Genomic DNA, 144,179 nt, shown 5'->3' on the forward strand with positions numbered 1-144,179 from the left:
TATCCTGCGTCTTTAGGATGTTCTGTGTATGGTATCATGTCATCTGCAAACAGGGACAGTGTTACTTCTTACTTTCCAATTTGGATTCCTCTTATTTCTTTTACTCCTCTGATTGCTGTGGCTGCACTCCCAAAACTGTTGAATTAAGTGGTGAGAGTGGGCATCCTTGTCTTGTTCCTGATCTTAGAGGGAATGCTTTCAGATTTTCACTGAGAAGTCTGATGTTACATGTGGGTTTGTCACATCTGGCCTTTATTATGTTGAGATATGTTCCATCTACACCCACTTTCAGGACAGCTTTCTTTTCTTTAATTGAAATATACTTGATTCACAATGTTGTGTTACTATCTGCTGTACAGCACAGTGAAACAGTTATACTTATACATATATACACTCTTTTTAAGATTCGTTTCACATATAGGTTATTACAGAGTATTGAGTAGAGTTCCCTATGGTATAGAGTAGGTCCTTAAAAATCATCTATTTTATATATATATATATATATATATATATATATATATATATATATATATATATATATATATAATGTGTATATGTCAATTCCAGTCTCCCAATTTATCCCTCTCCCCCTTTCCCCCTGGTAAGTGTAAATGTGTTTTATACATCTGTAACTCTATTTCTGTTTTGTAAACAATCTCATTTGTACCATTATTTTAGATTCCATATAGCGGTATGATATTTGTCCTTATCTGTCTGACTTACTTCACTCATTATGACAATCTCTAAGTCCATCCATGTTGCTGCAAATGGCATTATTTCATTCGTTTTTATGGCTGAGTAGCATTCATTTGTATATATGCACAACATCTTCTTTATCCATTCCTTTGTTGCTGGACATTTAAGTTGCTTGCACATTGTGGCTATTGTAAATATTGCTGCAATGAACATCTGGGTGCATGCATCCTTTTGAATTATGGTTTTCTCAGGATATATGCCCAGGAGTGGAATTGCTGATTCCATAGTAGCTCTCTTTTTAGTTTTTTAAGAAACCTCCATACAGTTTTCCATAGTGGCTGTACCAATTTATATTCCCACCAACAATGTAGACGTGTTCCCTTTCCTCCACACCCTCTCCAGCATTTATTGTTTGCAGCTTTTTTATGAGCGCCAATCTGACTGGTGTGAGGTGATACCTCATTGTAGTTTTGATATGCAATTCTCTAATAATTAGTGTTGTTGAGCAACTTTTCATGTGCTTTTTGGCCATCTGTATGTCTTCTTTCAAGAAAGGTCCTTTTAGAACTTCCACCCATTTTTTGATTGGGTTTTTAGTTGTTGTTGTTGTTGTTTTCGAGCTGTATGAGTTGTTCGCATATTTTGGAGATTAGTCCCTTGCTTCATTGGCAAATATTTCTTCCATTTTTTGGGTTGTCATTTCATTTTGTTTATGGTTTCTTTGCTCTGCAAAGCTTTTACGTTTCATCAGGATCCATTTGCTTATTTTTATTTTCATTACTCTAGGAGGAGGGTCAAAATAGATGTTACTACAATTTATGTAGGAAATGTTTCTGCCTATGTTTTCCTCTAAGAGTTTTATAGTACCTGGTCTTACATTTAGGTCCTTAATCCATTTTGAGTTTATTTTTGTGTATGGTGTTAAGGAGTGTTCTAATTTCATTCTCTTACATGTAGTTGTCCAGTTTTCCAAGCACAACTTATTGAGGAGACTATCTTTTCTCCACCGTATATTCTTGCCTCTTTGTCATAGATTAGGTGACCATAGGTAGTGGGTTTATCTCTGGATTTTCTATGTTTTTCCATTGTTGTGTATTTTTGTTTTTGTGCCAGTACCATACTGTTTTGATTACTGAATCTGTCTAATAGATTCTGATGTCAGGGAGCCTGATTCCTCCTTTCTTTCTCAAGATTGCTTTGGCTATTCAGGGCCTTTGGTTTTTCCATACAAACTGTGAAATAATTTGTTGTAGTTCTGTGAAAAATGCCATTGGTAATTTCATAGGGATTGCAGTGAATATATAGACTGCTTTGGATAGTATAGTCATTTTCACAATATTGATTCTTCCAATCCAAGAACATGGTATATCTCTCCATCTGTTTGTGTCATCTTTGATTTCTTTCATCAGTATCCTATAGTTTTCTGAGTACAGGTCTATTGCCTCTTTAGGTAGAATTATTCCTAAGTATTTGATTCTTACTGTTGCAGTGGTTAATGGGATTGTTTTCTTAAATTCTCTGTCTGATCTTTCATTGTTAGTGTGTACGAAAGCAAGAGATTTCTGTGCATTAATTTTGTATCCAGCTACTTTACCAAATTCATTGATTAGCTCTAGTAGTTTATGGCAGCAACTTTAGGATTTTCTATGTATAGTATCCTGTCATCTACAAACAGTGACAGTCTTAGTTCTTCTCTTCCAATTTCAATTCCTTTTATTTCTTTTTCTTCTCTGATTGCTGTGGCTAAAACTTCCAAAACTATGGTGAATAATAGTGGTGAGAGTGGGAACCCCTGTCTTCTTCCTGATCTTAGAGGAAATGCTTTCAATTTTTCATCATTGAGAATGATGTGTGCTGTGGGTTTGTTGTATATGGCCTTAATTAGGTTGAGGTAGGTTCCCTCTATTCCCACTTTCTGGAGTGTTTTTATCATAAATGGGTGTTGAATTTTGTCAAAAGCTTTCCCCACCTCTATTGAGATGTTCATATGGTTTTTATTCTTCAATTTGTTATTATAGTGTATCACATTGATTGATTTGCATATATTGAAGAATCCTTGCATCACTGGGATAAATACTGATTGATAATGGTGTATGATCCTTTAAATGTGTTGTTGGATTCTGTTTGCCAGTATTTTGTTGAGGAGTTTTGAATCTATATTGTTCAATGATATTGGTCTGTAATTTTCTTTTTTTGTAGTATCTTTGTCTGGTTTTGGTATAAGGTTGATGGTGGCCACATAGAATGTGTTTGGGAGTGTTCCTTCCTCTGCAAGTTTTTAGAAGAGTTTGAGAAGGATGGGTGTTAGCTCTTCTCTTAATGTTTGATAGAGTTCACCTGTGAAGCCATCTGGTCCTGGACTTTTGTTTCTTGGAATATTTTAAATCATACTTTCAATTTCATTTCTTGTGATTGGTCTTTTCATATTTTCTATTTCTTCCTTGAGCAGTCTTGGAAGGTTATACCTTTCTAAGGTTTGTTCATTTCTTCCAGGATGTCCATTTTATAGGCATAGAGTTACTTGGAGTAGTCTCTTAGGATGTTTTGTATTTCTGCTGTGTCTGTTGTAACTTCTTTTAGTTTCTAATTTTATTGATTTGAGTCCTCACCCTCTTTTTCTTGATGAGCCTGGCTAATGGTTTATCAATTATGTTTATCTTCTCAAAGAACCAACTTTTAGTTGTATTGATCTTTGTTATTGTTTTCTTTGTTGTTATTTCATTTATTTCTGCTCTGATCTTTATGATTTCTTTCCTTCTGCTACCTCTGAGTTTTCTTTCTTCTTTCTCTAGTTTCCTTAGGTGTAAGGTTAGACTTTTTATTTGAGATTTTTCTTGTTCCTTGAGGTAGGCTTGTATTGCTATAAACTTCCCTCTTAGAAATGCTTTTGCTGCATCCCATAGGTTTTGGATCGTCGTGATTTCATTGTAATTTGTCTCTAGGTTTTCTTTTTTTTATTTCCTCCATGATTTCTTCAGCGATCTCTTGGTTATTTGGTAATGTATTGTTTAGCCTCCATGTGTTTAACTTTTTCACGTTTTATCCCTGTAATTGATTTCAAATCTCATAGCATTGTGGTCGGAAAAGATGCTTGATATGATTTCAATTTTCTTAAATTTATTGAGGTTTGATTTGTGACCCAAGATGTGATCTACCCTGGAGAATGTTCTGTGTGCACTTGAGAAGAATTTGTAATCTGCTGGTTTTGGTTGGAATGTCCTGTAAATAAAAATTAAATCTAGCTGGTCTATTGTGTCATATAAAGCTTATGTTTCCTTATTAATTTTCTGTTTTGATGATCTGTCCGTTGTTGTTAAGTGAGCTGTTAAAGTCCTCCACTATTTTTTTAATTACATCTTTATTGGAGTATAATTGTTTTACACTGGTGTGTTAGTTTCTGATTTATAAAAAGTGAATCACTTATACATATACATATGTTCCCATATCTCTTCCCTCTTGCGTCTCCCTCCTTCCAACCCTCCCTATTCCATCTCTCCAGGTGGTCACAAAGCACCTATCTGATCTCCCTGTGCTATGCGGCTGCTTCCCACTAGCTATCCAACTTACATTTGGTAGTGTATATATGTCCATGCCTCTCTCTCGCTTTGTTACAGCTTACCCTTCTCCCTCCCCATATCCTCAAGTCCATTCTCTGGTAGGCCTGTGTCTTTATTCCTGTCTTACCCCTAGGTTCTTCATGCTATATTTTTCTTTTCTTAAATTCCATATATATATGTGTTAGCATACAGTATTTGTCTTTCTCTTTCTGACTTACTTCAATCTGTATGAAAGACTCTAAGTCTATCCACCTCATTACAAATAGCTCAATTTCGTTTCTTTTCATGGCTCAGTAATATTCCATTGTATATATGTGCCACATCATCTTTATCCATTCATCCGATGATGGACACTTAGGTTGATACCATCTCTGGACTATTGTAAATAGAGCTGCAATGAATATTTTGGTACATGACCCTTTTTAATTTATGATTTTCTCGGGGTATATGCCCAGTAGTGGGATTGCTGGGTCATATGGTAGTTCTATTTGTAGTTTTTTAAGGAACCTCCATACTGTTCTCCATAGTGGCTGTATCAATTTACATTCCCACCAACAATGCAAGAGTGCTCCCTTTTCTCCACACCCTGTCCAGCATTTATTGTTTCTAGATTTTTTTGATGATGGTCATTCTGACTGGTGTGAGATGATATCTCATTGTAGTTTTGATTTGCATTTCTCTAATGATTAATGATGTTGAGCACTCTAGCATTCTTATACATTAATGATGAAAAATCTGAAAGTGAAATCAAGAAAACACTCCCATTTACCACTGCAACAAATAGAATAAAATATCTAGGAATAAACCTACCTAAGGAGACAAAAGACCTTTATGCAGAAAATTATAAGACACTGATGAAAGAAATTAAATATGATACAAATAGATGGAGAGATATACCATGTTCTTGGATTGGAAGAATCAACATTGTGAAAATGACTCTACTACCCAAAGCAATCTATAGATTCAATGCAATCCCTAACAAACTACCACTGGCATTTTTCACAGAACTAGAACAAAAAATTTTGCAATTTGTATGGAAACACAAAAGACCCCGAATAGCAAAAGCAATCTTGAGAATGAAAAACGGAGCTGGAGGAATCAAGCTCTGTGACTTCAGACTATACTACAAAGCTACTGAAATCAAGACAGTATGGTACTGACACAAAAACAGAAAGATAGATCAATGGAACAGGATAGAAAGCCCAGAGATAAACCCATGCACATATGGTCACCTTACCTTTGATAAAGGAGGCAGGAATGCACAGTGGAGAAAGGACAGCCTCTTCAATAAGTGGTGTTGAGAAAACTGGACAGGTACATGTAAAAGTATGAGATTGGATCACTCCCTAACACCATACAGAAAAATAAGCTCAAAATAGATTACAGACCTAAATGTAAGGGCAGAAACTATCAAACTCTTAGAGGAAAACATAAGCAGCACACTCTATTACATAAATCACAGCAAGATCCTTTTTGATCCACCTCCTAGAGAAATGGAAATAAAAACAAAAATAAACAAATGGGACCTTATGAAACTTCAAAGTTTTTGCATAACAAAGGAAACCATAAACAAAACCAAAAGCCAACCCTCAGAATGGGAGAAAATATTTGCAAATGAAGCAACTGACAAAGGATTAATCTCCAAAATTTATAAGCAGCTCCTGCAGCTCAATAACAAAAAAACAAACCCAATCCAAAAATGGGTAGAAGACCTAAATACACATTTCTCCAAAGAAGATATACAGTCCTCCACTATTATTATGTTAATGTTGATTTCCTTTTTTAGAGCTGTTAGAGGTTCTTATGTATTGAGGTGCTCCTCTGTTGGGTGAATATATATTTATAATTGTTATATCTTCTACTTGGATTGATCCTTTGATCATTGTCTCTTGTACCATTATCTCTTGTACCATTCTTTATTTTAAAGTCTATTTTATTGGATATGAGTATTCCTACTCCAGCTTTCCTTAGATTTCCATTTGCATGGAATAACTTTTTCCATCACCTCACTTTCAGTCTGTATGTGTCCCTAGGTCTGAAGTGGGTCTCTTGTAGACAGCATGTATATTGGTCTTGTTTTTGTATCCATTCCGTGAGACTTTGTCTTTTAGTTGGAGCATTTAATCCATTCACTTTCAAGGTAATTATAGATATGTATGTTCCTATTACCATTTTCTTAACTGTTATGGGTTTGTTTTTGTAGGCCCTCTTCTTCTCTTGTGTTTCCACTTAGAGCAGTTCCTTTATCATTTGTTGTAGAGCTGGTTTGGTGGTGCTGAATTCTCTTAGTTTTTGCTTGTCTGTAAAGCTTTTGATTTATCTATCAAATCTGAATGAGATTCTTGCTGGGTAGAGTAATCTTAGTTGTAGGTTCTTCCCTTTCATCTCTTTAAATATATCATGCCACTCCCTTCTGGCTTGTAGAATTTCTGCTGAGAAATCAGCTGTTAATGTTATGGGAGTTCCCTTGTATGATATTTGTCATTTTTCCCTTGTTGCTTTCAATATTTTTCTTTGTCATTAATTTTTGTCAATTTGATTACTATGTGTCTTGGCATGTTCCTCCTTGGGTTTATCCTGCCTGGGACTCTCTGCGCTTCCTGGACTTGGGTCACTATTCCCTTTCCTGTGTTAGGGAAGTTTCGACTATAATCTCTTCAAATATTTTCTTGGGTCCTATCTATGTCTCTTCTCCTTCTGGGACCACTGTAATGCGAATGTTGTTGCATTTAATATTGTCCCATAGGTCTCTTAGGCTGTCTTTATTTCTTTTCATTCTTTTTTCTTTATTCTATTCCGCAGCAGTGAATTCCACCATTCTGTCTTCCAGTTCACTTAACCATTCTTCTGTCTCAGTTATTCTGCTATTGATTTTTTTTTTAAACATCTTTATTGGGGTATAATTGCTTTACAATGGTGTGTTAGTTTCTGCTTTATAACAAAGTGAATCAGTTATACATATACATATGTTCCCATATCTCTTCCCTCTTGCGTCTCCCTCCCTCCCACCCTCCCTACCCACCCCTCCAGGCTGTCACAAAGCAACAAGCCAATATCCCTGTGCCATGCAGCTGCTTCCCACTAGCTATCTACCTTACTACGTTTGTTAGTGTGTATATGTCCATGACTCTCTCTCACCCTGTCACAGCTCACCCTTCCCCCTCCACATAACCTCAAGTCCTTTCTCTAGGAGGTCTGCATCTTTATTCCTGCCTTACCCCTAGGTTCTTCATGACATTTTTTTTTCTTAAATTCCATATATATGTGTTAGCATACGGTATTTGTCTTTTTCTTTCTGACTTACTTCACTCTGTATGACAGACTCTAGGTCTATCCACCTCATTAAAAATAGCTCAATTTCGTTTCTTTTTATGGCTGAGTAATATTCCATTCTATATATGTGCCACATCTTCTTTATCCATTCATCCGATGATGGGCACTTAGGTTGTTTCCATCTCTGGGCTATTGTAAATAGAGCTGCAATGAACATTTTGGTACATGACTCTTTTTGAATTTTGGTTTTCTCAGGGTATATGCCCAGTAGTGGTATCGCTGGGTCATATGGTAGTTCTATTTGTAGTTTTTTAAGGAACGTCCATACTGTTCTCCATAGTGGCTGAACCAATTCACATTCCCACCAGCAGTGCAAGAGTGTTCCCTTTTCTCCACACCCTCTCCAGCATTTATTGTTTCTAGATTTTTTGATGATGGCCATTCTGACTGGTGTGAGATGATATCTCATTGTAGTTTTGATTTGCATTTCTCTAATGATTAATGATGTTGAGCATTCTTACATGTGTTTGTTGGCAGTCTGTATATCTTCTTTGGAGAAATGTCTATTTAGGTCTTCTGCCCATTTTTGGATTGGGTTGTTTGTTTTTTTGTTATTGAGCTGCATGTGCTGCTTGTAAATTTTGGAGATTAATCCTTTGTCAGTTACTTCATTTGCAAATATTTTCTCCCATTCTGAGGGTTGTCTTTTGGTCTTGTTTATGGTTTCCTTTGCTGTGCAAAAGCTTTGAAGTTTCATTAGGTCCCATTTGTTTATTTTTGTTTTTATTTCCATTACTCTAGGAAGTGGGTCAGAAAGGATCTTGCTGTGATTTATGTCATAGAGTGTTCTGCCTATGTTTACCTCTAAGAGTTTGATAGTTTCTGGCCTTATATTTAGGTCTTTAATCCATTTTGAGCTTATTTTTGTGTATGGTGTTAGGGAGTGATCTAATCTCATACTTTTACATGTACCTGTCCAGTTTTCCCAGCACCACTTATTGAAGAGGCTGTCCTTTCTCCACTGTACCTTCCTGCCACCTTTATCAAAGATAAGGTGTCCATATGTGCATGGGTTTATCTCTGGGCTTTCTATCCTGTTCCATTGATCTATCTTTCTGTTTTTGTGCCAGTACCATACCGTCTTGATAACTGTAGCTTTGTAGTATAGTCTGAAGTCACAGAGCCTGATTCCTCCAGTTCCTTCTTTCGTTCTCAAGATTGCTTTGGCTATTCGGGGTCTTTTGTGTTTCCATACAAATTGCAAAATTTTTTGTTCTAGTTCTGTGAAAAATGCCAGTGGTAGTTTGTTAGGGATTGCATTGAATCTATAGATTGCTTTGGGTAGTAGAGTCATTTTCACAATGTTGATTCTTCCAATCCAAGAACATGGTATATCTCTCCATCTATTTGTATCATCTTTAATTTCTTTCATCAGTGTCTTATAATTTTCTGCATACAGGTCTTTTGTCTCCTTAGGTAGGTTTATTCCTAGATATTTTATTCTTTTTGTTGCAATGGTACATGGGAGTGTTTTCTTGATTTCACCTTCAGATTTTTCATCATTAGTATATAGGAATGCCAGAGATTTCTGTGCATTAATTTTGTATCCTGCCACTTTACCAAATTCATTGATTAGCTCTAGTAGTTTTCTGGTAACATCTTTAGGATTCTCTATGTATAGGATCATGTCATCTGCAAACAGTGACAGCTTTACTTCTTCTTTTCCGATTTGGATTCCTTTTATTTCCTTTTCTTCTCTGATTGCTGTGGCTAAAACTTCCAAAACTATGTTGAATAAGAGTGGTGAGAGTGGGCAACCTTGTCTTGTTCCTGATCTTAGTGGAAATGCTTTCAGTTTTTCACCATTGAGGATGATGTTGGCTGTGGGCTTGTCATATATGGCCTTTATTATGTTGAGGAAAGTTCCCTCTATGCCTACTTTCTGCAGGGTTTTTATCATAAATCGGTGTTGAATTTTGTCAAAAGCTTTCTCTGCATCTATTGAGATGATCATATGGTTTTTCTTCAACTTGTTAATATGGTTTATCACATTGATAGATTTGTGTATATTGAAGAATCCTTGCATTCCTGGAATAAACCCCACTTGATCATGGTGTATGATCCTTTTAATGTGCTGTTGGATTCTGTTTGCTAGTATTTTGTTGAGGATTTTTGCATCTATGTTCATCAGTGATATTGGCCTGTAGTTTTCTTTCTTTGTGACATCCTTGTCTGGTTTTGGTATCAAGGTGATGGTGGCCTCGTAGAAGGAGTTTGGGAGTGTTCCTCCCTCTGCTATATTTTGGAAGAGTTTGAGAAGGATAGGTGTTAGCTCTTCTCTAAATGTTTGATAGAATTCGCCTGTGAAGCCATCTGGTCCTGGGCTTTTCTTTGTTGGAAAATTTTTAATCACAGTTTCAATTTCAGTGCTTGTGATTGGTCTGTTCATATTTTCTATTTCTTCCTGATTCAGTCTTGGCAGGTTGTGCATTTCTAAGAATTTGTCCATTTCTTCCAGATTGTCCATTTTATTCGCATAGAGTTGCTTGTAGTAATCTCTCATGATCTCTTTTATTTCTGCAGTGTCAGTTGTTACTTCTCCTTTTTCATTTCTAACTCTATTGATTTGAGTCTTCTCCCTTTTTTTCTTGATGAGTCTGGCTAGTGGTTTATCTATTTTGTTTATCTTCTCAAAGAACCAGCTTTTAGTTTTATTGATCTTTGCTATTGTTTCCTTCATTTCTTTTTCATTTATTTCTGATCTGATTTTTATGATTTCTTTCCTTCTGCTAGCTTTGGGGTTTTTTTGTTCTTCTTTCTCTAATTGCTTGAGGTGCAAGGTTAGGTTGTTTATTCGAGATGTTTCCTGCTTCTTAAGGTGGGCTTGTATTGCTATAAACTTCCCCCTTAGAACTGCTTTTGCTGCATCCCACAAGTTTTGGGTCGTTGTGTCTCCATTGTCATTTGTTTCTAGGTATTTTTTGATTTCCTCTTTGATTTCTTCAGTGATCACTTCATTATTAAGTAGTGTATTGTTTAGCCTCCATGTGTTTGTATTTTTTACAGATCTTTTCCTGTAATTGATATCTAGTCTCATGGCATTGTAGTCAGAAAAGATACTTGATACAATTTCAATTTTCTTAAATTTACCAAGGCTTGATTTGTGACTCAAGATATGATCTGTCCTGGAGAATGTTCCATGAGCACTTGAGAAAAATGTGTATTCTGTTGTTTTTGGATGGAGTGTCCTATAAATATCAATTAAGTCCATCCTGTTTAATGTATCATTTAAAGCTTGTGTTTTCTTATTTATTTTCATTTTGGATGATCTGTCCATGGGTGAAAGTGGAGTGTTTAAGTCCCCTACTATGAATGTGTTACTGTCGATTTCCCCTTTTATGGCTGTTAGTATTTGCCTTATGTATTGAGGTGCTCCTATCTTGGGTGCATAAATATTTACAATTGTTATATCTTCTTCTTGGATCGATCCCTTGATCATTATGTAGTGTCCTTCTTTGTCTCTTTTAATAGTCCTTATTTTAAAGTCTATTTTGTCTGGTATGAGAATTGCTACTCCAGCTTTCTTTTGGTTTCCATTTGCATGGAATATCTTTTTCCATCCCCTTACTTTCAGTCTGTATGTGTCTCTAGGTCTGAAGTGGGTCTCTTGTAGACAGCATATATATGGGTCTTGTTTTTGTATCCATCCAGCTAACCTGTGTCTTTTGGTGGGAGCATTTAGTCCATTTACATTTAAGGTAATTATCGATATGTATGTTCCTATTTCCATTTTCTAAATTGTTTTGGGTTCGTTATTATAGGTCTTTTCCTTCTCTTGTGTTTCTTGCCTAGAGAAGATCCTTTAGCATTTGTTGTAAAGCTGGTTTGGTGGTGCTGAACTGTCTCAGCTTTTGCTTGTCTGTAAAGGTTTTAATTTCTCCATCAAATCTGAATGAGATCCTTGCTGGGTAGAGTAGTCTTGGCTGCAGGTTTTTCTCCTTCATCACTTTCAGTATGTCCTGCCACTCCCTTCTGGTTTGTAGGGTTTCTGCTGAGAGATCAGCTGTTAACCTTATGGGGATTCCCTTATGTGTTATTTGTTGTTTTTCCCTTGCTGCTTTTAATATGCTTTCTTTGTATTTAATTTTTGACAGTTTGATTAATATGTGCCTTGGCATATTTCTCCTTGGATTTATCCTTTATGGGATTCTCTGTGCTTCCTGGACTTGATTAACTATTTCCTTTCCCATATTAGAGAAGTTTTCAACTATAATCTCTTCAAATATCTTTTCAGTCCCTTTCTTTTTCTCTTCTTCTTCTGGAACCCCTATAATTCGAATGTTGGTGCGTTTAATGTTGTCCCAGAGGTCTCTGAGACTGTCCTCAGTTCTTTTCATTCTTTTTTCTTTATTCTGCTCTGCAGTAGTTATTTCCACTATTTTATCTTCCAGGTCACTTATCCGTTCTTCTGCCTCAGTTATTCTGCTATTGATCCCATCTGGAGTACTTTTAATTTCATTTATTGTGTTGTTCATCGTTGCTTGTTTCATCTTTAGTTCTTCTAGGTCCTTGTTAACTGATTCTTGCATTTTGTCCATTCTATTGTCCATTCTATCTCCAAGATTTCGTATCATCCTTACTATCATTATTCTGAATTCTTTTTCAGGTAAGCTGCCTATTTCCTCTTCATTTGTTAGGTCTGGCGCATTTTTATCTTGCTCCTTTATCTGCTGTGTGTTTTCCTGTCTTCTCATTTTTCTTATCTTACTGTGTTTGGGGTCTCCTTTTTGCAGGATGCAGGTTCGTAGTTCCTGCTGTTTTTGATGTCTGTCCCCAGTGGCTAAGGTTGGTTCAGTGGGTTGTGTAGGTTTCCTGGTGGAGGGGACTAGTGCCTGTGTTGTGGTGGAAGAGGCTGGATCTTGTCTCTCTAGTGGGCAGGTTCACGTCTGGTGGTGTGTTTGGGGTGTCTGTGGCCTTATTATGATTTTAGGCAGCCTCTCTGCTAATGGGTGGGGTTGTGTTCCTGTCTTGCTAGTTGTTTGGCATAGGTTGTCCAGCACTGTGGCTTGCTGATCGTCGAGTGCAGCTGGGTGCTGGTGTTAAGATGGAGGTCTCTGGGAGATTTTCGCCATTTGATATTATGTGGAGCTGGGAGGTCTTGTTGACCAGTGTCCTGAAGTTGGCTCTCCTACCCCAGAGGCAGAGCCCTGACTCCTGGCTGGAGCACCAAGAGCTTTTCATCCACATGGCTTAGAATAAAAGGGAGAAAAAGTAGAGGGAATTAGTAGAAGTATGAGGAAAGAAAGAAGGAAAGGAGGGAAGGAAGGAAGGAAGAAAGAAAGAAAGAAGCAAAGAAGGAAAGAAGGAAGGAAAGGAGGGAGGGAGGGAGGGAGGAAGGAAGGAAGGAGGGAAAGAAGGAAAAAAGACAGAAAGAAAGAAGATACAGTAAAAATAAAATAAAGTATAATAAAATTATTGAATTAAAAAATTCTTATTTAGAAAAAAAAAAAAAGGGACGGATAGAACCTTAGGACAAATGTTGGAAGCAAAGCTATACAGACAAAATCTTACACAGAAGCATACACATACACCCTCAATAAAAGAGGTAAAGGGGGAAAAATCATAAATCTTGCTGTCAGAGACCACCTCCTCAATTTGGGATGATTTGTTGTCTAAAGGAGGGAAGGAAGGAAGGAAAGAAAGAAAGAAAGAAAGAAAGAAAGAAAGAAAGAAAGAAAGAAAGAAAGAACGAAGGTAAAGTATAATAACGTTATTAAAATTAAAATTGATTATTAAAAAAAAATTTAAAAAAAAACCATGGACGGATAGAACCCTAGGACAAATGGTGGAAGCAAGACTATACAGACAAGATCTCACACAGAAGCATACACATATACATTCACAAAAAGAGGAAAAGGGAAAAAAATCATAGATCTTGCTCCTAAAGTCCACTCCCTTAATTTGGGATGATTGGTTGTCTATTCAGGTATTCCACAGATGCAGGGTATATCAAGTTGATTGTGGAGCTTTAATCCGCTGCTTCTGAGGCTGCTGGGGGAGATTTCCCTTTCTCTTCTTTGTTCTCACAGCTCCCAGGGGCTCAGCTTTGGATTTGGCCCTGCCACTGCGTGTAGGTCGCTGGAGGGCGTCTGTTTTTTGCTCAGACAGGGCGGGGTTAAAAGAGCCGCTGATTCGAGGGCTCTGGCGCACTCAGGCCGGCGGGGAGGGAGGGGCACAGAGTGCGGGGCGGGCCTTCGGCGGCAAAGGCCGGCGTGACTTTGCACCAGCCTGAGGCCCGCTGTGCATTCTCCCGGGGAAGTTGTCCCTGGATCCCGGGAACCTGGCAGTGGCGGGCTGCACAGGCTCCGCGGAAGAGGGGTGTGGAGAGTGACCTGTGCTCGCACACAGGCCCCTCGGTGGCGGCAGCAGCAGCCTTATCGTCTCCCGCCCATCTCTGGGGTCCGCTCTTTCAGCCGCGGCTCGCGCCCGTCTCTGGGGTCCGTGCTTTCAGCCACAGCTCGCGCCCGTCTCTGGGGTTCCCGCTTTTAGCCGCGGCTCGCGCCCGTCTCTGGAGCTCCTTTAAGCAGCGTTCTTAAACCCCTCTCCTCACGCACCAGGAAACAAAGAGGGAAGAAAAAGTCTCTTGCCTCTTCGGCAGGTGCAGTCTTTTCCCCGGACTCCCTCCCAGCTAGCCGTGGTGCACTAACCCCTTCAGGCTATGTTCAAGCCGCCAACCCCAGTCCTCTCCCTGCGCTCCGGCCTCAGCTCGCAGCCCCGCCCGCCCCGGCGGGTGAGCAGACAAGCCTCTCGGGCTGGTGAGTGCCGGTCGGCACCGATCCTCTGTGCGGGAATCTCCCCGCTTTGCCCTCCGCACCCCTGTGGCTGTGCACTCCTCCGCGGCTTCGAAGCTCCCCCCTCCGCCCCCCGCAGTCTCCGCCCGCGAAGGGGCTTCCTAGTGTGTGGAAACTTTTCCTCCTTCACAGCTCCCTCCCACTGGTGCAGGTGCGGTCCCTATTCTTTTGTCTCTGTTTTTTCTTTTTTTTTTCTTTTGCCCTACCCAGGTACGTGGGGAGTTTCTTGCCTTTTGGGAGGTCTGAGGTCTTCTGCCAGCGTTCAGTAGGTGTTCTGTAGGAGTTGTTCCACGTGTAGATGTATTTCTGGTGTATCTGTGGGGAGGAAGGTGATCTCCGCGTCTTACTCTTCCGCCATCTTCAAGGTCCCCCCCCCCCGCTATTGATTCTTTGTAGTGTATTTTTCATTTCAGTTATTGTATTTTTCATCTCTGTTTTTTTTTCTTTAATTTTTCCAGGTGTTTGTTCTTTAATTCTTCTAGGTCTTTGTTAAGCATTTCTTGCATCTTCTCGATCTTTGCCTCCATTCTATTTCCGAGGTCCTAGATCATCTTCAGTATCATTACTCTGAATTCTTTTTCTGGAAGGTTGTCTATCTCCCCTTCATTTAGTTGTTTTTCTTGGGCTTTATCTTGTTCCTTTATCTGGTACATAGCCCTCAGCCTTTTCATCTATCTTTCTGTGAATGTGGTTTTTATTCCACAAGCTGCAGGACTGTAGTTCTTCTTGTTTCTGCTGTCTGCCCTCTCATGGATGAGGCTATCTAAGAGGCTTGTGCAAGATTCCTGATGGGAGGGACTGATGGTGGGTAGAGCTGGGTGTTGATCTAGTGGGCAGAGCTCAGTAAAACTTTAATCCACTTGTCTGCTGATTGCTGGGGCTTGGTTCAGCCCCTGTTTGTTGTTTGACCTGAGGTGACCCAACACTGGAGCCTACCGGGCTCTTTTGTGGGGCTAATGGCAGACTCTGGGAGGGCTCATGCAAGGAGTACTTCCCAGAACTTCTGCTGCCAGTGTCCTTGTCCTCACAGTGAGCCACAGCCACTCCCCACTTCTGCAGGAGACCCTCCAACACTAGCAGATAGGTCTGGTTCAGTCTCCTATGGGGTCACTGCTCCTTTCCTTGGGTCTCCATGCAGACACTACTTTGTGTGTGCCATCCAAGAGTGGAGTCTCTGTTTACCTCAGTCCTGTTGAAGTCCTGCAATCAAATCCCGCTAGGCTTCAATGTCTGATTCTCTAGGAATTCCTCCTCCCATTGCCAGCCCACAGTTTGGGAAATCTGATGTGGGGCTCAGAACATTACTCCAGTGGGTGGACTTCTGTCATATAAGTGTTCTCCAGTTTCTCAGTCACCCACTCAGCAGTTATTGGATTTGATTTTATTGTGATTGCACCCCTCCTATCATCTCATTGTGGCTTCTCCTTTGTCTTTGGATGTGGTGTATTGTTTTTGGTGAGTTCCATTGTTTTCCTTTTGATGATTGTTCAGCAGTTAGTTGTTATTTCAGTGCTCTCGCAAGAGGGAGATAGCACACATCCTTCTACTCTACCATTTGAACCAATCTCCCTCATTGTAGTTTGGATTTGCATTTCTCTAATGATTAGTGATATTAAGCATCTTTTCGTGTGCTTTTTGGCCATCTGTATGTCTTCTTTTGAGAAAGGTCCTTTTGCACCTTCCACCCAATTCTTGATTAGGTTTTTGTTGTTGCTGTTGTTGTTGAGCTGTATGAGCTGTTTGTATATTTTGGAGATTAATCCCTTGTTGGTTGCTTCATTGGAAAATATTTTTCCCATTCTGTGTGTTTTCTTTTCATTTTGTTTATCATTTCCTTTGCTTTGCAAAAGCTTTTTAGTTTCATCAGGTCCCATTTGCTTATTTTTATTTTCATTACTCTGGGAGGTGGGTCAAATAAGACCTTACTGCGTTTTATGTCAGAGCGGTTTCTGCCTATGTTTTCTTCTAAGAGTTTATAGTATTTTTTCTTCATTTAGGTCTTTAATCCATGTTGAGTTTATTTTTGTGTATGGTGTTAAGGAGTCCTCTAATTTCATTCTCTTACATGTAGTTGTCCAGTTTTTCCAGCACAAATTATTGAAGAGACTGTCTTTTCTCCATTGTATATTCTTTCCTCTTTGTCATAGATTAGTTGACCATAGGTGAGTGTGTTTATCTCTGGACTTTATCTCTGATTTTTAATTTGAGATTTAAATTGTTTCCTGAGATCATTCAATGAAGCCACCATTACCCTGATACCAAATCCAGACAAGATATCACAAAAAAGAAAATTACAAGCCAATAACACTGATGAACATTGATGCAAAAATCCTCAGAAAAATATTTGCAAACAGAATCCAACAACACATTAAAAGGATAATATGCCCTGATCAAGAAGGATTTATCCCAGGGAGGCAACGGTTTTTCAGTATTCTCAAATCAATCAATGTGATACACCACTCAACAGATGGAAGAACAATAAACCATATGAACATCTCAATGCAGACAAAGTTTTTGACAAAATTCAACACATATTTATGATAAAAACTCTCCAGAAAGTGGGCATAGAGGGAAACTACCTCAACCTAATTAAGGCCATATACAACAAACCAACAGCATACATCATTCTCAATGGTGAAAAATTGAAAACATTTCCTCTAAGATCAGGAAGAAGACAGGGGTTCCCACTCTCACCACTATTATTCACCATAGTTTTGGAAGTTTTAGCCACAGCAATCAGAGAAGAAAAAGAAATAAGGGAATCCAAATTGGCAAAGAAGAAGTAAAACTGTCACTGTTTGCAGATGACAGGATACTATATATAGAAAATCCTAAAAACACCAGCAGAAAACTACTAGAGCTAATCAATGAATTTTGTAAAGTAGCAGGATACAAAATTAATGCACAGAAATTTCTTGCTTTCATATGCCCTAACAATGAAAGCAGAAAGAGCAATTAAGATACAATCCCATTAACCATTGCAACAATAAGAACAAAATACCTAGGAATAATTCTACATAAGGATGCAAAAGACCTGTACTCAGAAAACTATAGGATACTGATGAAAGAAATCAAAGACGACACAAACAGATGGAAAGACTTACCATGTTCTTGGATTGGAAGAATCAATATTGTGAACATGACTCTACAATCCAAAGCAGCCTACATATTCACTTCAATCCCTATGAAATTACCAATGGCATTTTTCACAGAATTAAAACAATCTATTTTACAGTTTGTATGGGGAAAAAAAAAGGCCCTGAATAGCCAAAGCAATCTTGACAAAGAAAGGAGGAATCAGTCTCCCTGACATCAAAATCTATTAGAAAGATACAGTAATCAAGACAGTATGATATTGGCACAAAAACAAAAATACAGACCGATGGAACAAGATACAAAGTCCGAGATAAACCCGCTACCTATTGTCACCTAATCTATGACAAAGAAGCAAGAATATACAGTGAAAAAAAGATAATCTCTTCAATAATTGGTGCTGGGAAAACTGGATAACTACATGTAAGAGAATGAAATTAGAACACTCCTTAACACCATACACAAAAGTAAACACAAAATGGATTAAAGACCTAAATATAAGACCAGATACTATAAAACTCTTAGAGGAAAACATAGGCAGAAACTTCTCTGACTTAAATCGTGTTAAGATATATTTTGACACTCCTCCTAGAGTAATGAAAATAAAAATAAAAGTTAGCAAATGGAACCTGATGAAAATTAAAAGCTTGTGCAGAGGAAAGGAAACCATAAACAAAACGAAAAGATAAGCCAAAAAATGGAAGAAAATATTTGCCAATTAAGCAACCAACAAAGGACTAATCTCCAAAATATGCAAACAACTCACACAGCTCCAAAACAACAACCAGAACAACAACAAAACCCAATCAAAAACTGGGTGGAAGTTCTAAAAGGACCTTTCTCAAAAGAAGGCATACAGATGGCCAAAAAGCACATGAAAAGATGCTCAACAGCACTAATTATTGAAGAAATGCAAATGAAAACTACAGTGAGATATCACCTCACACCAGTCAGAATGGCACTCATCAAAAAATTGACATATGACAATGCTGGGAAATACACGTGGAACAATTCCTACAGAACACCTACTGAACGCTGGCAGAAGACCTCAGACTTTCAAAAAGGCAAGAAACTCCCCACGTACCTGGGTAAGGCAAAAGGTAAAAGAATAAACAGAGACAAAAAGATAGGGATGGGACATACACCAGTGGGAGGGAGCTGTTAAGGAGGAAATGTTTCCACACACTAGGAAGCCCCTTCGTGGGCAGAGACTGTGGGTGGTGGAGGGAGAAAGCTTCGGAGCTGCGGAGGAGAGCACAGCAACAGGGGTGCGGAGGACATAGTGGAAAGATTCCCGCACAGAGGATTGGTGCTGATTGGCACTCACCATCCCGAGAGGCTTGTCTGCTCACCCGCCAGGGCAGGTGGGGCTGGGAGCCGAGGCTTGGGCTTCGGTCTGAGCGCAGGGGAGGACTGGTGTTGGCGGTGTAAACACAGCCTGAAGGGGTTAGTGCACCACGGCTGGACGGGAGGGTGCCCGGGAAAAAGTCTGGACCTGCTGAAGAGGCAAGAGACTTTTTCTTCCCTCTTTGTTTCCTGGTGCACTAGGAGAGGGGATTAAGAGCACTGCTTAAAGGCGCTCCAGAGATGGGCGCGAGCTGCAGCTAAAAGTGCGGACAACAGAGACGGGCATGAGACCCTAAGGCTCCTGCTGCTGCCAACGAGAAGGCTGCTTGGGAGCACAGGTCACTATCCACAGCCCCCTTCTGGAGAGCCTGTGCAGCCCGCCACTGCCAGGGTCCCGGGATCCAGGGACAGCTTCCCTGGGAGAACACATGGCACACCTCAGGCTGGTGCAATGGCATGCCGGGCTCTGCCACCGCAGGCCCACGCTGCACTCCGTGCCCCCGCTTCCCCCGGCCTGAGTGAGTCAGAGTTCCCGAAGCAGCTGCTCCTTTAACCCTGTCCTTTCTGAGTGAAGGACAGATGCTCTCCGGAGAACTACATGCAGAGGCAGGGCCAAATCCAAAGGTGAGGGCCTGGAAGCTGTGAGAACAAAGAAGAGAAAGGGAAATCTCTCCCAGCAACCTCAGAAGAAGTGGATTAAAGCTCCACAATCAACTTGATATACCCTGCATCTGTGGAATACATGAATAGACAACGAATCATCCCAAATTGAGGAGGTGGACTTTGAGAGCAGGATTTATTATTTTTTCCCCTTTTCCTCTTTTTGTGAGTGTGTATGTGTATGCTTCTGTATGAGATTTTGTCTGTATAGCTTGGCTTCCACCATTTATCCTAGGGATCTATCTATCCGTTTTTTTTTTCTTAACAATTATTCTTTTTTTAATAACTTATTATCTTTTATCTTACTTTATTTTATTTTACTTTATCTTCTTTCTTTCCTTCTTTCCTTCCCTCCTCCCTTCCTTCTTCCCTCCCTCCCTCATTTCTTTTTTCTTTCTTTCTTTCTTCTTTTCTTTCTCTCTACTTCTACTAATTTTTTCTTTCTACTTTTTCTCCCTTTTATTCTGAGCCGTGTGTATGAGAGGCTCTTGGTGCTGCAGCCAGGAGTCAGTACTGTGCCTCTGAGGTCGGAGAGCCAATTTCAGGACACTGGTGCACAAGAGACCCCACAGCTCCACATAATATCAAATGGCGAACATCTCCCAGAGATCTCCATCTCAACAACAGCACCCAGCTTCACTCAACGACCAGAAAGCTACAGTGCTGGACACCCTATGCCAAACAACTAGCAAGGCAGGCACACAACCCCATCCATTAACAGAGAGGCGGCCTAAAATCCTAAGTCCACAGACACCCTAAAACACACCAGCAGACGTGGAAATGCCCACCAGAAAGACAAGATCCAGCCTCATCCACCAGAACACAGGCACTAGTCCCCTCCACCAGGAAACCTAAACAACCCATTGAACCAACCTTAGCCACTGGGGACAGACACGAAAAACAACAGGAACTACAAACTACAACGGGAACTATGAACCTGCAGCCTGCAAAAAGGAGACCCCTAACATAGTAAGATAAACAAAATGAGAAGATAGAAAATCACACAGCAAATGAAGGAGCAAGATAAAAACCCACCAGACCTAACAAATGAAGAGGAAACAGGCAGTCTACTTGAAAAATAATTCAGAATAAAGATAGTAAAGATTATCCAAATCTTGGAAATAGAATAGACAAAATGCAAGAAACATTTAACAACGAACTAGAAGAACAAAAGATGAAACAAACAATGGTGAACAGCACAATGAATGAAATTATAAATACTCTAGATGGGATCAATAGCAGAATAACTGAGGAAGAAGAACGGATAAGTGACCTGGAAGATAAAATAGTGGAAATAACTACTGCAGAGGAGAATAAAGACAAAAGAATGAAAAGAACTGAGGACAGCCTCAGAGACCACAAGGACAAATTTAAATGCACCAACATTTGAATTATAGGGGTTCCAGAAGAAGAACAGAAAAAGGAAGGGACTGAGAAAATATTTGAAGAGATTATAGTTGAAAAGTTCCCTAATATGGGAAAGGAAATAATTAATCAAGTCCAGGAAGCACAGAGAGTCCCATACAGGATAAATCCAAGGATAAATGAGCCAAGACACATATTAATCAAACTGTCAAATATTAAATAGAAAGAAAACATATAAAAAGCTGCAAGGGAGAAACAACAAATCACACTCAAGAAATCCCCATATGGTTAACAGCTGTTCTTTCAGCAGAAATTCTGCAAGCCAGAAGGGACTCGAAGGACATATTTAAAGTGATGAAGGAGAAAAACCTGCAACCAAAATTACTCTACCCATCAAGGACCTCACTCAGATTTGATGGAGAAATTAAAATGTTTACAGACAAGCAAAAGCTGTGAGACTTCAGCACCACCACACCAGCTTTACAACAAATGCTAAAGGAACTTCTCTAGGCAAGAAAGACAACAGAAGGAAAAGACCTACAATAACGAACCCAAAACAATTTAGAAAATGGGAAAGGAAAATACATAATGAAAATTACCCTAAACGTAAGTGGATCAAATGCACCCACCAAAAGACACAGATTGGCTGAATGGATACAAAAACAAGGCCCATATATATGGTGTCTACAAGAGACCCACTTCAGACCTAGAGACACATACAGACTGAAAGTAAGGGGATGGAAAAAGATATTCCATGCAATTGGAAACCAAAAGAAAGCTGGAGTAGCAATTCTCATATCAGGCAAAATAGACTTTAAAATAAAGAGTATTACAAGAGACAAAGAAGGACACTACATAATGATCAAGGGATCGATCCAAGAAGAAGATATAACAATTGTAAATATTTATGCACCCAACATAGGAGCACCTCAATACATAAGGCAAATACTAAGAGCCATAAAAGGGGAAATTGACAGTAACACATTCATAGTAGGAAACTTTAACACCCCACTTTCACCAATGGACAGATTATCCAAAATGAAAATAAATAAAGAAACACAAGCTTTAAATGTTACATTAAACAAGATGGACTTCATTGATATTTATAGGACATTCCATCAAAAAACAACAGATTACACATTTTTCTCAATGGCTCATGGAACATTCTCCAGGATAGATCATATCTTGGGTCACAAATCAAGCCTTGGTAAATGTAAGAAAATTGAAATTGTATCAAGTATCTTTTCCGACCACAACTCCATGAGACTAGATATCAATTACAGGAAAAGACCTGTAAAAAATACGAAAACATGGAGGCTAAACAATACACTACTTAATAACGCAGGGATCACTTAAAAAATCAAAGAGGAAATTAAGAAATACCTAGAAACAAATGACAATGGAGACACGATGACCCAAAACCAATGCAATTCAGCAAAAGCAGTTCTAAGAGGGAAGTTTATAGCAATACAATCCTGCCTTAAGAAAGAGGAAACATCTCGAATGAATAACCTAACCTTGTACCTAAATCAACTAGAGAATGAAGAACAAAAAAACCCCAAAGTTAGCAGAAGGAAAGAAATCATAAAAATCAGATCAGAAATAAATGAAAAAGAAATGAAGGAAACAATAGCAAAGATCAATAAAACTAAAAGCTCGTTCTTTGAGAAGATAAACAAATTTGATAAACCATTAGCCAGACTCATCAAGAAAATAAGGGAGAAGACTCAAATCAATAGATTTAGAAATGAAAAAGGGGAAGTAACAACTGACAATGCAGAAATACAAAAGATCATGAGAGATTACTACAAGCAACTCTATGCCAATAAAATGGACAACCTGGAAGCAATGGACAAATTCTTAGAAATGCACAACCTGACAAAACTGAATGAGGAAGAAAAAGAAAATATAAACAAACAAATCACAAGCCCTGAAATTGAAACTGCAATTTAAAATGTTCCAACAAACAAAAGCCCAGTACCACATCACTTCACAGGCGAATTCTATCAAACAGTTAGAGAAGAGCTAACACCTATCCTTCTCAAACTCTTCCAAAATATAGCAGAGGAAGGAACACTCCCAAACTCATTCTATGAGGCCACCATCACCTTGATACCAAAACCAGACAAGGATGTCACAAAGAAAGAAGACTACAGACCAGTATCACTGATGAACATAGATGCAAAAATCCTCAACAAAATACAAGCAAATAGAATCCAACAGCACATTAAAGTTATCAAACACCATGATCTAGTGGGGTTAATTCCAGGAATGCAAGGATTCTTCAATATACGCATATCAAACAATGTTATAAACCATATTAAAAAATTGAAGGAGAAAATCCTTATGATCACCTCAATAGATGCAGAAAAAACTTTCAAGAAAATTCAACACCCATTTAGTATAAAAACCTGCAGAAAGTAGGCATAGAGGGAACTTTCCTGAACATAATAAAGGCCATATATGACAAACCCACAGCCAACATCGTCCTCAATGGTGAAAAACTGAAAGCATTTACACTAAGATCAGGAACTAGACAAGGTTGCCCACTCTCACCACTGTTACTCAACATAATTTTGGAAGTTTTAGCCACAGCAATCAGAGAAGAAACGGAAAGAAAAATAGTCCAAATCAGAAAAGAACTAGTAAAGCTGTCACTCTTTGCAGATGACATGATACAATACATAGAGAATCCTAAAGATGCTACCAGAAAACTACTAGAGGTAATCAATGTATTTGGCAAAGTAGCAGGATACAAAATTATGAACAGAAGTCTCTGGCATTCCTATACACTTATGATGAAAAATATGAAAGTGATATCAAAAGAACACACCCATTTACCATTGCAACATAAAGTATAAAATATCTAGGAATAAACCTACCTAAGGAGACAAATGACCTGTATGCAGAAAATTATGACACTGATGAAAGAAAATAAAGATGATACAAATAGATGGAGAGATATACCATGTTCTTGGATTGGAAGACTCAACATTGTGAAAATGACTCTCTAACCAAAGCAATCTACTGATTCAATGCAATCCCTATCAAACTACCACTGGCATTTTTCAAAGAACTAGAACAAAAAATTTCACAATTTGTATGGAAACACAAAAGACCCCGAATAGCCAAAGCAATCTTGAGAACGAAAAACGGAGCTGGAGGAATCAGGCTCCCTGACTTCAGACTATACTAGAAAGCTACTGTATTCAAGACAGTATGGTACTGGCACAAAAACAGAAATATAGATCAATGGAACAGGATAGAAAGCCCAGAGATAAACCCACGCACATATGGTCACCTTATCTTTGATAAAGGAGGCAGGAATGTACAGTGGAGAAAGGGCAGTCTCTTCAATAAGTGGTGCTGGGAAAACTGGACAGGTACATGTATAAGCATGAGATTAGATCACTCCCTAACACCATACAGAAAAGTAAGCTCAAAATAGATTACAGACCTAATGTAAGGGCAGAAACTATCAAACTCTTAGAGGAAAACATAGGCAGTACACTCTATGACATAAATCAGAGCGAGATCCTTTTTGACCCACCTCCTAGAGAAATGGAAGTAAAAACAAAAATAAACAAATGGGACCTAATGAAACTTCAAAGCTTTTGCACAGCAAAGAAAACTATAAACAAGACCAAAAGGTCACCCTCAGAATGGGAGAAAATATTTGCAAATGAAGCAACTGACAAAAGATTAGTCTCCAAAATTTACAAGTAGCTCATGCAGCTCAATAACAAAAAAAAAAAACAACCCAATCCAAAAATGGGCAGAAAACCTAAATAGACATTTTTCCAAAGAAGATATACAGACTACCAACAAACACATGAAAGAATGCTCAACATCATTAATCATTAGAGAATTGCAAATCAAAACTACAATGAGATATCATCTCACACCAGTCAGAATGGCCATCATCAAAAAATCTAGAAACAATAAATGCTGGAGAGGGTGTGGAGAAAAGGGAACACTCTTGCACTGCTGGTGGGAATGTGAATTGGTTCAGCCACTATGAAGAACAGTATGGATGTTCCTTAAAAAACTACAAATAGAACTACCATATGACCCAGCAATACCACTACTGGGCATATACCCTGAGAAAATCATAATTCAAAAAGTGTCATGTACCACAATATTCATTGCAGCTCTATTTACAATAGCCCGGAGATGGAAACAACCTAAGTGTCCATCTTTGGATGAATGGATATAGAAGATGTGGCACATATATACAATGGAATATTACTCAGCCATAAAAAGAAACGAAATTGAGCTGTTTGTAATGAGGTGGATAGACCTAGAGTCTGTCATACAGAGTGAAGTAAGTCAGAAAGAGAAAGACAAATACCGTATGCTAACACATATATATATATATATGGAATTTAGGAAAAGAAAAATATATCATGAAGAAGCTAGGGGTAAGACAGGAATAAAGACACAGACCTACGCGAGAATGGACCTGAGGATATGGGGAGGAGGACGGGTAAGCTCTGACAAAGTGAGAAGGAGGCATGGACATACATACACTACGAAACGTATGGTAGATAGCTAGTGGATAGGAGCCACATAGCACAGGGAGATCAGCTCTGTGCTTTGTGACCGCCTGAAGGGGTGGGATAGGGAGGGTGGGAGGGAGGGAGACGCAAGAGGGAAGAGATATGGGAACATATGTATATGTATAAGTGATCTACTTTGTTATAAAGCAGAAATGAACTCACCATTGTAAAGCAATTATAATTCAATAAAGATGTAAAAAAAAAGATAATGCTGGAGAGTGTGTGGAGAAAAGGGAACCCTTCTACGTTGTTGGTGGGAGTATAAATCGGTACAGCCACTGTGGAGAACAGTATTGCGGTTCCTTAAAAAACTAGAAATACAGCTAACATGTGAATCAGCAATTCCACTCCTGGGCATATATCCGGAGAAAACCATCATTTGAAAATATGCATGCACCCAGATGTTCATTGCAGCACTATTTACAATAGCAACGACATGGAAGCCACCTAAATGTCTATCGACAGAGGAACGGGTCAAGAAGAATGTGGTGCATATATAGCATGGAATGTTACTCAGCCATAAAAAAGAATGAAATAATGCCTTTTGCAGCAACATGGATGGACTTAAAGATTGTCATACTGAGTGAAGTAAGTCAGAATGAGAAAGACAAATATTGTGATATCACTGTGTGGAATCTCACATAATGGTACAAGAAAACTTGTTTACGAAAGGGAAATCTAGTTATAGATGTACAAAACACACTTACACTTACCAGGGGGAAAGGGGTAGAGGGATAAATTGGGAGATTGGGTTTGATATATACACACTATTTTATATATATATATATATATATATATATATATAAAACATGATTTTTAAGGACCTACTGTATACCTCAGGGAACTATACTCAATACTCTGTAATAACCTATTTGTGAAACGAATGTAAAAATGAGTAGGTATATGTATAAGTATAACAGATTCACTGTGCTTTACAGAAGATAGTAACACAACATTGTGAATCAAGTATATTTCAATTAAAAAAAAGAAAACTGTCCTGAAAGTGGGTGTAGAGGAAATATACCTCAGCATATTAAATGCCAGATGTGAAAAACCCACAGGTAACATCCGACTCCTCAGTGAAAATTTGAAAGCATTCCCTCTAAGATCAGGAACAAGACAAGGATGCCCACTCTCACCACTTAATTCAACACAGTTTTGGGAGTGCAGCCACAGCATTCAGAGGAGTAAAAGAAATAAGAGGAATCTAAATTGGAAAGTAAGAAGTAACACTATCCCTGTTTGCAGATGACATGATAGCATACGCAGAACATCCTAAAGACAGAGGATACACAATTAACATAACGAAGTCTGATGCATTTCTATACACTAACAAGGAATTATCAGAAAGGTAAATTAAAGAAACAATATCGCTTACCATTGCATCAGAAAGAATAAAATGCCTAGGAATAAACCGACCTGAGGAGGCAAAAGACCTGTACTCCGAAAATTAAAAGACGCTGAGGAAAGAAATTGAAGATGACACAAACAGATGGAAAGAGATACCATGCCCTTGGATTGGAAGAATCAATATTGTTATTCATATTTAAAGTGACCATTATACCCACGGCAAACTATAGATTCAATGCAATCCTTATCAAATTACCAACGGCATTTTTCAGAGAAGTAGAACAAAAAGTTTCTTAAAATTGTATGGAAACACAAAAGACCCCTAATAGTCAAAACAAGCTTGTGAAAGAAGAACATGGCTGGAAGAATCAGGCTCCCTGATTTCAGACAACAAAGCAATAGAAATCATAAAGTATGGTACTGGCACAAATACAGACAGACATCTGAATGGAAAAGCATAGAAAGCCCAGAGATGATAAACCCAGGCACCTATGATCAATTAATCTACAATGAAGGAGGCAAGAATATACAATGAAAAAAGACAGTCGCTTTCAATGAGTTGTGCTGGGAGAACTGGACAGATACATATAAAAGAATCAAATCAGAACATTCTTTAACACCGTATCCAAAAATAAACTCAAAATGGATTAAAAACCTAAATGTAAGTCTGGATACTATAAGAGTCCTAGAGGAAAACATAGGCAGAAGACTCTCTGACCTAAATTGCAGCAATAACTTTTTGGATCCCTCTCCTAAAACAAAGGAAACTAAAGCAAAAATAAACAAATGGGGCCTAATTAAACGTAAGAGCTTTTGCACAGCAAAGGAAACCATCAACAAAGCCAAAAGACAACCTACTGAATCTAGGAAGATATTTGCAAATGATATATGACCAATATAGTGTCAATATCCAACTTATATGAACAGCTCAAAAAACTTAACTTTAAAAAATAAAAAAACAACCCTGCTTTAAAAATGGGAAGAACTGAATAGACAATATTCCCAAGAGGGAATGCAGATGGTGAACAGACACATGAAAAGAAGCTCAGCATCACTAATCATCAGGGAAGTGCAAATCAAAACTACAATGAGATATCACCTGACACCTGTCAGAATGGCTATCATGAAAAAGAACACAATATGAAATGTTGGCAAGGAAGTGGAGGAAAGGGCCCCCTGGTACACTGCTGGTGGGAATGTAAATTGGTACAGCCACTGTGGAAAACAGATGGAGGATTGTCAAGAAACTAAAAATAGAACTACTGTGTGACCCAGCAATTCTACTCCAGGATATATATATCTTAGCAAAACAAAAACAGTAATTCAAAAAGATACAGGCACCCCAATGCTCATAGCAGCATTATTTACAATTGCCAAGGTATGCAAGCCACCTAAGTGTCCATCAACAGATGGATTAATAAAGGAGATGATGCATACACACACACACACACACACACACACACACACACACACAATGCAATACTACGCAGCCATAAAAATGAATGAAAGTTTGCCATTTGCAGCAACACGGATGGACTTGGAGGGCACTATGCTAAGTGGAATAAGTCAGACAAAGACAAATATTGCATGATATCAGTTCTATGTGGAATCTAAAAACTACAGCAAACTAGTGAATAAAACAAAAATGAAGCAGACTTACAGATACAGAGAACCAACTTGTGGTTACCAGTGGGGAGAGGGCAGATGGGAGGGGCAATGTAGGGGTAAAGGGGAAAAAAGTGTTATTGTGGGATTACATGAAATCAGTGTATGAAACTTTTGAAAATTGACCTTTAAATAAACAAACAAAAAATTAAAAAGGGGGGAAAATGAGGTATGCATCTTATCTAGGTATCTAAATCTACTTAACAGAATATTACTCAGACATAAAAAAGTATGAAATACTGCAATTTGCAGCAATATAGATGGACCTAGAGTATATTATGCTTAGTGAAATATCAGACAGAGAAAGACAGATACTGTAAATCACTTACATGGGCAATCTGAAAAACAGTACAAACGGATGTATGTGCAAAACTGAAACAGACTCACAGATATAGAAAGAAAACCTGTGGTGACCAAAGGTGAGAGGAAGGGGAAAGGGACAAATTAGGGGTATGGGATTACCAGGGACAAACTGCTATGTCTAAAATAGATATGCAACCGGATATGCTGTATAGCAAAGGAAATTATAGCCATTATCTTTTAATAACCTATAATGGAGTATAATCTGCAAAAATATTGAATCATTATGATGTGGAACTGAAACGAACATAATACTGTAAATAATATATTTCAATTAAAAACAATAGCAGAACCTAGCCAACCAGTCAGGAAGAGCATGGGAGCAGATAGCTCCAAACACAGAAGAGAAAAAGGAAACCCAAACTGGCACCTGTGACTGTGTGCCCTTCCCACATCAAGGGGATCCATGAAGTGATTCAGAAGTGCCATTGTCTTGATACTGCAAGTCACAAGAAGGAAGAGTATTCTTGCTGGGGTTTCTGCTTCAGCTTCGTGACCCACCTTACTCTTAGGAAGGTGAGGAATCGCATCCCCTTGGCTTCACATTCAATTGAAATAGGACACTGGGGATTCTGGGACGATGCTCTCATGCATTCCTACCCAAATTCTCTGGAACTTGGTCTCCCAAAGATATCTAAGGACGTGTGCTATTATTGAAGGCTTTAGGATGGGACATGTCACCTTTCAGCGGTCCAAACAAAGATAACTGCTAAGTTCACATTTTTCAGTCAAGAAAACCAAGTAATATCTGGTACATGAAGTGGGAGTGAAAGAGAGGAAAGAGGATTAGCACAAAGGATATATTTCTTTTTGCTATTGTTTTTGTTTTTTAGCCCAGGCATCTCTCTGTTGTGCTTAGGTGATACACTTTGGCTCCTGTTGGGCTGTTGGAGTTGCCTTAAGTATGCCTAAATACTGGAGCAGCTGGGAAACAGCAGAAAGTTCCTGCTGTCAGTTAAATATACTCACCCCCAGATATGTACTTCTGTGACCAGCCTCTGTATCCTTCAGTTCTCCCCCGTTCCACCCCCAGCCAGCAACCAGGTCAACTCCACTTAATGGATCCTGTCAGGCACCCTTGCGAGCAGGGATAATTCAAGATCCCTTAGTTGGGTCCTTTATGGCCTCCATTCTCCCACAGTGAATGCTCCATGGCCAGGCCGACCAATCCAATGTCTCCTGATGCATATACCTCACACAGCAGGGAGAAGCCTGTGAACCCAACCTTGTATATACTGAAGACATTTTCCCTCACCATATCCATGCCTGTTATTTTGGCATAAAATGACACCCTGGAGAGATCTGCGTTATTTCCTAATAATAGCAGGTTTAGTCTCATTTAAAATCTTCCCCCATTCTCTCTTGGTGCTGTGCGTCAGTATAAATTCTTATGCTTAGCGATTTTTGGTGCACTCTGCTAGTCTCTGAAGAAGTCAGCTGGTATAGTGGGAAGTGCACTGGGCTAGGAGTCTGGAGGAACAACTTCTAGCTGTATGGTGACATGACTTTATCAAATCTGAGCTCTGTGGTGATTGCTAGATATAATTTTAAATTCAAGTGTCCAAGTAGTGGCTCCTTTAGCCTGGAACTAACCCTGCCACCATCTAGGTCACCTGTGTTTCCTCTCACATCCTGTGCTAACTCCACCAGAGCACTCACTCCATTGTGTAGCCATTGCCAGTTTTGTCTCACTCTCCACTAGGCCGTGGGCTCCTTGAGAGAAAGGACCATCTTCTTCATCATGGTGCAACTCCTAGTGCCTGACAGTGTCGGGCACAAGTGGGCACTCAAATATTCTCTGAATGAGGAATCTCTGCTGTTTCTACTTGAATTGATTGAGGATATTTAGCCATAACGAATGACTGAATACTGACTCTCCAAATACCTTATGCTAGCCTATAATGTGGTGTAAAATGCCTCAACATTTAAATGGGAAAAGTATTTTGATCCTGCTACTTATATTCCGATTTCCTTAATCTGTAAAGTGAGGCTTTAAACACCCCTGTTGGTTTCCAATTTATTGATTGCTCGTTTTCCCCACCCCACCCCCAAACCCAACTCCTGCCTCCCATCCATCAGCCCCCACATATGTTCAAATAAAGACCAGTATGGGGATGACATTCCCAGTCAGAGCCTCTCTGTTTGATGGGAAAGGCCTGAAATGGGCTGAACCTCACCTGCTAAGCCTTCCAGAAATCCTCCACAGGCCCCCTGGATGAACTCAACCAGGAAGCACAGATGAAATCTATAGACTAGGTGTTTCTATTCATCTCCACATGTATGCACTACAAAAATTATACCTGCTTCCATGCTCACTTTCTTTTTTTAATTAACTAATTTATTTATTCTTTTTTTCCTTCATTTTCCCCCAGATTTATTGAGATATAACTGACATATAACGTAGTGTAAGTTTAAGATGTATAATGTGATAATTTTATACAGGTATATATGGTAAAATGTTACCCACAATAAGGTTAATTAACACATCTTTCACCTCACATAATTAGAATTTTGTTGTTGTTGTCATGGTGAGAACATTAATGCTCTACTCTTATAGCAACTTTCAAGTATACAATACAGTATTGTTAACGATAGTCTTCATGCTGTACATTAGTTCCCCAGAACTTTCTCAACTTACAACTGAAAGTTCATACCCCTTGACCAGCATCTCTCATTTCCACCCCCCCCAAGTCCCTCATGCCCATTTTCTTTTGTATACTTAAAGGGTGTTAGATTGAATCCATTAAAAGAAAAAAACAGCCACACAAAGAGGCAAATTCTGTTTCCAGAGAGCCACATTTCTTACGTGTCACGGTGATGTGCTCAGTTTTTTGCGTTTTGCCTCATAGAGTAGTACCTATGCAGTAAGTGTGGGTAGTTGGGTCCACCCTCCTGATTTATTGCTCAAATTCCAGGGTAGGGGAAGAGGATGAAAATAAAAGAGATGGGGATACTTCTTTCTTCAGGTATTCTTATCGTTTAGAATACCCCAAGACCTTCAACTTGTGAGTCCAGAATTAGTCTTAAATTCATGGCTTGTAAAGAGAACAATATGTAAGATCTTTGCTAAAACTCATTCTAAAAAAAGATTGAAAGGACAGTCTCAATACACTTATGGGCTAGTAGGCTTTAAAATATTTCAGACAACAGTGATATCATATAAAAGCAACATGAAATGTTTTATTGAGAAAATGACCACTCAGGTGAGTAATATCACAACAGCAATGTCAGAACATCTTCAATATCAGATAATCTTCATTTTTGTGTTAAAAAATTTTTAAAGTTGTTTTTAAAATTACTTCAACTCATTCACCTGGGGATGCAGAATAATAGCTGTGGTCCTGGTCAAATCTTTAAAAGGAATAGATTCAGAGGTGTGTGTGTGTGTGTGTGTGTGTGTGTGTGTGTGTGTGTACAGAAACTACCAAGGCAGATGGTATGAGGGAATTTAGAAATACATAGGTCTTGTAATTTATCCTTCCTCAAACCCTGGGGAAGGGGCATGTATTTTTCTCAGGGCACAAATCTAACAGTCACTGTGGATGTCTGGACTGCGTTGCAACAAAAGGGCATTATCTCTTCAAGGGGACATCACCTGCAGCCCAGGCCAGGGAGTTCTGGGGGAGGGAGCCAAGCTATTACTTGGCCCGGATGGCAGAGGGGGCATCCACGACCAGGGGGTTCTCCTCCTCAGGGGCACTGCTTTCTAGTCCACAGCAACAAAGGCAGGTGTTTCAGTAGGGTTCTTCTTGATCTTGCCCGCTCTTCCCTCCAGATCCTGGCCCTGGAGGCCAGGCGCCTGCTGTGGGCGGCGGCGCGGGTTATTGGGGCGGCGGGATCCATAGCTTGGAGGAGGCCTCTGTTGCAGATCGCCGTCGGCGTCATGCCCGCTCTCCCTGTGCTCCTCCTCCAGCTCCGCAGAGATGCCTGGTGAGGTTATTGGACCAAGAGTGGTGCCTCAGCCCCTAGGGCGTCTCAACAGGTGGCTGGGGCCCCGATGCCGTCATGGCTCACCCTCGGGACTTGTGTTCTGTGCAGACGCTGGCAGGAGGTTGGGCCATGGGCCGCTGGTGGTAGCCAGGATCGATGGGCAGTGGGTCACGGTTGGGGCCCTGCGGCAGGGTGGGAAGCGCCAAGGCCTTTGGCCTTTGCAGTGGCCAGGCCAACAGCGCCTCAGGCCCTGGGACGCGGTGAAGCCTTCGCCGCTGCCCTCGCCTTCGACAACGTCGTGCTCAGTGCCCTTCGGACTGTGTGGTGGCGGCACTTGGCCGTGGATAGAGAATCCCCGGCGAGACTGGGGGCTGTGGTCAGCATAGCGGCTTCCCTCCACTGGGGCGCCCGCTCACATTAGCGGCCTCGGTGCCCTGCTCACCCTGCACCACGTGGAACTCGATAGTCTCACCTTCGCCCACACCGCGTTCGAACTTGCGAGGGTTGTTCCGGGGGATGGCCGTCTGGTGAACGAACACACCTTCCTGGGTATCATGCCTGCTGATGAAACCGTACCCATTCTTCACGTTCAACCACTTGACAGAGCCTCACACCCTCTTAGCGATGACTTTCTTGGGCACCTTTCCTTTGGCGCCCACCACGGTGGCCTTGGGGATCGCATCCCCACTGAGGTTGCCAGCACCTAGGGCTCGGGGCAGATATCCACCTCCCAAGGATGCCAGGTGTTCCTGCGATGCTTGAGGGGAGACTGAAGAGGCCACCTCCGTGAGGGAGGCCTCTCCAGCCTCACTCACGAGGCCCTCCTTGCTCTTCTTTCTCAGAGAATCTGAGGGAATTTGGCCCTCTGTGGCTGGAAGGTGGGGGAGGGGCTGGAGGCAGGAACCTCTCCAAGAGGGTTGTGGGTCAGGGCCAAGGGTTCTCTGGCTTCACTCTGAGACTCTTGGAGAGGCCTGTGGGTTCTCCTGGGGCTAGGGGACGCAGACCAAACAATGGCTACCATGGTGATGTTTCACTGTGTGGGGGCAGGGCCTTCCTAGAGTGGGCTCTGAGCTGGGGGGCCGGGCAAATGCACTCCTCCCCATGCTCCTGCAAGCACGTCACAGTACCTCGTGGTTTCTGGTTGAGAGGAGGCACACTTGAAGCTATAGGGAGTGGTCTTGAACACCCTCTTACTTGCTTGAGTGGATGTGAGGAGAGGACCTAACTTCCATCCCTCTTCCTTGGTTGGGGAGATTCACAGCCTCCTAAGGGCACTCTCTCAATATTTTCTCCAAAAACCGTGGTCCTCTTTCAACCCCTGGTGTGCCCTCTATATGGGTGAGGCATTTTGTGTAACTTGAGGCAAAATGACAACCGCATGATGTTAAGACCCAGTCAAAGTAGCCTGCTGTGGTGTTTGTTTGTTTGTTTTGCTTTTGTTTTCTGGCAGGGGAGCAAAGGAAGGCTGCCAGGGCTAGAATGCTCGTACTGAGAGGACACTAAAGTCACGCAGATTTATCCAGACTAGTGTTAAGATTGCGTTGACCTAAAACAAATAGACTGTCAGGTATTGCCCCAACAAAAATGGGTTTATTCCGGATCAACAAAGAATTGCAATTCAGGGTCTGCAACCATGGTGAGCCAAGTGGACATCCCCCCAACAGGGAGAGGATAACTCTTTCAAAGAGAGGAAGAGGAAGTTAGGAAGGCTATAGTAAACAAATTGTCCATTGGAGGCTGAGAGTTGGAAGTGTGGTGGCTTTTCTTTGGCTGAGTCGTGACAGTCTCTCATTGGCCGAGCTCTTGCCAGGCAAGAAGAGGAAGTCTTTATGTTTCCTGTTGGGCTCTGTTGTCGTCATAGGGTGTGAGAGCTCACCGTTCTAGCCTCCCAACTTTATTTTAATTGAAGTTTCTCTTTATTAATTTTTATACTCCTCCCCTTTGATCAAGAGCTTTCTCTGAAAGCATCACTGATCAATGGTCCGATTTTCCTGTTTCAGCAGGTTTTTGTCCCTAAGTGTCAGGAAGGACTTTTCCTTGGTGTACTATCCCATGTTAGAGTGAAAGTGCACAGTTTGGAAGCCTATTGAAGTCACATTAGAGTAACAAGGAGTGGCAGGAGGGAGAACTGTTAGGCACGTTTTATCTAAAGTTCGTGTTATCAAGATCATACACATAGGAGATCATCTGAAGCATTATGCCACCATCAGGGGTTTGGCAGACAAACTTCCAACAGGCCTAATCTGGATATATTGGGAAAGCTGTCTTATCAGATATTGTCTGCTTCAAATTCAGAAAACCTCTACTTTCATATCACCAGATGATGTGCAGGTCCATTCAGGATTGGTGCTTTCTTTAGGTGTGTCACGTGAGTTCAAGGGGCTATCCCCTGGAGCTTGGTGGCACAAGGGTTTGTTAGCAGTACCTGATAGGGGCTTTTCCTAGCAAGGTTGAAGAGATTCCTTCTGGAAATGTCTTTTCCAATAGATGAAATGTCCAGGTTGCAAGGTGTGATGCTTAGTATCTTCCTCTCCTGAAAGCACACTGTGAAAAGATTGCTCTATCAAAACATGGTTATTTATAACAGAAGCAATTAGGCCTTTGAAATATCAGAGTATCTCTCCTTTTATCCGTTGTGGCTCAAAAGAAGCAGGAGTCCAGTGACTATCCTGTGACTCTCAGAGGGTGAGAGTTTGTGAGTTCCAAAAGGGGTGGTTCTGAGATTCAGAAGGACCAATGGCAATACTTTTGGCAAAGGTAATTTGAGGGCCTCTAAAAATTTTGCCAACTGAGTCTTAATAATGCCGTTAGTGCATTTGACTAAACCAGAGGATTGGTAAGTGCAGTGAAAGTGCTATAAAACTGGCCAAACAGTGCAGACTGGTTGAAGTACCTGACCAGTAAAATGGGTGCCTCAATCATTATGAAGTTTGAGAGGAGTTCCCCAGATAGGGATAATCTTTTCCAAAAGGACTTTAGCCACAGAAGAGGCAGTAGCCTGTTTGCAAGGGGAGGCTTCAGTCCAGTGTGAAAATATACAGACCATGACTTAAACATGTTTATATCCACAAGGTGGAGGAAGTTTTTTGAAATCCTTTTTCCAGAGCCTGAATGGTCCATTAGGCAGTTTAAAATGGCCGGGAACCGTACAGATGTTCTTCTCTGGGTTGTATTTTAGACAAGTGGGACAAGTGTACATTCAAAGAAGATATACAGATAAAAAATAAGTTAACACAAACATGATACACTTCGTATGCCATTAGGGAATTACAAATGAAAACAATAAGACAGGACTACACACCTATTAGAACTGCTAACCTCCTCCCAAAATGAAAACATCAAATACTGGAGGATGGGAAACAATAGCAACTTTAACTCATTGCTAAAGGAACACATTTACGGCCTCTTAAGAAATAGTTTGACAGTATTTTCCAAGGCTAAACAAGTCTCACACCTTGGGATCCATTGAGGTAGGCACTTTTTGCCCCCTTGTTAATGTTTCCCCACCAATATTGATTCATAAATGTTATCATTTTGCCGGTAGGCCAACTCTTGTTATCAAACCAACAATTGTTAAATTTCCAATCTTGTTTCCCTTTTCTGAGGCCAAATGTTGGGCTTCTCTAGCCAGTTTTTCTAAGTTATAATTTGGGGAACTATCCCTATGAACCATCACAGAGGTTTGGCTCTTGTCGATTACTTTAAGAGCAGCATTCCTTGCGGAAATGTCAGCAAGGTGATTTCCCTTAGCTTCCAGAGCATCGAGTTCAGAATGCCTCAGGATCTTGATAATAGCTAAAATGGCAGGTAAATGTATTTCATCCAATAATCCCTGAACAGAGAGGCCACTTTAAATTTCATTTCCGCAGGAAATAAGGAAGCCATGTTGCTTCTACAACATTCCAAACTCATGAGCTACCCTGAATCTACTACCAGTATCAATATTGGTAGTTCTGCCCTTGGCTAAAGTACAAGCCTTTGTAAGGGTGTATAATACAGCCTGGTGGGCAGAAGTAGCCATACGTAAAGGTGCTGCCTCAACAATATCAAAAGGAGTGGCGATAGCATACCCAACACAATATTTTTGCCACTGTCACCTTTTAAATAAGAACCACGAGAAGTCAGTGTAACACAAAGGAATTTCCTGCAGATCATCATAATAAGTCAGCATTAAGTAGTTGTGAGGGACTTTTGTCAGTGACGGAGGGGAGAAGAGTAGCAGGGTTAAGCTCATTAGAGTGTAAAGGAGTTATGTGAGGAGCAGTTAACGAAGGCCTTCATAGCAGGTGAGGCAGCTGACTAAGGAATGTTGAGTGTGATGAGAATTCAGGAGGGCTTCTACTTCATGAGGTACAAAAATGGTTAAAGCGGCCCCCCCATGATTTTTCTCAGTGGGCTTAATCAAATGGGCAGTGGTGGGAATGCCTCTAAGGCAAGGGAGGTATCACCATGCCACAGGGTCCATTTGCTGGCTATAACACCCTATGGGTTGATGATGGCTCCTGTGTCTTGTGGTGAGTACCCCCAAGGATGTTTCTTTCCTTTACATACACAGAAAGGTAAAAGGGAATCTGATCATTGGGAAGCCCAAGAGCAGGTGTGTTTGTCAAACTCTCTTTTAAGGCTATGTCGTCTGATTCTTCCCATAAAAGTAGATCGGTGTTGTTGTTCTTTAGGAAAACTTGCAGAAGTTAGGCCATAAGAGAGATTCTTTAATCTAATTTCAGCAGTAACGAACTAGGCTGAGCAAAACTTTTCAGTTGGTGCTTAGTTTTGGGTTTTGGGAAACTTAGGACACCATGAGGCCTCTCTGGATTTAGGTGTAGCACTTGTTCTGATATCAGATGTCCTAATTATTGAACCTGGGTTTGGGAAAACTGAATTTTTTTCCTTGACAATTTTGCATCCTTTTGAGGCTACAACCTTTAACAAAGGGATGCTGTCTTCTTGTGAGGAGGCTTGGAAAGGAGGGCAAAGAAGCAAATCATCCGCATATTGCAACAACGTAGAACCCCTAGAAAACTTTATATCAGCCAGATCAGCCTTCAGGATTTGTGAGAAATAAGAAGAACTCTCATTAAAGCCGTGATGTATTACTGTCCAGGTGAATTGCTTTTCTTCCCAGGTGAAGGCAAATAGGTGTTGGCTAGCTTCGTCAACTGGAATACTAAAGAATGCACTGCATAAATCAGTTATGGTAAGGAACTTGCTTCTGGTGGAAATGGATGTTAGTAGCGTATGAGGGTTAGGAACAACAGGTGTTGAGGGATAACAATGTTGTTTATTGCTCAGAGGATCTCACACTGGCAAAATAGGAGTATTACCAGGACTAGTACAAGGGACAATGAGACCTTGAGCCTTGTAGTCTTCTATTAGGGGCTTTATGCCTTGAAGGGCTTCTTTTTTTATAGGGTATTAATTAATTCTTGGGAGAGGTTTTGAGGGATCTATATGAATCTTAATGGAATTTTGCCAATATCAGTTTGAGATTTTGCCTGTACAAAGGGTGGCAGCGGATTCAATAAGGACAAATGATCAATGTTTCCAGAATCAGCTCTAGTGCCATCAGAGCCACAGCAAATTAAAGAGGTCAAAGGGTCACTTAATTCACCTTGTTGGGTGCTATGATAACTACTTTCAAATTCTAAGGCATAATGTTTTCCTAAAAAGCCTCAGCCTAATAAATGGATAGGAGCTGGGGAAATAAGGAGAAAAGGGTGTGTATTTCTCAAAGGGCCTAAACAAAAGTAAGTATGTTCAGAGACAGAAATCTTTTGAGGTTCATTCACGATCCCACTATTTGGTCTGTTTTAGTGCTCCAAGGCAGGGGCTGCTTTATAGTAGTTGGGGTTGAGCATCGAGAGTGTGGTTCCAGTGTCAGTTAGGACTGGAAGACAGTCATCCCATATCTGGAGCCATGTTTCCCCAAGCTGATTAAGAGGGAGAATTGGGAAGCACCCCTGTAGTTCCTCGGAGCCCTTTCATTGAAAATTGGGGGGATGTTGGACAGGCTGGTTGGAGAACTGAAGGTGCCTGAAGCACTTGAATTTGTCACAATCTCTTCACCAATGCCCTGGCTCTTTACAATACTAGCAGAAAATAGGAGGGTTTCTGTTTTGTTTAGGGGCTTTTATTTGCTGGAGATGAATATTAAGAATTTTAGTTGTCTTCCAATCAACATTGTGGAAATGACTCCAAAGAAGATATACAGACTGCCAAGAAACACATGAAAGAATGCTCAACATCACTAATCATTAGAGAAATGCAAATCAATACTACAATGAGACATCATCTCACACCAGTCAGATTGGCCATCATCAAAAATTCTAGAAACAATAAATGCTGGAGAGGGTGTGGAGAAAAGGGAACACTCTTGCACTGTTGGTGGGAATGTAAATTGATACAGCCACTGTGGAGAACAGTATGGAAGTTCCCTAAAAATCTACAAATAAAACTACCATATTACCCAGCAATCCCACTACTGGGTATATACCCTGAGAAAACCATAATTCAAAAAGAGTCATGTACCAAAATGTTCATTGCAGCTCTATTTTCAATAGCTCAGAGATGTAAACAACCTAAGTGTCCATCATCGGATGATTGGATAAAGATGTGGCACATATATACAATGGAATATTACTCAGCCATAAAAAGAAAGGAAATTGAGCTATTTGTAATGAGGTGGATAGACCTAGAGTCTGTCATACAGAGCAAAGTAAGTCAGAAAGAGAGAGACAAATACCATATGCTAACACATATGTATGGAATTTAAGGAAAAAAATGTCATGAAGAACCTAAGGGTAAGACAGGAATGAAGACACAGACCTACTAGAGAATGGACTTGAGGATATGGAGAGGGGGAAGGGTGAGCTGTGAGAAAGCGAGAGAGAGGCATGGACATATATATGCTACCAAACGTAAGGTAGATAGCTAGTGGGAAGCAGTCGCATAGCACAGGGAAATCAGCTTGGTGCTTTGTGACCACCTGGAGGGGTGGGATAAGGAGGGTGGGTGGGAGGGAGATGCAAGAGGGTAGAGATATGGGAACATATGTATATATATAACTGATTCATTTTGTTGTAAAGCTGAAACTAATACACCATTGTAAAGCAATTATACTCCAATAAAGATGTTAAAAAAAAAAGAATTTTAGTTGTCTTCCTTTTAGGTGACCCCTCTAGAATGTGAGAAATCTTGTTTGCCAGTTAACTAAATTCTTAGAAAAGTACCAACTTCCTAGACTGAACCAAGAAGAAATCGAAAATATGAACAAACCAATCACAAGTATGAGACTGAAACTGTGAATAAAAATCTTCCAACAAACAAAAGTCTGGGTCATGAGGCTTCAGCTCAAGACCTAGGTACACATCCAGACTGAAAGTGAGGGGATAGAAAAAGTATTCCATGCAAATGGAAATCAAAAGAAAGCTGGAGTAGCAATACTCATATCAGACAAGATACACTTTAAATAAAGACTATTACGAGTGACAAGAAAGGACATTATATAATGACCAAAAGATCAATCCAAGAAGAAGATATAACAATTGTAAGTAACTATACACCTAACATAGGAGCACCTCAATTCTATCAAAATTGAGGTTATCCTATCTCAAAATTTGATAGGTAAACTCTATCAAACATTTAGAGAAAAGCTAACATATGACTTTCTCAAACGCTTCCAAAAAATTGCTGAGGGTGGAAAATACCCAAACTCATTCTGTGAGACTACCATCACCCTGATACCCAAACCAGACAAAGATAACAGAAAGAAAGAAAATTACAGGCCAGTTTCACTGATGAACATATACACAAATATCCTCAACAAAATACTACCAAACAGAATCTAACAACACATAAAAAGGATCATATACTATGAGCACGTGAGATTTATTCCAGGGATGAAAGGATTCTTAAATATATGCAAATCAATCAATGCAATGCACCATAGTAATAAATTAAAGATTAAAAAACTTATAATCATCTCAATACATACACAAAATGCTTTCAAGAAAATTCAACACCAATTTATGATAAAATCTCTCCAGAAAGTGGGCATAGAGGGAACCTACCTCAATATAACAAAGGCCATATATGACCAAACCCACAGCAAACATTATTCTCAATGGTGAAAAAGTGAAAAAAAGTTCCTTTAAGATCAAGAACAAAGCAAGTATGTCCACTCTTGCCACTATTATTCAACACAGTTTTGGTAGCCCTAGCCATAACCGTTAGAAAAAAATAAAGAAATAAAGGAATCCATTTTGGAAAATAAGAAGTGAAACTATCACAGTTTGAGGTTGAAGTGATACTATACATAGAATATCCTAAAGATGCCACCAGAACACTACTAGAGCTAATCAATTAATTTGCTTAGGTTGCAGGATACAAAATTAATTCTCAGAAATTTCTTGCATTCCTATACACTAACAACAAAAGGGCAGAAACAAAAATTAAAGAAACAATCCCATTTACCATTGCAACAAAAATAATAAAATATCTAGAAATAAACCTCCCTAAGGAGGCAAAGAACATGTACTCAGAAAACTATAAAACACTGATGAAATAAATCAAAGATGACCTAAAGAGCTGGAGAGATATACCATTTCTTGGATTGGAAGAATCAATATTGTGAAAATAACTTTACTCCCCTAAGCAATCTACAGATTCATTGCAATCCCTAACAAGTTACCAATGGCATTTTTCACAGACCTAGAACAAAAAATTTTACCATTTGTATGGAAACACAAAAGACCCCAAAGAGCCAAAGCAATATTAAGAAAGAAAAAGGGAGCTGGAGGAATCAGGCTCCCTGACTTCAGACTATACTACAAAGCTACAGTTATCAAGACAGTATGCTACTGGCACAAAAACAGAAATATACATCAGTGGAACAAGATAGAAACCCCAGAGATAAACCCACCCACCTATGGTCACCTAATCTTTATTATGTTGAGGTAGGTTCCCTCTTTGCACACTTTCTGGAGAGTTTTTATCATAAATGTGTGCTGAATTCTATCGAAAGCTTTTTCTGCATCTATTGAGATGATCATATGGTTTTTATTCTTCAGTTTGTTAATGTGGTGTGTCACATTGATTGATTTGCGTATACTGAAGAATCCTTGCATCCCTGGGATAAATCTTCCTTGATCATGTTGTATGATCTTTTAATGTGCTGTTGGATTCTGTTTGGTAGTATTTTGTTGATGATTTTTGCATCTATGCTCATCAGTGACATTGGCCTGTAATTTTCTTTTTTTTGAAATCTTTGTCTGGTTTTGGTATCAGGGTGATCGTGGTCTCATAGAATGGGCTTGGGAATGTTCCTCCCTCTGCAGCTTTTTGGAAGAGTTTGATAAGGATGGATGTTATCTCTTCTCTAAATGTTTTATAGAATTCACCTGTGTATGCAGCAAAAGCAGTCCTAAGATGGAAGTTTATAGCAGTCCAATCCTACCTCAAGAAACAAGCAAAATCTGGAATTAACAACCTCTCCTTATACCTAAAGCGACTAGAGAAAGAAGAACAAACAAAACCCAAGGTTTGTGAAAGGAGAGAAATCAGAAATATCAGAACAGAAATAAATGAAATAGAAACCAAGGAAACAATAACAACAATCAATGAAACTAAAAGCTGGCTCTTTGAGAAGATAAACAAAATTGACAAACCTTTAGGCAGACTCATCAAGAAAAAAAGGGAGAGGATTCAAATCCATAAAATTAGAAATGAAAGAGGAGAAATTACAACTGACACTGCAGAAATACAAAGGACCATAAGAGACTACTGCAAGCAACTATATGCCAATAAAATGGACAACCTGGAATAAATGGACAAATGCTTAGAAAAGTATAACCTTCCAAGACTATACCAGGAAGAAATAGAAAATATGAACAGACCAATCACAAACAATGAAATTGAAACTGCAATTAAAAATTTTCCAACAAACAGAAGACCAGGACCAGATGGCTTCAAAAGATGTGACTCTTGAACTCAGTTCTATTAAGAAGTCCAATGCTATTCTAATTCTTGTTCTTTCATACACGACCTGATTTTTCTTTCACAGAGTCTTTTGTTTTATTTTCTGTTTTTTTAGTATATTATGACTGAACAATGATGGGCCTTTGTGTGCCTGGGGACTGTTTTCTTAATTGAATTTTCAGAAAGTTCCTATAGAAACCAACAGATTTTTGCATGTTTATTCTGTATCCTGATACTTTACTGAATTTGTGTATTAGTTCCAACAGTGTTTGTGAATTCTCTAGGGTTTCCTATATATAAGATCATACCATCTGCAAACAGATATTTTTACTTTGGTCTTTATGAATTAGATTCCTTTCCTTTCTGTTTTCCGGCATAAATTCTCTTACTTTCTAGTACTATGTTGAACAGAAATGGTGAGAGTGGACACCCTGGTCTTGTTCCTCAACTTAGGCAAAAAAAAATTCTTTTAACCATTAAGTAGAATATGGGCTGTGGGCTTGTCATGTATGGCCTTTATTATGTTTGAGGTACAATGCTTCTATATCTAATTTTTACCATGTTAGGGTTTTAAATTTTGAAAAATGCTTTTCCTGTATCTACTGACATAATCACGTGATTTTCATCCTTCATCCTGCTAATGTGATGTATCCTTGCATTTCAGGAATAAATCTCACTTGTCATTCTTTATGATCCTCTTAACGTGCTGTTGAATTTGATTTGCTGATATTTGGTTGAGGATTATCACATCTATGTTCATCAGGGATAATGACCTGTAGTTTTCTTTTCTTGTAGTGTATTTTTCTGTCTTTTGTATCAGAGTAATGTTGGACTCAAAAAATGTGTTTTGAAGTGGTCCCCTTATCTCTACTTTCTGGAAGAGGTTAAGAAAAATAGTTTTTTTTTGGTTTAGATGTTTGGTGGCATTCATTAGTAATGCTACCTTGTTCTATGCTTGCTTTTTGGGGAGGGTTTTTTTCCCCATCATTTTTGGGGGTTTAATTAACAAGTAAAAATTGTATATATTTAAGTTGTAAAACGTGATGGGTTGCTATATGTACACATTGTGAAGGGATTACTATCGTCAAGCTAATAAACACGTCCATCACCTCACATAATTACCTTTTTTTCAGTATAGTGACAACAAATAGTCTACTCTCAGTAAATTTCAAGCAAATTATGATAGAATGTTATTAACTCTGGTTCACTATGCTGTACATTATATTCCTAGAACTTATTCATCACATAACTGAAATTTTGTACCTTTTGACCAACTTCTGCCTTTTTTCCCCCACCAACTCCCTGCCCCGGGTAACTGTTTTCCTACTCTCTGGTTTCTACTTTCAATCAGTACTGCTTTTGTGTGACTGCACATATAAATGAGATCATGTAATATTTGTCTTTCTCTGGTTAATTTCATGTAGCATAATGTCCTCCAGGTTACAGCTGTTGTAGCAAATTGATGGACTGACAACTTTATCAGTATATAGTGACCTTCTATGTCCCTTGTGACCGATTTTGAGTGAAAGAAAATCTATTTTATCTTTTGCAAGTACAGCCACTCCTGCTCTATTTTGGTTACCATTTGCATGGAACATCTTTTGCCGCTGCTCACTTTCAGACTATTTGTGTCCTTAAAGCTAAAGTGAGGCTCCTTTACACAGCATATTCTTGAAACTTTTTTTAATGCATTCATCCACACTAGGACTTTTAATCGGAGAATTTAATTGATTTGCTTTTATAGAAATTATTAATAAAGAGTTGCTATTGCCATTGTGTTCATTTTTATCTGTTTTGACATTCCTCTGTTCCTTTCTACCTCTCTTGCTGTCTTGCTTTTTGGTTTTTGTAATGGTACACTTTAATTCCTTTCTCTTTACCTTTGTATATCTAATAGATGTTTTTCCTTTGTGGTTAGCATGAGGCCTACATTAAACATATTATAGATATAACAATCTGTTTTTGTATTAATGTTCATTGGAGTAGCGTTGCTTTACAATGCTGTGTTAGTTTCTTTCTGTTCAGTCATATGTATACATATATCCACTCTTTTTTAGATTCCCTTCCCATTTAGGTCACCACAGAGCATCGAGTAGACTTCCCTGTGCTACACAGTAGGTTCTCATTAGTTATCCATTTTATACATAGTAGTGTATATATGTCAGTCCCAATCTCCCAATTCATCCCATCTCCCCTTCCCTGCCTTGGTAACATGTTTGTTCTTTACACCTGTGACTCTATCTCTGTTTGCAAATAAGTTCATCTCTAGTATTTTTCTAGATTCCATATATAAGTGATATATGATATTTCCTTTTATCTTTCTGACTTACTTCACTCGTATGACAATCTCTAGGTCCATCCACGTCTCTGCAAATGGCACTATTTCGTTCATTGTTACGACCATTATTCCAGTGTATATATATACCACATGTTCTTTATCCATTCCTTTGTCGATGGACATTTAGGTTGCTTCTATGTCCTGGATATTGTAAATAGTGCTGCAATGAACACCTGGGTGAATGTACCTTTCAAATTTTGGTTTTCTCCAGATATATGCATAGGAGGGGAATTCTTGGTTATATGGTAACTCTAGTTTTAGATTTTTAAGGAACCTCCATACTGTTCTCCATAGTGGCTGTCCCAATTTATATTCCCACCAACAGTGTAGAAAGGTTCCCTTTTCTCAACACCTCCAGTATTTATTGTTTGTAGATTTTTTGGTGATGGCCATTCTGATTGGTGTGAGGTGATACCTCATTGTAGTTTTGATTTGCATTTATCCCTATTCTCTCTCTCTCTCTCTCTCTCTCTCTCGCGCGCGCGCGCGCGCGCTCTCGCTCTCGCTTTCGCTCTCACTCTCGCTCTCGCTGTGGCCATTTCCATGGCATATCTTTTTGTATCCTTACGTTTTCAGCCTATGTGTGTCCTTAAATCTACACTGAGTCTTTTGTAGACAGTATATCATTGGGTCTTGTGGAAGTTTTCTCTGTTTGCTTTATTTGTTTTATTCATTCCATGACTCTATGTGTTTTGTTTGGGGAGTTTAATAATTTAGGTTTAAAGTAATTATTGATAGGTAAGTACTTACTATTGCAAGTTTGTTGCTTTTCTTCTGTCAATCTTGTTATCTTGTCTTTTCCTGTCTTGCTGTAATCCTTTGTGATCTGTTGATCCTTTGCAGTGACTTACTTTGATTTATCTCTCTTTACCTTTCAGGTACATTCTATACTTATTTTCTTTGAGATTACCATGAGGCTTAAATAATATATCTTATAGTTATAACAGTCTATTTTAAGTTGATAACAACTTAATTTCAACTCCAATAAAACACTGTACACTTTTACCCCCCTAAACATTATGTAACAGATGTCACAATTTACATATTTTTATTGTTTATCTTTTAATAAATTTTTGTAGTTGTTATTAATACTTCCATATTTTACCTTTATTTAAATGACATGTAACTAACAAACCATTATTAAATTATTACATTTTTCTGAATATGTCTATATATTTACCTTTTCTGTATATGTCTATATATTTACCTTTACCAATGAGTTTTACACTTTCAAATATTTTCATGCTGCTGTTTAACATCCTTTCAATTTAAACTCCACTGACATTTCTTGTAAGGCAGATGTAGTGGCAGCTAACTCTTTCTACTTTTGTCTGGGAAAGTCTTTATCTCTCCTTCACTTCAGAAGGAGAGTTCTGCCAAGTCCTTGGTTGACAGCTTATGTTTTATATTTTTTTCCCAGGTCTTTGAATATGTCATACTACTCCTCCTGGCCTGCAAGGTTTCTGCCAAGAAATCCCCCAAATGTCTTATGGGGGCTTCTTTGTACATGATATGTCACTTTTTCTCTTGATATTTTCAAAATCCGCTTTGTCTTTGACTTTGGACAATTGAATTAAAATTGTGTAGCCTCCTTTAAGCTCATTATATTTGAGGCCTATTGGGCTTCATGATTCTGAGTGTACATTTTCCTCCACTGATCTGGGAACTTTCTAGTTATTATTACTTTATAGAAGCTTTCTCCCTCTCTCCTCTCCTTCTGAGACCTCTGTAAAGTGTATATTGATTCTTTGGATGGTATTCCATAAGTCCCATAGACTTTGTTTACTCCTTTAGACTCTTGCTTCTTACAGCTCCTCTGACTGGATAATTTCAAATGTTCTATCTTCAGTTTGCCGATTTTTTCTTCTGATTCAATGCCAGCTGTTGAAGCATTCTCATAAATTTTTCAGTTCTTTTTTTTTTAATTATTATTCAGGTCCAAATTTTGTTTTGTTCTCTTGGTTGATATTCTTGTTTTTTTCATGTATTGTTAATCTGATTTCATTTAATTGTCTCTCAGTGATCTCTTATAACTTACTGAGCTTCTTTAACACAAATATGTTAAAAATTTTTGCCAGATAGACCTAAATTTATTTAAGGTCAGTTACTGGGGGTTTATTTTGTTCTTTTGATTGCATCATGTTTCACTGTTCTTTGTATTCATTGAAGCTTAACACTGAGGTCTGAACATTTGAAGAAATGTCACAGTCTTTATGGACTTGCTTTGACATGGAGAGACCTTCATTCATTAGTTCAGCTTGATATTTTGAGAGCCTCTTCAATATATTCTATGGATGTCTCTGTTCACATTTGTGTGTGTGGATTCCTCATTATTGGGATGTACTGGTTTCTTTATTTTTCTTCAGAAACCCATACTCTCTATACACTACCAAATGTAACACAGATAGCTAATGGGAGGCAGCCGCATAGCACAGGGAGATCAGCTCGGTGCTTTGTGTCCACCTAGAGGAGTGGGATAGGGAGAGTGAGAGGGAAACTCAAGAGAGAGGAGATATAGGGATGTATGTATATGTATAGCTGATTCACTTTGTTATACAGCAGAAACTACCACACCACTGTAAAGCAATTATACTCCAATAAAGATGTTAAAGAAAAAAACCAAAAGAAAAGAAACCCGTACTCTCTTGCTGTCTTCGGTGTCTGCCTGCTGTAGTGGGGCCCAGAATATTGGAGGCACACTCTACTCCTCTCCCTCTTTCCCGGTGGAGAAGGCTTGAGTTCTGAGCCTTCTCCCCATCTCATAGAGCTGTGTTAGGCATAGCACATAACCCCAGACGTTTGCTTAGCTGCCTCTGCCAATCTATGCCTGTTTTGTCGACTCTCCAATTGAGGTATGATAGAAGCTGAACCCTCAGACTGCACTGTGAAATTTCAGGATGCTTGAGCCATGCTCCATTCCCCACCAACTTTCTTTGGGGACTAGCCACCGGTTCTGAGCCTTCTCAATCTCACAAAAACCATGCCAACTACAGCAAACTATCTGCTTCTTTTCCTTAACTCTTCCTGGCCCACAGGTATATGAACTGATCAAGTTCCATCAGCACTCCATTTGTGGTGAGATAGGAAACAACCCCTCAGGCAGCACACTTAAGGTACACTTCAGTCTTTCTCTCCTCACGAGAGGGAAGTCACAGGTCCAGACAATCACTTGGTGCTAAGCAGTGCTTGCTTCAGTGTGGGACTGATGAAATTAAAGTGAAATTTCTCTTCTTACCCATTCCAGTGATATGTTTCTGTTCTGCACTCATCTGGAATACTTCAAATTCCTTTCTTCCTCATTTAAAAACAGCCATCCAGTTTTCTTGGGATACAATTTACATAGATAACTGTATAATGTTAAGGTGTACCTCAAAAGGGTTTGAACATATATATTTTGTGCAATGATTACCACAGTTCATTTAGTTAGCATGCATCATCTCATATAGAGACAATAAAAATGAAAAGAAAAATGTTTATATTTGATGAGAAATTTTAGAATTTACTCTCTTAACAAATTTCATATATAGTAACATCCAGCAGTGTTATGTGTAGTCATCATGTGGTATATTAAATCTTTGGCAGTTATTTATTTATTAATTTTTAACATCCTTATTGGAGTATAATTGCTTTACATTGTTGTGTTAGCTGCTGCTGTATAACAAAGTGAATCAGCTATATGTAGACATATATCCCCATATCCCCTCCCTCTTGCGACTCCCTCCCACCCTCGCTATCTGATGCCTCCAGGTGGTCACAAAGTACTAGCTGATCTCCCTGAGACATGTGGCTCTTCCCACTAGATATCTATTTTACTTTTGATACTATATATATGTCAATGCCACTCTCTCACTTCGTTGCAACTTACCCTTCCACCTCCCCATGTCCTCAAGTCCATTCTCTACGTCTGCATCTTTATTCATGTCCTGGCCCTAGTTTCTTCAGAACCTTTTTTTGTTTGTTTGCTCTTAGAATCTATATATATGTGTTAACATATGGTATTTGTTTTCCTCTTTCTCACTAACTTCACTGTGTATGACAGACTCTAGGTCCAACCACCTCACTAAAAATAATTCAATTTCGTTTCTTTTTATGGCTGAGTAATATTCTATTGTATATATGTGCCACGATTTCTTTATCCATTCATCTGTTAATGACACTTAGCTTGCTTCAATGTCCTGGCTATTGTAAATAGAGGTGCCATGAACATTGTGGTACATGACTCTCTTTGAATTATGGTTTTCTTATGGTATATGCCCAGCAGTCGGATTGCTGGGTCGTATGGTAGTTCTATTTTTAGTTTTTTAAGGAAGCTCCATACTGTTCTCCATAGTGGTTGTATCAATTTACATTCCCAACAACAGTGCAAGAGGGTTCCCTTTTCTTCACACCCTGTCCAGCATTTATTGTTCGTAGATTTTTTAATGATGGCCATTCTGACTGGTGTCAGGTGATACCACATTGCAGTTTTCATTTGCATTTCTCTAATGATTAGTGACATTGAGCAACCTTTCATGTGTTTGTTTGCAATCTCTATATCCTCTTTGGAGAAATGTTTATTTATGTCTTCTGCCCATTTTGGGGTTGGGTTGTTTGTTTTTTTTTATATTGAGCTGAATGTGCTGCTTGTAAATTTTGGAGATTAAAACTTTATCAGTTGCTTCATTTGCAAATATTTTCTCCCATTCTGAGGGTTGTCTTTTCATCTTGTTTATGGTTTCCTTTGCTGTGCAAAAGCTTTTAAGTTTCATTAGGTCCCATCATTTAATTTTGTTTTTATTTCCATTTCTCTAGGAGGTCGGTTAAAAAGGATCTTGCTGTGATTTATTTCATAGAGTGTTCTGCCTAAGTTGTCCACTAAGAGTTTTATAGTGTCTGGCCTTACATGTAGATCTTTAATATATTTTGAGCTTATTTTTGTGTATGGCACTAGGGAGTGTTCTAATTTCATTGTGTTACATGTAGCTGTCCAGTTCTCCCAGCACCACTTATTGAAGAGGCTGTCTTTTCTACATTGTATATTCTTGCCTCCTTTATCAAAGATAAGATGACCATATGTGCATGAGTTTATCTCTGGGCTTTCTATCCTTTTCCATTGATCTTTATTTCTGCTTTTCTTTCTTGATTACTGTAGCTTTGTAGTATACTCTTAAGTCGGGAGCCTGATTCTACCAGCTCCGTTTTTTTTCTCAAGATTGCTTTTGCTATTCGGTGTCATTGTGTTTCCATACAAATTGTGCAATATTTTCCTAGTTCTGTGAAAAATGTCATTGGTAGTTTGATAGGGATTGCATTGACTGTGTAGATTGCTTTAGGTAGTATAGTCATATTCACAATGTTGATACTTCCAATCCTCGAACATGGTATATCTCTCCATCTGTTTGTATCATCTTTAATTTCTTTCATCAGTGTCATATAGTTTTCTGCATACAGGTCTTTTGTCTCCTTAGGTAGGTTTATTCCTAGGTATTTTCTTCTTTCTGTTGCAATGGTAAATGGGAGTGTTTCCTTAATTTCTCTTTCATATTTTTCATCATTAGTGTGTAGGAATGCAAGAAATTGCTATGCATTAATTTTGTATCCAGCTACTTTACCAGATTCATTGGTTAGCTGTAATAGTTTTCTGTTGGCATCTTTCGGATTCTCTATGTATAGTATCATGTCATCTGCAAACAGTGACAGTCTAACTTTTTTCTGATTTGGATTATTTTATTTATTTTTGTGTTGGATTGCTATGGCAAAAACTTCCAAAACTATGTTGAATAATTTTGGTGAGAGTAGGCAACCATGTGTTGTTCATGCTCTTAGTGGAAATGGTTTGTTTTTCACCTTTGAGAATGATGTTGGCTGGGTGTTTGTCATATATGGCCTTTATTATATTGAGGTAAGTTCCCTCTATGCCTACATTCTGGAGAAATTTTATCATAAATATGTGTTGAAATTTGTCAAAAGATTTTTCTTCATCTCTTGAGATGATCATATGTTTTTTCCTTCGATTTGTTAATATGGTGTATCACATTCATTGATCTGCCTATATTGAAGAATCCTTGCATTCCTGTGATAAACGCCACTTGATCATGTTGTATGATCCTTTTAATGTGATGCTGGATCCTGTTTGTTAATATTCTGTTGAGGATTTTCCCATCTATGTTCATCTGCGATATTGGCCTGTAGTTTTCTTTTATTGTAACATCTTTGTCTGGCTTTAGTATCAGGGTAATGGTGGCCTCGTAGAATGAGTTTGGGAATGTTCCTCACTCTGCTATGTTTTGGAAGAGTTTGAGAAGGATAGGTTTTAGCTCTTCTCTAAATGTTTGATAGAATTTGCCTGTGAAGCTATCTGGTCCTGGTCTTGATTTTTTTGGAAGATTTTAAATCACAATTTCAATTTCAGTGCTTGTGACTGGTCTGTTCATATTTTCTATTTCTTCCTGGTACAGTCTCGGAAGGTTGTGCATTTCTAAGAAATTGTCCGTTTCTTCCAGGTTGTCCATTTTATTGACACATAGTTGCTTGTAGTAATCTCTCATGATCCTTTGTATTTCTGCAGTGTCAGTTGTTACTTCTTTTTCATTTCTAATTCTGTTGATTTGAGTCTTCTCTCTGTTTCTTGATGACTCTGTCCAATGGTTTTTCAATTTTGTTTATCTTCTCTACATACTTGCTTTTAGGATTATTGATCTTTGCTATCGTTTCCTTTGTTTCTTTTTCATTTATTACTCATCTGATCTTTATGATTTCTTTCCTTCTGCTAACTTTGGGGTTTTATTGTTCTTCTTTCTCTAATTGCTTTTGGTTTAAGCTTACTTTTTTTTATTTGAGATTTTTCTTGTTTCTTGAGGTAGAATGTACTGCTATAAACTTCCCTCTTTGAACTGCTTTTGCTGAATCCCATAGGTATTGGGACATTGCGTTTTCATTGTCATTTGTTTCTTGGTATTTTTTTATTTCCTCTTTGATTTCTTCAATAATTTCTTGGTTATTTTCTAGCATATTGATGAGCCTCCACGTGTTTGTATTTCTTCCACATTTTTTCCTGTAATTGTTATCTAGTCTCATAATGTTGTAGTCATGAAAGATACTTCATACGGTTTTAATTTTCTTAAATTTACCAATTTAAGATTTGTGACCCAAGGTATGATCTCTCCTGGAGGATGTTCCATGAGCACTTGAGAAGAAAGTGTTTTCTGCTGTTTGGAATGGAATGTACTATAAATATCAGTTAAGTCTTTCTTGTTTAATGTATCATTTAAAGCTTGCATTTCCTTATTTAAGTTCATTTTGGAGGATCTGTCCATTGCCGAAAGTGGGGTCTTACAGTCCCATACTATTGTGTTACTGTTGATTTCCCCTTTTGTGGCTGTTAGCATTTGCCTTATGTATTGAGGTGCTCCTATGTTGGGTGCATAAATACTTACAATTCTTATATCTTCTTCTTGGATGGATCCCTTGATCATTATGTAGTGTTCCTCTTTGTGTCTTGTAATAGTCTTTATTTTAAAGTATATTTTGTCTGATATGAGAATTGCTAATCCAGCTTTCTTTGGATTTCCATTTGCATGGAGTATCTTTTTCCATCCCCTCACTTTCAGTGTGTATGTGTCTCTAGGTCTGAAGTGGGTCTCTTGTAGACAGCATATATACGGGTCTTGTTTTTGTATCCATTCTCCCAGTGTTTGTCTTTTGGTTGGAGCATTTGATCCTTTTACATTATAGTAATAATCGGTATGTACGTTCCTATTACCCTTTTCTTAATTATTTGGGTTTTTTTTATTGTAGGTATTTTCCTTCTCTTGTGTTTCTGCCTGGAGAAGTTCCTTTAACATCTGTTGTAAAGCTTGTTTGGTGGTGCTGAATTCTCTTAACTTTTGCTTGTTTGTTATGCTTTTAATTTCTCATTGAATCTGAATGATATCCTTGCTGCGTAGTGTAATCTTGGTTGTAGTTTTTTTCCTTTCATCACGTTAAATATGTCCTGCCACTCCTTTCCGGCTTGCAGAGGTTCTGCTGAAAGATCAGCTGTTAAACATGTGGGGATTCCCCTGTATGTTATTTGCTGCTTTTAATATTTTTGTTTTGTATTTTATTTTTTTAATTAATCTATTTATTTATTTTTGGCTGCATTGGGTGTTTGTTGCTGCATGCAGGCTTTGTCTAGTTGTGGCAAGCGGGGGCTAGTCTTCATTGTGGAGCGTGGTCTTCTCATTGTAGTGGTTTATCTTGTTGTGGAGCATGGGCTTTAGGTGCACAGGCTTCAATAGTTGTGTCTCATGGACTCTAGAGCCAGACTCAGTAGTTGTAGTGCAGTTTCTTAGCTGCTCTGTGGCATGTGGGATCCTCCTGGACCAGGGCTCAAACCCATGCCCCCTGCATTGGTAGGTGGATTCTTAACTATTTTGCCTCCAGGGAAGCCCTGTATTTAATTTTTGAATGTTTGATTAATATGTGTCTTGACATGTTTCCCCTTGCATTTATCCTGTATGGGACTCTTTGCTTCCTGGATTGATGAGTATTTCCTTTCCCATATTAGGGAAGTTTTCTACTATTATCTCCTCAAATATTTTCTCAGTTCCTTTCTTTTTCTCTTCTTCTTCTGGAACCCCTATAATTCGATTATTGGTTCATTTAATACTGTCCCAGAAGTCTGAGACTGTCCTCAATTCTTTTCATTCTTTTTCTTCATTCTGCTCTGCAGTAGTTATTTCCACTATTTTATCTTCCGGGTCACTTACCCATTCTTCTGCCTCTGTTATTCTGTTATTGATTCCGTCTAGAGAATTTTTAATTTCATTTATTGTGTTGTTCATCATTGTTTTTTCTTTAGTTCTTCTAGGTCTTTGTTTAAACATTTCTTTTATTTTCTCCATTCTATTTCCAAGATTTTGGATCATCTTTACTATCATTACTCTGAATTCTTTTTCAAGTAGACTGCGTATTTCCTCTTCATTTCTTTGGTCAGGTGGGTTTTTACCTTGCTCCTTCTTCTGCTGTATATTTTTCTGTCTTCTGATTTTGCTTAACTTACTGCATTTGGGGTTTCCTATTTGCAGGCTTCAGGTTTGTGGTTCCCATTGTTTTTGGTGTCTGCCCCCAGTGGTTAACGTTGGTTCAGTGGGTTGTGTAGGCTTCTTCATAGAGGGGATTGGTTCCTGTGTTCTGATGGATGAGGCTGGATCTTTTCTCTCTGGTGGGCAGGACTACATCTGGTTGTGTGATTTCGGGTGTCTGTGAACTTAGTCTGATTTTAGGCAGTCTCTCTGCTAATGGGTGGGGTTGCGTTACTGTCTTGCTAGTTGTTTGGCTTGTGCTGTGCAGCACTGGAACTTGCTGGTCGTTGAGTGGCGCTGGGTCTTAGTGTTGAGATGGAGATCTCTGGGAGAACTCACGCCGATTTATAGTCCTTGGTCCAGGAGGTCTCTGGTGGTCCAATGTCCTGACCTTGGCTTTCCCACCTCAGAGGCTCAGGCCTGATACTGGCTGGAGCACGAAGACCCTGTCAGCCACATGGCAAGTGCCCAGGGATCTAGCTTAGATATCAGGGCACTCTTGGGTTGCTCACAAGGATGCAGTCACACACCTACTTACCACTCAGGGATCCTTTCCTTTGCTGTCTTCCTTTGGCAAGTAAAAAGACCTGTAATGGCAATTTCAAAGGTGGATGGTGACACTTTGCAGCTGGGACAGTCGTGGTTCCAACTGGTGGGTAAACGGTCCTCAGCCAAGTGTTGTTGCTGGTGCTGAAGACCATGGAGCCAGTACTTATTTATTTTATGGCTGAAAACTAGTAGATTTTGACCACCTTCCTCTAAATTCCCCACACTCCACCACTTGCCTCCGGAATCGCAAATATGATCTCTGTTTCTATGAGTATATAAATGTGGTTATAGAGCATTTGTCTTTTTCTGTGTGATTTATTTCATTTGGTATAGTGCCTTTAGTATCCATCCATGTTACGTGTGTGTCTGTGTGTGTACATGTATATATGTGTGTATATATTTATATATATGTATATATATATATATATATCATAACTTCTTTTTTTAACATCTTTTTTTGCGTGTGTGGTACATGGGCCTCTCACTGTTGTGGCCTCTCCCTTTGCGGAGCACAGGCTCCGGATGCGCAGGCTCAGTGGCCATGGCTTATGGGCCTAGCCACTCCACAGCATGTGGGATCTTCCTGGACCGGGGCACGAACCCATGTCCCCTGCAACGGCAGGCGGGCTCTCAACCACTGCACCACCAGGGAAGCCCTTAACATCTTTATTGGAACATAATTGATTTACATTGTTCTGTTAGTTTCTGCTGTATAACAAAGTGAATCAGCTATGCGTATACATATATCCCCATATCCCCTCCTTCTTGTGTCTCCCTGCCACCCTCCCTATCCCACCCCTCTAGGTGATAACAAAGCACTGAGCTGATCTCCCTGTGCTATGTGGCTGTTTCTCACTAGCTATCTATTTTACGTTTGGTTGTGTATATATGTCAATGCCACTCTCTCATTTCTTCCCAGCTTACACTTCACACTCCCTGTGTCCTCAAGTCCATTCTCTTTATCTGCATCTTTATTCCTGTCCTGTCCCTAGGCTCTTCAGAATCTTTTTTTTGTTTCTAGATTTTATATATATATATATATATATATATATACCAAAACTTCTTTATCCACTTAATGACTGATGGTAACTTAGGTTGTTACCATGTCTTTGCTTTTGTCAATAATGCTGCTCTGAAAGTTATGGTGCGGATATCTTTTCCAGTTATTTTTTCCATTACCTTCAGATACATTTCCAGAAGTGAAACTGCTGAATCACATGGTAGTTCTATTTTTAATATTTTGGGGACCCTCTATACTGTTATTCACAGGGGCTGTACCAGTTAAGAATCCTACCAACAGTGCAGAAGTGTTCCCTCCAAATCTTAGCCAGAACTTGTTATCACTTGTCTTTTGATGATGGCCATACTAACTGGGATGAAGTGATACCTCATTGTGATTATGATTTCCACTTTCCTAATGAGTAGTAATGTTGAGCATCTTTTCATGTACCTATTAGCTATTCATATATCTTCTTGGGAAAAATATCTATTCAGGGTTTCTGCCAATTTTTACATTAGTTTATGTTTCCTTTTGCTATTGACTTGTGTGTGTTCTTTATATATTTTGGATACTAACCACTAGTCAGGTATATGGTTTACAAAATGTTTCTCCCATTCTCTAGGTTGTTTTTTTCTCATTTTTGTGTTGTTACTTTTGCTGTGCAGAAGCATTTTAGTTTGAGCTAGTTCTGCTTGTTTACTTTTAATTTTGTTGCTTGTGCTTAGGTGTCATACCCAAAAATGTCATTGCCAAAGTATGTCAAGGATTTTTTTTCTTACTGTTTTCTTCCAGGAGTTTTAATGTTTCAGATCTTATACTTAAGTGTTTAATCCATTTCAAGTTAATTTTTGTGTATTCTCTAAGATAGGGATCTAGTTTCATTCTTTTACATGTGAATATCCAGTTTTCCCAACATGTATTGAAGAGACTGTCTTTTCTCCATTGAGAATTCATGTCTCCCTTGTAAGAGTATTAGTACTAGTATTAGTATCGACCACATATGCTTGGCTTCATTCCTGGGCTCTGGATTCTGTTCCATTGATTTATTTGTCTTTTTTTTTTTAATGCCAGGACCATACTGTTTTGATCACTATAGCTTTATAGTATAGCTTGAAATCAGGAAGTGTTGTGCCTCCTGCTTTGTCCTTCATTTTCAGGGCTGCTTTTGCCACTTGGGGTCTTTTCTGGCTCCATATAAATTTTAGGAGTGTTCTTTCTTCTTCTGTAAAGAATGCCATTAGAATTGTGAGAGCAGTTGCATTGGCTTTTGGTAGTATTGACATGTAAGCAATGTTAATTCTTCCAATCCATGAACACAGGATATCTTTCCATTTTTTAGTGTCTTCTTTCATATTTTTCATCAATGTCTTATAATTTTCAGTGTAGAGGTCTTTCATCTCCTTGGTGAAGTTTATTCCTAAGTATTTTTTTGTTTTGATATTATTGTAAATAGATCGTTTTCTTAATTTCTTCTTCAGATGACTTGTTGTTAGTATATAGAAATGTTGATTTTTTTTGTATGTTAATTTTGTGTTCTGCAACTTTACAGAAATTGTTGATAAGATCTAACATACTTTTTGTGTTGTCCTTGGGATGTCCTGTATATAAAACCATGTCATCAGCAAACAGAGGCAGTTTTACTTCTTCCTTTCCTTTCTGATGACTTTTATTTCTTTTTCTTGCCTTCTTGCCCTTGCAAGGACTTCTAGTACTGTTGACTAGGAGTGGTGAGAGTGAGCACCCTTGTCTTGATTCCTGATCTTACAGGAAAAGCTTTCAGTCTTTCACCATTGAGTTTAATGTTAGCTGTGGGTTATCATATATGGCATCTATTATGTAAGGTACATTCCTTTTATACCTACTTTGTTGAGTTTTTAGTCATGAACAAGTGATAAATTTCGTCAAATAATTTTTCAGTGTCTATTGAGATATCATATGATATTTTACTCTCATTCTCTTAGGGCAATGTATCACATTGATTTGCAAAAGTTGAATCATCCTTGCATCTCATGTATAAATTCCATCTGATCATGGTGAGTGATCCTTTGAATGTGCTGCTGAATTTAGATTGCTACTATTTCATTGAAAATGTTTGCATCTATACTGATCAGAAATTTTGCTCTGCAGTTTTCTCATGGTATCTTTTTCTGGCTTTGGTCACAGAGTTATGCTATCCTTGTAACATGAGTTTGGGCGAGTTCCCTCCTCTTCAATTTTTTGGGAAAAATTTGAGAGGGGTTTCTTTAATTCTTCTTTTTAAGTGTTTAGTAAAATTCACCAGTGATGCCATATGATCCTGGGCTTTTCATCACTGGTAATTTTTTTTTTTTTTTACTGATTCAATCTCCTTACCAGTAATTGGTCTATTCAGACATGCTGTTTCTTCCTGACTCAGTCTTGTTGGAGTGTATATTTCCAATAATTTTTTTTCCATTTCCTCTAGGTTGCCCAGTTTTTTTGGTATGTAGATGTTCATGGTAGCCTCTTATCATCCGTTGAATTTCTGTGGTGTCAGTTTTACTATCTACTTTTTCATGTAATTTTTTTGATTCGGGTCCACTCTCTTTTTTCTTGGTGAATCTGGCAAAAGGTTTGTCAATTTTCTGTATCTTTTCAAAGAACCAATTCTTGGTTTGGTTAATATTTTCTATTAGTTTCCTTTTTTCTATTTTACTTAATTTCTACTCTGATCTTAATTATTTTATTTCTTCTGTTAACATTAGGCCCACTTTGTTCATTTTGTTTGTTTTTGTTACTTAATTTGTAGAGTTAAATTGTTTATTTGGGATTTCTCTTGCTTCTTAATGTAGGCATTTATTGCTATAAACTTCTCCTCAGAACTGCTATTGCTGTATCCCATAACTTTTCTTATGTTCTGTTTCCATTTTTGTTTGTCTCAAGACAATTTTTTATTTCCATTTTAATTTCTTTTTCCATTGGTTGTTTGGGAGAGTGTAGTTTAAATTTCCATGTGTGTGAAGTTTCCAGTTTTCCTCTTTCTATTGATCTCAAGTTTATTGGCATCATGGGCAGAGAATATACTTGGTATGATAGTAAAATCTTGAATTTGGTAAGATTTGTTTTAAGACCTATGTTATGGTCTATTCTAGACAATGTTCCATGTGTCCTTGAGAAGTATGTGCAGAGTGCTGGGTCAGAGAGAATGTTCTGTATATGTTTGTTAGGTCTATTTAGTCTATTTAGTTTTTCAAATCTGCTGTTTCCTAAATTGTTTTGTCTGGATGTTTTGTCCGTTGTTGAGAGCGGGGTATTAAAGTCTCTAACTAATATTGTATTATTGTTTATTTCTCCTTTTACCTCTGTTATTTTTTGCTTGATGTATTTAGGTGCTCCAAAATAAGGGCATTAACACTTAAAATTCTTATATCTTCTAGATGTATGAATGCCTTTTTAATTATGTAATGATGTTCTTTGTCTGTATTTCCTTTTATTCATTTAAAATACTTTTTTTCTGATATAAGTATAGTTCCCCCACTTTTTTTTTTTTTTTTTTTTTTTTTTGCGGTATGCAGGCCTCTCACTGCTGTGGCCTCTCCTGTTGCAGAGCACAGGCTCCGGATGTGCAGGCCCAGCGGCCATGGCTCACGGGCCTAGCTGCTCTGCAGCATGTGGGATCTTCCAGGACTGGGGCGTGAACCCATGTCCCCTGCATTGGCAGGTGGACTCTCAACCACTGTGCCATTAGGGAAGCCCGAGTTCTCCCACTTTTACATTGTTGAACATTTGCTTGAATTATCTTTCTCCATCCCTTCACTCTCAGTCTATGTGTGTCACTAAGACTAAAGTGAGTCTATTGTAGGTAGCATGTCATTGACTCTTTATTTCTTTAAACTATGAACCCATTCTATGTCTTTTGGTTGTAGAATGCAATCTGATTTCATCAAAAATAATTATTGATATGTACAGACTTACTATTGGGATTTCAGTGTTTCTTTCTCTCTCCCTTTCTTTCTTTCTTTCTTTCCTTCTTTCTTCTTTCATTGTTTTGTGGGTCCATTTTCTCTTGATCCTTATCCCACTATCTTTTTGTGTGCATTGATATCTTGTGGCATCAGTATGCTATTTTAACTGAAATTGGGTGTCCGGCCCAAAGGCCATTAAAGAGGCACAGTTGGTGGAAAGGAAAGTTTGCTTTATTTCAGATCCTGGCAACTGGGGCAGGGACAGGGTGGACTCTTGTCCAAAGGCAGATTCCACCCCTCCTCAACTGGTGAGCAAGAGCTTTTATAGGCTGAGGGAGTGGGGTACATGTAAAAACAGCACATTCAGCTCTGACAGTCATCTTGAAATTGGTCATGTGGTGGTCTAATCCGCATCATCTTGATTGTTTAAAGTACAGTTAATCTTCAGTTCCAGGGTTGGTTTGCTCCCATTTCCTTGCGTCCAATTCTCACAATGGTGGCAGCTTATGTCATGGCTATAGTCTGGTCATCATGTATTTAACTTTTTCTACCTGAAAGGGGTTTCTGAAAGATAGCTAACAGGATATGGCTCAGAATATTATCTATAGCCCTTGAAGAGGAACTAATGGTCCTTGACTATGCCTAGTGACTAAACTATTATTATTTAGTCTTGTTGGACTCTTTTCCTTTGTTTCTGCATTTTCTCACTTCTCTGATTAAACTTATTCTTTGGCTAAATTTTCTCCACAGACAAAAGTCAGGTGGAGGACATGGGAGGCATGGTGGGGAAGGACAATTGGCTCCTGCTCCATTTCACTATGATCTTGTCTATCATGTTCTTTTGTGTAAATATTGCAGGTTTTCTTTCCCTGTGGTTACCATGAAGCTTACATCAAATGTCTTATAAGTATAGGACACTATTTTAAACTAGTAACTATTTAACGTTAATAGAAATCCTACCTATTATTTCTCCTCCTCATCACATTTGACATTATTAATGTAACAATTTACCTAATATTTATTGTTTGTAGCTAATAACAGATTGCTGTAGTTATGGTTATTATTTTTTTAATTTTTAAATTAGAGTTTTAAGTGAAATATGCACCTCCAATACAATATCACAGAATCGAACTTTGACTATGTATTTACAATGGTCAGTAAGTTTTTCACTGCCATCTGATGTTTTTATGATGTTATTTGGTGTACTTTTATTTCCACTCAGAGAACTCCCTTTAGCACTTCTTGTAAGGCAAACCTATCCATGATGAAATTTCACAGATTTTGCTTGTTTGCGGATGTCTTTTTCAGTCCTTTATTTCTGAAGGACAACTTCACTGGGTATAGTATTCTTGGCTGATGGTGTTTTTCTTTCAGTATTTTGAATGTCATCCCAATTCTCTTCTGGCATGAAAAGTTTCTGTTGAGGAATTTGCTTAAAGTTCTATGGGGTTTCTGTTTTATGTAACTCCTCTCTTTACTCTTCCTGTTTTTAAAGTTCATGCTTTGCCTTTGATATTTGACAATTTAATTATAATGTGTCTTTGTGTAGTTCAGTTTGGGTTCACACTTTTTGACATCCTTTGGGACTCTTGGATCTGGATGTCTATTTCTAACCCTAGGTTTGGGAAATTTTCAGCTATTATTGCTTTAAATATATTTACTTTCTCTTTCTTTTTTTTCCTCTCCTGGAATTCCCATAATGCAAAATTTTTTTCATTGTGCTTCATAAATTTCATAGACTTTGTTTACTCTTTTACATTCTTTTTACTTTTTGCTCCTCTGACTGAATGACTTTAAATGTCTTATCCTCCATATCATTGATTTTATCTCTGCATGGTCGAGCCTGCCCTTGAAGCCCTCTATTGATTTGTTCAGTTCAGATATAGAAATTTTCTGCTCTAGAATTTTTCTCTTTTAAGATGGGTTTTGTTTCTTTGTTGAACTCCCTGTTTCGTTCATGAATTTTTTCCTTATTTTGTTTAGTTATCTGGATGTTCTTGTCATTTACTAAACTTCTTTAAGAGAATTATTCTGATTCTTTGTCTGACGGTTCATAGATCTCCATTTCTTTAAGAACCATATTTAGACCTTTATTTGTTTCCTTAAGTGGTATCATGTTTACCTGCTTGTTTGTTTTCCTTTTTCTATCTTACATTGATATCTGCACATTTGAGTGAATAGTTTCCTCTTCCAGACATTGCAGGTTTGCTTTGACTGAGATAGTTCTTCATGTCAGCTCAGTTCGGATTTCTGGATGTGTCTTCTGTTAATGTCCTTGGTCAGGTGGATCCTGCTATTAGGTTCTCTTTTGGGGTGAGCCAAGTGTTTGAGTTCTGAGGATGGGGGTGAGGATATGGGCCACTGGCTGAAAACAGCTGGATAGGACTGCTGGCCTGAAACCCTGCTCAAGTGAGGCTCTAGAATGGGTGGTGCCTTTGCCTGACCTCTCTGGTCAGGACTGGGTACTATACTCAGGAGTAGGTGGGAATATGAATTAGCTTCCCTGCACTGGTGGGGCACAGGACAGGACCCATGGTCTGCATGACTCATTGTTTGGATCCTTTCTCAGGCAAAAGTATGCACTGAATATCCTGGTCAGGCGAGGTCACCAGTTTTTCTCTGCTGACAGGGAAAGCCATGGGCTTTCTTTGTTCAACTGCTACTGTAAGCAGGGCCGTTGGATGGGCTATGCAGCTTCCCATGTGTTCTGACATGTTTCCCTGACTGGGATAGCTGAAGGCTGAAGCTACGAATTAGATTCCCTGCCCAAGCATAGCAGAAGAACCTCCAAGGCAACTAAGGGCTTTTGTTTTTTGTCTTGCCACAAACCAACTTATGACCCAAATTCCATGGCTGAACAGGGCCAATGGCTTTGCTCTGGGGGCAATAAGCTTTGCCTGCCTACCTCTCAGCTTGAGCATTGCTGGGTTATGCGACTTCCAGGTGTTCTCTCTAGTCCTTCCTGTCAGATGGGGTTGAGGTCCACACTCTGCAGCAGTTGGAGCTATGACCCGTCTCTCTTGCCTGTGTCAAGAGTCCACTTCAGACAACTCCCAAATTTTCCCCAAATAGGTTTTCTGGTCAGGAAGAGTCAGGACCCACACTCTGCAGCAGGTAGGCCTATGAATCAGCTCTTTCTTCTGGGCATGGGCAGATCAGGGCTCCAGGGCTGTTTAAACTCCTCGTTTTAGGACCCAAATCAGGCAGGACTGCACCCCACTGAGTTCCCTGATCAGACTGCACCACTGACTTGGTTCTGCAGAAGAGCAAAGCCACCGGTTGGGACTACTAATTGGCTTCTGCAGGTAGGAACTTGGTCTGCCAAGATCTGAGTGCTGGTTTGTTTGAAGCTCTCCCCCTTTCTGTGTCACAATCAGATTCCCAGTGTTTGAAGACTGTAGAGTCCCTTGCTATCTCTGTGGGGCAAAACCAATGTAGGGACTTCCACAAAGTGACCCACATTGCTGTATGTGACTAGATGTCACTCCTGGGCTCTCTTTTCCCACTGGAGGAACTGTAGACTCAGGGGAGACCTCTCAGCTTGGTGCTGCTCCAGCCTGGAGTGTGGGCAATATGGTAAGCATGTAGCCATTTCTCTTACCTTTCTAATGGAGTCAGTCTTGATCTCTGTGTTCCAGGAGGCATGCTTCAGACTCATTCCCATTTTATAGGATTTTCTCAGTGGTTTCTTGTTCATAAATAGGTATTTGTTGTTCTTTGTGTGAAGGGGAAAATATCCATAACAACCTATGCCACCATGTTGATGATGTCACTCATGTAAATTATTAATTGCATGGTAGACTTCTCTTGGGGAAATAAGGGCTCAGACTTACTATTCCTCCATCTTTCAGGTGTCACATTTTGTTGTCCATCAATGGATATCTCAGTGGTTTCCACCTTTTGGCTCTTGTGAATAATGCTGCTGTGCACATGGATGTATAAATATCTGTTTGGGTGCCTGCTTTCCATTTTTGGGTATATACCTAGAAGTGTAGTTGCCAGATCACGTGGTAATTCTGTTTAATTTTTTGAGTAATCAACATATTGTTTCTCAAAGCTGCTGTATTTGTTTACAGTCCCACCAGCAATGCACAAGGGTACCATTTTCTCCACATTCATATCAACAGGATTTTTTTCAGCTTTAAAAAAAATTGGCTTCCTAATTGTTGTGAAATCTTATCTTACTATGCTTTTTTTTTGCAGTTCCTAAACTTATAATACAGATGATCATCTTTTCATTGGATTATTTGACGTTTTAATTTTGAAAAATGACTGCTCATGTCCTTTGATCATTTTAGAATTCAGATGTTTGTTTTTTTGTAGTTGTTGAGTTTTAAAATTTCTTTAAAATAGCAGTAATGTCAAAAAACACTAAGTAGGAAAAATATGTTTTTCAAACTGACCACAGTATATGATTTAATCATTAAGAAAAACCCCAAATCATTCATACATAGGAACAGAAAAGGATGCCTCATCCACAAGGTAAAAAGCAATAAGTAGAAACTGTTTACTAAGAAGCCTACATGTTGAATCTACTAGACAAATATTTTATGTTATTGTAAAATTTCTCATGTTTTGTTTTTCATGTTTTATTAAGATATAATTGGCATACAGCACTGCTTAAGGTGTACAGCACAATGACTGGACTTACATATGTTTTGAAATGATTGCCATGATAAGTTTAGCTAACATCCACTGTCTCATATAGATAAGCCCGTTAAAAGAAAGGTTTTTTCCCCTTATGATGAGAACTTTTAGGATTTACTCACTTAGCAACTTTAAAATATACCATACATCTGTGTTAACTTTAGTCATCATGTTGTACACAATATCTTCACTACTTATTTATCTTATTACAGGAAGTGTCTACCCTTTGAGCAACTTCATCAATTTTCCCCAGCCCTCACATTTGGTAAACACAAATCTGATTTCTTTTTCTATGAATTTTGTTTTTATTGTTCCTGTCGTTGATGTTGTGTTTAGATTCCACATGTAAATGAGATTATACAGTATTTGTGTTTCTCTGTCTTACTTATTTTACTTAGCATAATGCCTTCAAGGCCTATCCATGTTGTCACAATGGCCTGATTTCTTTCTTTTTTATGGCTGAATAATATATAATAAGATATATTATATATTATAATATATTATAATATATAATAAATATACCTTATTTTTATATATATATATATATATATATATATATAATAGTATCTACATATGTAGATATATATCTTCATTCATCCATCAAAAGACACTTAGGTTGTTTCCATGTCTTGGTTGGTTATAGTAAATGAAGCTATGGACATGGGAGTGCAGATATTTCATCAACATCATGTTTTGATTTCTTTGACTATATACCCAGAAGTGGAATTGTTTAATCAAAATATAGTTCTTTTTTTACTTCTTAGAGGAACCTCCATACAATTTTCCATATTGACTATACCAATTTACAATCCCACCAACAGTGCACAAGTGTTGCCTTTTCTCCACATTCTCTCCAGTGTTTGTTATTTCTTGGCTTTTTGGTGATGGCCATTCTAAGAGGTGTGAGGTGATATCTCATTGTGGTTTTTTTTTTACTGAAATTTTATTGAAGTGTAATTGATGTATAACATTATATCAGTTTTAGGAATACAACAATATGATTCAATATTTGTATATATTGCTAAACAATTACCGCATTAAGTCAAGTCTACTAAATATCCCTCACCCTGTATAGTTACATTTTTTCCATGTGAGGAGTTTTAAAAAAATTATTATTGAACAAATTTTACATATAACATTGTATAAATTTAACATGTACAACGTGTTGCTTTGATATGTTTATATATGGTACTATAATTGCTGCTGTATCAATATTTATCACATTACATAATTATAGTACAATATTGTTGTATTCATCATTCTTTGCATTAGATCGCTGTCACTTATTTACTACATGTTGGTAGCTTGTATCCATAAAAAACATCAATCTCATCCCCCACCCTCCATTTTCTTGTAACCACCATTTGACTCTTGTTTTAGTGGTTTGACTTTTTTAGATTCCATATATAAGTGATATCATGCACTGTCTTGCTCTGTCTGACTTGTCTCACTTAGCATAATGTGCTCAGTGTCCATCCATGTTGTTGAAAATGGCATGATCATCCCTTTTTATGGATGAATAATATTCTATTGTGTCCATATACCACATATTTTTTTACCCATTCATCCATTAATTGGCATTTATGTTGTTTCCATATCATGGCTATTATGAATAATGCTGCAATACACATGGGAGGGCAGATGTCTTGTGAAGATATTGTTTCCTTCTCCTTTGGGCATATATCCAGAAGTGGAGTGGCTGGATCCTATGGTAGACCTATTAAATTTTTGAGGAGCTTCCATATTATTTTCCATAGTGGTTAAACAAATTTGCATTTCCACCTACAATGTATAGGGCTCCCTTTTCATCACATCCTCACCAGCCCCTGTTGTCTCTTGTCTTCTTGATGATAGCCATTCTAATAGGTGTGAGGTGATAGTTACTGTGGACTTGAATTGCATTTCCTTGAGGATTAGTGATGATGAGCATCCTTTCATGTGTCCGTTAGCCATTTTGATGTCCTCTTTGGTGAAATGTCTATTTAGTTCTTCTGCCTATTTTTTTCTTTTTTTTAAAATAGATCTTTATTGGACTATAATTGCTTCACAATACTGTGCTAGTTCCTGTTGTACACCAAAGTGAATCAGCTACATATATTTTCAGATTGTTTCTTCTATTTCTATGAATAATGCCTTTGGTGTTTGATGGGGATTTCATTGAACCTGTAGATGGCTTTGGGTAGTATGGAAGTTTTTACTATATTAATTTTTCTGATCCACTAGCCTGCAATGTCTTTCATTCGTTTGTGTCTTCCTTGATTTCTTTCAGGAAAGTCTTGTAGTTTTTGTTGTACAGATCTTCAACTCCCTTGGTTAAATTTACTCCTAAGTATTTTATTGTTTGTGATGCTATTGCTAATGGGACAGATGTCTTAATTTCTTTCTCAGATGTTTCATCATTAGTGCAAAGGAATGCAATATTTCTGTATGTTGATTTTGTATCCTGCAACTATACTGAAATCATTGATTAGTTCTGATCCAGATTTTTTTGATTGACTCTTTGGGATTTTCTGTACATAAGATTATACCATCATCAAATTGTGACAATTTTATTTATTTAATCAAAACTTTAATACTTTATTTTTTTTCACTCTATACTACTTTTTATTCTTGCATTTTGAACCACATAAATGTATTTCCTCTTCAAAAAAAGCTATGTTTTATTTTATTTTTTATTTATTTATTTATTTTTAAACATCTTTATTGGAGCATAATTGCTTTACAATGGTGTGTTAGTTTCTACTATATAACAAAGTGAATCAGCTATACATACACATATATCCCCATATCTCCTCCCTTTTGCATCTCCTTCCCACCCTCCATATTCCATCTCTCTAGGTGTTCACAAAGCACAAAGCTGACCTCCCTGTGCTATGTGGTTGCTTCCCACTAGCTATCTATTTTACATTGTAGTGTATATATGTCAATGCCAATAGTTACAATTCTACATCTTCCTTTGCAATTTGGATGCCTTTCATTTCTCGATCTTGTCTCATCGTTCTAGCTAGGACTTCCAGTATCACATTGAACAGGAGTAGTGACAGTGGGCATCCTTGTCTTTTTCCTGACTTTAAAAAAAAATATCCTTCATTTTCTCTCCATTGAGTATAATTTTGACTCTGGGTTTGTCACATATGACCTTTATTATCCTGAGGTTGTTCCTTCTATACTTAACCTGTTAAATATTTTTTACCCTAAAAGGGTGTTGTATTTGTCAATTGCTTATTTTTGTATCTATAGAGATATCAATTATCACTTATTATGTTCATGTGATGTATTACATTTATTGATTTGTGTGTGTTGAATCATCCTTGCATCCCACGGAGTAAACCCCACTTGGTCATGATATATAACCCTTTTAATGTGTTCTTGAATTTGCTTTGCTAAATATTTTGCTGAGAATTTTTGTATTTACATTTATTGGGAACAATATTCTATATCTTGTTTCATGGAATTCTTAGCAGGTTTTGATATGAAGGTAATTCTGACTATGTAAAATGAGTTTGGAAGTGTCCCCTTCTCCTTTATTTTTTGGAAGAGTTTGAGGAGACTTGGTTTTAATTCTCCTTAGGTGTTTGGTAGAATGCACCAGTGAAACCAACTGGTTCTGGAGTTTTCTGTGTTGGAATTTTTTTCATTACTGATTCAATCTCTTTAATCATTAGTTTTCTGTTCAGGTTTTCTATTTCTTCCTGATTCAGTGTTGGTAGGTTGGGGGTTTCTGTAAATGTATCTATTTCTTCTATGTTATGTGATTTTTTGTCATATGATTGTTCATAGCACTGTCATATGACCCTGTGTATTCCTGTATTATCAGTTTTAAATGTCTCCTCTTTCAATTCTATTTTTATTTGAGTCTTCTATTTTATTTCCTCAGTTAGTCCAGCTATATAAGTTCCTCATATTATTTATCATTTTGAAGAACCATCTCTTAGTTTTGCTGATTCTTTCTACTGTTCTCCTGACCTCCATTTTATTAATTTCTGCTCTGGTCTTTATTATTTCCTTCCTTCCACTAACTTTGGGCTTCATTTGTTGTTCTTTTTACAGTTCTTTGAGGTGTAAGGTTAGGTTGCTATATTGCTATATAAACCTTCTTATTGCTATAAACCTTCCTGTCAGAACTGCTTTTATCACATCCCACAAGATTTAAAGTGTCATATTTCCATTTTCATTTCTTTCAAGATATATTCTCATTTCCCTTTTGATTTATTCTTTGACCTATTCACTGTTTAGCAGTGTGTCATTCAGTTTCCACATATTTTTAGATCTTCTCATTTTCTTCTCCTTGTTGATTTCTAGCTCCATACCTCTGTGGTCAAAAAGATAGTTGGTATGGTTTCTATGTCCGTAAATTTGCTAAGATTTGCTTTGTGTCCTATCATCTGATCTATTCTTGAGCATGTTCCAAGTGCACTTGAGAAGAATGTTTATTCTGCTGCTGTTGGATGGAATGTTCTGTGTATGTCTGTTAAGCCATTTGTTCAAAAGTATGGTTAAACTCCAATGTTTCTTTGTTGAGTTTCTTCTGGACGATCTAACCATTGCTGATAGTATGGTGTTGAACTTCCCTACTATTATTGTATTGTTGTCGATTTCTCCCTTAAGATCTGTTAATATTTCCTTAATACACATCAGTGTTCAAGGGTTGGGAGTGTATTTACAATTGTTATATCTTCTTGATATATTGATCCTTTTATCGTTATATAATCTTCTTTGTCTCCTGTTACTATTTTTGGCTTGAAGTCTACTTTGTCTGATATATGTATGGTACACTCACTCTCTTGTGGTTTCTCCTTAATTGGAATATCACCTTCCATGCATTTTCTTTGAGCCCATGGGTGTCTTTAGAGCTGAAATGAGTCTTCTTTATGCAGCACATAGGTCATGTTTTTCTATCCATCTAGCCACTCTGCAACTTTCGATTGGTGAGATCAATCCAGTTACATTTAGGGTAATTATTGACATGTACGGACTTGCTATTGTTATATTATCTTTTCCCATCTGATTATTTTGTCTCACCACTTTTTCTTTTTCCTTCTGTTTCTGTATACCTTTTTAAGTTGCTGTTTTATCCTGGTGAATTGCTCAGTCTCCTTTTTTTATGTCTTGTGAATCTACTGTAGATTTTTGCTTTGTGTATGGTTACAGTTTTCAGTTCTGACTGCCTTTTTATCACCTTAATCAGAGTTGTGTGTACTTTTCACTTCAGCTAGAAGAGCTCCTTTTAATATTTCTTGTATGGCAGGTGTAGTGGTCATGAATTACCTCAGATTTTGTTTGACTAGAAAGGCCTTTATTTCTCACTCATATCTGAAGGATAACTTTGCTGGGAAGAGTATTCTTGGTTGGCAATTTTTATCTTTCAATACTCTGAATACAGGCATACCTTGCAGATGTTGCAGGCAGGGCCATTTTATGACCATTGGTATTAAAAGGATATCGCAATAAAGCAATTCACCCAATTTTTTTCCAGCAGATATGAAAGTTACATTTACACTATAGTCTACTGTGCACAGTAACATTATGTCTAAAAAATGCAATGTTCATACCTTAATTTAAAAATACTTTAATGCTAAAAAATGCTAACCATTATCTTTTCCTTCAGCGAGTCATAATTTTTTGCTGTTGGAGAGTTTTGCCTTGATGTTGCTGGCTGATGACTAATCATGGTGGTGGTTACTGCAGGTTGGGGTGGATGTGGAAATTAAGTAAAAGTAAGGCAACGATGAGGTTTACTGCCCCTATAGATGCTTCCTTTCATGAATGATTTTTCTGTAGCATGTAAGGCAGTTTGATAGCCTTTTACACACAGTAGAACATACAAGTTGGATTTGTCGGCTTAAAATAATGCACAACGTGAGAGTTTTGAGTCGAGTTTAATTTGGGGGAAAATGAGGACTATAGCCTGGGAGACAGCATTTCAGTTAATTCCGAGAAACTGCTCCAAAGAGGTAGGGGGAAAGTTCAGTATATATGTGATTTTGGTGAAGGGGGAATACATACAATCAAGCACATATTTTTTTGCAGAAGGTTTCTGCTAGTCATGAGGAGCAGTAATCACCATGAAGGATTTTAGTGCTTTTCTAGATATGAGGACATACAAGAATTGAGCTCATAAAATTGGCTCTTGAAAATATCAACTATCTTAAGACTTGTTCTGCCAGGTTTCCCAGAGATCAGAGTGCCTTATGTCTTCTCTCCACCCTGAACTCCTTTCAGGGGGTGTTGAAAATTAGCAGCTGCAACAACACATGATTTAATCTTTGTAGAGGTAATTGGCAAGTGCCAATGGCAGGTGTCAATTTGTTGTTGACAGAGTCAATCCTCTCAAACCCTGCCACTGCTTTATCAAATAAGTTTTATGTAATATTATAAATCCTTTGTCATCATTTCAACAATTATCACAGCATCTTCACCAATGAGTAGATTCCATCTCCAGAAACCACTTTCTTTGCTCATCAAAAAGAAACACTTCTCATCAGTTAAAGTTTTCTCATGAGATTTCAGCAATTCAGTCAGGCTCCACTTCTATTTCTAGTTCTCTTGTTATTTCAAGTCTTGAACCCTCCAAAGTCATCCATGAGGGTGGAAATCAATTACTTTCAAACTCTTGTTAATGTCAAAACTTTAATCCCTTACCATGGAATGCAAACATTTTTAATGGCATCTGGAATCTTTTCCAGAGGGTTTTCAACTTGCTATGTCCAGATCCTTCAGAGTAATCACTATCTACAGCAGTTATAGCCTTATGAAACATATTTCTTAAAGAATAAGACTTGAAAGTCAAAAACACTCTTTGTTCGGTGGGCTGCAGAGTGAATGTTGTGTTCGTAGGCATGAAAACATCATTAATCTCATTGTATATCTCCATCAGAGCTCTGGGGTGACTAGATACGTTGTCAACGAGCAGTGACATTTTGAAAGGAGTCTCTTCTTCTGAGCAGTGAGCCTCAACTGTGAGCTCCAAATATGCAGCAAAGTTAGTTGTAATCAGATGTGCTCTTATACAGATATTGTTGTTCCACTTACAAAGCACAAGCAGTGTGGATTTAGCATGATTCTTAAGTGTCCTAGGATTTTTGGTATGGTAAATGAACATTGGCTTCAACTAAAGTCAACAGCTAAATTAGCCCATAAAAAGAGAGTCAGCCTGTCCTTTGAAGCTCTGAAGCTAGGCATTGATTTCTCTTCTCTAGCTATGAAAGTCCTAGACAGCATCTACTTCCAATATACGGCTGTTATGTCTACATTGAAAATCTGTTGTTTAGTGTAGCCACCTTTATTAACTATCTTAGCTAGATCTTCTGGATAACTTGCTGCAGCTTCTACATCAGCACTTTCTTCTTCACTTTGCACTTTGATTTTATCATTGTGACTTCTTTCCCTAAACCTCATGAACCAACCTCTGCTAGCTTCAGAATTTTTTTTTTGTAGCTTCTTCACCTCTCTCAGCCTTCATAGATTGGAAGACAGTTAGGGCCTTGCTCTAGATTAGGCTTTGGCTTAAGGAAATGTGGCTGGTTTGATCATCTATTCAGACCATTCACACTTTCTCTATATCATCAACAAATCTGTTTCACTCTTATCATTTGTGTGTTTACTGTAGTAGAAATTTTAATGTCCTTCAAGAACTTTTCCTTTGCATTCACAACTTGGCTAACTGGCATAAGAGACCTAGCTTTCAGCTTACCTAATAAGCTTGTTTTTCTCTAGCTTTTGATTTAACGTAGGATATGGGTGACTCTTTATTTTACTTGAACACTTAAAGGTAATCATGAGGGTCTTCAAGTGACCTAATTTCAATAATGTTGTGCCTCAGGGAAAAGGAAGACCTTAGAGTGGGGGAAAGGCAGTGGAACAGCTGATCACTGGAACAGTCAGAATGCACATAACATTTACTGACTAAGTTTACCATCTTATGTAAGTGTGGTTTGTGGCACTCCCCCCCAAAAATACAAGGGTAACATCAACACCCCTGGTCACAGCTCACCATAACAGATAATAATAATTGAAAAGTTTGAGATTTGTGAGAATTACCAAAATGCAACATAGAGACACAAAGTAAGCAAATGCTGTTTGGAAAAATTGTGCCAATAGACTTGATCAGCACAAGCTCACCACAAACCTTCAATTTGTAAGACACAAAATATCTGTGAAGTGTAATAAAGCAAAGTGAAATAAAATGAGGTATGTCTGTAAGTCATTCCATTCTCTCCTGCCCTTGAGTTTCTGCTGAGAAATCTCCAGATAGCCTAATAGGTTACTCTCATTTGTCCCTGGCTGCCTTTAAAATTATTTCTTTATCATCAACGTTTGACAGGTCTAATGTAATTTGTCTTGGAGGAAATATGTTTGCTTTGAAATAATAAAGTGTTCTATTAGATTCATGGACTTGTATGTCATGTTCCTTCCCCAGGTTTGGGCAGTTCTCAGCTACAATTTCTTTAAGTAAACTCTCTGCACATTTCTTCTCTTTAAAACTGAGTAGGACACTGCAGAGCCTTACCAAGGACGGACCTCCTCCCTAACCCAATTTCCCCCCACCCCTGATTTGTAGAATAGCTTTAGCTCTCCAGGGCCTCCCAGAGTTCCAAAAAGCCAATTTAATCAGAGAAGTGAGAAAATGCAGAAACAAAGGAAAACAGTCCAGCAAGACAATACAATAGTAGTTTAGCCATAAAACAAAGTCAAGGACTTTTAGTTGCTCCTCAAGAGCTACAGATAATATCCTGAGCCATATCCTCATATGATTTGGTGGATACTAAAATCTCCACCAGGTGGAAGAAGGTAACTGCATGCTGACCACCGGTATGTAGACCCCAGACCAGTTGGAGCCAGAAGGTTGATAATTGAGATTCCTGAAATACCGCCCTGTTACCTCACCATCAACCAGTCAGAAAATTATGCACAAGCTGATCATGCACCCCATGACCCTCTCCTTCACACTGTCTTTAAAAAAACACTTCCCAGAAAGCCAATGGGGAGTTCGGGTCTTTTGAGCATGTTCTCAACAGAAGCCCATTCTCCTTGCTTGGTGCCTTGCAATAAATACTGTACATCCCTTCACCACAACCCAGGTGTCATTAGACTGGCTTTGCTACACGCTTAGCGAGTGGACCCAAGTTTCATTTGGTAAAATTTTGTTGAACCACATGGGACTTTCTTCTCCAGTGGGAATCTCACCCAAGGCACATTTTCCCCAGCCTGTGGTGGCACTCAGATTCTGTCCAGCAGTTGCCTGAATGCCTTTGTCTTAGGGACAGCCTTGAGAATGCTTGTCACTGGGTGGTTATCACAGGCCCATGGCAATTTCAGTTTCATGGTGAATGAAGCAAGGCTCTGGTCCTGCATGGTCTGTGAGATGTCTCTGGTAAGTGGCAGTGCCTTGTGTTTCACAACACCAGGATATACTTCCCTATTGCATTGCCTTGGTTGGAATTTTCCTTTTTCGGTCAAAAGGCATACGATTTTGTCATCTGGTTTTGAGTGGAATGCTGATTTAATTGTGTTTTCCCTTCTGGGTTGAGTAGTCCGGCATCCATGCCACACCACCTGAGTGGCAATTGGGAAACACCCATAAAGTCTCATCTACAACCCAACTAGAACAGCTGGTAGGAAACTTTCAATTCTTGTGCTAGGGAACTGCAACCCAGAGAGGCTGTCAGATACTGATCTACCTGGTTCTGGTCTGTCTGTTTCTAGTAACACCAACCATGTAAAAGAAAAATTGGAAATCAGAGCTCTATTCCCCTATCATGTATTTTTAAAAAGTGGAAAATTTTAAGCCATGCTACTAATGTTTTTCCAACTGCATGTGGCTACAATATATTTAAGGCTATAGAAAATAATATGGCCAAGATAAAACTCTCTTAATATTCCCAAACTGGTGATTTATTTTTGCATAAGCAGTTAGAGAAAGCTGACTTGATAATTTTTCTTTTCACCATTCTGGTTTTGAGAGAACAAAATTATTCCTAAGAGAAATCTTGAAGTAAAAAACTCTTATCAAGTCCTTGAAATGCAAACACAGCCCACATTGACTGAGACTACAGCCTTGGCTTAATTACTGCAATCTGAAACTAAAAGAAAAGAGGAAAAGAAAGAGGCCATATTAAACTGAAGCAAGTAAGCTTAATTTATTTCAAAGGTTATTTATAAACTAATAATTTTTATATTATAATATCTAATTCATTACTACATTTTAAAATGAAGCTATGAAATCTCTGTTTCTGTGTGTCTTTATGTAAAAACTAATTTGTAAATGAGCTGTATTTAATTGGATTAGAGGAAATTAAGTGCTTATATAAATTATCAGAAGTATAAAAGGAACTAACCTGAATGAATTGCAGCTTCACGTGATCTGGGGACTATTCAGTATTTAATGAATGTCTGGTATTAAAGTGAGTTTAAGTTTGTTGGTTTAATTAATACAGACATCTCTTTAGAGTTGTCAACATTAAGTACAGTATTTTTGTTTGTTTGTTTTGTTTTGCAGTACATGGGCCTCTCACTGTTGTGGCCTCTCCCATTGCAGAGCACAGGCTCTGGACGTGCAGGCTCAGCGGCCATGACTCACGGGCCCAGCCACTCCGTGGCATGTGGGATCTTCCCGGACCGGGGCATGAACCCGTGTCCCCTGCATCGGCAGGCGACCTCTCAACAACTGCACCACCAGGGAAGCCCTAAGTACAGTACATTTATTGTATCTATGTTTACTGAAAGTCAAATAATTTCATAGTATATCTGTTGCAAAATTTGTCAACAAGAAAAATTAAGTTGGCATGATGATATTTTCATAAGTAATGAATTAGACATGAATGGGATAGAAATTTTTAGGTAAGACTTTAAGAAAAATTATGTTTTAAGTTTCCAGATTTTTGGTATCTTGAAACTTTGGAGTTTTGCTTAATTAATTTTAATGATGGGAATTCATTGAATATCCAGATAATTTCAAATAAGAGAAAATACTGGGACATTACTCGTTAAATGAGTCTAAGTTTACCTACTTGTGTCCTACTACAGAAAAACTAAGGATGTTTGGGTTTATTAGACACATATCAGGCCTTTTGCAACATTGAAGAAATAAATTATGCTCTGAACAAAATGTATGTTTTTGGAGAACATAATTAGGGAATATGTTCATAAGTTTTCCAATCAAAAAATACTGGTATGACAAACAGTTCACAATTGCTTGCTTCTTGGCTTTCACTAGATATTAAGGCTTTAAAGAGTTAAAAAATGCAATATACATGGAATTAAGGCTACTAGAAATAATAAGGGAGACATTTCAGTATGTAAAGAAAGTAGGATATATGTTGTTGGTAAGAGATGTTATGAAGAATGGAGAACTATTTGTTAAGGGAAAAGAAAGTAATATTGTCCTGAAGCTGGTTATTTCTAAATAGTAAAGAAAATAAGGGACACACTGAGATGGATACAGCGTTGTGGAAGGTTTGCGGAAAATGAACCTTGAGAAAAGAGTTTTGTGCATGCTCAGGACTGGTTAAGATTAGATACAATTTAATTAATAAATAAGATTTATTATTAAAAGTAAGCTGGTGTTGGACTGGAGTTTGATTTTCTCTCTCTGCTAAGTGAACAAAGTTTTCTTGAAATATTGAGAACTTTCTCTATTGCTTTTGAAATCTTTTATTGTCACTTGGGTCAAGCAAATAAGTATGATTTCACAGTAACCTATGATCTTTTTGACCAGGTGTTTTAAAATTTTGTTTTTGAACATCTTTATTGGGGTATAATTGCTTTACAAAGGTGTGTTAGTTTCTGCTTTATAACAAAGTGAATCAGTTATACATATACATATGTTCCCATATCTCTTCTCTCTTGCATCTCCATCCATCCCACCCTCCCTATCCCACCCCTCCAGGTGGTCACAAAGCACCGAGACGATAACCCTGTGCCATGCGGCTGCTTCCCAGTAGCTATCTACTTACGTTTGTTAGTGTATATATGTCCATGCCTCTCTCTCGCGATGTCACAGCTCACCCATCCCCCTCCCCATAACCTAAAGTCCGTTCTCCAGTAGGTCTGTGTCTTTATTCCTTTCTTACCCCTAGATTCTTCATGATATGTTTTTTCTTAAATTCCATATAAATGTGTTAGCATACGGTACTTGTCTTTCTCTTTCTGATTTACTTCACTCTGTATGACAGACTCTAGGTCTATCCACCTCATTACAAATAACTCAATTTGGTTTCTTTTTATGGCTCAGTAATATTCCATTCTATAAATGTGCCACATCTTCTTTATCCATTCATCCGATGATGGGCACTTAGGTTGTTTCCATCTCGGGGCTATTGTAAATAGAGCTGCAATGAACATTTTGGAACATGAATCTTTTTGAATTTTGGTTTTCTCAGGGTATATGCCCAGTAGTGGTATTGCTGGGTCATATGGTAGTTCTATTTGTAGTTTTTTAAAGAACTTCCATACTGTTCTCCATAGTGGCTGAACCAATTCACATTCCCACCAGCAGTGCAAGAGTGTTCCTTTTTCTCCACACCCTCTCCAGCATTTATTGTTTGTAGATTTTTTGATGATGGCCATTCTGACTGGTATGAGATGATATCTCATTGTAGTTTTGATTTGAATTTCCCTAATGATTAATGACGTTGAGCATTCTTTCATGTGTTTGTTGGCAGTCTGTATATCTTCTTTGGAGAAATGTCTATTTATGTCTTCTGCCCATTTCTGGATTGGGTTGTTTGTTTTTTGTTATTGGACTGCATGAGCTGCTTGTAAATTTTGGAAATTAATCCTTTGTTGATTCATTTGCAAATATTTTCTCCCATTCTGAGGGTTGTCTTTTGGTCTTGCTTATGGTTTCCTTTGCTTTGCAAAAGCTTTGGAGTTTCATTAGGTCCCATTTGTTTATTTTTGTTTTTATTTCCATTTCTCTAGAATGTGGGTCAAAAAGGATCTTGCTGTGATTTATGTCATAGAGTGTTCTGCCTATGTTTTCCTCTAAGAGTTTGATAGTTTCTCACCTTACATTTAGGCCTTAATCCATTTTGAGCTTATGTTTGTGTATGGTGTTAGGGAGTGATCTAATCGCACACTTTTACATGTACCTGTCCAGTTTTCACAGCACCACTTATTGAAGAGGCTGTGCTTTCTCCACTGTACATTCCTGCCTCCTTTATCAAAGATAAGTTGACCGTATGTGCATGGGTTTTTCTCTGGGGTTTCTATCCTGTTCCATTGATCTATCTTTCTGTTTTTGTGCCAGTACCATACTGCCTTGATTACTGTAGCTTTCTAGTATAGTCTGAAGTCAGGGAGCTTGATTCCTCCAGCTCCATTGTTCATTCTCAAGATTGCTTTGGCTCTTCAGCGTATTTTGTGTTTCCATACAAATTGTGAAATTTTTTGTTCTAGTTCTGTGAAAAATGTCAGTGGTAGTTTGATAGGGATTGCATTGAATCTGTAGATTGCTTTGGGTAGTAGAGTCATTTTCACAATGTTGATTCTTCCAATCTAAGAACATGGTATATCTCTCCATCTGTTTGTATGATCTTTAGTTTCTTTCATCGGTGTCCCATAATTTTCTGCATGCAGGTCTTTTGTCTCCTTAGGTAGGTTTATTCCTAAATATTTTATTCTTTTTGTTGCAGTGGTAAATGGGAGTGTTTTCTTGATTTCACTTTCAGATTTTTCATCATTAGTGTATAGGAATGCAAGAGATTTCTGTGCATTAATTTTGTATCCTGCAACTTTACCAAGTTAATTGATTAGCTCTAGTAGTTTTCTGGTGGCATCCTTAGGATTCTCTATGTATAGTATCATGTAATCTGCGAAGAGTGACAGCTCTGCTTCTTCTTTTCCGATTTGGATTCCTTTTATTTCCATTTTTTCTCTGTTTGCTGTGGCTAAAACTTCCTAAACTATATTGAATAAGAGTGTTGAGGGTGGGCAACCTTGTCTTGTTCCTGATTTTTGTGGAAACGCTTTCAGTTTTTCACCATTGAGGGTGATGTTAGCTGTGGGTTTGTCATCTATAGCCTTTATTATGTTGAGGAAAGTTCCCTCTATGCCTACTTTCTGCAGGGTTTTAATCATAAATTGGCGTTGAATTTTGTCAAAAGCTTTCTCTGCATCTATTGAGATGATCATATGGTTTTTCTCCTTCAATTTGTTAATATGGTGTAACACATTGATAGATTTGCGTATATTGAAGAATCCTTGCATTCCTGGAATAAATCCCAGTTGATCATGGTGTATGATCCTTTTAATGTGCTGTTGGATTCTGTTTGCTAGTTTTTTTTCAAGGATTTTTGCATCTATGTTCACCAGTGATATTGGCCTGTAGTTGTCTTTCTTTTTGGCATCCTTGTCTGGTTTTGGTGTCAAGGTGATGGTGGCCTCATAGAATGAATTTGGGATGTTCCTCCCTCTGCTAAATTTTGGAAGAGTTTGAGAAGGATAGGTGTTAGCTCTTCTCTAAATGTTTGATAGAATTCGCCTGTGAAGCTATCTGGTCCTGGGCTTTTGTTCGTTGAAAGATTTTTAATTTCAATTTCAGTGCTTGTGATTGGTCTGTTCATATTTTCTGTTTCTTCGTGATTCAGTCCTGGCATGTTGTTTATTTGTAAGAATTTGTCTATTTCTTCCAGGTTGTCCATTTTATTGGTATAGAGTTGCTTGTAGTAATCTCTCATGATCTTTTGTATTTCTGCAGTGTCAGTTGTTACTTCTACTTTTTCATTTCTAATTCTATTGATTTGAGTTTTCTCCCTTTTTTTCTTGATGAGTCTGGCTAATGGTTTATCTATTTTGTTTATCTTCTCAAAGAACTAGCTTTTAGTTTTATTGATCTTTGCTGTTCTTTACTTCATTTCCTTTTCATTTATTTCTGATCTGATTTTTATGATTTCTTTCATTCTGCTAACTTTGGGGGGTATTTTTGTTCTTCTTTCTCTAATTGCTTTAGGTGCAAGGTTAGTTTGTTTATTCGAGATGTTTCATGTTTCTTAAGGTGGGCTTGTATTGCTATAAACTTCCCTCTTAGAACTGCCTTTGCTGCATCCCATAGGTTTTGGATCATCGTGTCTGCATTGTAATTTTTTTCTAGGAATTTTTTATTTCCTCTTTGATTTCTTCAGTAATCACTTCGTTATTAAGTAGTGTATTGTTTAGCCTCCATGTGTTTGTATTTTTATAGATCTTTTCCTGTAATTGATATGTAGTCTCATGGCGTTGTGGTCAGAAAAGATATTTGATACAATTTCAATTTTCTTAAATTTACCAAGGCTTGATTTGTGACCCAAGATATGATCTATCCTAGAGAATGTTCCATGAGCACTTGAGAAAATGTGTATTCTCTTGTTTTTGGATGGAGTGTCCTATAAATATGAATTAAGTCCAACTTGTTTAATGTGTCATTTAAAGCTTGTGTTTCCTTATTTATTTTCATTTTGGATGATCTGTCCATTGGTGAAAGTAGGGTGTTAAAGTCCCCTACTATGAATGTGTTACTGTCAATTTCCCCTCTTATGACTGTTAGTATTTGCCTTATGTATTGAGGTGCTCCTATGTTGGGTGCATAAATATTTACAATTGTTATATATTCTTCTTGGATCAATCCCTTGATCATTATGTAGTGTCTTTCTTTGGCTCTTCTAATAGTTTTTATTTTTAAGTCTATTTTGTCTGATATGAGAATTGCTACTCTAGCTTTCTTTTGGTTTCCATTTGCATGGAATATCTTTTTCCATCCCCTTACTTTCAGTGTGTACGTGTCTCTAGGTCTGAAGTGGGTCTCTTGTAGACAGCATATATAAGGGTCTTGTTTTTGTATCCATTCAGCCAATCTGTGTCTTTTGGTGGGAGCATTCAGTCCATTTACCTTTAAGGTAATTATTGATATGTATGTGTGTATTCCCATTTTCTAAATAGTTTTGGGTTTTTTATTGTAGGTCTTTTCCTTCTCTTGTGTTTCTTGCCTAGAGAAGTTCCTTTAGCATTTGTTGTGAAGCTGGTTTTGTGGTGCTGAAGTCTCTCAGCTTTTGCTTGTCTGTAAACGTTTTAATTTCTCCATCAAATCTCAATGAGATCCTTGCTGGGTAGAGTATTCTTGGTTGCAGGGTTTTCTCCTTCATCACTTTCAGTATGTCCTGCCACTCCCTTCTGGCTTGCAGAGTTTCTGCTGAGAGATGGGCTGTTAACCTTATGGGGATTCCCTTGTGTGTTATTTGTGGTTTTTCCCTTGCTGCTTTTAATATGCTTTCTTTGTATTTAATTTTTGACAGTTTGATTAATATGTGTCCTGGCATATTTCTCCTTGTATTTATCCTTTATGGGACTCTCTGTGCTTCCTGAACTTGATTAACTATTTCCTTTCCCATATTAGGGAACTTTTCAACTATAATCTCTTCAAATATTTTCTCAGTCCCTTTCTTTTTCTCTTCTTCTTCTGGAACCCCTATAATTCGAATGTTGGTGTGTTTAATGTTGTCCCAGAAGTCTCTGATACTGTCCTCAGTTCTTTTCATTCTTTTTTCTTTATTCTGCTCTGCAGTAGTTATTTCCAGTATTTTATCTTCCAGGTCACTTATCCGTTCTTCTGCCTCAGTTATTCTGCTATTGATCCCATCTAGAGTATTTTTCATTTCATTTATTTTGCTGTTCATCATTGTTTGTTACATCTTTAGTTCTTCTTGGTCCTTTTTAAATGTTTCTTGCATTTTGTCTATTCTATTTCCAAGATATCAGATCATCTTTACTATCATTATTCTGAATGCTTTTTCAGGTAGACTGCCTATTTCCTCTTCATTTGTTAGGTCTGGTGCATTTTTATCTTGCTCCTTCATCTGTTGTATGTTTTTCTGTCTTCTCATTTTGTTTATCTTACTGTGTTTGGGTTCTCCTTTTTGCAGGTTGCACATTCATAGTTCCAGTTGTTTTTGTTGTCTGTCCCCAATGGCTAAGGTTGGTTCAGTGTGTTGTGTAGGCTTCCTGGTGGAGGGGACTCATGCCTGTGTTCTGGTGGATGAGGCTGGATCTTGTTTCTCCGGTGGGCAGGTCCACATCTGGTGATGTGTTTTGGGTGTCTGTGGACTTATTATGATTTTAGGCAGCCTCTCTGCTAATGGGTGGGGTTGTGTTTCTGTTTTGCTAGTTGTTTGGCATACGTTGTCCAGCACTGTAGCTTGCTGGTCGTTGAGTGAAACTGGGTGCTGGTGTTGAGACGGAGATCTCTGGTAGATTTTTGACATTTGATATTATGTGGAACTGGGAGGTCTCTTGTTGACCAGTGTCCTGAAGTTGGCTCTCCCACCTCAGGCACAGCACTGACTCCTGGCTGTAGCACCAAGAGCCTTTCATCCACACAGGTCAGAATAAAAGGGAGAAAACTTAGCGAGAAAGAATTAGTAGAAGTAGGAAGAAAGAAAGAAAGAAAGGAAGGAAGGAAGGAAGGGAGAAAAAAGAAGAAAAGAAGGAAAGAAAGAAAGAAAGGAGGGAGGGAGGGAGGGAGGAAGGAAGGAAAGAAAGAAGGAAGGCGTGAAGGAAGGAAAAAAGAAAGAAAGAAAGAAGATACAGTAAAATAAAATAAAGTAAAATACAATAATTTTATTAAATTAAAAAATTAATTATTTAGATGAAAAAAGAGGGACGAATAGAACCTTAGGACAAATGGTGGAAGCAAAGCTATACAGACAAAATCTCACACAGAAGCATACACATACTTCCTCACAAAAAGAGGAAAAGGGGAAAAAATCAAAAATATTGCTCTCAAAGTCCACCTCCTCAATTTGGGATGATTCATTGTCTAAAGGAGAGAAGTAAGGAAGGAAAGAAAGAAAGAAAGATGAAAGAAAGAAAGAAAGAAAGAAGGTAAAGTAAAATAAAGTTATTAAAATTAGTTATTAAGAAAAAAAATTTAAAGAAAAGGACGGATAGAACCCTAGGACAAATGGTGGAAGCAAAGCTATACAGACAAAATCTGACACAGAAGCATACACATACACACTCATCAAAAGAGGAAAAGCAGAAAAAATTATAAATCTTGCTCTCAAAGTCCACGTCCTCAATTTGGGATGATTTGTTGTCTATTCAGGTATTCCACAGATGCAGGGTATATCAAGTTGATTGTGGAGCTTTAATCCATTGTTTGTGAGGCTGCTGGGAGAGATTTCCCTTTCTCTTCTTTGTTCTCACAGCTCCCAGGGGCTCAGCTTTGGATTTGGCCCTGCCTCTGCGTTTAGGTCGCTGTAGGGCGTCTGTTTTTTGCTCAGACAGGACGGGGTTAAAGGAGCCACTGATTTGGGGGTTCTGGCTCACTCAGGCCAGGGGGAGGGTGGGGCACGGAGTGCATGGCGAGCCTGCGGTGGCAGAGGCCGGCGTGACTTTGCACCAGCCTGAGGCCTGCCGTGCGTTCTCCCGGGGAAGTTGTCTCTGGATCCTGGGAGCCTGGCAGTGGCGGGCTGCACACGCTCCCTGGAAGAGGGGTGTGTATAGTGACCTATGCTCGCACACAGGCCCCTTGGTGGTGGCAGCAGCAGCCTTAGCGTCTCCCACCCTTCTCTGGGGGTCTGTGCTTTTAGCCGTGGCTCGTGCCCGTCTCTGGGGTCTGTGCTTTTAGTGAAGCTCGCACCCGTCTCTGGAGTCCACGCTTTTAGCCGTGGCTCACACCCGTCTCTGGGATCCACGCTTTTAGCCGCGGCTCGCGCCCGTCTCTGGAGTTCCTTTAAGCATCGCTCTTAAACCCCTCCCCTTGCGCACCAGGAAACAAAGAGGGAAGAAAAAGTCTCTTGACTCTTCAGCAGCTCCAGACCTTTTCCCAGACTCCCTCCTGGCTAGCCGTGGTGCACTAACCCCTTCAGGCTGTGTTCACGCAGCCAACTCCAGTCCTCTCCCGGTGCTCTGACCGAAGCCTGAGCCTCAGCTCGCAGCCCCGCCTGCCCCGGTGTGTTAGCAGGCAAGCCTCTTGGGCTGGTGAGTGCTGGTCGGCACCAATCCTCTGTGCAGGAATCTCCCCGCTTTGCGCTCTGCACCCCTGTTGCTGTGCTCTCCTCTGCGGCTCTGAAGCTCCCCCCTCTGCCTCCTGCAGTCTCCGCCTGTGAAGGGGCTTCCTAGTGTGTGGAAACCTTTCCTCTTTCCCAGCTCCCTCCCACTGGTGCAGGTTCCGTCCCTATTCTTTTGTCTCTGTTTTTTCTTTTTTTCTTTTGCCCTACCCAGGTACGTGGGGAGTTTCTTGCCTTTTGGGAAGTCTGAGGTCTTCTGCCAGCATTCAATAGGTGTTCTGTAGGAGCTGCTCCATGTGTAGATGTATTTCTGGTGTATCTGTGGGGAGGAAGGTGATCTCCGTGTCTTACTCTTCCACCATCTTCCCCTCTGCCTTAAAATTTTTTGATGTTTTTAACAGACTTCCCCAGGATCAAATTATAATCAAAATTCTATTGACATCTAGTTAAATTTGGGATGCTTCAGTGGACTCCTGAGGCATCTCAGAGAGAAATATTAAACTAATTAAGTTTAGTTGGTATGTTAACTTACATGGGAAACATTGTCCAATGAGTGGTGGGTGATAAACAATCTTAGGTTATAATCTAAGGGTAAATGTCAGTGATAAAAAATGTTCTAGAGATTATTTTCAAAATTGAAAAAATTGGATGTGTCCTGGTATAATTCTATCAGTCATCAATCTAGTTATTATCTTAAAATGTTGTATGTCACAGCAACTTGATTATGCCTCTTTGTCATTCACATTGTCATCAAATCTTTAACCATGCCTTTTGTCATTCATAGAGAGTTATGTTTTTCACTCTCAGACTTTTGCAAAAATGTTTCATCTTCAAGAAAATTCATAGAAAAACCTTTTGACAAGGACAGGTTTCTGATAACTATTAGATCATACTGCTGAACTGGGTAAGAAACTTTAAAATTCTAATGGAAACCCTGATGATTTCATAAAACTGCTAAGAAAAGATGAAGATCAAGGATTAGTTATATAGGACTGAGTGAACTGATGAATATGATTATAAGTTTAAGGTTTTTGTCTGAAATATTACTGGCTTTTATCCATTTTTACAGATATAAGGAAACCTTTCCACTTAAGCTAATTATGACTTACAGCAACTTGGTAAATTGCACCTTTGTAAAAAGAATTGAAACAGTTATCTTTTACCTCTACCTGATGCCTCCAGAAATGGGAAATTCTTAGGTTCCGAGAAGCCTTTTCAGATGAATAATATCCTGACAGGTGCAAAAATATCAAGATATTTTGGGGATCTCGAGAAAAAAATATTTCACTCAAACCCATAGATATCACAGGCAGAATCTGTGGCACGTCCTTGGCATAACATCCCTAGCCTTGAGAAGCACTTGAAACGTCTCATCTGAGATTCTTTATAAAAACTTCCAGCACAGTCAATTAAAAAAACAAAGAAACAAACCTATGTGATCAATTATCCAGACTTATTTTGCAAAGAAATTAGTCTTAATGTGGCTATATTAGGTATAACTGAGAGTAATTATAGAGTAAAAAAGATAATGTTTCTGTGGATATTAAATTCTAGGATTGTAAATTGAGTTCTGTATTACTGCCTAAGACTCACTTCCCTGATAGCACCATGTTGCTCTATTAAATTATTGTAAAATTTACTTGAATTCTTAAAAGGACACTCTCATTTTGTCTCTTAAGTTTATCACTGCAATCTGTCTTTGTATGAAGAACACTTACTCCAAAACCTGCAAACAGGGGATTATGCATACTGGAAAAATACATCATTTAAAGGACTGTTGCCAATCTAGATAAAGGAATTTTTGTCAGGTACTCTTAAGTAGCTCATGCGCAGCGAAACTAAAGGGAATGACACTTGAACTCATCTTTGCTACTAAAGAAGAACCACCAAACTGGAATGGTCTATAAAAGGACTACTGAACACAAACAACAGTCACAAAGGATGAAAAGATGACAACAGGGGTAGACAGCTGACCTAAGAATCCAGGCCAAGACTGTAACACCATTCCTACAAATTGATCTGAACTGTTTACCAAATGATTGTCTCCCTATCAAAATAGAAAGATTGTGTTACTTCTAAACCTACACTTAACCACACTATCAGGATAAAAAAGAGAAATGTCTGGTGAAGTTGGCACAGAGCAGAACTACTCATTGTATGTATCAGTGCTTCCTTTGATCCTGTTGCTTAAAGCACATGTAAAATATTCGTGTGACATTTCCAAAAAATGACAAAATATACAGCCTATAAAAATTTCCTCATAAACATATGGTTTCTTATGTTGTATTAATTTTTCACACAATGTGGATAAGAGGAAAGGATATGTAACAAGGAATGATGGCCTTGTTCTGAAGGACAAATAAAGGAAAAGCATTTGAAGAAATTAGGCAAGGAGATGTTGGCACACCTGGGCAAAGTAGGAGGCATTTAATCACTAGGAAGGCAGCCTTCTGGAACAAAAATTTCTTTCACACAATTGAAACTGGAGCCTAGTGGCAGACGCAAAACATGTGTCATGTCAGAGGCTTCAAAACTGAGCGCTTTGAGAGAGTCTTTCTTTCGAAGTTCAACACAAGCAGAGTCATCAGGCCCAGTGGCAGCCAGTGCCTTCTTCACCTATATACCATGAAGACAGTCCTAAGGAACCGGAGACCTTTGATCAGAGCTCTCGGCACCAAGTTTTCTGAGAGTGCTCCTTCAGTGACCAGAAGCTATCCCTCGTGTAGGACGCAAGGAGCAATTACTTTTGAACCTTGCAAATCCAGACACTCTAACACTTAGGGCTTTGGAGCTGGAGTGAAGCTAACAAAGTGGACTCAAGTCCCATGGGTGAAAAGAAGCTCATGCCTCTCAACAGAGGGCATGTTGAAACGTGTTGCTCCTAGAAGGAGTGCAGAAGTCCTTTAAGAGCTATAGGAAAGAAACATGATGCAGGGTGATAGAATTTCCTGGATTGGTCCCCTACTGAAAGTGTCATGCACTGGGTGGTTTCTTCTACATACCCGAATCCCCCATATTGGTAACCAACCCGTGCCCCTGCGCCTGGCTGTGTGTGAAGCCACATGTTTGGCAAAACATTCCTGATGGCTTGGCAAATATGTCCCCCTTAAGGGAAATGGGTATGGGCCCTTCAAGCTAGCTGAAAGGATGTTACCCATGTGGCCTTTTTTGGATTTGGAGCTTAGCCACAGAGTTCCATACAGGGAGCCAATTATTTGGGAAACCTGGAAATAGCTCTTTCACAGAGGTGCCTTCGTGCTGCCCTGAGCTCTGTGTTCCATATTCAAAATGGAGTAAAAGAATCCTTGTGCAGAAAGCACAGCCAGGCTCGTTCCCCAGATGCGATGCGCACATGCAAGTGACGAGCTAGATGAAAGCAATGTGATACCCACGATTCTTTCAGGATTGGCTAGTTCTTATCTAGCTTCTTTCAAGCAGGTTCTGGAAGGTTTGCACCCCTTTTCCCAACACGCCAACCACCAGTTCGTTCAAACAGTGCTACGCCCCGTGGTTCTCAAGGTGATATGGAATGACAGCCTTTCAGACCGCATAGGAAGGTAGTTACTCACAGGGTAAATACGATGTGTACCTGACAGACTAGATGAAGAAAATTTCATATGCAGATTTTGTTCAGTGTATAGGGAACTGGAACAAAGTCGGGCAAGCACATGGTGTCATTTGTTACAGACATCCTCTGGCACATTTTTGCTTTGGCTCCCTTAAAATGCTTTGCTCCCATAGAGCCATCTAAAGAGAATAGCGGGAAACAGCAGGTTGACTCACGTCATAAATAAGCCTGGCCGACTTCCAATATGAAGCCCTGTGGAGACAGATGGTTCTGCAAACATTTCCCCAAAAAGGTTTCCTTCAACAATAGAAGGTCACACAAAGTACAGTTACACCTGCGGTGATGAGTGGTGTGAATTAAAAACCTATCATTTGTACATGCTTCTTGGAGGTGGAGCTTAGCAAAGGGTGCTCCAGGGGACGGGAGGAGAAAGCCTTCTAAAAGCAAGTTTGAAGAGCTGCTCCTATAAGGAAGGCAGGGGTTGGTTCATTGCTGCATGCAGGAAAGAAATCCTGGGTTCGTGTTTGTTCCTTGAGTGTGAGAAGTCCTTATTGGCTGAGGCTTGAGTTGACTTGTGTTCACACAAAGTGGTTACAATCACAGGAGGGAACATAGAAAACTCTTCTTGGCACTGTGTCTTCAATTCCATTGCAAAGGAGGCCTTTCCCATGGCATGAGAAAACAGTTTCTCTCCAGTTCAGAAATACATATGACTGAGGTGGGCCGGATGGAAGCAATGGTATACCATGTTGCTTTCCGTGCAGGAAACACGTAGGCCAAGTGTCTAGAATGTGGTGAAACCTATTGGAGAACTGTGCTACCCGGTTTCTAAAAGGGGTACCATAAGCTGCGCTGAGTGCTCGGTTCTGAAGCCCACAGGGAGCAAGTTTTTTTAAGGCATGTGGCCACATGCTGCTTGCCCACCTTGGCAAAGAATGGTACTTTCACTCTGTCGGTGGACGGCCTGTGTGGAACACAAATTTCGTTCACTCTTTGAACCCTGAGCCTAGTGGCAGAGGCAAAACCTGGGCCATTTCAGAGGATTCTCCATCGAGCTTTTGGAGAGTTGCCTGCCTTTGAATTGGAGCTCCACACAAGCAGGCACCTCAGGCCCAGGGGCAGCTTGTGCTTTCTCCACCCGCATATCATGAAGACTGTCGTAAGGAATGGGATCCCTTTGATGTCAGCTCTTGGCACCAAGTTTTCCTGACAATGATCCATCAGTGATTAGAAGCTATCCCTCGTGTGGGACGTATGGACTTATTGCTTTCAAACCTTGAAAACCCAGACATTGTAACTCTTAGGTCGTTGGAAGCTGAGCGAAGCTCACAAAGTGGGCTCAAGTCCCATGGGCAAAAAGAGGCTCATGCTTCTCTACAGAGGGCATGTTGAAATATGTTGCTCCTAGAAGGATTGCAGAAGTCCATTAAGGGCCTTAGGAAAGAAACCTGATGCAGGCTTATAGAAATCCCCGTAGTGGTCCCATAGTGAAAGTGTCATGCACAGGGTTGTTTCTTCTACATAACCGAACCCCACGTATCCCTAACCGACATGTGACCCTGCTCCGGGCTAGGCATGGTGAAGCCACGTGTTTGGCAAGACCTTACAGAGAGCCTGGCAAATGTGTCCCCAAAGTGGGAAATGCTTATATGTCCTTCAAGTTTGCTGAAAGGAATCAATGGAAGATGAATTATGTGCAGTTATGTGGCAGTGGCAGTTTTGAGGAAAAAATGAAGTTGAGTTGTGAGGCACATAAAAGGTCACTTTGCTATGGTTGAACACGTTCCCAGGCCTCATAAGTTTACCTGTTCAATGTGAGAGACCTCATGTGTCTACAGCCTATCTATCTACCTCTGAAAACAATGTGGAATATAGAGCGCCCCTGATGTTTACAGTCAAAGGGACCTAGATTCACTCCTGAAATAACTGGCTATGTGATGAGGGAAAGGTTAACCTCTCTGATTCTCACTTTTCCCATTTCAAATGAGGATATAAAAATGCATATCTGGTATGGTGTTTGGGAGTGTCAAATGAGAAAAATGCATATAAAGTGCTTGGAACATTAAAGCTGTTCAGTAAATATTAGCTCCCTGCTCTACTAAAAACCTTCCACCAACAAATCTAAACAAATGGGTTTAAATCTTTGTCATGATGTCCATTAGATTGTGTTGATGTGTTAAATTTTTCCCTAAGGAACACTGGGTTAGGGTAAAGCTGTCTATGAACAAGTATTTGCTCATAGCAGCACACCTGACTCGGCAACACTGGAGAGCATGTTAAAACGTCACGGGTGAACTTGACAAATAGAAATAGGATATATTACTTCCAAACCACTAGAGGGAATAAGGTACTAAAGAACACTCAATCTATCCAACGGAGACTCAATCAGGGCAATACAAAACAGAAAAAGAGAATAATACATGAGAAGTGTAGGGAAAAAAATCACAATAAATAGGAAGCAGAAATAAGATGACAGAAACAACTGCAAACTAGAGATTACTAAGAAATTGAAAATGAAGCCATATGACCTTTAAAAGAGGACTATCTAAATCATAAGGGCATGGCAGCATCAAAAGTAAACAGTTGTGAACATTTTTTAAATGATTATTTCAGTTCTTAAATGATTAAAAAGAGGGATTCAGGGCTAATTAGTGTGATTATAATTCCGAAGGCTCAAAATATACATATGCCAAAAATTCACTGAAATTGACAAATTCACAGTGTGGGAACTTTTAGTGTCCTGCTCAGTAACTGATCGATTAAGAAAACAATAACTATTAGCAATGATAAGGAAGATTTGAAGAACCCTATTAAAATCTTGATGTAATGGGCATGTACACAATACTAGGTCCAAAGATTAGAGAATATATGTTCTTTGGAAACACAATTGGAACATTTAGAAAAGTTGATCATACACTAGGCCAAAAATATATGTCAGCAATTTTCAAAAAAGTGTTCTGAAGGTGGAAACCACGCTCTCTGAACACAATGTAATTAAGATAAAAAATAATAACCCAAGGAAAACAGAAAGAAACAACTTACCATGGGAATGTTTAAAAATACGACCTGAATTGAGTGATAAGTATAACCAACAAGGGATAAACTGTAATTATTAATCATCATAGAAATTAGGAAATATTGCAAACAAATGATAATGAAAATAGCCCTTATAAAATCTTGTGGAATACACCAAAGAGGTAGTTTGAGGGACATTTTATAACACCAAATGCTTGTATTAGAAAAGCAGAAAGACCACAGATTAATGAGCTAAGCAACCAAAATATGAAATTAGAATGAGAGTAACAGAATAAATGCAAGAAAGTGGAAGGAAGGAAAGTTTATCAAAATTAAATAAAGAGAAAAGAAAAAAATATCCATAAAGAAGTTCAAGCAAATGAAACTCTTGTTGTTAGGAAATGCAGAAGAAATGGAGAAATGTATAGCAACGGTTATTGAGAGAGAGAGAGAGAGAGAGAGACAAGAAAAAGATATAAGGAATGAGAAAAGAATTAATCATTTGGATACAGTAGATATTTATGTAAGTAGCATACCACTTAATTTGAATTATTTAATTTACAACAGAAGAAATAAATAATTTTCTCCACCTACCAAAATTAAATCAAATACAAATAGACTGATCATTTCTATAATACAAGTGTAATCCATCGTAAATATGGAATGCTAAAACTAAAATTGGTAAAGCCCTTCAAAACTTTTCCACGGCCTCAAATATTACCATTAACTTTCAGGTCTGTGAGATCAACCCCATCTGGGACTCACAGTTTATCTACTTATTAATTCATATCAGGCCAGCCCATACACTTGGGAACCTCATCCACAATTTTGGATTCTACTGTTTTTACAAGCTGATAGGTTTAATTACTTGAAAACCCTCATGTGATACTTCCAGCTTTATCTCACAGATATGAGCAAATCTCCAAAACACTCACCTAAACAGCCTTTACATGATCTGCAACCTAGAGACTTGGTCTTCTGAATTAAGCGTCAGAAAAATCTGCCCTTGAGCCTAGGTTAATTAAATAAATAAATAAATTAATTAATTAAATAAATAAAGTCTTACCAGATACTGTTAACAACTAACACCAGTAAAACTCCAGAGTGTTCATCCTTGAGTTGTTCCTCATCACATCCCCCTGTCTACTGGATACCCACTCCATCTGAAGACCTTAAGCTGAGGATTCTTTTCAGTCTTCCAGGTGACACTGACTTCAGGAGTGGACAGATTCCTCCCAAGATGACAGAATAAGATTAATTTTCTGATTCTCTAAGACCTTTTTCTCCTCCTTTACTCTACTACTAATATTGCCTATCATTACATTGTGATGTCTTTCTAGCACATTACTGTGACCTTCCCTCATCTTTATTGTACTATTTTTTAACTCCTGTGGTCTCCTTCTACCACTTAAGGAAAAACATCTGACATTCCCAATCGGACCCTGCTGACAAAAGAAACAAATGCTGCTCCTTTAAACACACTTAAAGGCAGATTTCTTTTTGAAGGCTCCTTCTGATTTGTCAGTTTCCCTTACAGCATTAATCCCAACCTCTAGACTTTGAAAATTGGACACTGACCTCCTGATGAGGTCATTACAATCTTATCAGCAAGTCCTACTCAATAAGCAGTAGGCTCCAATATTGGGGCCATCCTGGCCCTGATAGTCAAATTTTCTCATGGTATTCCTTTTGTTCATGATAGTCAGCCTGCTTTGTGAAACTGGTTAACTCTGCTAAATACATTGTTTACCTTGAGGAACACAAAATTGGCTTTCTCTTGTTGTGATAAATGATACTTATACTCCGGATACAGTCTGTGCCACACTGCGGTACTATTTCTTACATAACATCTTACATAACACCCATATGGTATATGCTAACTTATCTTGTGTGTTCAGGATAGTTGTTAGAGACGTTCAGATATGTAAAACTGAACATTCCAGCAGATCTTGTTCCCCTGGGGTGGCTGGGTTGGGGGGATTATCCAATAACAGTCAAACCAATTTCTTTGAAAAAACTCCCAGGAAGAGTAACTGACTCCCTATTCATATATGCTTTGTGACCTGCTATCCTCACATTAGGGAAAATAATAACTAGCAAGGATGGCCCCAAACTTGTATTTGATTCTGACAAAAGTCATGTGGCTCTCAGAAGTGAAGGCAGCTAGATTCATTGCCTGGATTTTATAATCTAGGCCCTTGACTTCAAGACTTGTTTCAAGGACTAATAATCATTGTGTTTTGTATGATTACTTGTTTTGAAGTTGGCCACTGCATCCTGTCCAGAGTCAAAAATGCTATTGTACAGCCAGTGTCACATCAGAGCATTCAACAATGCATTCTACAATGAAAGCAGCGGGAGAGATCAACCCATGTCCAACTAAAGACTACATTCTCTAAATTAATTCCTCACCAGCAAAATCAGAGCAATGGTGGAAGACTAGATTACATGGATTAAGGTCTTGTGGCCAAAGGGGAGTATTAAAAATATCTCTTGACATCCAGGCTAGGGCATGTGATTCTCCCGTTAGACATTAAAAAATCTCACAGAATGCCAACTTCAGATGAGATCATGAGATCTCTTCACTCTGAGATCATGATAAAGTGAGACACAACAAAGGCCGCTTCAAAATTTTTTTCTAAGCACAGACAAAAGCAAGATCACTGTATAAATCACCATATGTCCCTCTCCTAGCTAATATGAGTGACAGCTAGTTGGGGGTTTTTGTTTTTGTTTTTCTGCTTTGTTTGTTTGTTTTCAGCAATTGCAGCTTTAACCTAACTCGAATCTATTCTCTCTATACAAGAGGTTTATGAAGATACTCAGTCATAGGAATACCCTGTTTTCCTGACAGTATCCAATCCAGATCAAAACTCTGCTTAAAACCTCACCCAAGTCACTTAAAACATGTCCGGATGTTTTACTATCCCTTTTCTATCACCCTCTTACTTATATGGCCCACAGTTCCTCATTGTGTGTGTTCTCCTTCACTGCTAGGAAGAGTAAACCCAGCTTGTTCAACTACAAATGTGTTCCAGGTGATCGTTAGATGGGAAGCATTGACATATTTTGTCACGTTAAACTTGATTACAAAGCAAAACGAAGAATCAGATGGGTTTACTACAATAACCCCACATGCTAATACTTCTAACATAATTTTCAGTTCAAAAAGGCATTTATTTTGTATCCTTTCAACTGGCAATTACAAGGCCTTGAGGCTGAGAAGAGAGCTGGCATACTGGTGGAGATATTAACAAGATGAACACTAAAAAAAATCAAACATAAAATATATTGAAAATAGATTTTCATGATAGTGGAATGGGAGAAGGAAGGAAAAGGTTGAGTTTTGGACAATGAGTTTGAGATGATGGTCTGACTACCAGGTCACATGCTCTATGCACCACAGAAGATAAGACCCAAATTCCTCAAATTCCAGAGCAAAGGGCTTCAGAACAAACCATCCCTATGGGTGGCTATCAACCTTCCTCAAGTCCAGGCCCCAGCCTCCATAACATCTTAAGAAGCACGGTGAGACAGATGAGATCCTGATGAGACCCTGCAAGTCCAAACATGACCACTTTGTATTTCCATTTCTCTAATTCCTCCACACCCCCACAAACATCATCAACCCACTTCGAGGTTATCCTGTCAACTTATGTATTCAGAAGTAGCAAGAAATGTAAATTTTACGTGGGGCAACTGATTATAGAAGAGCACTATCTAACAGAACTCTCTGCACTGATAGAAATGTTCCATATCTGTGCTGCACACAGTGCAGTAGCCACTGTTTACACGTAGCCGTTGAGCACTTCAAATGTCACTAGTGAAACTGAGAGACTGAATTTTCAATTTTACTTAATTTTAATCAAATTAAATAGTCACATATGACTAGTGGCTACCATTTTGCAGAATGTATCTCTTACAGGAAGTCTCCTCACCTGCTGGTGGACCAAACTCAGTCACTTGCCTTCATTCAAAACATCGTCTTCGTGACTGCTTGGAAAATTTTAATTCACTTAGAGTCACCGTTCCTCATAAAATTCCATGGGCTTCAAACATGCTTGTCAAAACAATCAGTTGCTTGTAGATTCCTATTTTTACCATCACCTTGTATTCTTTTAATTTTTTTAATAAAATACTTGACAGGTATCACCAATGCAATGCATTGTGTTTATGTGATGAATACTTTTCTGAGACTTAAGGACCTTTTGGGTATTCAAATCTTAGCATGAATTTGCACAGGTTGTTTTTATCCCTTGCACTGTATCATATTACCCTGCTAGTCTTTAAACCAAGTTTGATAGTTGAATTTTGCTACAATATGGAGTGAAATTATTCTTTGTTGTCTAATCTCAGAATCTAATCATAACAATTGATGTGGAAATGTGTTCACAGACTAAACCAGACTGTCCCCTGCACCGTTAGAACAAATCTTTCCCAAAGACTGTTCATATATCAATTGGCTATTTGTTGTCTAAATAAATGAGGTAAATTTCAGTTCTCTGGCCTACTAGAGAAAACGCCGCCTATCTTTAGAACATCATGAAGAGACAAATTTGATTCCTGAAACTCAAACACTTGAAGGAGGATAACTTTCAGCCAACGTCTTAGTTATTTTCTCCTTACCACCATCAATGTCTTTCTATTTACTTATTCAAATGAGGAAGGAAGCTACAGTTAGATTAAAATTGGTTGTCTGGACCATACGTTCGATTTTGTTCCTTTGTAGATTGCAGCACCTTTGAGATTTCCACGTTGTGGGGAAGACCATTGCCTATAGGTCTGGGTTCATAAGGAAGAGGCCTGTGCATAGGCCATGAATTTGAGTCTATGACATTTAGATGGTAACGGGAGTCAAGCATGTAAACCTTGGAACATGAGGCAGGTGATATACCCCTTTCAAGCGATTTATCCTGAATAAAGGGAAGGGCATCAAGGCCTAGGTAGCTGAATGGACAAGGAAAGGGTGGAACACTATGTGGGCTCATAAAATATGAATGCCTTAGGTGTCATGTTACTAGCTAAACAGATGATGACATTGGAACATTGGATCTTGTTTCAATGCACTTATTTCAATGTGTTTTTTACTGACCCCAATTCAAAATTTCATATTTAATCCCATGGTTTGTGTTGTGTACTTATATAAAATAGGTACATATTTGTCGGAGGGGAAGATGGCAGAAGAGTAAGACGTGGAGATCACCTTCCTCCACACAGACACACAAGGAATACATCTACACGTGGAACAACTCATATAGAACACCTACTGAATGCTGGCAGAAGACTTCAGACTTCCCAAAAGACAAGAAACTCCCCAGGTACCTGGGTAGGGCAAAAGAAAAAACAGAGACAAAAGAATAGGACCAGGACCTGCACCAGTGGCAGGGAGCTGTGAAGGAGTAAAGGTTTCCACACAGTAGGAAGCCCCTTCGCGGGCAGAGACTGCGGGTGGCGGGGGGGGGAGCTTCGGAGCCCCAGAGGAGAGTGCAGCAACAAGGGTGTGGAGGGCAAAGTGGGGAGATTCCCGTACAGAAGATCGGTGCCGACTGGCACTCACCAGCCCAAGAGGTTTGTCTGCTCACATGCTGGGGCAGGCGGGGCTGCGAGCTGAGGCTCCAGCTTTGATCAGAGCGCAGGGAGAGGACTGGGATTGGTGCCGTGAACACAGTCTGAAGGGGTTAGTGCACAACAGCTAGCCAGGAGGGAGTCCGGGAAAAGGTCTGGAGCTGCAGAAGAGGCAAGGGACTTTTTCTTCCCTCTTTGTTTCCTGGTGCCCGAGGAGAGGGGATTAAGAGCGCTGCTTAAAGGAGCTCCAGAGATGGGCGCAAGCCGCGGCCATAAGCGCAGACCCCAGAGACGAGCAGGAGATGCCAAGTCTGCTGCTGCCACTACCAAGAGGCCTGTGTGCGAGCACTGGTCACTGTCCACACCTCCCTTCCGGGGAGCCTGAGCAGCCTGCCACTGCCAGGTTCCCGTGATCCAGGGACAACTTCCCTGGGAGAACGCACGGTGAGCCTCAGACTGGTGCAACGTCACGCCAGCCTCTGCCATCACAGGCTCACTCTGCACTCTGTGCCCCTCGCTCCCCGCAGCCTGAGTGAGCCAGAGCCCCCGAATCAGTGGCTCCTTTATCCCCATCCAGTTTGAGCAGAAAAACAGAAGCCCTCCGGAGACCTACGTGCGGAGGTGGGGCCAGATCCAAAGCTGAGCCCCTGGGAGCTGTGAGAACAAAGAAAAGAAAGGGAAATCTCTCCCAGCAGCCTCAGAAGCAGGGGATTAAAGCTCCACAATCAACTTGATATACCCTGCATCTGTGGAATACATGAATAGACAACGAATCATCCCAAATTGAGGAGGTGGACTTTGAGAGCAAGATTTATGATTTTTACCCCTTTTCCTTTTTTTGTGGGTGTGTAGGTGTATGCTTCTGTGTGAGATTTTGTCTGTATAGCTTTGCTTCCACCATTTGTCCTAGGGTTCTATCCGTCCGTTTTTATTTTAAATTTTTTTTCTTAATAATTATTTTTTATTTCAATAACTATTTTATTTTACTTTATCTTCTTTTGTTCTTTCTTTCTTTCCTTCCTTCCCTCCTTTAGATAACGAATCATCCCAAATTGAGGAGGCGGACTTTGAGAGCAAGATTTATGATTTTTTCCTCTTTTCCTCTTTTTGTGAGTGTGTATGTGTATGTCTCTGTATGAGATTTTGTCTGTATAGCTTTGCTTCCACCATTTGTCCTAGGGTCCTATCTGTCCGTTTTTGTTTTGTTTAATTCTGTTTTAATTTTTTTCTAAATAATTATTTTTTAATTTAATAATTTTATTATATTTTATTTTACTTTATCTTCTTTCTTTTTTATTTTTTCTTCCTTCCCTCCTTCCTTCCTTCCTTCCTTCCTTTCTCCCTCCCTCCATCCCTCCCTCCCTTGCTCCTTTCTTTCTTTCCTTCTTTCCTTCTTTTCTTCTCTTCCTTCCTTCCTTCCTTCCTTTCTTTCTTTCTTTCTTTTGAGAGCAAGATTTATGATTTTTCCCCTTTTCCTCTTTTTGTGAGTGTGTATGCTTCTGTGTGAGATTTTGTATGTATAGCTTTGCTTCCACCATTTGTCCTAGGATTCTATCCATCCGTTTTTGTTTGTTTGTTTGTTTTTAAATTTTTTAATAATTATTTTTTAATTTAATAAATTTATTAAACTTTATTTTACTTTATCTTCTTTCTTTTTTCTTTTTTCCTTCCTTACCTCCTTCCTTCCTTCCTTACTTCCTCCTTCCGTCCATCCCTCCCTCCCTCCCTCCTTTTTTCTTTCCTTCTTTCCTTCTTTTCTTCACCCTTTCTTCCTTCCTTCCTTCCTTCCTTCCTTCCTTCCTTCCTTCCTTCCTTTCTTTCTTTCTTTCTTTCTTCCTTCATACTTCTACTAATTCTTTCTCTGTACATTTTCTCCCTTTTATTCTGAGCCGTGTGGATGAAAGGCTAGTGGTGTTGCACCCAGTAGTCAGTGCTGTGCATCTGAGGTGGGAGAGCCAACTTCAGGACACTGGCCAAGAAAAGACTTCCAGCTCCACATAATATCAAATGGCAAAAATCTCCCAGATATCTCCATCTCAATGCCAGCACCCAGCTTCACTCAACGACCAGGAAGCTACAGTGTTGGACACCCTATGCCAAACAACTAGCAAAACAGAAACACAACCCCACCCATTAGCAGAGAGGCTGCCTAAAACAATAATAAGTAAACAGACACCCCAAAACACACCGCCAAAAGTGGACCTGCCCACCAGAAAGATAAGATCCAGCCTCATCCACCAGAACACAGGCACTAGTCCCCTCCACCAGGAAGCCTACACAACCCACTGAATAAACTTTTGCCACTGGGGACAGATACAAAAAACAACGGGAACTATGAAACTGCAACCTGCAAAAAGGAGACCCCAAACACAGTAAGATAAGCAAAATAAGAAGACAGAAAAACACACTGCAGATGAAGGAGCAAGATAAAATCCACCAGATCTAACAAATGAAGAGGAAATAGGCAGTCTACCAGAAAAAGAATTCAGAATAATGATAGTAAAGATGATCCACAATCTTGGAAATAGAATGGACAAAATGCAAGAAACATTTAACAAGGATTTAGAAGAAATAAAGATGAAACAAGCAATGATGAACAACACAATAAATGAAATGAAAAATACTCTACATGGAATCAATAGCAGAATAACTGAGGCAGAAGAACGGATAAGTGACCTGGAAGATAAAATACTGGAAATAACTACTGCAGAGCAGAATAAAGAAAAAGAATGAAAGAACTGAGGACAGTCTCAGAGACCACTGGGACAACATTAAATGCACCAACATTCGAATTATAGGGGTTCCAGAAGAAGAAGAGAAAAAGAAAGAGACTGAGAAAATATTTGAAGAGATTATAGTTGAAAAGTTCCCTAATATGGGAAAGGAAATAGTTAATCAAGTCCAGGAAGCACAGAGAGTCCCATACAGGATAAATACAAGGAGAAATATGCCAGGCCACATATTAATCAAACTGTCAAATATTAAATTCAAAGAAAGCATATTAAAAGCAGCAAGGGAAAAACCACAAATAACACACAAGGGAATCCCCATAAGGTTAATGGCTCATCTCTCAGCAGAAACTCTGCAAGCCAGAAAGGAGTGGCAGGACATACTGAAAGTGATGAAGGAGAAAACCCTGCAACCAAGAATACTCTACCCAGCAAGGATCTCATTGAGATTTGATGGAGAAATTAAAATGTTTACAGACAAGCAAAAGCTGAGAGAGTTCAGCACCACAAAACCAGCTTCACAACAAATGCTAAAGGAACTTCTCTAGGCAAGAAACACAAGAGAAGGAAAAGACCTACAATAAAAAACCCAAAACTATTTAGAAAATGGGAATACACACATACATATCAATAATTACCTTAAAGGTAAATGGACTGAATGTTCCCACCAAAAGACACAGATTGGCTGAATGGATACAAAAACAAGACCCATATATATGCTGTCTACAAGAGACCCACTTCAGACCTAGAGACACATACAGAGTCAAAGTAAGGGGTTATAGAAAGATATTCCATGCAAACAGAAACCCAAATAAAGCTGGAGTAGCAATTCTCATATAAAACAAAATAGACTTTAAAATAAAGACTATTAGAAGAGACAAAGACGGATACTACATAATGATCAAGGGATCGATCCAAGAAGAAGATATAACAACTGTAAATATTTATGCACCCAACACAGGAGCATCTCAACACATAAGGCAAATGCTCAAAGCCATAAAAGGGGAAATTGACAGTAACACATTCATAGTAGGGGACTTTAATACCCCACTTTCACCAATAGACAGATCATCCAAAATGAAAATAAATAAGGAAACACAAGCTTTAAATGACACATTAAACAAGTTGGACTTAATTGATATTTATAGGACACTCCATCCAAAAACAACAGAATACACATTTTTCTCCAGTGCATATGGAACATTCTCCAGGATAGATCATATCCTGGGTCACAAATCAAGCCTTGGTAAATTTAAGAAAATTGAAATTGTATCAAGTATCTTTTCTGAGCACAACGCTATGAGACTAGATATCAATTACAGGAAAAGATCTGTAAAAAATACAAACACATGGAGGCTAAACAATACACTACTTAATAACGAAGAGATCACTGAAGAAATCAAAGAGGAAATAAAAAAATACCTAGAAACAAATGACAATGGAGACACGACAACCCGAAACCTATGGGATGCAGGAAAACCAGTTCTAAGAGGGAAGTTTATAGCAATACAAGTCTATCTTAAGAAAGAGAAAACATCTCAAATAAATAACATAAACTTGCATCTAAAGCAATTAGAGAAAGAAGCACAAGAAAACCCAAAGTTAGCAAAAGGAAAGAAATCATAAAAATTACATCAGAAATAAATGAAAAAGAAATGAAGGAAGTGACAGCAAAGATCAATAAAAGTAAAAGCTGGTTCTTTGAGAAGATAAACAAAATAGATAAGCCACTAGCCAGACTCATCAAGAAAAAAAGGGAGAAGACTCAAATCAATAGAATTAGAAATGAAAAAGGAGAAGTAATAACTGACACTGCCGAAATACAAAGGATCATGAGAGATTAATGCAAGCAACTCTATGCCAATAAAATTGACAACCTGGAAGAAATGGACAAATTCTTAGAAATGCACAACCTGCCAAGACCGAATCAGGAAGTAATAGAAAATATGAACAGACCAGGCACAAGCACTGAAATTGAAACTTTGATTACAAATCTTCCAACAAACCAAAGCCCAGGACCAGATGGCTTCACAGGCGAATTCTATCAAACATTTAGAGAAGACCTAATACCTATCCTTCTCAGACTCTTCCAAAATATAACAGAGGGAGGAACACTCCCAAATTCATTCTACGAGGCCACCATCACCTTGATATCAAAACCATACAAGGATGTCACAAAGAAAGAAAACTACAGGCCAATTTCACTGATGAACATAGATGCAAAAATCCTCAACAAAATACTAGCAAACAGAATCCAACAGCACATTAAAAGGATCATACACCATAATCAAGTGGGGTTTCTTCCAGGAATGCAAGGATTCTTCTTAGATGCAAATCAATCAATGAGACAAACAATATTAATAAATTGAAGGAAAAAAATATGATCATCTCTATAGATGCAGAGAAAAGATTTGACAAAATTCAACACCAATTTAAGATAAAAACCCAGCAGAAAGTAGGCATAGAGGGAACTTTCCTCAACATAATAAAGGCCATATATGACAAACCCACAGCCAATATCATCCTCAATGGTGAAAAACTGAAAGCATTTCCACTAAGATCAGGAAAAAGAGAAGGTTGCGCACTCTCACCACTCTTACTCAACATATTTTTGGAAGTTTTAGCCACAGCAATCAGAGAAGAAAAGGAACTAAAAGTAATCCAAATCAGAAAAGAAGAAGTAAAGCTGTCACTCTTTGCAGATGACATGATACTATACATGGAGAATCCTAAAGATGCTACCAGAAAACTACTAGAGCTAGTCAATGAATGTGGTAAAGTATCAGGATACAAAATTAACACACAGAAATCTCTGGCATTCTTATACACTAATGATGAAAAATTTGAAAATGAAATCAAGAAAACACTCCCATTTACCACTGCAACAAAAAGAATAAAATATCTAGGAATAAACCTACCTAAGGAGACAGCAGACCTGTATGCAGAAAATTATAAGACACTGATGAAAGAAATCAAATATGATACAAATAGATGGAGAGATATACCATGTTCTTGGATTGGAAGAATCAACATTGTGAAAATGACTCTACTACCCAAAGCAATCTACAGATTCATTGCAATCCCGATCAAACTACCACTGTCATTTTTCACAGAAGTAGAAAAAAAATTTCACAATTTGTACAGAAACACAAAAGACCCCGAATAGCCAAAGCAAATTTCAGAAGGAAAAACGGAGCTGGAGGAATCAGGCTCCCTGACTTCAGAGTATTCTACAAAGCTACAGTAATCAGGACAGTATGGTACTGGCAAAAAAGAGAAAGGTAGATCAGTGGAGCAGGATGGAAAGCCCAGACATAAACACACGTACATATGTCATCTTATCTTTGATAAAGGAGGCAAGCATATACAGTGGAGAAAAGACAGCCTCTTCAATAAGTGGTGCTGGGAAAACTGGACAGGTACATGTAAAAGTATGAGCTTATATCACTCCCTAACACCATAGACAAAAATAAGCTCAAAATGGCTTAAAGACCTAAATGTAAGGCCAGAAACTCTCAAACTCTTAAAGGAAAATATCGGCAGAACAGTCTACGACATAAATCACAGCAAGATCCTTTTTGACCCACCTCCTAGAGAAATGGAAACAAAAACAAAAGTAAACAAATGGAACCTAATGAAACTTCAAAACTTTTGCACAGAAAAGGAAACCATAAACAAGACCAAAAGACAACCCACAGAATGGGAGAAAATATTTGCAAATGAAGCAACAGACAAAGGATTAATTTCCAAAGTTTACAAGCAGCTCATGCCACTCAATAACAAAAAAACAAACAAGCGAATCCAAAAATGGGCAGAAGACCTAAATAGACATTTCTCCAAAGAAGATATACAGACTGCCAAGAAGCACATGAAAGCATGCTCAACGTCATTAATCATTAGAGAAATGCAAATCAAAACTACAATGAAATATCATCTCACACCACTCAGAATGGCCATCATCAAAATTTCTAGAAACAATAAATTTTGGAGAGGGTGTGGAGAAAAGGGAATACTCTTGCACTGCCAGTGGGAATGTGAATTGGTACAGCCACTATGAAGAACAGTATGGATGTTCCTTAAAAAACTACAAATAGAACTACCATATGACCCAGCAATCCCAGTACTGGGCATATACCCTGGGACAACTATAATTCAAAAATATTATATACCAAAATATTCATTGCAGCTCTATTTCCAGTAGCCCAGAGATGGAAACAACCCAAGTGTCCATCATCGGATGAATGGATAAAGAAAATGTGCCACATATATACAATGGAATATTACTCAGCCATAAAAAGAAATGAAATTGAGCTATTTGTAATGAGGTGGATAGAACTAGAGTCTGTCGTACAGAGTGAAGTAAGTCAGAAAGAGAAAGACAAATACCGTATGCTAACACATATATATGGAATTTAAGAAAAAAAATGTCATGAAATACCTAGCGGTAAGACAGGAATAAAGACACAGACTTACTAGCGAAAGGACTTGAGGATATGGGGAGGGGGAAGGGTGAGCTGTGTCAAAGCAAGAGAGAGGCATGGACATATATACACTACCAAACTTAAGGTAGATAGCTAGTGGCAAGCAGCCCCATAGCACAGGGAGATCAGCTTGGTGTTTTGTGACCGCCTGGATGGGTGGGATAGGGAGGGTTGGAGGGAGGGAGACGCAAGAGGGAGGAGATATGAGAACATATGTATATGTATAACTGATTCACTTTGTTACAAAGCAGAAACTACACCCATTGTAAAGAAATTATACCCCAATAAAGATAAAAAAGAAATAGGTGCATTTTGCTATTTTAACTCTCATCAGGCAGCTTCATGTCCAAGTTCTGTGGCTGAGACTTGGCAAGTACCTTCCTGTAGAACCTGTAGCTAGACACTCTCTCTTGTTTTCCTTTTCCTCTTAAAAAAAGATGGTTCTCTTTTTCTAGCACATGATGGATCTTTCATTAAAATTCCAATGTCATCATTGTGCTGTTTATATATAGATCCTTTCCACAGTACCATACTTTACACTTGTCTGCTGTCTGTGTCCATCCCACCCACATCCCTGGGACACCATTTCTCCTTCATAGGCCATTGTTTATTTAGGTCTCTTATGTCTTTGAACATGAATGCTCACCTTTATCTTCTTTCAGCATCTGTCTCTGGGGGACCACTGGAAGGGAACGTAAGAGAAGAGCGTTTGTGTACTGAATTGTAATAACCTTTCATTCCTGTCTCCTTAAGACAGGCAGAGACAGAGACAGACTATCAAAAGATGTAACAGAGCCAGAAGCAGAAACAGCCAGAGACAGGACAGCCTGACAGAAAAACAGAGACAGCTGGTTGGGCAGGCTGAGAAACTCCAACAGATGGACAGAGCCAGATATTACACCTCCTCCCCAAAAAGAGACAGGCAGAAAGGGATACACAGAAAGGGGCAGAAACAGACAGTTAGAAATAGATAGAGAGAGAGACAGGGAGGCAGAGAAAGACAGAACCAGACAGGGACAGACAGACACATGTACAAACTAAGACAGAGAGCGACAGTTACAGACAGAGACAGGGAGATAGGCCGAGGCTGATAGGCACAGATGGGAAGACAGAGACAGACAGTCTGAGAGACAGATGCAGAGACAGAGAAAGACAAACAGAGAAAGAGAGAGGCACATTGCAATGGAGACGTAGAGATAGTGATGGAGTGAGACAAAGACAGAGACAGAGAGAGAGGGAAGGAGGGAGAGAGAGAGAGGAGAGGGACAGAAAGAGAGCAACAGAGACAGAGGCAGAGACAGATTGAGACCGAAACAGACTGAGACAGAAAGGGAAAGACAGAGACAGACAGATGGAGAAAGAGACACATGGACACACAGAGATACAGAAACAGACGGATATAGGAACACCAGAGAGATACAGAGACAGTGACAGAAAGATTGAGAGCCAGACAGACACAGTCAGACAGGAACAGATTTTCAGAGACAGAGGGAAACAGAAAGATAGGGACGGTAAGACAGAGACAGAGAGTGACAAAGATAGACAGACTGAGACAGAGACAGAGGTAGACAAAGACAGATGTAGACAGAGATAGACAGGGATGCAGACAGAGACAATAGAGACGGAGATAGGGAATGACAGGGAGACAAAGACAGATATACAGAGAGGGAAAGACAGAGACAGGGATAAATCCTCATCATTGTCAAGGACTGCACTGTATCCCATAGGGGTACACCTCCCTTGGTGTGGTGTTTAGTTTGCTGTTATTTAGTGTGACTGTTTCCTGTAGCATTACCATGACTATACATCTGGTTCTGCCTCCCCATCTCCCCACGCCTTGACTAAGAGGCTACAAAACAGTGAGTGTCAAGTTCGGAGAAGCTCTCCTCCTCATCCTTAGCAGTCAAAAAGGAAAGAAAAATAAAATGAAGTAAAAAAAATAGGGACTGATATTGCATAAATTGCCCGAACTGGCAAATGGCAACAGTCACGGATTGTGAGACTTTAAATGTTTATTAAATGAGTGTATTTCAGCTGTCACTGTGTGTACATTATTGAACATCTTTATATTGTAAACAGCAAAAAGCAATTTAAGAATTTAAAGTTAGTTGGGTAGGAAAACAAAAGCAGATCTCTCAGTCAAGGTGAATTTCCAGATAAGCAGTCTCTGAATTTCCCAAGTGAGGATGGCTCTCTTTAGATGAAATGGCATCCTGGCCTTCAGCTCAAGAAAAAGCAATTGGTAATTGCTTAGAGATTTTTATATAAAGGAAGTGAAATTGTTACATAAAAAATAAATAATAATTTTTACCTTTTTGCTGAATCAATGACTTACTCTTTCCCCCAGTTTAGTTCTTAAAAAAAAATGTAATGAAGTTTATTGTTTGTAATTGGTTAGATATACAGAGTACAAGGGAGCACTGGGAAGAGGGGGTAGAATGAGAAATTAACCGGAAACATCAAGGGATGCAACAGCAGCTTCCTGATTGAACTATTTCTAATAAGTCACTGTTATGTAAGTATTACTCTAATACTAGTATGTGGGTTTGGGATAATAAAGGCTTTAAATCCTCCTTAAAGGGTAAAAATGAATAAATGAATGAATGAATGAATGAAGAAAGAAAAAAAAAGAAAGTCAAAAGTAATTTGTTCACTGGATGACAAAGGATAAAATCTCATTGGGAAGAGAAATATCAGCAAACGGTAAGGAAAATTCTGGTTTCAACTAAGTAAAACTTTAAATCTGGTGATTATTCTATTTAATTTATTTGTTCATCTTGTAAGAACTTTCCACACTCTTTCCAAGCATGTATTTATTATTTGTATGGATTCTTAAACAGAGATTTCCGTTCTTTGATCTTCCTTAACCGCAAAAATAACTCAGTGAAATGCCAACAAATATGGCATTTAAAAGCGAATGCGATGGGGCCAGTTTGCAAGTTAGCAGTAATCAGAAACCAACATATTCAAATCATGACTACTGTGTTTTCACCTCTTGTGACAAAAACACTTTCTACCTTATCATTTTGATAACTGGCTTGGACTACTTGTATTTTGGTCCCATTTCCAGATGCCAAGTTAATTCCCACTATAATTCAAAGGCAATCCGTTCCAGAGGTTACCAGTCCTGTTCTTAAGTGGGAAAGAGTCTTTCCTAATACAATTTGAACATCAGTTTTCTGAAGAGCAAAGGCCATCAACTTGCTTAAAGAGTACTTTCTCTGGGGCATAAATAATTCATGACTGTATGCCAGAGAAAAACTGTATTTAGTACAGGAATAATCTCACAGAATTAATCTGCTTATTTCCACTCCACCCCCAATATAGGGTGTTATAAGATTTGAAATGTTTCAATGGGATTAAAATGCTAGGGAATTTTAAGTCTAACTAACATCAAGATATGCTTAGGTTTATAAAAAGAAATGAAATTGGGTTATTTCTACTGAGGTGGATGGACTTACAGTATGTCATACAGAGTGAAGTAAGTCAGAAAGAGAAAAAAATTGCCATATGCTAACACATATATATGGAATCTAAGAAAAAAAATGGTTCTGATGAACCTAGGGGCAGCAGAAGAATAAAGACGCTGATGTTGAGAATGGACTTGAGGACACGGGGAAGGGGAAGAGTAAGCTGGGAGGAAGTGAGAGAGTAACATTGACATATATACACTACCAAATATAAAACAGATAGCTAGAGGGAAGCAGCTGCATAGCACAGGGAGATCATCTTGGTGCTTTATGACCTCCTAGAGGAGTGGGATAGGGAGGGTGGGAGGGAGACACAAGAGGGAGGGTATATGGGAATATATGTATACATATAGCTGATTCACTTTGTTATACAGCACAATCCATCACAACACTGTAAAGAAATTATGCTCCGATAAATATGTTAAAAAAAAGATATGCTTATGTTGAAGAGCAACCAATAAAAAGAAGATTATCAGCATGGTCTGCGGGATGTGCTCACATAGTGAGAGACCATGGAAACCAAGTAGCAGCTCTAAACACACCAACTGAAAGAGAAATGAAACAGTTACTTTAACATTCATTTAATCAGACTAAAGGAAACACATATTTTAAGAGAGTTTCACTAAGAGGAGTAGAGTAGGTAGGCTCACATATAGGTAGGTCAAATATGGCAGTCTAACATATGGTTATACTGCATTATTCAAGTCAATAGCTCTTTGTCTTCACAGAAATGATGGGCGGATCGGAGGGTGGTGGTGTCCATGGATCCTAAACCAGGAGGACATATGGCCATATTAGCAGCCCAAATGTGTTCCAGATGTGCTTGAGGGGCTTCAAAATTTGTCCTCTTCATATGCTCAGGTAAACAATGTCAAGTATTATGAGCTACAGTTCAACAAAGCCTCTGACAGAGTTGGTTACCAGTGATGGGTAAGCCTGGTTGGTCCCACAGAAGGAGCTGGCATCTGGACCAAGCTGGTCGCCCCTGACCCCAGGAAAGAGCTGCTCTGAGCTTTTTTGCAGGGATCCTCACTCTGGGCAACGCCCCTCTTGGTGGAGGTATAAGAAGTTACAGGCCACATATACGGGGAAAACCACGTCGTGGTTTTCCAGGTTCAGTACCTCGAGCTCCTGAGCCTTTCTCAGCGAAAGCATCTCGTATTTTGTGTCCTTCCAGAAAACGGCTCTCGAAGCCTTGTCCAAGGAGGACAGGCTCAGACGGAATGCGATATTTCTCTGTGAGAGTAAGCTGATTCTGAGACTGCAGGACTTGTTCAGGGCCCTGCACCAGAAAATGATGTGCTGGTTGACGTAGCACACTACCAGGTCCCAGCTGAAGTTGAAGCCTTCCCACTGCCAGCTGCACTGCTTGTCCCTGTGGAGCTGGCCCCTGCACCGCATGCTGTTCCCCTGGGGGTCGGACACGTAGATGTCCACGGGCCAGAGCTTTCTGGTATGCTCAGCCAGAGGGGGCCAAGCCAATGCTCTTTGTACACTGGAGACAGCCAAGCGGCAGGGATCATCGCATCCTGGTGGATGACATGTGCTGACGTCAGGTCCCAGATTATGTAGGCAAGCCGCAGCAGCTGGAACACTGGCACGAAGGCTCTGCCCTGCTCGGTCTTCAGGAAAGGGGTGCCCTCCGACTCCCTCCTAGACCTGGCAAACCACGAGTCGGTGTTAGGAAATAGGGTTCTGCCCGGGCCCCTCCATGTCTTGCAGCTGAAAGAACATCCACTTTTTCAACATGCTGTACACGTCCATCTCCACCTCCATCACCAAGAGCACTGAAGAGGCAATGACCTCTTTCATGAGATCCAGGCTGACTTCTCACAATAGCTCCTAACTACAGTGGGTCATCATATTTTCCAGCAGCCACTGAAGACACATGGTCCTGATGTTCTGGAGTCCGTAGCTTTCAGCAGAGTTGTAGTAGCTGCACATGGTCTGGGCACTGACAGTCTCCTTCTTGACCTCCCCGCACTGCTGAATCAGCTCGTCCAGCTGCAGCATGCTGACTGTGGCCAGGATGGCGACGACTCGTCCGGGTGAGATGAGCATGGAGTCTTGGTACAGGGAACCTAAAGCCTTGTGCAGTGCCTCACGATCAATGTTCTCGTCAGGCATCTGCAACTCTATAGTATCCATGCCAAGCACTCCTGCCAAGCACCACTGAACATGCAGCCTTTATGTAGACCCTCTTATCAGCTCCTCTGTAAAGCTATATAACAGAGAATATTAAAAATGTAACATATGGTTATACTGCACTATTCAAATTATGTAAATATTCTCCTTAGGCAGGGTCAAATGATCTTAGAGGCTTGCCATTTTCAAGAGGTTTTTGATTGTTAGTAGTTTCCCTTAAATTGTACTTTCCTTGTCATTGAAAGATCCAGATTCTCTCTGCAACACATCATTTTCTTAGCATATTACACTTGTCAGTGCAGTATTTAATGTTATTCATTTCCTCAAAAATGGAAAACCATCCCATTCATTCCTCATTTACTTTCACTGTAAGTTTGTTACTTGCTAAGCCTTGTGTGTGGTGCTGGTAATCCAAAGTCCTTGCCTCAAACATTCAAAAATCTAGGAGTGAAAAATAATACAATGAAATAACTGCAGCCATATGGGGAGAAATATTTGATCAAGGCCTGATGGGAGTACAGTTGAAGAAAGATATATATCTGCCTTGGAGGTGTGAAAAACGGTGGTCTTTGATCCAGATCTCAGACCACGAGGAATGAGTAGTTGTTTGCAAGAAACAAGGAAAGTGCCAACAGAGAGCTCAAGATGTTCAAACAGGTGGAGAGGGAACAAAAATAAAAACATTAAAAAATGCTAAAAGTATCTTGGGAACTTAAGATCTTCCCCCAAACTAAAGGTATGTGTGCCTATGGAAAATGGAGGCATGAGCTCTGAGAAGCTGATTTGGATGCACATGTGCAAGCACGTGCACACGGGCATGCACACACACAGAGTTCTAAATGATTCTATAATTGGCAATGCTATTTTAAAACAAAAGTTAAAGACCAAAGCAAAGACTGAGGCAAAATTGCCACTTTTATCACAAAAAAATGGTTTCACAGCTCAAGTGATGAGATAGCCTAAGAAGTTAATTATGGTAATAAAGGTGCCTAGAGGACAGAGCTGGGACCAAGATGTAATTCTCCATAAAGGAATGATCACTAACTCTTTTAGATGAGGAAGAGCGAATTGTGTTCTTGAAATTAATGTGGAAAATTCGCACACAAAGGCCTCTGTTCCACCATCATCATATGAAGGGAGCCTGAGAGCAATCATCCCAGGAGGGAAAGATAAACAGAGTGGAATCGCTCGTATGCAGTGCCCTTATCAGGCGGGGTGGGGCCTACTGCGTGTGGCTTAGTGTGCGTCCAAGAGGACCTTAGAGCAAATGTCATCTGTACCCAGCAGCACTTTGGGCTGAGCTAGTGCCCGTGGCAACGGCGCCTGGAGAGGAAGCTTGTCCACTGCACCGCTGAGGTATAGGCCATGGGAGCATGAAGCAGTCAGATGCCATGGCACTAGGGGTGGCGTGCCCCAGAGGAGCCAGGTGCCACTGGGGAGGAGGAGGAGGCTGAGGAGGCAGTAGTGGCAGAGAGAGAGGAAGGGAAGGAGAGCGAAGAGGCCAGACCCGCCACCAGTCAGGTGAGCCACAAGCGGAAGACAGGCCCATGGGGGCCGCTCACAAAAGCGCCCCACCGGAAACATGCTAAAGATTGTTCAGGGTCCATTTATGAGGCACTCTTCCTGAGAGGAGAAGAGAGTGACGTGAGGATCCACGCACTGGGGGAGGAGTGGAACTTGCATTGGGTCTACTTGAGCCAGTCAGGGTACTTTGTTAGCAGTTCAGTGGTGCTTGGTAGGAGACAACCATGGATACTATAGAGTTGCAGATGCCTGACGAGAATATTGATCGCGAGGCACTGCACGAGGCTTTAGGTTCCCTGTACCGAGACTCCATGCTCATCCAACCCGGTCGAGTCGCTGCCATCCTGGCCACAGCCAGCATGCTGCAACTGGACGAGCTGATTCAGCAGTGCGGGGAAGTCATGAAGAAGACTGTCAGTGCCCAGACCGTGTGCAGCTACTACGACTCTGCTGAAAGCTACGGACTCCAGAACATCAGGACCATGTGTCTTCAGTGGCTACTGGACAACATGACGACCCAGTGTAGTGAGGAGTTATTGCAAGAAGTCAGCCTGGATCTCATGAAAGAGGTCATTGCCTCTTCAGAGCTCTTGATGATGTAGGTGGAGATGGACGTGTAAACCATGCTGAAAAAGTGGATGTTCTTGTAGCTGCAGCCGACATGGAGGGGCCCACGCAGGGCCCTATTGCCTGACAATGACTCGTGGTTTGCCAGGTCCAGGAGGGAGTCGGAGGGCACCACTTTCCTGGGGACCGAGCAGGGCAGAGCCTTCTTGCTAGTGTTCCAGCAGCTGTGGCTTGCCTACATAATCTGGGACCTGACGTCAGCACATGTCATCCACCAGGATGCGATGACCCCTGCCGCTTGGCTGTCTCCAGTGTACAAAGAGCATTGGCTTGGCCCCCTCCGGGCTGAGCAGACCAGAAAGCTCTGGCCCGTGGACATCTACGTGTCTGACCCCCAGGGGAAGAGCATGTGGTGTGGGGGCCAGCTCCACAGGGACAAGCAGTGCAGCTGGCAGTGGGAAGGCTTCAACTTCAGCTGGGACCTGGTAGTGTGCTACGTCAACCAGCACATCATTTTCTGGTGCAGTGCAGTGAACAAGTCCTGCAGCCTCGGGATCAGCTTACTCTGGCAGCGAAAGTTCGCCTTCTACCTGTGCCTGTTCTCCTTGGATAAGGCTGGGAGATTCGTTTTCAGGAAGGACACAAAATACCTGATGCTTTCCCTGAGAAAGGGTCAAGTGCTAGACATAGTGAACCTGGAAAACCAAGACGTGGTTTTCCCCATATATGTAGCCTGTAACTTCTTGTACCTCCACCGACAGAGGTGTTGCCCAGAGAGAGGAACCCTGCGAAAAGGCTCAAAGAACTGAGCAGCTCTTTCCTGGGGTCACGGACAACCAGCTTGGTCCAGATAGCAGCTCCTTCTGTGGGACCAACCAGGCTTGCCCATCTCTGGTAACCAACTCTGTCAGAGGCTTTGTTGAACTGTAGCTCATAACACTTGACATTGTCTACCTGAGCATATGACGAGGAGAAATTTTGAAACCCCCCAAGTACCTCTAGAATGCATTTGGGCTGCTAATATGGCAACCTGTCCTCCTGGTTTAGGATCCATCGACACCCCCCCCCCTCGCCCATCATTTCTGTGAAGACAAAGAGCTATTACTTTAGATAGAAACTGTGAGCCTACCTACTCTACTACTCTTAGTGAAACTCTCTTAAAATATGTGTTTCCTTTAGTTTGATAAAATGAATGTTAAAGTAACAGTTTCATTTCTTTCAGTTGGTGTGTTTAGAGCTGCTACTTGGTTTCCATGGTCTCTCACTATGTGAGCACACTCCCCAGAACACACTGATGATCTTTTTTTTTTTTTTTTTTTTGTGGTACATGGGCCTCTCACTGTTGTGGCCTCTCCCGTTGCGGAGCACAGGCTCTGGACGCACAGGCTCAGCGGCCATGGCTCACAGGCCTAGCCCCTCCGCGGCATGTGGGATCTTCCCGGACTGGGGCACGAACCCGTGTCCCATGCATCGGCAGGCGGACTCTCAACAACTGCGCCACCAGGGAAGCCCATGATCTTCTTTTTATTGGTTGCTCTTCAACCTAAGCCTATCTATTTTTTTTTACATATTTATCGGAGCATAATTTTTTTTACTATGTTGTGTTGGTTTCTGCTGTATAACAAAGTGAATCAGCTATATGTATACATATATGACCATACCCACTACCTCTAGTGTGTCCCTCTGAACCACCCTATCCCACCCCTCTAGGTGGTCATAAAGCACCAAGCTGATCTCCCTGTGCTATGCAGCTGTTTCCCACTAGCTATCTGTTTTATATTTGGTAGTGTATATATGTCAATGCTACTCTCTCACTTCATCCCAGCTTACTCTTCCCCTTCCCCTTGTCCTCAAGTCCATTTTCTACATCAGCTTCTTTATTCCTGTGCTTCCCCTAGGTTCATCAGAACCTTTTTTTTTTTTTTAGATTCCATACATATGTGTTTGCATACGGCTTTTTTTCCTCTTTCTGACTTACTTCACTCTGTATGACACACTCTAGGTCCATCCACCTCACTACAAATAACCCAACTTCATTTCTTTTTATGAACCTAAGCATATCTTGATGTTAGTTAGGCTTAAAGTTCCCTAGCATTTTAAGCCCAGAGGAACATTTCAAATTTTATAACACCCTATATTGGGGGTGGAGTCGAAGGAAGCATATTAATTCTGTGAGATTATTCCTGTACTAAATATAGTTTTTCTGTAACATACAGTAATGAGTTATTTATACACCAGAGAAAGTACTCTTTAATCATGTTAATGGCCTTTGCTCTTCAGAAACCTTTGATGTTCAAATTGTATTAGGAAAGGCTCTTTCCCACTTAAGAACAGGACTGGTAACCTCTGGATCGGAATGCCTTTGAATTATAGTGGGAATTACTTGGCATCTGGAAATCGGATTAAAAGACAAGCAGCCCAAGCAAGTAATCAAAAGGATAAGGTAGAAAATACTTTTTGCCACAGAAGGAGAAACACACTAGTCATGATTTGAATATGTTGGTTTCTGATTACTGCTAATTTGCAAATTGGCCCCATCCCATTCCCTTTTTAACGTCCTACTTGTTTCCTTTTCACTGAGTGATTTTTGTGGTTAAAGAAGGTCAAAGAATTGAAAGCTCCATTTAAGAATCCATACAATATATGGAATTTAAGAAAAAAAAATGTCATGAAGAACCTAGGGGTAAGGCAGGAATAAAGACGCAGACCTCCTAGAGAATGGACTTGAGGTTATGGGGAGGGGGAAGGGTGAGCTGTGACAGGGCGAGAGAGAGTCATGGACATATACACACTAACAAACGTAGTAAGGTAGATAGCTAGTGGGAAGCAGCCGCATGGCACAGGGATATTGGCTCGTTGCTTTGTGACAGCCTGGAGGGGTGGGATAGGGAGGGTGGGAGGGAGGGAGATGCAAGAGGGAAGACATATGGGAACATATGTTTATGTATGACTGATTCACTTTGTTATAAAGCAGAAACTAACACACCATTGTAAAGCAATTATACCCCAATAAAGATGTTAAAAAAAAAAAACCCACCAGGTGGAAAAAAGTTAACTGCATGGGGACCACCAGCAAGTAAACCCCAGACTGTTTGGAACCAGAATGTTGATGATCAAGATCCCCGAAACACCACTCTATTACCTCATCATCAACCAATCAAAAAACTGCATAGATTGTGCACACCCTCTCTCACACTGTGTTTAAAAACCCTTCCCTGAAAGTCGTTGGAGAGTTCAGGTATTCTAAACATGAGCTGCCTATTCTCCTTGTGTGGCACCCTACAATAAATACTATACTTTCCTGCACCACAAAAAAAAAGAAAAGAATCCATACAAATAATAAATTCATGCTTGGAAAGAATGTGAAAAGTTCATACAAGACGAACAAATAAAAAGAATAATCACCAGATTTAATGTTTTACTTAGTTGAAACCAGAATTTTCCTTAACATTTGCTTATATTTCTCTTCCCAATGAGATTTTATCCTTTGTCATCCAGTGAAGAAATTACATTTGATTTTCTTTTTTTTCTTTCTTCATTCATTCATTCATTTATTCATTTTTATCCATTAAGGAGGTTTTAAAAGCTTCATTATCCCAAACCCACATACTAGTATTAAAGTAAAACTTACATAACCGTTACTTATAAGAAATAGTCCAATCAGGAAGCTGCTGTTGCATCCTTTGATGTTTGTGCTTAATTTCTCATTCTGCCCCCCTTCCCAGTGTTCCCTTATACTCTGTATATCTAACCAATTACAAACAATAAACTTCATTACATTTTTTAAAAATAACTAAACTGGGGGAAAGAGTAAGTCATTGATTCAGTAGAAAGGTAAAAATTATTATTTATTATTTTTGTAACAATTTCACTTCCTTTGTATAAAATCTCTAAGCAATTTCCAATTGCTTTTTCTTGAGCTGAAGGCCAGGATGCCATTTCATCTAAAGAGAGCCATCCTCACTTGAGAAATTCAGAGACTGCTTTTCTGGAAAGGCACCTTGACTGAGAGATCTGCTTTTGTTTTCCTCCCCAACTAACTTTAAATTCTTAAATTGTTTTTTGCTGTTTACAATATAAAGATGTTCAATAATGCACACAAAGTGAAAGCTCAAATACACTCATTTAATAAACATTTAAAGTCTCACAATCCATGACTGTTGCCATTTGCCAGTTTGGGCAATTTATCCAATATCAGTTCTTATTTTTTGACTTCATTTTATTTTTCTTTTCTTTTTGACTGCTAAGGATGAGGAGGAGAGCTTCTCCCACCTTGACACTCACTCTGTTTTGTAGCCTCTTAGTCAAGGTGTCGGGAGATGGGGAGGCAGACCAGATATATAGTCATGGTAATGCTACAGGAAACAATCACCCTAAATGACAGCAAACTAAAAACCACACCTAAGGAGGTGTACCCCTATGGGATACAGTGCAGTCCTTGACAATGATGAGGATTTATCCCTGTCTCTGTCTTTCCCTCTCTGTATATCTGTCTTTGTCTCCCTGTCATTCCCTATCTCCGTCTCTATTGTCTCTGTCTGCATCCCTGTCTATCTCTATCTACGTCGGTTTTTGTCTACCTCTGTCTCTGTCTCAGTCTGTCTACATTTGTCACTCTCTGTCTCTGTCTTACCGTCCCTATCTGTTTCCCTCTGTCTCTGAAAATCTGTTCCTGTCTGACTGTGTCTGTCTGGCTCTCAATCTTTCTGTCACTGTCTCTGTATCTCTCTGGTGTTCCTATATCCGTCTGTTTCTGTATCTCTGTGTGTCCATGTGTCTCTTTCTCCATCTGTCTGTCTCTGTCTTTCCCTTTCTGTCTCAGTCTGTTTCGGTCTCAATCTGTCTCTGCCTCTGTCTCTGTTGCTCTCTCTCTGTCCCTCTCCTCTCTCTCTCCCTCCCTCCCTCTCTCTCTGTCTCTGTCTTTGTCTCACTCCATCACTATCTCTACATCTCCATTTCAATGTTCCTCTCTCTTTCTCTGTTTGTCTTTCTCTGTCTCTGCATCTGTCTCTCAGTCTGTTTGTCTCTGTCTTTCCATCTGTGCCTATCAGCCTCTGCCTGTCTCCCTGTCTCTGTCTGTAACCGTCACTCTCTGTCTTAATTTATACATGTGTCTGTCTGTCCCTGTCTTGGTCTGTCTTTTTCTGCCTCCTTGTCTCTGTCTTTATTTCTATCTGTCTGTGTCTGCCCCTTTCTGTGTATCCCTTTCTACCTGTCTCTTATTGGGGAGGAGGTGTAATATCTGGTTCTGTCCATCTTTTGGACTTTCTCAGCCTGCCCAACCAGCTTTCTCTGTTTTTCTGTCAGGCTGTCCTGTCTCTGGCTGTTTCTGCCTCTGGATCTATTACATCTTTTGATAGTCTGTCTCTGTCTCTGCCTGTCTTAAGGAGACAGGGATGAAAGGTTATTACAATTCAGTACACAAACCCTCTTCTCTTATATTCCCTTCCAGTGACGTCCCAGAGACAGATGCTGTAAGAAGATAAAGGTTAGCCTTCATGTTCAAAGACATAAGAGACTTAAATAAACAATCTGCTATGAAGGAGAGAGCGGTGTCCCAGGGATGTAGGTGGGATGGACAGACAGCAGACAAGTGTGAAGTATGCTACTGTGGAAAGGGTTTGTATATAAACAGCACAAAGATGACATTGGAATTTTAATGAAAGATCCATCATGTGCTAGAAAAAGAAAACCATCGTTTTTAAGAGGAAAAAGAAAACAAGAAGGAGTGTCTAGCTACAGGATCTACAGGAAGGTGCTTGCCAAGTCTCAACCACAGAATTTGGACATGAAGCTGCCTGATGAGAGTTAAAATAGCAAAATGCACCTATTTTATATAAGTACACAACACAAACCATGGGATTAAACATAAAATTTTGAATTGGTGTCAGTAAAAAACACATTGAAATAAGTGCATTGAAACAAGATCCAAGGTTCCAATGTCATCACCTGTTTAGCTAGTAACATGACACCTACGGCATTCATATTTTATGAGCCCACATAGGGTTCCACCCTTTCGTTGTCCATTCAGCTACCTGGGCCTTGATGCCCTTCCCTTTATTCAGGATAAATCACTTGAAAGGGGTATATCACCTGTCTCATATTCCAAGGTTTACATGCTTGACTCCCGTTGCCATCTAAATGTCATAGACTCTCAAATTCATGGCCCATGCACAGGCCTCTTCTTTTTGAATCCAGACCTATAGGCAACGGTCTGCCTCACAACGTGAAAATCTCTAAGGTGCTGCTATCTACAAAGGAATAAAATCGAACGTATGATCCAGGCAACCAATTTTAATCTAACTGTAGCTTCCTTCCTCATTTGAATAAGTAAATAGAAAGACATTGATGGTGGTAAGGAGATAATAACTAAGACGTTGGCTGAAAGTTATCCTCCTTCAAGTGTTTGAGTTTCAGGAATCAAATTTGTCTCTTCATGATGTTCTAAAGATAGGCGGTGTTTTCTCTAGTAGGCCAGAGAACTGAAATTTACCTCATTTATTTAGACAACAAATAGCCAATTGATATATGAACAGTCTTTGGGAAAGATTTGTTCTAACGGTGCAGGGGACAGTCTGGTTTGGTCTGTGAACACATTTTCCACATCGATTGTTATGATTAGATTCTGAGATTAGACAACAAAGAATAATTTCACTCCATATTGTAGCAAAATTCAACTATCAAACTTGGTTTAAAGACTAGCAGGGTAATATGATGCAGTGCAAGGGATAAAAACAACCTGTGCAAATTCATGCTAAGATTTGAATACCCAAAAGATCCTTAAGTCTCAGAAAAGTATTCATCACATAAACACAATGCATTGCATTGGTGATACCTGTCAAGTATTTTATTAAAAAAATTAAAAGAATACAAGGTGATGGTAAAAATAGGAATCTACAAGCAACTGATTGTTTTGATGAGCATGTTTGAAGCACATGGAATTTTATGAGGAACGGTGACTCTAAGTGAATTAAAATTTTCCAAGCAGTCACGAAGACGATGTTTTGAATGAAGGCAAGTGACTGAGTTTGGTCCACCAGCAGGTGAGGAGACTTCCTGTAAGAGATACATTCTGCAAAATGGTAGCCACTAGTCATATGTGACTATTTAATTTGATTAAAATTAAGTAAAATTGAAAATTCAGTCTCTCAGTTTCACTAGCGACATTTGAAGTGCTCAACGGCTACGTGTAAACAGTGGCTACTGCACTGTGTGCAGCACAGATATGGAACATTTCTATCAGTGCAGAGAGTTTTGTTAGATAGTGCTCTTCTATAATCAGTTGCCCCACATAAATTTTACATTTCTTTCTACTTCTGAATACATAGGTTGCCTGGATAACCTCGAAGTGGGTTGATGATGTTTGTGGGGGTGGGTAGGAGTCAGAAAAATGGAAATACAAAGTGCTTACGTTTGGATTTGCAGGATCTCATCTGTCTCACCATGCTTCTTGAGATGTTATGGAGGCTGGGGCCTGGACTTGAGGAAGGTTGATAGCCACCCACAGGGATGGTTTTTTCTTAAGCCCTGTGCTCTGGAATTTGAGGAATTTGGGTCTTATCTTCTGTGGTGCATAGAGCATGTGACCTGGTAGTCAGACCATCATCTCAAACTCATTGTCCAAAACTTAACCTTTTCCTTCCTACTCCCATTCCACTATCATGAAAATCTATTTTCAATATATTTTATGTTTGATTTTTTTTAGTGTTCATCTTGTTAATATCTCCACCAGTATGCCAGCTCTCTTCTCAGCCTCAAGGCCTTGTAATTGCCAGTTGAAAGGATACAAAATAAATGCCTTTTTGAACTGAAAATTATGTTAGAAGTATTAGCATGTGGGGTTATTGTAGTAAACCCATCTGATTCTTCGTTTTGCTTTGTAATCAAGTTTAACGTGACAAAATATGTCAATGCTTCCCATCTAACGATCACCTGGAACACATTTGTAGTTGAACAAGCTGGGTTTACTCTTCCTAGCAGTGAAGGAGAACACACACAATGAGGAACTGTGGGCCATATAAGTAAGAGGGTGATAGAAAAGGGATAGTAAAACATCCGGACATGTTTTAAGTGACTTGGGTGAGGTTTTAAGCAGAGTTTTGATCTGGATTGGATACTGTCAGGAAAACAGGGTATTCCTATGACTGAGTATCTTCATAAACCTCTTGTATAGAGAGAATAGATTCGAGTTAGGTTAAAGCTGCAATTGCTGAAAACAAACAAACAAAGCAGAAAAACAAAAACAAAAACCCCCAACTAGCTGTCACTCATATTAGCTAGGAGAGGGACATATGGTGATTTATACAGTGATCTTGCTTTTGTCTGTGCTTAGAAAAAAATTTTGAAGCGGCCTTTGTTGTGTCTCACTTTATCATGATCTCAGAGTGAAGAGATCTCATGATCTCATCTGAAGTTGGCATTCTGTGAGATTTTTTAATGTCTAACGGGAGAATCACATGCCCTAGCCTGGATGTCAAGAGATATTTTTAATACTCCCCTTTGGCCACAAGACCTTAATCCATGTAATCTAGTCTTCCACCATTGCTCTGATTTTGCTGGTGAGGAATTAATTTAGAGAATGTAGTCTTTAGTTGGACATGGGTTGATCTCTCCCGCTGCTTTCGTTGAACGCTCTGATGTGACACTGGCTGTACAATAGCATTTTTGACTCTGGACAGGATGCAGTGGCCAACTTCAAAACAAGTAATCATACAAAACACAATGATTATTAGTCCTTGAAACAAGTCTTGAAGTCAAGGGCCTAGATTATAAAATCCAGGCAATGAATCTAGCTGCCTTCACTTTTGAGAGCCACATGACTTTTGTCAGAATCAAATACAAGTTTGGGGCCATCCTTGCTAGTTATTATTTTCCCTAATGTGAGGATAGCAGGTCACAAAGCATATATGAATAGGGAGTCAGTTACTCTTCCTGGGAGTTTTTTCAAAGAAATTGGTTTGACTGTTATTGGATAATCCCCCCAACCCAGCCACCCCAGGGGAACAAGATCTGCTGGAATGTTCAGTTTTACATATCTGAACGTCTCTAACAACTATCCTGAACACACAAGATAAGTTAGCATATGCCATATGGGTATTATGTAAGATGTTATGTAAAAAATAGTACCCCAGTGTGGCACAGACTGTATCCGGAGTATAAGTATCATTTATCACAACAAGAGAAAGCCAATTTTGTGTTCCTCAAGGTAAACAATGTATTTAGCAGAGTTAACCAGTTTCACAAAGCAGGCTATCATGAACAAAAGGAATACCATGAGAAAATTTGACTATCAGGGCCATGATGGCCCCAATATTGGGGCCTACTGCTGATTGAGTAGGACTTGCTGATAAGATTGTAATGACCTCATCAGGAGGTCAGTGTCCAGTTTTCAAAGTCTGGAGGTTGGGATTAATGCTGTAAGGGAAACTGACAAATCAGAAGGGGACTTCAAAAAGAAATCTGCCTTTAAGTGTGTTTAAAGGAGCATTTGTTTCTTTTTTTTTTTTTTTTTGCGGTACGCGGGCCTCTCACTGCCGTGGCCTCTCCCGCCGCGGAGCACAGGCTCCGGACGCACCGGCCCAGCGGCCATGGCCCACAGGCCCAGCCGCTCCACGGCATGTGGGATCCTCCCTGTCCGGGGCACGAACCCGTGTCCCCTGGATCGGCAGGCGGACTCTCAACCACTGCGCCACCAGGGAAGCCCATGTTTCTTTTGTCAGCAGAGTCTGATCGGGAATGTCAGATGTTTTTCCTTAAGTGGTAGAAGGAGACCACAGGAGTTAAAAAAATAATACAATAAAAATAAAGAAAAGTCACAAGTAATGTGCTAGAAAGACATCACAATATAATGATAGGCAATATTAATAGAAGAGTAAAGGAGGAGAAAAATGTCTTAGAGAATCAGAAAATTAATCTTATTCTGTCATCTTGGGAGGAATCTGTCCACTCCTGAAGTCAGTGTCACCTGGAAGACTGAAAAGAATCCTCAGCTTAAGGTCTTCAGATGGAGTGGATATCCAGTAGACAGGAGAATGTGATGAGGAACAACTCAAGAATCAACACTTTGGAGTTTTACTGGTGTTAGTTGTTAACAGTACCTGGTAAAAAAATTTTTTTCTAACCTAGGCTCAAGGGCAGATTTTTCTGACACTTACTTCAGAAGTCCAAATCTCCAGGTTGCAGATCATGTAAAGGCTGTTTAGGTGAGTGTTTTGGAGATTTGCTCATATCTGTGAGATAAAGCTGGAAGTATCACATGAGGGCTTTCAAGTAATTAAACCTATCAGCTTGTAAAAACAGTAGAATCCAAAATTGGGGATGAAGTTCCCAAATGTATGGGTTGGCCTGATATGAATTAATAAGTAGATAAACTGTGAGTCCCAGATGGGGTTGATCTCACAGACCTGAAAGTTAATGGTAATATTTGAGGCCATGGAAAAGTTTTAAAGGGCTTACCAATTTTAGTTTTAGCACTCCATATTTATGATGGATTACACTTGTATTATAGAAATGATCAGTCTATTTGTATTTGATTTAATTTTGGTAGGTGGAGAAAATTATTTACTTCATCTGTTTTAAAATTAAGTAATTCAAATGAATTCAAATTAAGTGGTATGCTACTTACATAAATATCTACTGTATCCGAATGATTACATCTTTTCTCATTCCTAATATCGTTTACTTGTGTCCCTTTCTCTCTCTCTCTCTCCCTCTCTCAATAACCGTTGCTATACATTTCTCCATTTCTTCTGCATTTCCTAACAACAAGCGTTTCGTTTGCTTGAACTTCTTTATGGATATTATTTTATTTTCTCTTTATTTAATTTTGATAAACTTTCCTTCCTTCCACTTTCTTGCATTTATTCTGTTATTTTCATTCTAATTTCATATTTTGGTTGCTTAGCTCATTAATCTGTGGTCTTTCTGCTTTTCTATTTTTCTTTTTTTACATCTTTATTGGAGTATAATTGCTTTACAATGGTGTGTTAGTTTCTGCTTTATAACAAAGTGAATCAGTTATACATACACATATGTTCCCATAACTCTTCCCTCTTGTGTCTCCCTCCTTCCCACCCTCCATATCCCACCCCTCCAGGCAGTCACAAAGCACTGAGCTGATCTCCCTCTGCTATGCGGCTGCTTTCTACAAGCAATCTACCTTACGTTTGGTAGTGTATATATGCCCATGCCTCTCTCTCGCTTTGTCACAGCTTACCTTTCCCCATCCCCATAACCTCAAGTCCATTTTCTAGTAGGTCTCTGTCTTTATTCCTGCCTTACCCCTAGATTCTTCATGACATTTTTTCCCCTAAATTCCATATATATATATATATATATATATATATATATATATATATATATATGTCTGTGTGTGTTAGCACACGGTATTTGTCTTTCTCTTTCTGACTTACTTCACTCTGCATGAGAGACTCTAGGTCTTTCCACCTCATTATAAATAGCTCTATTTCGTTTCTTTTTATGACTGAGTAATATTCCATTGTATATATGTGCCACATCTTATTTATCCATTCATCCGATGATGGATACTTAGGTTGTTTACATCTCCGGGCTATTGTAAATAGAGCTGCAATGAACATTTTCGTACATGACACTTTTTTTTTAAACATCTTTATTGGGGTAAAATTGCTTGACAATGCTGTGTTAGTTTCTGCTTTATAACAAAGTGAATCAGTTATACATATACATATGTTCCCATATCTCTTCCCTGATGCTTCTGCCTCCCTCTCACCCTCCCTATCCCACCCCCCAGGGGGTCACAAAGCACCAAGCCGATATCCCAGTGCCATGCGGCTGCTTCCCACTAGCTATCTACCTTACGTTTGTTAGTGTATATATGTCCATGCCTCTCTCTCGCTCTGTCACAGCTCACCCTTCCCCCTCCCCATATCCTCATGTCCGTTCTCCAGTAGGTCTGTGTCTTTATTCCTGTCTTACCCCTAGGTTCTTCATGACATTTTTTTTTCTTAAATTCTATACATATGTGTTAGCATACGGTATTTGTCTTTTTCTTTATGACTTACTTCACTCTGCATGCCAGACTCTAGGTTTATCCACCTCATTACAAATAGCTCAATTTCGTTTCCTTTTATGGCTGAGTAATATTCCATTGTATATATGTGCCACATCTTCTTTATCCATTCATCCGATGATGGGCACTTAGGTTGTTTCCATCTCTGGGCTATTGTAAATAGAGCTGCAATGAATATTTTGGTACATGACTCTTTTTGAATTTGGTTTTCTCAGGGTACATGCCCAGTATTGGGATTGCTGGGTCATATGGTATTTCTATTTGTAGTTTCTTAAAGAACCTCCATACTGTTCTCCACAGTGGCTGTATCAATTTATATTCCCACCAACAGTACAAGAGGGTTCCCTTTTCTCCAAACCCTCTCCAGCATATATTGTTTCTAGATTTTTTTGATGACGGCCATTCTGACTGGTGTGAAATGATATCTCATTGTAGTTTTGATCTGCATTTCTCTAATGATTAATGATGTTGAGCATTCTTTCATGTGTTTGTTGGCAGTCTGTATATCTTCTTTGAAGAAATGTCTATTTAAGTCTTCTGCCCATTTTTGGATTGGGTTGTTTGTTTTTTTGTTACTGAGCTGCATGAGCTGCTTATAAATTTTGGAGATTAATCCTCTGTCAGTTGCTTCATTTGCAAATATTTTTCTCCCATTCTGAGGGTTGTCTTTTGTTCTTGTTAATGGTTTCCTTTGCTGTGCAAAAGTTTTGAAGTTTCGTTAGGTCCCATTTGTTTATTTTTGTTTTTATTTCCATTTCTCTAGGAGGTGTTTCAATAAGGATCTTGCTGTGATTTATGTCATAGAGTGTTCTGCCTATGTTTTCCTCTAAGAGTTTGATAGTTTCTGGCCTTCCATTTAGGTCTTTAATCCATTTTGAGCTTATTTTTGTGTATGGTGTTAGGGAGTGATGTAATCTCATACTTTTACATGTACCTGTCCAGTTTTCCCAGCACCACTTATTGAAGAGGCTTTCCTTTCTCCACTGTACATTCCTGCCTCCTTAATCAAAGATAAGGTGACCATATGTGAGTGGGTTTGTCTCTGGGCTTTCTATCCTGTTCCATTGATCTATCTTTCTGTTTTTGTGCCAGTACCATACTCTCTTGATTACTGTAGCTTTGTAGTATAGTCTGAAGTCAGGGAACCTGATTCCTCCAGCTCCGTTTTTCGTACTCAAGATTGCTTTGGCTATTCACGGTCTTTTGTGTTTCCAAACAAATTGTGAATTTTTTTGTTCTACGTCTGTGAAAAATACCAGTGGTACTTTGATAGGGATTGCATTGAATCTGTAGATTGCTTTGGGTAGTAGAGTCATTTTCACAGTGTTGATTCTTCCAATTCAAGAACATGATATATCTCTCCATCTATTGGTATCATCTTTAATTTCTTTCATCAGTGTCTTATAATTTTCTGCATATAGATCCTTTGTCTCCTTAGGTAGCTTTAGTCCTAAATATTTTATTCTTACTGATGTAATGGTAAATGGGAGAGTTTTCTTGATTTCACTTTCAGATTTTTCATCATTAGTGTATAGGAATGCCAGAGATTTCTGTGCATTAATTTTGTATCCTGCTACTTTACCAAAGTCATTGATTAGCTTTTGTAGTTTTCTGGTAGCATCTTTAGGATTCTCTACGTATAGTATCATGTCATCTGCAAACAGTGACAGCTTGACTTCTTTTCTGATTTGAATTCCTTTTATTTCCTTTTCTTCTCTGATTGCTGGGGTTAAAACTTCCAAAACTATGTTGAATAAGAGTTCTGAGAGTGCACAACCTTGTCTTGTTCCTGATCTTAGTAGAATTACTTTCAGTTTTTCACCATTGAGGACGATTTTGGCTGTGGGTTTGTCATATATGGCCTTTATTATGTTGAGGAAAGTTCCCTCGATGAGTACTTTCTACAGGGTTTTTATCAAAAATGGGTGTTGAATATTGTCGAAAGCTTTCTCTGCATCTATTGAGATGATCATATGGTTTTTCTCCTTAAATTATTTAATATGGTATATCACATTGATTGATTTCAATATATTGAAGAATCCTTGCATTCCTGGAATAAACCCCACTTGATCATGGTGTATGATCTGTTTAATGTGCTGTTGGATTCTGTTTGCTAGTATTTTGTTGAGGATTTTTGCATCTATGTTCATCAGTGATATTGGCCTGTAGTATTCTTTCTTTGTGACCTCCTTGTCTGGTTTTTGTATCAAGGTGATGGTGGCCTCGTAGAATGAGTTTGGGAGTGCTCCTCCCTCTGCCATATTTTGGAAGAGTTTGAGAAGGATAGGTGTAAGCTCTACTGTAAATGTTTGATAGAATTGGCCGGTGAAGCCATCTGGTCCTGGGCTTTTTTTTTGTTGGAAGATTTTTAATCACAGTTTCAATTTTAGAGCATGTGTTTGGTTTGTTCATATTTTCTATTTCTTCCTGATTCAGTCTTGGCAGGTTGTGCATTTCTAAGGATTTGTCCATTTCTTCCACGTTGTCCATTTTATTGGCATAGAGTTGCTTGTAGTAATCTCTCATGATCTTTTTTATTTCTGCAGTGTCACTTGTTACTTCTCCTTTTTCATTTTTAATTCTATTGATTTGAGTCTTCTCCCTTTTTTTCTTGATGAGTCTGCTAATGGTTTATCAATTTTGTTTGTCTTCTCAAAGAACCAGCTTTTAGTTTTATTGATCTTTGCTACTGTTTCCTTCGTTTCTTTTCATTTATTTCTTTTCATTTATTTCTGATCTGATTTTTATGATTTCTTTCCTTCTGATAACTTTGGGGTTTTTTTGTTCATATTTCCCTAATTGCTTTAGGTGTAAGGTTAGGTAGTTTATTCGAAATGTTTCCTGTTTTATAAGGTATGATTGTATTGCTATAAACTTCCATCTTAGAACTGCTTTTGCTGCAACCCATAAGTTTTGGGACGTCATGTATCCATTGTCATTTGTTTCTAGGTATTTTTTTATTTCCTCTTTGATTTCTTCAGTGATCTCTTCGTTATTAAGTAGTGTATTGTTTAGCCTCCATGTGTTTGTATTTTTGACAGAACTTTTCCTGTAATTGATATCTAGTCTCATAGCGTTGCGGTCAGAAAAGATACTTGAAACAATTTCAATTTTCTTAAATTTACCAAGGCTTGACTTGTGACCCAAGATATGATTTCTCCTGGAGAATGTTCCATGAGCACTTGAGGAAAATATATATTCTGTTGTTTTTCGATGGATTGTCCTATAAATATCAATTAAGTCCATCTTGTATAATGTATCATTTAAAGCTTGTGCTTCCTAATTTATTTTCATTTTGGATGATCTGTCCATTGGTGAAACTGGGGTATTAAAGTCCCCTACTATGAATGTCTTACTGTCAATTTCACCTTTTATGGCTGTATTTGCCTTATGTATTGAGGTGCTCCTATGTTGGGTGCATAAATATTCACAATTGTTATATCTTCTTCTTGGACTGATCCCCTGATCATTATGTAGTGTCCTTCTTTGTCTCTTCTAATAGTCTTTATTTTAAAGTCTATTTTCTCTCATATGAGAATTGCTACTCCACCTTTCTTTTGGTTTCCATTTGCATGGAATATCTTTTTCGATCCCCTTACTTTGAGTCTGTATGTGTCTCTAGGTCTGAAGTGGGTCTCTTGTAGACAGCATATATATGGGTCTTGTTTTTGTATCCATTCAGCTAATCTGTGTCTTTTGGTGGGAGCATTTAGTCCATTTACATTTAAGGTAATTATCGATATGTATGTTCCTATTCTTATTTTCTTAAATGTTTTGGGTTCGTTATTGTAGGTCTTTTCCTTTTCTTTTGTTTCTTGCCTGGAGAAGTTCCTTTAGAAGTTGTTCTAAAGGTGGTTTGGTTGTGCTGAACTCTCCCAGCTTTTTCTTGTCTGTAAAGTTTTAATTTCCCCATCAAATCTGAATGAGATCTTTGCTGGATAGAGTAATCTTTGTTGCAGGTTTTTCTCCTTCATCACTTTAAATGTGTCCTGCCACTCCTTTCTGGCTTGCAGAGTTTCTGCTGAAAGATCAGCTGTTAATGTTATAGGGATTCCCTGTGTGTTATTTGTTCTTTTTCCCTTCCAGCTTTTAATATTTTTTCTTTGTATTTAATTTTTGGCAGTTTGATTAGTATGTGTCTTGGTGTATTTCTCCTTGGATTTATCCTGTATAGGACTCTCTGTGCTTCCTGGACTTGATTAACTATTTCCTTTCCCATATTAAGGAAGTTTTCCACTATAATCTCTTCAAATATTTTCTCAGTCCCTTTCTTTATCTCTTCTTCTTCTGGAACCCCTATAATTGGAATGTTGGTGAGTTTAATGTTGTCCCAGACGTTTCTGAGACTGTCCTCAGTTCTTTTCATTCCTTTTTCTTTATTCTGCTCTGCAGTGATTTCCACTATTTTATCTTCCATGTCACTTATCCATTCTTCTGCCTCAGTTACTCTGCTATTGATCCTATCTAGAGTAGTTTTATTTTCATTTATTGTGTTGTTCATCATTGTTTGTTTCATCCTTAGTTCTTCTAGGTTCTTGTTAAATGTTTCTTGCATTTTGTCCATTCTATTTCCAAAATTTTGGATCATCTTTACTGTCAATATTCTGAATTCTTTTTCAGGTATACTGCCTATATCCTCTTCATTTGTTAGGTCTGCTGGGTTTTTATCTTGCTCCTTCATCTGCTGTGTGTTTTTCTGTCTTCTCATTTTGCTTCTCTTACTGTGTTTGGGGTCTCCTTTTTGCAGGCTGCATGTCCGTAGTTCCCGTTGTTTTTGGTGTCTGTCCCCAGTGGCTAAGTTTGGTTCAGGTGGTTGTGTATGCTTCCTGGTAGAGGAGACTAGTGCCTGTGTTCTGGTGGATGAGGCTGGATCTTGTCTTTCTGGTCGTCAGGCCCACGTCTGGTGGTGTGTTTTGGGGTGTCTCTGGACTTATTATGATTTTAGTCAGCCTGTCTGCTAATGGGTGGGTTTGTGTTTCTGTCTTGCTAGTTGTTTGGCATAGGATGACCAACACTGTAGCTTGCTGGTCGTTGAGTGAAGCTGGGTGCTGGTGTTGAGATAGAGATATCTGGGAGATTTTTGCCATTTGATATTATGTGGAGCTGGGTGGTCTTTTTTGGACCAGTGTGTTGTAGTTGGCTCTCCCACCTCAGAGGCTCAGCACTGACTCCTGGCTGCAGCACCAAGAGACTTTCATCCACACGGCTCAGAATAAAAGGGAGAGAAAGTAGTAAGAGAGAATTAGTAGAAGTAGAAAGAAAGAAAGAAAGGAGGGAGGGAGGGAAGGAGGAATGAAGGAAGGGGGGATGGAAGGAAAAGAAGAAAGAAAGAAAATACAGTAAAATAAAATAAAGTCAGATAAAATATAACAGTTTTTAAAATAAAAGAATAATTATTAAGAAAAGAAAAAGAAAAAAATTAAAAAAACAAAAAAGCAACAACAAATACCAGATGGATAGAAACCTAGGACAAATGGTGGAAGCAAAGCTATAGAGACAAAATCTCACACCAAAGCATATACATACACACTCACAAAAAGAGGAAAAAAGATAAAAATCATAAATCTTGCCCTCAAAGTCCACCTCCTCAGTTTGGGATGATTCGTTATCTAAAGGAGTGAAGGAAGGTAAGAAAGAAAGAAAGAAAGAAAGAAAGAAAGAAAGAAAGAAAGAAAGAAAGAAAGAAAGAAAGAAGATAAAGTAAAATAAAATAAAGTTATTAAAATAAAAGATAATTATTAAGAAAAAAAGTAAAAAAAAAATCTACACACACACACACACACAAAAAAAGAAAAGGATGGATAGAACCCTAGGACAAATGGTGGAAACAAAGCTATACAGACAAAATCTCACACAGAATCATACACATACACTCTCACAAAAAGAGGAAAAGGGGAAAAAAACATAAATCTTGCTCTCAAAGTCCACCTCCTCAGTTTAGGATGATTCATTTTCTATTCATGTATTCTACAGCTGCAGGGTACATCAAGTTGATTGTGTAGCTTTAATCCGCTACTTCTGAGGCTGCTGGGAGAGATTTCCCTTTCTCTTCTTTGTTCTCACAGCTCCCAGGGCCTCAGCTTTGAATTTGGCCCCATCTCTGCGTGTAGGCCACCGGAGGGCATATGTTCTTCGTTCAGACTGCACAGGGCTAAAGGAGCTGCTGATTCGGGAGCTCTGGCTCATCAGGCCCTGGCGAAGGAGGGGCATGGAGTGTGGGGCGAGCCTGCGGCAGAGGCCGGCATGATGTTGCACAAGACTGAGGTGCACTGTGAGTTCTCCTGGGGAAGTTGTCCTTGGATCCCTGGACCCTGGCAGTGGCGGGCTGGACAGGCTCCCCGGAAGCGGGGTGTGGATAGTAACCTGTGCTCGCACACAGGCTTCTTGGTGGTGGCAGCAGCAGCCTTAGAGTCTCATGCCCGTGTCTGTGGTCCACGCGGCTCGCGCCCATCTCTGGAGCTCCTTTAAGCAGCGATCTTAATCTCCTTTCCTCGTGCACCAGGAAACAAAGAGGGAAGAAAAAGTCTCTTGCCTCTTTGGCAGGTCCAGACTTTTCCCCAGACTCCCTCCCGGCTAGCCGTGGTGTATTAACCCCCTGCAGACTGTGTTCACGCTGCCAACCCTAGTCCTCTCCTGGTGCTCCAAACGAAGAACAAGCCTCAACTACTAGCCCTGCCCACCCCAGCGGGTGAGCAGACAAGCCTCTCGGGCTGGTGAGTGCCAGTAGGCCCTGATCCTCTGTGCAGGAGTCTCTCTGCTTTGCCCTCCGCACCCCTGTTGCTGTGCTCTCCTCCGTGGCTCCAAAGCTTTCCCCCTCCGCCACCTGCAGTCTCTGCTTGCGAAGGGGCTTCCTATTGTGTGGAAACCTTTCCTCCATCACAGCTCCCTCCCACTGGTGCAGATCCTGTCCCTAACCTTTTATCTCTGTTTATTCTTTTTTCTTTTGCCCTACCCAGGTACCTGCAGAGTTTCTTGCCATTTGGGAGGTCTGAGGTCTTCTGGCAGCATTCAGTAGGTTTTCTGTAAGAGTTGTTCCACGTGTAGATGTATTTCTGATGTATCTGTTGGGAGGAAGTTGATCTCCACGTCTTACTCTTCCACCATTATCCTGGAAGTCTCAAGGCTTGAATCTCTGCTTTTCTAATATAAGCATTTGGTGTTATAAATGTCCCTCAGACTAACATTTTGGTGTATTCCACCAGATTTTATAGGGCCTATTTTCATTATCATTTGTTTGCAATATTTCCTAATTTCTATTATGATTAATAATTACAATTTGTCCTTTGTTGGTCATATTTATCACTTGATTCAGTTCGTATTTTTAAACGTTGCCACCCTAGGTTGTTTGTTTCTGTTTTCCTTGGGTTATTATTTTTTAACTTAATTACATTTTGTTCAGAGAACGTGGTTTCCACCTTCACAACACTTTTTTGAAAATTGCTGACATATATTTGTTGCCTAGTGTATGATCAGCTTTTCTAAATGTTCCAATTGTGCTTCCAAAGAATATATATTCTCTAATCTTTGGACCTAGTATTGTGTACATGCCCATTACATCAAGATTTTAATAGGGTTCTTCAAATCTTCCTTATCATTGCTAATAGTTATTGTTTTCTTAATCGATCAGTTACTGAGTGAGACACTAAAAGTTCCCACACTGTGAATTTGTCAATTTCAGTGAATTTTTGGCATATGTATATTTTGAGCTTTCGGAATTATAATCAAAATAATTAGCCCTGAATCCCTCCTTTTAATCATTTAAGAACTGAAATAATCATTTAAAAAATGTTCACAACTGTTTACTTTTGACGCTGCCATGCCCTTATGATTTAGATAGTCCTTTTTTAAGGTCATATGGCTCCATTTTGAAATTTTCCTAGTAATCTCTAGTTTGCAGTTGTTTCTGTCATCTTATTTCTGCTTCCTATTTATTGTGATTTTTCCCTACACTTCTCATGTATTATTCTCTTTTTCTGTTTTGTATTGCCCTGACTGAGTCTCTGTTGGATGGATTGAGTGTTCTTTAGTACCTTATTCACTCTAGTGGTTTGGAAGTAATATATCCTATTTCTATTTGTCAAGTTCACCCATGACATTTTAGCATGCTCTCCAGTGTTGCCGAGTCAGGTGTGCTGCTATGAGCAAATACTTGTTCATAGACAGCTTTACCCTAACCCAGTGTTCCTTAGGGAAAAATTTAACTCATCAACACAATCTAATGGACATCATGACAAAGATTTAAACCCAGTTGTTTAGATTTGGGGGTGGAAGGTTTGTAGTAGACTGGGGAGCTAATATTTACTAAGCAGTTTTAATATTCCAAGCACTTTATATGCATTTTTCTCATTTGACACTCCCAAACACCATACCAGATATGCATTCTTATATCCTCATTTGAAATGGGAAAAGTGAGAATCAGAGAGTTTAACCTTTCCCTTATCACATACCCAGACATTTCAGGAGTGAATCTAGATTCCTTTGACTGTAAATATCAGGGGCTCCCTATTTTCCATATTGTCTTCAGAGCGTGTGTTGAATTTTGTCACCAGGTTTTTCTGCTTCTATTGAGATTATCATATGGTTTTTATCCTTCAGTTTGTTAATATGGTGTATCACATTGATTGCTTTGCATATATTGAAGAATCTTTGCATTCCGGGGATAAACAGCAGTTGATCATGGTGCATGATCTTTTTAATGAGCTGTTGGATTCCTTTTGCTAGTATTTAGTTGAGGATTTTGCATCTATATTCATCCATGATATTGGACTGTAGTTTTCTTTTTTTGTGATATCTCTGTCTGGTTTACATATCAGGGTGTTTTTGGCCTCATAGAACGAGTTTGGGAGTGTTCCTACTTATGCTGTATTTTGTGAGAATTTGAGAAAGATAGGTGTTAGCTCTTCTCGAAATGTTTCATAGAATTCGCCTGTGAGGCTAACTGATCCTGGGATTCTGTTTGTCTGAAGATTTTTTTTAAGCACTGAATATTTTATATAAAAAACAATATAATAAAATGGTGAGCACAAATACATACATGTCAATTTATAAATCAATTGACAAAATGCACTTATCTACTGTACAAAGTTTTCCTAAGCCAAACTTGGAGTATTTTAATATTAGTTAAGTTACTAAATAGCTACTATATTCCTAAATTTTAACTCATTATGCTGTATTTTATTTTCAATAATAGTTTTCTGAATAGTACAATGTTGCATTACTACACCAGTGGTCCCCAACTTTTTTGGCACCAGGGACTGGTTTCGTGGAAGATAATTTTTCCACAGACAGTAAAGTTGGAGAGGAAAGGGATGGTTCAGGTGATAATGCAAATGATGGTTCAGGCAGTAATGGGAGTGATGGGGAGCAATGGGGAGCGGCAGATGAAGTTTCGCTCTCTTGCCCAGTACTCAACTCCTGCTGTGTAGCCAGGTTCCTAACAGGCCATGTGGCCTGGGAGTTGGGCATCCCTGTTCTAAACCACACAATACAAGAAGGATGTATGTTCTCTTATCTTTTAAGAAATTTATTTATTTTAAGTATTCATTTTTGTCTGTGTTGGGTCTTTGTTGCTGCATGTGGGCTTTGTCTAGTTGCAGTGAGTGAGGGCTACTCTTTGTTGTGGTTCATGGGCTTCTCATTGTGGTGGCTTATTTTGTTGCTGAGCACCAGCCCAAGGTGCGCAGACTTCAGTAGTTGTGGCACGTGTGCTTAGTAGTTGTGGCTCATGGGCTCTAGAGTGCAGGCTCAGTAGCTGTGGCACATGGGGTTAGTTGCTCTGCGGCATGTGGGATCTTCCCAGAGCAGGGATCGAACCCGTGTCCACTGCACAGGCAGACAGTTTTTTAACCACTGTGTCACCAGGGAAGTTGGATGTAGATTATTTATACTGTTTTTAGATGAATCACTTTGCCCTACTTTTAGCAGTATACCCTGCAAGAGCTACTAATCTGCTTGACATTCTAAATCCATTTTTCTTGTGAGTAATGGAAATTCCCTCCAGATTTCTGCAAAATGTTCATTGCCAGTCAGTTTGGTATTCTGCGCTTTTTACATAATTTTGACTGTTTGTAAATTTTTGTGGGAGTTTGGGAGTAGTTTTACCAGGAAAGGAGGGTCAGATGGCATTGTATGATGGATTAGCAATTTCATTCCATGTTTCTATTATGAAGTTGTTTGTACCATAAGGTGCGTTGGGTGAGTCCTACATGCTCAAATGCTCAGTAAACTTCCATGTGAAATCTACACTATTATAAAACAGTTTCATCATATCATTCAGAATGTTTTCAAATTGGGTTCTAGCTATCAAATCTCACCAATTCTTTGTTGATGTTCCTTTCAACCACTAATTCATGGATGAGATAATAAATCTCTAAATACTGTCTGGAAAATTTGCTTTATAAGAAACATACATCATCTGCAAAAATAAGTATTTATATTTATTAGGATTGTATCTAATTGCAGCTAAATGCATAGTGACAGTGGCTTATATAAAGTACTGTTTTTAATTTTTTCACCTAACAAAAATTTTGTAAGTAGGCAATCCAGGGCTGTCACGGCAGTACCATAATACCATTAGAGAGCCACTACTGATTATTTTGCCTCCTATATAACTATTTGAAGTTTAGGAAGAAAGAATGAGAAGAGCAAGGGGCAATTGCTGAGTCTGCTTCTATGATATGTTTATTAGCTACATTAAGCTACATTTGGAGAGGGGGTTGAATGGGGATGTCCCTGATTTGTAGCATTTGATGATTTCATTGATAGAAATACTGTTCTTACAAGCCACCAAAATAAATGGTTTTACCACAGACTCTTGGCTCTGCCCTCTTTTAAAGCACTTTCTTGGGAGCCACACTAAACAATTTCTATTTATATCTGATTACTCAGAATTGAATTCTGTAGCAACCTCAAGCTACACAAGAGGCTAGAAATTAGTACTGCCCTAAAATCAGGGAGGGGAGTATAGCTGTTAGGCCAAAATTGTCTGCTATAGTTGTCCATGAAAATCAAAAAAATAATATTAGAAATATTTCTGAGGAAGAGAATATTTAGAAAAAGTAAATTAGGTTACTACTATAAAGTAGCAGAAGCAAGCAAATTGAAAGATTGCACACAGTAGAAGAATAATTCAGTGCTGAAATATTTTATTGAAAAGTTAACAAATTTGCATATGTAAATATGTAAAGAAATGAAAGTCAAAGTGCTGAAAATATTCATATCTTTAAAATATTTGGACGATAGAAAAATATTCTCATTGCATAACATTTCATTATGGCTATACATATATATATATATATGCTTCAAAGGAAGCATATACAGAACATATTTAACATAAATTCATTAATGTCTGATAATGTATAAAATGTAAATTAGTGGCAATGCTAGCAAATGGACTTTTTTTTTTTTTTTTTGCGGTACGCATGCCTCTCACTTTTGTGGCCTCTCCTATTGCAGAGCACAGGGTCCAGACACGCTGATTCAGCCACCATGGCTCACGGGCCCAGCTGCTCTGTGCCATGTGGGATCTTCCCAAACAGGGGCACGAACCCACATCTCCTGCATTGGTAGGCGGACTGTCAACCACAGAGCCACCAGGGAAGCCCTAGGAAATGGATTTTTTTCACTTAAAATTGAATTAGAGTCCATATGTTCTAAAAATAAATTAGGGAGGAAAATATGTATATTCCAAGTAGAGAAAGTTTTGCTTTTTCTGTTCCATTAGAATTCCAAGCAATAACTACGAGAATAATTTTTCCCTGACTCTAAGATGGAGTCAAGAAGATTCATGGGTTCATTTTGTCTGGATCATTGTTTTAATGCTTTCTAAAATCTATTCTATTATTCATTTTCTAATTAAAATCTACTGTGTGTTAGGCAATTGTGTCAAGACACATTTTAGTCTAATGGGGATGATCGTCAATAAAAATCATTTAAAAAATGGAATTCTTGCCAACTTCCACTGCAAGGAGGAGCTGAAGAACACTATTGCCCATAAACTAAACTAAATTGAGAACCATTGAAAGCTTATAAGTTAATTCCTCAGTTAATAAAAATGTTAAAAATTGTTTTCCCTCAAGTGTAAAATCATAGAAGAAAATGAAGTACAGATTTCTAACTGCATCATGCCTGCCATGACGACAGATCACCTTCTTTGTTTATCTATAGCCAGATATATCTATAATAGGCAATTCCGCAGCAAAAGTTACAAATGATTATGCTTCTATGTTATTATCATATTCTCCTCAAGTTTCTTCTGACAATTTTCATTGATTCCAGTTTCTAAAAGTGAGATATTATATCTTTCTAATATTATAGTCCCAATATCTATAAAATTCCTGAAATTATAGTAAAAGGTTGAAAATAAATGTTGAATGAATAAATGAAAAGCTGAGAGGATATCGCTGGTGTGCTGAAGTTCTGGATTGATAAAAGGCAAAGTGAGTTGAAAAGCAGCTGATAGCCCAAGATAAAGCTTTTCAATAAATGTTAGAGGCAAGAGCCATTGACTCTAGTATGATTTTGGACTCATACCATACACATTTTTCATTATACATCTAATGAAATCTAAATTATTTATGTTAATGGACTCTATGGATAATTTTGGGGTTTTTTTAAAACATCTTTATCGGAGTATAATTGCTTTACAATGGTGTGTTAGTTTCTGCTTTATAACAAAGTGAATCAGTTATACATATACACATGTTCCCATATCTCTTCTTTCCTGCATCTCCCTCCCCCCACCCTCCCTATCCCACCCCTCTAGGTGGTCACACAGCACCTATATGATTTCCCTGTGGTATGGGGCTCTTCCCACTAGCTATCCACTTTACGCTTGGTAGTGTATATATGTCCATGCCACTCTCTCACCTCATAACAGCCTCCACCTCCCCCTCCCCATATTCTCAAGTCCATGCTCTGGTAGGTCTGGGTTTATATTCCCGTCTTCCCCTAGGTTCTTCATGACCATTATTTTTTCTTAGATTCCATATATATGTGTTAGCATATGGTATTTGTTTTTCTCTTTCTGACTTACTTCACTCTTTATGACAGACTCTAGATCCATCCACCTCACCACAAATAACTCAATTTTGTTCCTTTTTATGGCTGAGTAATATTCCATTGTATATATGTGCCACATCTTCTTTATCCATTCATCTGTTGTTGCACACTTAGGTTGCTTCCATGTCCTGGCTATTGTAAATAGAGCTGCAATGAATATTTTCTAACATGACTCTCTTTGAATTATGGTTTTCTCAGGGTTTATGCCCAGTAGTGGGATTGCTGGGTCATATGGTAGTTCTATTTGTAGTTTTCTAAGGAACCTCCATACTGTTCTCCATAGTGCCTGTATCAATTTACATTCCCACCAGCAGTGCAAGAGGGTTCCCTTTTCTCCACACCCTCTCCAGCCTTTATTGTTTCTAGATTTTTTGATGAAAGCCATTCTGACCAGTGTGAGATGATATCTCATTGTAGTTTTGATCTGCAGTTCTCTAATGATTAATGATGTTGAGCATTCTTTCATGTGTTTGTTGGCAATCTGTATAATTTCTTTGGAGACATGTCTCTTCAGGTCTTCTGCCCATTTTTGGATCAGATTCTTTGTTTTTTTTTGATATTGAACTGCATGATCTGCTTGTATATTTTGGAGATTAGTCTTCTGTGAGTTGCTTCATTTGAAAATATTTACTCCCATTCTGAGGGTTGTCTTTTCATCTTGTTTATTGTTTCCTTTGCTGTGCAAAAAGTTTTAAGTGTCATTGTGTCACAATTTTTTAATTTCTATTTCTGGGTCATAATGGATCTTGCTGTGATTTATGTCATGCATTGTTCTACCTATGTTTTCCTATAAGAGATTCATAGTATCTGTCCTTACATTTATTTCTTTAATCCATATTGAGTTTATTTTTGTGTACAGTGTTAGGGAGTTTTCTAATTTCATTCTTTTACAGGTAGCTCTCCTGTTTTCCCAGCACTAGTTATTGAGGAGGCTGTCTTTTCTCCACTGTATATTCTTGCCTCTTTCATCAAAGATAAGATGACCTTATGGTTTTGGTGTATCTCTGGGCTTTCTATTCTGTTCCATTGCTCTATATTTCAGTTTTTGTACCTGTACCATACTGTCTTGATTATTGTAGCTTTGTAGTATAGTCTGAAGTCAGCAAGCCTGTATCCTCCAGCTCCGTTTTTGTTTCTCAAAACTGCTTTGGCTATGGGGTCTTTTGTGTTTTCATTCAAATTTTGAAATATTTTGTTTTACTTCTTTGAAAAGTGCAATTTGTAGTTTGAAAAGGATTGCATTGACTCTGTAGATTGCTTTGGGTAGTATATTCCTTTTCACAATGTTGATTCCTCTGACCCAAGAACATGGTATATCTCTCCATGTGTGTGTCTCATCTTTAATTTCCTTCATCAGTCTCCTATGTTTTTCTCCATACAGGACTTTTGTCTCCTTAGGTAGGTTTGTTCCTAGGAATTTTCTTTTTTTCTGCAATGGTCAATGGGAGTGTTTCCGTACGTTCCCTTTCAGATTATTCTTCATTAGTGTATAGGAATGCAAGTGATTTCTATGCCTTAATTTTGTATACTGCTACTGTTCCAAATTGATTGATTAGCTCTCGTAGTTTTCTGTTAGCATATTTAGGATTCTCTATCTATAGTATCATGTCATCTGCAAACAGTGACACTTTTACTTCTTTCCTTATTTGGATTCCTTTTATTTTTTTTTCCTTGTCTGATTGCTGTGGCTAAAACTTCCAAAATTATGTTGAATAATAGTTGTTAGAATGAGCAGCCTTGTCTTATTCCTGATCTTAGTGGTAATGGTTTCAAGTTTTCACCATGGAGAACGATGTTGGCTGTGGGTTTGTCATATATGGCATTCATTATGTTGAGGTAAGTTCCCTCTATGCCTACTTTATAGATGGCTTTTATCATCAATGTGTGTTGAATTTTGTCACCAGGTTTTTCTGTTTCTATTGAGATTATCATATGGTTTTCATACTTCAGTTTGTTAATATGTTGTATCACCTTGATGGCTTTGCATATATTGAAGAATCCTTGCATTCCTGGGATAAATACCACTTGATCATGGTGCATGATCTTTTCAATGTGCTGTTGGATTCTTTCTGCTAGTATTTAGTTGAGGATTTTTGCATCTATATTCATCCAGGATATTGACCTGTAGTTTTCTGTTTTTGAGATATATTTGTCTGGTTTTGGTATCAGGGTGATGTTGGCCTCATAGAATGAGTTTGGGAGTGTTCCTACTTATGCTGTATTTTGTGAGAATTTGAGAAGGATAGGTGTTAGCTCTTCTCTAAATGTTTCATAGAATTCACATGTGAAGCTACCTGGTCCTGGGATTTTGTTTGTTTGAAGATTTTTTTTAAGCACTGAATATTTTATATAAAGAAAACAATATAATAATAAGGTGGTGAGTACAAATACACACAATGTAGATTCATAAATCAAATGACAAAATACATTTATCTATTGTACAAAGTTTTCCTAAGCCAAACTTGTAGTATATTTATATTAGTTAAGTTACTAAGTAACTACTATATTCCTAAATTTTAATTCATTATCTTGTATTATTATTTACAATACCAGTTTTCTGAATAGTACAATGATGCATTTCTACACCAGTGGTCCCCAAATTTTTGGCACCAGGAACTGGTTTCGAAGAAGACAATTTTTCCATAGACAAGAAAGATGGTGTGGGAAAGGATGGTTCAGGTGATAATGAAAGTGATGGTGCAAGCAGTAATATGAGTGATGGGGAGAGATGGGGAGCAGCAGATGAGGTTTCACTCTCTTGCCCACTGTTCACCTCCTGCTGTGCAGCCCGGTTTCTAACAGGCCATGTTTGCTGGGAGTTTGGTATCCCTGTTCTAAACCACACAATACAAGAAGGATGTAGGTTCTTTTATTTTTTTAATAAATTTATTGTTTTATGTATTTACTTTTGGCAGTGTTGTGTCTTTGTTGCCACATGTGGGCTTTCTCTAGTTGAAGCAAGTGACGGCTACTCTTCCTTGTGGTGGCTTATTTTGTTGCTGAGCACCAGCTCTAGGTGTGCAGACTTCAGTAGTTGTGGCACGTGGGCTTAGTAGTTGTGGCTCATGGGCTCTAGAGTGCAGGCTCAGTAGCTGTGGCACACGGGCTTAGTTGCTTCATGGCATGTGGGATCTTCCTAGACCAGGGATCGAAACTGTGTCCACTGCACTAGCAGGCAGATCCTTAACCACTGTGTCACCAGGGAAGTTCGATGTAGCTTCTTTATACTGTCTTTTTGATGAATGTTTTTGCTCTACTTTTAGCAGTGTACCCTGCAAGAGCTACTAATCTGCTTCACTTTCTAAATCCATTGTTTTTGTGAGTAATGGAAATTCCCTCCAAATTTCTGCAAAATGTTCATTGCCAGTCAGTTTAGTATTCTGTGCTTTTAAAATATTTTTGACTGTTTGTAAATTTTTGTGTGAGGTTGGTAGTAGTTTTACCAGGAAAGGAGGGTCAGATGGCATTGTATGATGGAATAGCAATTTCATTCCATATTTCTATTATGAAGTTGTTTGTACCATAAGGTATTTTGGGTGACTTCTATGTGCTCAAATGCTCAGTAAACCTCCATGTGAAATCTACACTCTTATAAAAGAGTTTCATCATAACATTCAGATTGTTATCAAAGTGGGTTCTAGCTATCAAAACTCACCAACGCTTTGTTGATGTTACTTTCAACCACTAATTCATGTGCGCAATAATAATTCTCTACATATTTTCCAGAAAATTTGCTTTTTAAGAAACATACATCCTCTGCAAAAAAAGTTTTTTGTATTTCTTAGAATTGTATCTAATTGCAGCAAAATGCATAGTGACAGTGCCTTGTGTAAATTAGTGTTTTTAATGTTTTCACCTAACAAAAATTTTGTAAGTAGGCAATCCAGGGCTGTTACAGCAGTTCCATTATGCCATTAGATAGCCACAACTGATTATTTTGCCTCTTATATAACTATTTGAATTTTAGGAAGAAAGAGTGAGAAGGGCAAGAGGCAATTGCTAAGAGTCTGCCTCAATGATATGCTTATTAGCTACATTAAGCTACATTTGGAGAGGGGGTAGAATGGGGATGTCCCTGATTTGTAGCCTTTGCTGATTTCATTTATATGAATACTGTCCTTGAAAGCCAGTGTAATAGAAGGTTTTACAACAGAGTCTTGGCTCTGTCCTCTTTTAAAACACTTACTTTGGAGCCACACTAAACAATTTCTATTTATATCTGATTACTCAGAATTGTATTCTGTAGCAACCCCTTGCTACAGAGGAGGCTAGAAATTATTACTGATGTAAAATCAGGGAAGGGGAGAATAGCTGTCAGGTCCAAAGTGTCTGCTATAGTTGTCCATGAAAAGCAATAAAATAATATTAGAAATATTTCTGAGGAAGAGAATATTCAGAAAAATAAATTAGGTTACTTATATAAAGTAGAAGAAGCAGGCAAATTGAAAGATTGCACACAGTAGATGCATAATTCAGTGCTGAAATATTTTATTGAAAATTTATTAAATTTGAGTGTGTAAATATGTAAAGAAATGAAAGTCAAACTGCTGAAAATATTCATATCTCTAAAATATTTGGACGATAGAAAAATATTTCATTGCATAAAATTTCATTATCGATATATATATATACTTATATATATGCTTCAAAGGAAGCATATACAGAACATATTTAACATAAATTTATTAATGTCTAATAATGTATAAATTTTAAATTAGTGGCAATGCAAGCAAATGGATTTCTTTCTTTTTTTTTTTTTTTGCGGTATACGGGCCTCTCACTCTTGTGGACTCTCCTGTTGAGGACACAGGCTCCATATATTCAGGCTCAGCGGTGATGTCTCACGGGACCTGCCGCTCCGCGCCATGTGGGATCTTCCCGAACTGGGGCACGAACCCACGTCCCCTGTATCGGTAAGCAGAGTCTCAACCACTGCACCACCAGGCAATCCCTAAAAAATGGATTTTTTCACTTAAAATTGAATTACAGTCCATTTCTTCTAAAAATAAATTAGGGAATAAAATATGTATATTCCAATTACAGAAAATTTTGCTTTTTCTATTCCATTAGAATTCTAAGCAATAACTACAAGAATAATTTTTCCCTGACTCTAAGATGGAGTCAAGAAGATTCATGGGTTCATTTTGTCTGGATCATTGTTTTAATGCTTTCTAAAATCTATTCTATTATTCATTTTCTAATTAAAATCTACTGTGTGTTAGGCAATTGTGTCAAGACATCTTTTAGTCTATTGGGGAAGATAGTCAATAATAATCATTTCAAATATGAAATTCTTACCAACTTCCACTGCAAGGAGGAGCTGAGGAACTGTATTGCCCATAAACTAATCTAATTTGAGAATCATTGAAAGATGAAAAATTAATTAATTCCTCAGTTAATAAAATTGTTAAAAATTGTTTCCCCTCAAGTGTAAAGTCATAGAAGAAAATGAAGTACACGTTTGTAACTGCATCATGCCTCCCATGATGACAGTTCACCTTCTTTCTTTATCTATAGCCAGATATATCTATAATAGGTAATTCCACAGCAAAAGTTGCAAATGATTATGCTTCTATGTTATTATCATATTCTCCTCAAGTTTCTTCTGACAATTTGGATTGATTCCAGTTTCTAAAAGTGAAATATTATGTCTTTTAAATATTATAGTGCCATTATCTACAAAATTCCTGAAATAATAGTAAATGGTTGAAAATAAATTTTGAATGAATAAATGAAATGCTGAGAGGATATCAATGGTGTGCTGAAGTTCTGGATTGATAAAAGGCGAAGTGAGTTGGAAAGCAGCTGATAGGCCAAGAAAAAGCTATTCAATAAATAGTAAAGGCAAGAGACATTGACTCTAGTATGATTTTGGACTCATGCCATACATATTTGTCATTATACATCTAATGAAAACTTAATTATTTATGCTAATGGACTCTATGGATAATTTTGGTTTTTTTTTAACATCTTTACTGGAGTATAATTGCTTTACAACGATTTGTTAGTTTTTGCTTTATAACAAAGTGAATCAGTTATACATATACACATGTCCCCATATCTCTTCCCTCCTGTGTCTCCTTCCCTCCCACCCGCCCTATCCCACCACTGTAGGCGGCCGAACACCACCTTGTGCTACACAGCTACTTCCCACTAGCTATCCACTTTACGCTTGGTAGTGTATATATAGTGTATATAGTGTATATATATCCATGCCTTTCTCTCACTTCATCAGAGCCGACCCCTACCCCTCCTCATATGCTCAAGTCCATGCTCTAGTCGGTCTGTGTTTTTATTCCTGCCTTACCCCTAGGTTCTTCATGAAGTTGTTTTTTTTCTTAGATTCCATATATATGTGTTAGCCTACGGTATTTGTTTTTCTCTTTCTGACTTACTTCACTCTTTATGACAGACTCTAGATGCATCCATCTCACCACAAGTAACTCAATTTTGATTCTTTTTTGGCTGAGTAATATTCCATTGTATATATGTGCCACATCTTCTTTATCCACTTACCTGCTGATGCACACTTTGGTTTATTCCATATCCTGGCTCTTGTAAATAGAGTTCTAGTGAATATTCTGGTACATGACTCGTTTTGAATTATGGTTTTCTCAGGGTTTATGCCCAGTAGTGGGATTGCTGGGTCGCATGGTAGTTCTTTTTGTAGTTTTTGAAGGAAGTTCCATACTGTTCCCCATAGTGGCTGTGTCAGTTTACATTCCCACCAACAGTGCAAGAGGGTTCCCATTTCTCCACACCCTCTCCAGCCTTTATTGTTTCTAGATTTTTGGATGAAAACCATTCTGAGCGTTGTGAGATGATATCTCATTTTAGTTTTGATTTGCATTTCTCTAATGATTAATGATGTTGAGCACTCCTTCATGTGTTTGTTGGCAATCTGTATACCTTCTTTTGAGACATGCCTGCTTAGGTCTTCTGCCCTTTTTGGATTGGCTTGTTTGTTTTTTTGATATTGAGCTGCATGATATGCTTGTATATTTCGGAGAGTAGACTTCTGTGAGTTGCGTCATTTGAAAATATTTTCTCCATGCTGAGGGTTGTCTTTTCATCTGGTTTATGGTTTCATTTGCTGTGCAAAATATTTTAATATTCATTGTGTCACAATTTTTATTCTATTTCCATTTCTGGGCCATAATGGATCTTGCTGTGATTTATGTCATGGATTGTTCTGCCTATGTTTTCCTCTAAGAGTTTCATAGTGTCTGGCCTTACATTTAGTTCTTTAATCCATATTCAGTTTATTTTTGTGTACAGTGTTAGAGAGTGTTCTTATTTCATTCTTTTACACATAGCTATCCTGTTTTCCCAGCACTAGTTGTTGAATAGCCTGTCTTTAATGCATTGTATATTCTTGCCCCTTTCATCGAAGATAAGAGGACCTTATTGTTTTGGTGTATCTCTGGGCTTTCTATTCTGTTCCATTGCTCTATTTTTCAGTTTTTGTTCCAGTACAATACTGTTTTCTTTACTGTGGCTTTGTAGTATAATCAGAAGTCAGGGAGCATGAAACCTCAAGCTCCATTTTTCTTTCTCAGAATTGCTTTGGCTATCAGGTCTTTTGTGTTTTCATACAAATTTTGAAATTTTTGTTTTAGTTCTGTGAAAAGCTCAATTTTCAGTTTGATAGGGATTGCATTGAGTCTGTAGATTGCTTTGGGTAGTATATTCATTTTCACAATATTGATTCTTCCAACCCAGGAACATGGTATATCTCTTCATGTGTGTGTACCATCTTTAATATCTTTCATCAGTGTCTTTTGGTTTTCTGCATACAGGACTTTTGTGTCCTTAGGTAGGTTTGTTCCTAGGAATTTTCTTCTTTTTGTTGTATTGGTAAATGGGAGTGTTTCCTTACATTCTCTTTCAGATTTTTCTTCATTAATGTACAGGAATGCAAATGATTTCTGTGCCTTAATTTTGTATACTGCTACTTTACCAAATTCATGGATTAGCTCTCATAGTTTTCTGGTAGCATGTTTCAGATGCTCTATGTATAATATCATGTCATCTACAAACAGTGAAAGTTTTACTTCTTTCCTAATTGAGATTCCTTTTATTTCTTTTTCTTGTCTGATTGCTGTGGCTTAAACTTCCAAAACTATGTTGAATAGTATTGCTTAGAATGAACAGCTTTGTGTTGTTCCTGATCTTAGTGGTAATGGTTTCAAGTTTTCACCATGGAGAACGATGTTGGCTGTGGGTTTGTCATATATGGCATTTATTATGTTGAGGTAAGTTCCCTCTATGCCTGCATTCTGGACGGTTTTTATCATCAATTTGTGTTGAATCTTGTCACCAGGTTTTTCTGCTTCTATTGAGATTATCATATGGTTTTCATCCTTCACTTTGTTAATATGGTGTATCACCTTCTTTGCTTTGTGTATATTGAAGAATCCTTGCATTCTTGGGATAAAAAACACTTGATCATGGTGCATGATCTTTTTAACGTACTGTTGGGTTCTTTTTGTTAGTATTTAGTTGAGGATTTTTGCATCTATATTCATCCGAGATATTGGACTGTAGCTTTCTTTTTTTTTTCTGATATCTCTGTCTGGTTTTGGTATCAGGGTGATGTTGGCCTCATAGAATGAGTTTGGGAGTGTTCCTACTTATGCTGTATTTTGTGAGAATTTGAGAAGGATAGGTGTTAGCTCTTCTCTAATTGTGTCATAGAATTCGCCTGTGAAGCTACCTGATACTGGGATTTTGTTTGTTTGAAGATGTGATTTTTAAGCACTGAATACTTATATAAAGGAAAACAATATAATAAGGTGGTTAGCACAAAATCACACAAGGTAGATTTATAAATCAAATGACA

This window comes from Orcinus orca, chromosome X (assembly GCF_937001465.1).
Source record: "Orcinus orca chromosome X, mOrcOrc1.1, whole genome shotgun sequence".
NCBI classification, from domain to species: Eukaryota; Metazoa; Chordata; class Mammalia; order Artiodactyla; family Delphinidae; genus Orcinus; species Orcinus orca.